Source organism: Myotis nattereri (genome assembly GCF_964212035.1).
Source record: "Myotis nattereri genome assembly, chromosome: 3".
NCBI classification, from domain to species: domain Eukaryota; kingdom Metazoa; phylum Chordata; class Mammalia; order Chiroptera; family Vespertilionidae; genus Myotis; species Myotis nattereri.
Window position 1 is genome coordinate 1,124,131 of NC_138077.1, and position 114,477 is coordinate 1,238,607.

The window sequence follows — 114,477 nt, forward strand, 5'->3', positions numbered from 1 at the left end:
AACAGAGCCAAATACCAACAGTACGATTGAGATTTCTTTTGAGAGCCAAATTTTTTAAACTTAAACTATATAGGTAGGTACACTGTTATTCACTTAATTAGGGAACTCCTAAGGCTTAGGAAGAGCCACACTCAAGGGGCCAAAGAGCCGCATGTGGCTCGCGAGCCGCAGTTGCCGACCACGGGCCTAGTGCACCAGACGATGCTCCGCCCACGGAGCCGCACTGGCCAGCGCATGATGCTCCTCGTTCAGGTGAAGAACATGCTACTGCACGTCGAGCAGTTTGCTCACCGCTCACGGCCCCTGGACCCTGGGCTGCTTCCACCTCCTGGCTGTGGAGCCGCACAGACAGGCGGGGCGGGGAGGGGAGGCGGGGAGGGGGGGAGGGGAGAGGAGGGGAGGGCGGTGGCTGTCACCAGCAGTCTGACGACCAGCTGGGGCCCCGCGTCCACAGGGGAGGAAGGGCTCTCCCTTCTCAGGCTCAGAAAGTCCACTCCCGGACGTGCTTTCAAACATGCCTCATTTCTGGCGTGAGTGCTTTCTGTGTGTGTGTGTGTGTGTGTGTGCGTCTATGCACGTGTGTGCATGTGTGTGCATGTGTGCGCATGCACAGAAGTTGCACCCACACCGTCACCACGATCTCAAGAGGCCCATCACCCCTCACCTCACGCTGCACCCCAGAATCCCACACTGAGAGGCCAGCACCCCTTCCTTGTCTGTGTGCTCCCATACAACCTCTCGCTCAGGTTTATGCAAAGATCAGGTTCCATGCCCGGGAGAAAACAAACACAAGATACGCCCTGAGAAACAAGCACAGCCCTGGTCGTGTGGCTCAGTGGTCAGAGCGCCAGCCCTCACACCAAATGACTTAGGGTTCCCCTCCCCCGCCCCCCATGGGGCGAGGGTGGGAGGCAAACAGTGGCTATGGCTCGCTCACACTGATGTGGCCCCGTCTCTCCCCCTCCCTCCTTCCCTCTCTCTCTGAAAAGCCGTGGGAAAACATCCTCGGTGAGGATTAACAGAAGAAGAAATACCTGAAGTGTCTGAGCATAAGGCCAGGCAGGAGGCCAAAGGGAAGAGGAAGCAGTGGAGCCGCTGAGCTGCTGAGCACGGGGAGCGCGTGATGGGGAGCAGAGGAGACTCCATCTCCCCCTCAGGCTGCAGGGGGCGGGAGGGAAGCAGGCACGGAGGGCCGGAAGGGAAATGAAGGCAGCCTTCCGAAGTTTGGGGGAAGCACGTAGACTTTAAAATCTGTATCCCAGGGGTTTGCACACGCTCCTAAGGAAGCAGCATCTGTGCTAGCAGCAAACAGCTGCACACACCCAGGTCCCTCCACAGGTGGGCGGGCTGTGTCCCTGGAAGGCAGGCTGAGCCCCGGCCCCCGCACCGTGCACGTGGATTACTGAGAAACAGGCCCTTTGCAGTCGTGACTAGTCAGGATGAGGTCGTGCTGGTTTGGGGTGGACCCTGAACCCCATGACTGGGGTCCTCCTAAGAAGAGGAAAGGTCACCCAGGGACGCAGGGAGGAGGCCAGGGACGAGGGAGCTGAGGTGGGAGGGACGCACCGCACACCAAGAGCAGTGGGGCCGGGAGCTGCCGGGAGCCGGTCCATGCTTGCTGTTTCAAGGGACCTGGCATATATGGCATACTGTTCTTAATATGTTTGCTCACCTTCTTGGCACTATGTGTTTTAACCAAGGTCTCTGAGAAAGGTTGTTTCCCCAGGTAGGGATTTTCCCCTGAAGTTAGGGAGGGAATAAAACCTCTTAACTAAGTGCCAGGTGGGTAATTAATCACTTTAACTATGAACAATCATGCTTAAGCTACATAATCTTTACTCCCTGGAATGGAGATAAGAAACGCCCTAACCTTTGGAATAGAGATTGATAGGATTGAATCAACTGATATAAATACAGATGTAACAAGACAGAAAGAGACAGAACTTAGAAGATAAAACTTAGAAGACAGAACCTACACAGAACCTAGAGACAGAAGAACTTCGCTGGAGAGAACATGGCAAAAGATCCTGGACAGAAACTGGCCTCAGAACCTAGAGACAGAACCTAGCGAGAGAACATGGCAAAAGATCCTGGACTGAACCTGACTACAGAAATTGGCAAGAGAACCTGACTAGAACCTGGTGACTGAACCTGGCTGGGGAACCTAGCGAGGGAACATGGCTACAGAGCCTGGCTGGTGAACTTGGAGAACCTAGCAAGAGAACATGGACACAGAGCCTGGCTGGAGATCCTAGCCAGAACTTCGCTAGAGATCCAGACCAGAACTTCGCTGGAGAGCCTGACCAGAACTTGGCTAGAGATCCCAGCTAGGCTGCTGATCAACTGAACGCTGTCTCCGTGTCATTCCTTCTTCGCCGACTCCGTCCACACCTTTGGGGACCCCTGGACCCGCTGGGGCTGGACCCCGGCAGGGAGCGGGAGACAAGGACTCTCCGGGGCCTCCGTGAGGGTCACAGCCCTGCACGCCTGTGAGCCGAGAGGATGCATCTCTGTCGTCTCCACCGACCCGTTTGCGAGGACTCCTTACGGCAGCCCCAGGAGAGTCACACGCGGGGACTGGGTCCATAAATAATGTGCACACCCAGGGCTGGGCGGGTGTACATACAGTCCCCGTGTAAAAATAACAAAAGTTAAACAACAAGCGAAAAGTCTATTTCCCTATTTATTGCCTAGTTGTTTGGTTTTTACACATTGATTTTAGAGGAAGGAAAAAGGGGGGAGGGGGAGGGAGGGAGGGAGGGAGGGAGGGAGGGAGGGAGGGAGAGAAACACTGACTTGTTGGTCCACTTATGTACACATTCATTGGTTGATTCTTGTATGTGCCCTGACGGGATATCGAACCTGCAACCTTGGCCTATCGACGCTCTAACTCACGGACCTACCTGGCCAGAGCATGTTTGAATTTTATTTATTACACTTTAAAGCCAAAATAGTAGACAATGATTGCTGGGGTCCGACCCCAGCAGGTCCAGGGGTCCCCAAAGGTGTGGACGGAGCCGGCAAAGAAGGAATGACACAGAGACAGCATTCAGTTGATCAGCAGCCTAGCCAGGATCTCCAGCGAAGTTCTGGTTAGTATCTCCAGCCAGGTTCTGTGTCCATGTTCTCTTGCTAGGTTCTCCAGCCAGGTTCTGTAGCCATGTTCCCTCGCTAGGTTCTCCAGCCAGGTTCTGTCCAGGTTCTCCAGCCAGGTTCGGTCACCAGGTTCTAGTCAGGTTCTCTTGCCATGTTCTATCCAGGTTCTGTAGCCAGGTTCTGTCTCTAGGTTCTTCAGCCAGGTTCTGTCTAGGTTCTCCAGCCAATTTCTTTAGCCGGGTTCTATCCAGGATCTTTTGCCATGTTCTCTCGCTAGGTTCTGTCTCTAGGTTCTGTGTCCTGTTGCCTTGTTACATCTGTATTTATACCAGTTGATTCCAATCCTATCAATCTCTATTCCAAAGGTTAGGGCGTTTCTTATCTCCATTCCAGGGAGTAAAGATTATGTAGCTTAAGCATGATTGTTCGTAGTTAAAGTGATTAACTACCCACCTGGCACTTGGTTAAGGGGTTTTATTCCCGCCCTAACTTCAGGGGAAAATCCCTACCTGGGAAAACAACCTTTCTCAGAGAGGTGACCTTGGTTAAAACACATAGTGCCAAGAAGGTGAGCAAACATATTAAGAACAGTATGCCATATACGCCAGGTCCCTTGAAACATATGCTGTGCAGATGTTTCTTCCCTGCAGCGACTGTGTCAAGCAGCAAGGATGGACCGGCTTCCAGCAAATGATATTGGTTCTTTTTGATAAAAATGTGACTTGGTGAGCTAGGAGACCGCCTGGTGTGGCCGCAGCCGGTGACCCCCACGGAGTCCACACGAACAGAACCGTGAGCAGGGCAGGCCAGGCTGCTGGGAGAATTTAGGTTGCTGGTCAGCTGACCTTAAAACAAAGAGAGGAGCTGGGTCCATGCCATCACCAGGACCCTCGAAAGTGGGAGAGGGAGGCAGGCACATCAGCGTGGGTGTGACGAAACGTGGGGACAACTCAACTGGTAATTTCTGGCTTTGGCTTCGAAGACGGAGGATGTGGCCACGAGTCAAGGAATGCGGGCAGCCTCTAAGTCCTGGAAAAGGCAAGGGAATGGGCTCACCCCAAGAGACTCCAAACAAACATGGATCTGCAGACCCTCAGGCTACCCAGTGAGGCCCCGGCAGGTCTGACCAGCAGAAATGCAAGGAACAACGTCCCCGTTTTAAACACTGCGCTTGTGGTGACTGTGACAGCAGCAATAAGAAACACATGCATCTCGCCAACCCCTCATTCTGCAGAGGAAGAAACTGACATCCAAGAACAGCAAAGAAAAGAATCAACACGCGCCCCAGCCCCCAGGTTAACAGGGTGTGTTCCCTGGGGACAAACACCCTTCCGCCTCAGACACATTCTGCCATCCGTCTCCCTGGAGCACTGAAAAAATTCAGCCGACGAACATTCTGATCTTAAAACGAAAAACCCTACAGAATAAAAGCCCAATATGCTAAGTGTCTGACCATTCAACCAGTTGCCATGACGTGCACTGACCACCAGGGGGAAGACGCTCCAACCTGTAGGTTGACTTGCTGCTGGGGTCCAGCTGATCAGGACTAGGCGAGCAGGCCGGACACGCCCTGGAGCCATCCCGCAGTCTCTCCCTGGCTGGCCAACCTCTCCAGGTCCCTCACTGGCTGGCCGGCCCTGATCGGCCCCCGTCGGGACTGGGCGAGACAGACCAGACATGCCCTGGACCAGCCGTGGGCAAACTACGGCCCGCGGGCCGGATCCGGCCCTTTGAAATGAATAAAACTAAAAAAAAAAGAGACCGTACCCTTTTATGTAATGATGTTTACTTTGAAATTATATTAGTTCACACAAACACTCCATCCATGCTTTTGTTCCGGCCTCCGGTCCAGTTTAAGAACCCACTGTGGCCCTCGAGTCAGAAAGTTTGCCCACCCCTGCCCTGGACAAATCCGTGCGCCACCCTCTAGTAAACTGCACCCAACTTGGTAAGAAGCACTTTTCCACCAGCTGAGCAGGTCTGACTCACCGCCCATGGACTGCACTCCACGGCTCACCTCAGACCGTTTGAGGTTTTATTTTTTGTATTTTATTAAATCCTCACCCGAGGGCATTTTCATTTTTATTTTTAGAGAGAAGGGCAGGGAGAGAGACAGAAAGAGAGAAACACTGCTCAGTTACTGCTGACGACCAAGATCAACAGTAATGGATACAAATGTGAGGAGTCTGGCAGAAGGCTGACCAGGACTCCTTTGATATTCACAGGGTGAATACCTACATTTTATTACCTGCTGCTGACTCAGTGGCCTAAAGCAAACTCCCCAAGACCAGGCACTCTTACTGTTTGCTAAGCATTACCATCGATGTGTCTGTTTGCGTCCTAAAGGGAACTGTGTATTCTAGCTAATAGAAGCAGCTGGGAAAGCAGCAACAGGGAGAACCGACTTCTTTAGCTGAGTTATTCTCTGGTTCCCTCGATAATTATAAAAATTAATATTCCACTGAAACCGGTTTGGCTCAGTGGATGGAGCGTCGGCCTGCGGACTGAAGGGTCCCAGGTTCGATCCTGGTCAAGGGCATGTACCTGGGTTGTGGGCACATCCCCAATGGGAGATGTGCAGGAGGCAGCTGATCGATGTTTCTCTCTCATCGATGTTTCTAACTCTCTATCCCTCTCCCTTCCTCTCCGTAAAAAAATCAGTAAAATATATTAAAAAAAATTAATATTCCGTCTTGTGTATCATTTGCGCGTCAGCCCTCCCTCCAAGTCTTTGAACCCGCGAAAGCCACGCTGGCCATGGACTCTCACAAGTTACCTTCCACACACACCCCAGCCGGGGATCGAACCACAACCTGGGTATGTGCCCTGACCAGGGATCGAACCCGCAACCTTTCAGTGCACAAGATGACGCTCCAAACAACTGAGCCACCCTGGCTGGGCCCACCAGGTCCGAGTGTTTAGTCCTGTGCTAATGAGGAGCTTCACACGCAGAAAAGGCCACTGCCGGTCCCTGCACAGTCATGCTCAGGTAATGGCATCGCTGTAAGTTTAAGAACCTGTTCACGGCCAAGAGTAATAAAAAGGCCCGGCCAGCGTGGCTCCGTGGTTGAGCGTCCACCTACGAGCCAGGAGGTCATGGTTGGATTCCCAGTCAGGGCACATGCCTAGGTTTCGTGCTCGATCCTCAGTGTGCGGCGTGCAGGAGGCAGCTGATCCATCGTTCTCTCTCATCATTCACTAGAGGCCGGGTGCACAAATTCGTGCATGGGTGGTGTCCCTTGGCCTGGCTGGCGATTGGGGCCAAACAGGGCCAGCTGGCCATGGGGAGGAACCGGGGGAGGGACCCTGGTAAAGGTTGGCTGTGGGAGCGCACTGACCACCAGGGGCAGCTCCTGCGTTGAGCATCTGCCCCCTGGTAGTCAGTGTGCATCATAGTGACCGGTCAACCGGTCATAACTGTCATTTAGGCTTTTATATAGATAGATAGATGTTTCTCTCTCTCCCTCTCCCTTCTCTGAAATCAGTAAAAAATGTTAAAAAAAAAAATATAACACCATATATATAAGCACAGCCCTGATGAAACAAGAAGACATTGTGCTGCTCTGGCCGGTGTGGCTCAGTGGATAGAACCTAGGCCTGCGGACCGAAGGGTCCCGGGTTCGATTCCAGTCAAGGGCACACACCTCGGTTGCAGGCTCTTTCCTGGCCCAGGTCCTGGTCGGGTGTGAGCAGGGGCAGCCAATCGGTGTGTCTCTCTCCTATGGATGTTTCTCTCTGACTTTCCCTCCCTCTTCTGCTCTATCTACAATCAATGGAAAAATATCCTCGGGAGGACTTAAATAATAAAGATAAATAGAGTGAAAATGAAGACGGCACTGATGAGCCATCTAGTCGGTGAGGACCTCCCAGGGGGTCACGGCCTGTGTGTCCCTCCGCGGCAGCCGGTTTCCCTTCCCGGGGTGACCAGGCGGGACCCAGAGGCGCTGGGCTGGCCCGGCCGAGCCTCGGAGCAGGTGGGGTTCGGTGCGTCTCACAAACGCGGCGGAACCCGGGGCGCGGGTCCGGCCAGCAGGTTCCCACGGGCCCAGAGGCGCCGGCGGACCCCAGTGCCCGGAAGCGGAGCTGGGGCGGAGGGGACCCGCGAGGCGGCCTGGGCGGGGGACCCGGCGGAGCTCAGGGGCCTGCAGAGGACCGGCTGCCGGGCGCCCCACACCCGCCGATTTCCCCACCGGGTGACGCGGGAACCACAGCAGAACCCCTTCTTCGCCCCCGCGGCCCGGCGACCGGACATGACCTTCCACACCCGCTGAGCACGGGGCACAGCGGCCCGCAGGCCCCATGGCTGCAGCCGCCTGGCGAGGAGCCCCCCAGACCGACGGCCCGGCGAGGAGCCCCCAAATGACGGCCCGGCGAGGAGCCTCCCCCCCCCCCCCAGATGACGGCCCGGTGCCCACCTGCCAGCTCTCCGGCGCTCCCAGGTGCGCAGGCCTCTGCTCTGAGCTGCTCCGCGAGGGAAAGGCAGTTCCGGTCACTCACGCCCAGGAGTGGGGCTCTCAGGCCCTTCCGGGAGGGGGTGCCCTGGGACCCCACAGGCCCGCTGGGAGGGCACCCAGGCCGCGCACGACACCTGTGGCTCCCCAGGCCCCCGGCGGAGGCGCATGCGCACTCCCACAGCCATGCGGCAGCCACACGGAGTGGCCACGTGACCCTCCTGCGCTGGAGGGTGGACGTGGCCCGCGTGGTGCGCAGCAGCCAATCAGCAGCTGGCAGAGCAGCAGCACGTGTCCTGAGAGCAAGGGCTGCAGCTGGCAGGTGGCAGGACACGTGCCTGGCCATGGCCACGGCCCCGCTGCCCCCTCCACCGGGAGGTGAAGGCCGTGGACACCCACACCCGCCCCACGGCGGTGCCGTCCCTCCTTGGCCCCGCCCACCGACCACGCCCATCGACCACGCCCACCGACCACGCCGGCAGAAGCTGAGCGCCCACGTGTGAGCCAGGAGGTCGTGGTTGGATTCCGCGTCAGGGCACCTGCGGGTGCGGGTCCATCCCCGTGGGGGGCGAGCAGGAGGCGGCGGTCCATGCGGCCCTCTCCTCATGGATGCTTCCCTCTCCCTCCCCCCTCCCCTCCGCAGAAATGGATAAAATACATTTAAAGAGAAGCCTGTGCCCACCGCGCTGGGTCCAAGCCCCGAAAAGCGTGGCCAGTGCTCGCAGCCGCCTCCAGCCCCGACTCCCCGCAGCGGCCGGATACGAGGCCACAGGTCTGACCCGGGGGCGGCCTGGACAGTCACGGCACCGGGACCCCAGGCCACCAGGGCCCCCCGGGCCGCCGGGCCAGCGGAGAGGCAGCCTGGACCCGGTCCGGAGCAGTCACTGCCTCCTGGGGGTCCGGTGCCCCAGCCGCTCGTCATTGATGTGATGGGCTCTCCGCCAGCGGTCACTGCGGGCAGCTCAGCGGGCCGCGCCGGGGCAGCAGCGGCCTCCCAACCTGGTTCAGGCTGGGCAGGTCCCCGGGGAGCCCCCGAGGGCAGCGGGCCTGCACCCCTCCCCTCCGCCCAGCTCCCTGCTGCTGCCCGCACGGCAGCCCCTGCCCCGCACTGCGCACCCCGCCTGGCTGCCCCCTGCCCGCGTCCACCCAGCCCCCCCCCGGACCTCCAGGTGCCCTGGGCTGCATGCACGTGCCCGCCTGGCAGCTCCAAGGCTCCGCATGACACCGTCCACCCAGCAGTATCGGCCCCGTTTGCCCACCAGACGTCCAGCCACGCCCCCAGCCTCTGCCACCGTCCGCACGGGCCCACCGGGGTCAGCCAGGCCCCTCACCCAGAAACACTGGGGGGAGGAGAGGGGCTGAAGGTGCCACAGAAACGAGCAAATGGGGCAGTGAGGGGGCGGGAGGACCCAGCAGAGAGACCATTTCTAAAAGGAGGGGCTCAGGAGGGCGGAGTCTATGCTTTTTATTTAGAAGAAGAAAAAGAACACACCAGCACAGAACACGCAGCTCACAAACTATCCGCACCAAACTGGGCCGGGGAGAGAGGACGGGGAATTCTGGGTTAAAGAACTGCATGAACTTCTCAGAGGTTATTTTCAAATGGCAGCAAGTGACACTTAAGAATTTGCTCTTACCCAGCCTGTGCGGCTCAGTGGTTGAGCGTGGACCCATGAACCAGGAGGTCACCACATCGATTCCGGGTAGGGGCCGTGCAGGAGGCGACCAATCGATGTTTCTTGTTCGTCAATGATGTTTCTATCTCTCCCTCTTTCTGTCTCTCTGAAGTCAATTAAAAAAAATTTTTTTTTTAAGTTAAAAGTTTAAGCCCTGTCCAGCGTGGCTCAGTTGGTTGAGCATCGTCCCGTACACCAAGCGGTCGCGGTTGGATTCCCCATCAGGGCACATGCTGGGCTCGATCCCCAGTGTGGGGCTTGCAGGAGGCAGCCAATCTCTCTCTCTCTTTCTCTCCCTCTCCCTCTCCCTCTTCCTTTCTCTAAAAAATCAATAAAAACATATTTTTTAAAAGTTAAGTTTAAAAAGTAAACTGACGAGAAATGAAACGATGTCCACACAGACATGCACGCCAGTGTTCTCAGAGCATTACTCATCTGATTCCCAGACTGGAAATAAGCTAGTATTGGCCTGTGAGGGCTGTTGTAACAAATACCACAGAGGGGCTTACATAACAGAGAAGTCTCAGTCTGGGGGCTGGAGGCCCAAGATCACGGTGTCGGCAGGGCTGGGTCCCTCGGAGGCTGAGGGACCGTCTGCTCCAGGCCCCACCCCCAGCCTCTGCTGGTCCCTGGAGAGCTTTGGTTCCTGGGCTTGTAGATGCATCGCCGGTCTCTGCCCTCATCTTCACGTGGCCTCCTCCCTGAGTGCGTGTCTGTGTCAAAGTTCTTCATAAGGACACCAGTCACCTGGGTTAGGAGTCTGTCCTACGCCGGTGTGATCTCACCTTAGCTAATCGCATCTACAAAACCCTGTTTCCAAACAAGGTCACATTCCCAGGTCCTGGGGGCCAGGACTTCAACATAGGAGTTCGGAGGGGACACAGCTCCACCCATAACAAATCCGAACATCCATCGATGTGCGAGTGGGAAGACCATGTGTGTTCTGTCCATCAGTGGAATCCGCACAGACGCAGGTACCTGCCACAGCCTAGGGCCGTGGTCGGCAAACCGCGGCTCGCGAGCCACATGCGGCTCTTTGGCCCCTTGAGTGTGGCTCTTCCACAAAATACCACGTGTGGGCGCGCATGTACAGTGCAATTGAAACTTCGTGGCCCATGCGCAGAAGTCAGTATTTTGTTGAAGAGCCACACTCAAAGGGCCAAAGAGCCGCATGTGGCTCGTGAGCCGCGGTTTGCCGAGCTGCAGTTTGCCGACCGCTGGCCTAGGGTAACCTCAGAAACACGTGCAGTGAAGGAGCCAGATGCAAAAGGCCCCTATTGTACCGTATCATCTCATGGGTAAGAAATGTCCCGAAAAGGCACATTTGTAGAGAAAAAAGCAGATGGTGGTTGCCTAGGGCTTGGGATGGGAGAAGGGATTCAGCCAAAACCAGCGTGAGGAAAACTGCTGGGCTCATGGAAATGCTCTGAAACTGCATTTTGGTGATGGTCGCCAATGCCATACGCTTACCGAAAAGACCCGCTGAAGTGCACTTGACAATGGCTGAGTATCTTCATAGTAAATTGTATAGTAATAAAACTGGGGTTTTTTAAAGAAAAAGAAAACTTGGACCTAGCCAGTTGTTCAGTGGTTAGAGCGTCTGAAGGATCATGGGTTCGATTCTGGTCGAGGGCATGCACCTGGTTGCAGGCTCGATCCCCAGCCCTGATGGGGGCCCACGGGAGGCAGCCATCCATGTGTCTCTCTCACATCGGTGCTTCTCTCTCCCTCTGTCTCTCCACCTCCCTTCCACTCGCTCTAAAATCAATGGGAAAATATCCTCTGATGAGGATTAACAACAACAACAAAGAAACAAGCAAACCTTGTGCGGTGGGGACCAGCAGGGGGTTTAACACGCCTTCCAGCTGGTTCCACTTTACGCCGTTTGCACATCGCTGCTCACAGGGCTTCCAGCCGGAGGGAGGGACGAGCGACAGCGTTGAGCACGCCGGCCGGACAGCATCCTGCCAGCCCGCCGCTCCTGGCTGCTGCCTCCATGGCCCAGAGGCGGGAGACGATGCTGGCCGAGGGAGGAAGTGGCCGGGGCTTTACCCGCCGCACAGCGTGTGTGTCAGGTCCGATGTAGAGCCCAGACCTAACAGTGACCCGGGGTCAGACCCAGGTCCAACTGGACACGTCAAGCTTGACATTTTGAGGTTCCTCAGGCACCCCACGTGCACCCTGTTCTGAACTGAGCTCTTTACCCCTCGCCTTGCTTTCCTGGTGAACGGGACCACCATCCATCCAGTCGCGCAAGCCCCCGAACCCTGGGGGCTCACTTTGCCCCTGGTGCCCCCCAGTCTAGGTGGCCGCTGAAGCGTGAGGTTCCATTTCCAGGATCTCCCCTTTTCTGCAGTCATGGCATTGGGCCCGGACCTTACCGTGTCTCCCCCTGGCCCCTCTGACTCTGGCTCTGGCCTCACCCCACCCTGTTCAGGCCCCCCCCCCCCGCCCCTCTCCCCCCCACATCCTAGGGATCATCTGGCTCTGAGCGTCAGGTACTCCCTCCTGGACGCCCCTGGTGGCTCCTCACTACCAGCAGGAGTAACAGAAACGGGCTGTGCTGGTCTCATCGGATAAAGGCCGTTGTCTGCACCTGCGCCGAGACTGGCACGGCTCCAGGGGGCACACAGCCGGCCCGATGCAAGACTGCAATTCCTCACATTTTAGTTCAGTTTATTTTCTCACAACATTAAAAATAGAAGTACCATGTGACCCAGCAATTTATTGGGAGAAAACAAAACCAGTAACTTGAGAAGATACAGGTATCCCCACGTTCAGAGCAGCATGACTTACAAGACATGGACTCGGACGAGGGGCGCTCAGGGCTCCCCTGAAAGAGGAGCAACCCCCTGGCCCAGGGCCACACGGCTCCGGCCTGGCCCTCACCAGCACTGAAATCCGGCTCTCACTTCCTGAAACCCGAAGAAACCTTGGCCTCGGGCAAAGGCCCTTTGGCCGGCACTGGCAGGCTTATGCAACAGGGCCGCCTGTGCCAGGCTGGAGAGCGCTGGGGCCCGCGGGCACTGCTGCAGCAGGCGCGCACCTGGGGGTGATGCCAGGTGTGGGCTGTGTATCCCTGACCGAGAACACCTTAGAGTCCAAGGGTCCAAACGCACAAACACACACAGCCTCCGCCTTGGCCGCTCTGGCCTTGGATTAGGCTTCCGTGTCTCCCAGCCTCACTGCTGCTCCGGCCTCCTGGCCTCCCGGCCTCCCTGCCGGGCTGGAGGGCCGGGCGCCTTGTGTGGAAGGGTGGGTGTGGGGTGTGGGGGGGTCGGATCTCCCAGAGCACGGAGCTCACGTCAGCAGGCCCCGCGCCCCCTCTCCACGCTTCTTCCAGGACCCTTGCCCCTCTCCCCTTCTGAGCCGAGCAGCTGCAGCGCTTGTCCCGGGCCTGCATGTCACTGGGCATGAGCAACGCCTGCTGCGAGTCGGAGGTTCCCGAGTGAGGCCCAGACCAGTGGCCTCAGGGCGGCCTGGGGACGAGAGGAAGGCCAGTCCCCGCTCCCACCCAGACCCACTGAGTCAGAACCACGGCCACCTTGGCTGCGGCCGCCTCCAGGCTATTGCACTCCCTGGGGGGCAGGTCAGCACCTTTGTTTGTTTTTCAGGCACAGCCTCTGGGGACAGAAGACAAGTCTCCTCCCCTTACCCTCCCCCCACCCTCGGGTTTGTCAAAAGCGAGTGTGTGAGTGTGTGTGTATGGGGGGGGCAAGGGGAAAGGGGGTGGATTCTCACTCGAAGCCGCATTTTGCAGACAAATGCTTATCATTGTAGAAACAATTCTAAGGGAAGAACATGAAGGTTTGATTCCCAGTCCCCGAAGGCACCCCCTGGCCCTGGACAGCTTTCTAGCGGCTTCTGAGCCCACAATCCCGTTTATGCATAAAACACACACACACACACACACACACACACACACACACACACTCTCACACACACACTCACACTCTCACACACTCACTCACACTCACACACACACACTCACACACACTCTCACACACACACTCACACACACTCACACTCTCACACACTCACTCACACTCACACACTCACTCACACACACACTCTCACACTCACACACACACACACTCACTCACACACACTCTCTCACACACACACACACTCACACTCACTCACACACACACACTCACACTCACACACACTCTCTCACACACACACACACTCACTCACTCACACACACACACTCACACTCACTCTCACACACACACACACACACTCACACCCCCCAGCGGTGCCTTGTCCTGCGGGCTGTTCCGTGCTCGGTTCTGGAGCCTCCTCCCGAAGGAGCAGCAGGTGGGAGGCGGCCACCGGGACTGGTCAGGAGGCTGCGGCTGGGAACACGGGAGGAGGACGTTTCGGGTTTGAGAGTCAAGCGGGGAGTCACCAGGGCGCCCGGGGAGCGCAGGGGGAGCGCAGGGCCGGAGGGAAGACCGGGGCTGACTCCGCCTCGCCGGGCGGGCGGGACCCTCAGCAGCCAGGCCCACCCAGCCGAGCGGGGCTGCCGCACCGGCCCGCGGTCTGCCCGGGTGAATTAGATGGAAGGATCCCTTTTTATTTTGTCAGATCGGCGAATAGCACATGTTCCCGCGGGACTTCAGGGCGGGGTGTGCCGCGCGGACGAGGCCGGACACGGCCGCCCGGGTGACCGCGGTCTGCAGGCCGGGCCCCTGTCCCGGGTCCTCCCCGCCGGGCCCTGAGCAGCCCCGGGGGCGGGGGCGGGGGGCTCCGCCGCTGAGTCCTCGGCGGGAGCTCAGGCTCAGGCTCAGCCGGTGGGTCCGTCACTGCGGCCCGACCAGCGCCCCGATCCGTCCCGCCCTCTGCCCCGCGGGTGTCACGAGCTGCGGGGGGGTGGGGGGGGGGAGAGCGGAGCTGTGGGCCCACGGAACCACGTGGTTCCGATGGCGGCCTCCTGCGCAGGAGGAAAAACGGGAGGAACAGAACCCCCCAGGTGCCACTGGACACTTTCCAGACCCGGTGGCCGAGGGCCGGGGCCGGGCCGCCCTCGGGGCCGGGACCGCGGGTCACAGCGTCGGCGAGAGACGGCGCTTCCTTCCCGGTCCCGGGTCCGGGCCTGCGGGGGGGGGGGGGGGGGGGCAGAGGGCGGGGCTCTCGCGCGCCGTGGCCGCGCCCCCGCCGCCGTTCTCGGCCAATCGCGTCCCTGGGCCTCCGCGGGGGCGGGCTCAGCGCGTGGGCAGTGATTGGCTCCGGGCCAGGGGGCGGGGCGCGGGCCCGGCCTATAAGAGCCCGCGGCGCCGTCGCCTTGCGTCGGCGTGTCCTGCGGCGTCTCCCGTCCTCGTCCGCTCGGCGCCCGCGATCATGGCGACCAAGGCCGTGTGCGTGCTGAGGGGCGACGGCCCGGTGCACGGCACCATCCACTTCGAGCTGCAGGCAAGGCCGCCCCGCCGCCCGCGGTGCTGAGTCACCGGCGAACGTGGCGGGACCGCGGGCCCCGGAGCGAGGGAGGAGGGAGGCGGGAGGAGGGAGGAGGGAGGAGGCCGGGGCCGCAGCCTCGGAACCGCCCCGCCCTCCCCGCGGGGCCGCCTTGCGCCCTGGAGCCCGGGCCGCGGTGGCGCAGCAGGTCCCGTGGGCCGTCGGCGACCGGAGCCGCCCCCTCGCGCAGGGCCGGCCGCCGGGACCGCTGCGGGGCCGCCCGCGGGGAGGGCGCCCGGCGCTCAGGGTCAAGGGTCGTGACCTCCCGGAACCTGCGGCGCGGCCCCGGGAAGCGCTGACCCCGCGCCCGCTGCTCCCCGAGCCGGAGCCAAGCGACTGCACCGCCGGGCCGCTGCGGAGAGCGGGGCGCGGACGGCGGGAGGCCCCGGTGCCCTCCCCCGGTTCTCCGACACCCGGACCTGAGGCTGCTCCACCGACGGGCGCCTCCGAGGTGGCGGTAGACGGGCCTTGCCCCGCCCCATGGCCCCGGGGGAGGCGCTGCTCACGCTCAGCGCCGCAGGGCGCGGGCAGGAAGGCGGGGCCCGGCCGGCGGAGGGTTCGGATAAAAAGACGCGAGTAGAGTCCGTTCCACGAGGCTTCCGGCCCGGGCGGCGGGAGAGGGTCTGGGGCGCCGCCAGAGGGTCTGGGGCGCCGCCTGCGACCTGCGGACCGCAGCTCCCTCCGCAGGGTCTGCAGGCCCGGGCGGCTCCCGCCGTTGGACCGGATGGTGCTGTGTCCAGGGCCAGACCCCGCCTGCCTCCCCTCTCCTTGCCCAGGACCCGCGGGACGCCGGGCTGAGGTCTGGCCTCCACCCCCGCAGCAGCCTGGCCCCGCCTTCCGGGGGTGCTGGTCCCCGATAACGGCCTGGGAGGCCAGATAGGCGGCGGGTCCACCGGCACCAGCTCCCCGGGTGGGCCTGTTACGCGTACAGTTTGTTTCCCAGTTTCTTTAAAGCAGCGTTTTCACCTGTAAGTCCAGACTTAGGAGCGGTTAGATCTGCCCCGGAGCCGTCCTCGGCCAGGGCAGCCCCTGCACCCCACCTGGGTGACGGGCTGGATGGAGGCGCGCCCGGCGGGTCCCTGCGCCCGGGCGTCCTTTATCCAGGAGAGAGGCTCGGAGGAACCTGCCCGGGTTTCCTTCCTGTGCTTTTGATAACAGTGTGTTTTGGGGATAACAGTTACACGTGAACTTTTCCAGAATTAAAGCTTGTCTTTAGAAGAATCGTAGTCTGTTTTTTTTTTAAGGAAGCAGAAAAGGGGAGCAGTTACCACACTGCTTGATTGGCACATCCTGCTGGCCCAGTGGAAGGTCAGCGGTGAAGGCTGAGGGTAACGGTGTGGAGCGCGTGTGTTCAGTTGTCGGGTTTCCTCCCGCGGGGAGGGCGGCCCGTGGTCTGTGTTTGCCGAAGGAACGGTGCGTAGAGAGCACGGTGCCAGCTCGGCTGTGCTCAGGTCTGGGTATCCGTCGGATGTGATCACATGAGCTCAAAAGCCTTCCAGAGGGAACAAGAGCGTCTTCAGCCCTCGCACGGGGCCGGCGCTGCGGGGTCTCCAGGCCCGTTAGGTGCTCTTGGTGCCGTTCTGCCGGCCTTTTCCCTGGCCCGGGTCATGGCGCCGGCACAGAACCAGGCCAGCACCCCCTCCACTCTCCTGTGGGTAGAGCTGACTCAGTGTCCCCCTCCCTTAGGACACGGACTCAGACTTGTGCTTCTCTCTGGATACAGGGAAACGGGAAGGTCAAGGTCTCGGGCTCCATCAGAGAGCTGACGGAGGGTGAGCACGGCTTCCATGTCCACCAGTTTGGAGACAACACACAAGGTGGGTGTGTGCGGGGTGGGGTGGGGGGGGGCGGGGGCGGAGCTGACGGCCAGACGCTGGCCCTTAGACCAGTCCCCCTGGCGACAGGGGTCATCCCAGGGCTTGGCCACAAAACTGGTTTTTGACTCTTAATTGTGGAAAGGAAGGGGAGGGCTTTGTTATTTTAGATCACGATTCAGACTTGATTGTCTAGAGCAGCGGTTCTCAGCCTATAATTATATGTGTTTTCCGATGGTCTTAGGTGACCCCTGTGAAAGGGTCCTTTGAACCCAAAGGGGTCGCGACCCACAGGTCGAGAACCGCTGCTATAGAGGGTGATGAGTAATGAGCAGATTTGATCATTTGGTCAATTTCAGAATTTCCGAGGGTGCTTGTTGGTTTCCCTGCCTCTGCTCTGGGAGGCCTGGCTGTGCTCTCATCACTGTGCGGCCGGGGGCCTGGGAGAGCATGAAAGGGACACTGCCCATCCCCGGGGGGCACAGGCGCCAGGCAGGTCATCAGAGAAGTGGGGCGCGGTGGCTTCAGCTGCAGGAACCGGTGCAGCAGCCGGGTGGGGTGGGCGAGCTGTCCTCACAGAGCGCGGTCCGAGGTGGTCTGAGGCCCGAGTGCTGCCGGGAGCCGTGCCGCCTGAGCTGGCGAGGCCGCCCGCCCTTGGGTACGGGGCCACGGGCAGGAGAGCCTCAGGTGTGCTGCTGAGCTGGGCTTCGTCGTCCAGGTTTCCTGCCGTCGTCCACACCAGGGCCACACCCGTGGGGACTTCAGAGCCACAGACGCGCAGGCCGGGCCTCTTGCTTTCCGGGTGGAGAAGCCCACACCCAGCGCAGGAGTGAGCGTGACCGGCACGGGGAGCTGGCCCTCGTCCCTCCCGCCCGGTCTGCTCCCCACGAACTGGAGGGCGGCATGTTTTCTGTCTGAGGGCTTAGCAATGACCAGCTTCTTCCTATAATGTATTTTGGGGTTTTGCTTCATAATTTAACTTTTGTTTTGTTTTTGTAACTAGGCTGTACCAGTGCAGGCCCTCACTTTAACCCTCTGTCCAAGACCCACGGCGGGCCGCAGGACGAAGAGAGGTGGGCGCCCGCGGACCGTGGGGTGGGGGGTGGGGGGCGGGGGGCGCACTCCTGCGGACTGCGTTGCGTACAAGAAGCGGGGCTCCCCTGCCACCTGCTGGGGGCCAAGGAGCTGACACATGGGGACGTTAGAGCCATTGGGTCTGTCGTGTTTACTGAGGACAGAGCCAGAGCGCACAGGCGCCGGAGGGAACTGCAGGTGACTGTGCTGCCCGCAGTAACCACGCAGTAACCACGCAGTAACCATGCGGTAACCACACAAGCTCGTCGGGAAATGGGGGGCTTGGTGGTGAAAATCCCTGAGGACCCGTGCGTATGTTTTCGAGAGCCTCAGGGAAAGAGGTCAAGGACCAGGATTTGTTTATTTTGGGGACAGAGGCCTGGGGCAGAGCTGCTTAGTCATCCAAGAATGGGCAGTAGGGCCTGGGACAGTGACAGCGAACCTTTTGAGCTCGGCGTGTCAGCATTTTGAAAAACCCTAACTTAAGTCTGGTGCCGTGTCACAAATAGAAGTTTTTTGATATTTGCAACCATAGTAAAAAAAAAGATTTATATTTTTGATATTTATTTTATATGTTAAAATGCCATTTAACAAAGAAAAATCAACCAAAAAAATGAGTTCGCGTGTCACCTCTGATACACGTCATAGGTTCACCATCACGGACCTGGGAGCTGCAATGTCCTGTCAGTGCCCGCGAGCAGAGGTGCCCCCCAGGACTCCTCGGGCTGACGCCTGCCTGTTTTTATTTCATTATTATTTTAAAACTAGAGGCCTGGTGCACGAATTTGTGCACTGGTGGGGTCCCTCGGCCTGGCCTGCGGGGATCAGGTGAAACCAGCAGTCCAATATCCTCCCGAGGGGGTCCCAGAGTGCGAGAGGACACTCTGCAAAGTTGCTGTCACTCGGCTGCTCCTGCGTTGAGCATCTGCCCCCTGGTGGTCAGTGTTCATAGCTACGAGCCAGTCGGCCGGTTGCTTAGGCTTTTATATAGATACTAGAGGCCCGGTGCATGAATTTCAGGGGGAGAGGGGTGTCCCTCAGCCCGGCCTGCACCCTCTCCAATCTGGGATCCCTCGGGGGATCTCTGACTGCCAATTTAAATTGGCATTCGGACATCCCTCTCACCATCTGGGACCGCTGGCTCTTAACCGCTCAACTGCTCTGCCTCCTGCCCCCACTGGCTTGATCACCCCTAACTGCCTCGGCCCTGTCACTATGGCTTTTGTCTGGAAGGTCTCCTGGTCTAATTAGCATATTACCCTTTTATTAGTATAGATATTTTTATTGATTTCGGAGAGGAAGAGAAACATCAGTGATGAGAATCATTGATTGGCTGTCTCCTGCATGTCCCCCACTGGGGACTGAGCCCTCAACACAGCCATGTGCCCTTGACTGGAATCAAACCTGGGACCCCTCAGTCCGATGCTCTACTTACTGAGCCAAATGGGCCAGGGTGGGCTTATGCCTGTTTAGAGAGCCGAGCCTGCTGCCTAAGTGGTTCCTGTTTGATCTATGCTGTGTCCACCTCTCAGCCCAGCTGTGTCTGACCCCGTTCACACTCAGTTCCTGAACCACTCTGATGCTTGCTCCACGCTAGGCATGTCGGGGACCTGGGCAACGTGACTGCAGGCCCGGACGGTGTGGCCAACGTGCTCATTGAGGACTCTGTGATTGCGCTCTCGGGAGACCATTCCATCATTGGCCGCACACTAGTGGTAAGTGTTTGCGTGGGAAGGACGTGCACGTAGCTTCGTGGTAAATGCCACAAAACCAGTGGCTAACAGTCAGGCGTGGATCTTTCACGACGAGTCCTGGTTCTTAAGGGACCACATACCGGCACCTTTGGCTCCGATGAGAAAAGGCTGCAGGGAAGAGGAAGGAGGCCGGGTCAGTGCTGAGATGAGGACGCGGGCGTGTGGCAGGTCGCCATGGCCGGGACCCTTGCCGTCAGAACAGTCAGTCTCGGGCCGGCCCAGGGTCGCCCTCATTCACGCCTGCGTGTAGATGGTCAGCGTGTTTAGCCCGGGAAGCAGTGCCTGGCCCGCACCAGCGTGAGGTACAGGCATGAGGACGGCCGCCTCGGTGGTCACCTCAGTGGTGGCCCTGGGGACGTTCCTCAGCCTCAGTGAGAAGCAGGAAGTGTCCGGATGTCTGAGGAGAGAACCTTCAAGCCCGACCTTCAAATGGTTGAGCTGTTTTAAGGGTTACTCTCATTCATTGGCTACAGTCACTGGGTTCTGATGATTTTTTTTGAAGGGGTTCACGTGAGCTCCTCCTTTTTCAAAGCAATTCATGCTGCACAGGAGGGACTGCTGGGGCACTGGTGGCCGCGGCGGGATGACTCGGGTCTCAGTGGTTCATCCCAGTAACTGATGCCTTTGCATCAAGAAAAAGCTGGGCAGCTGCTATTTCTATTACTAGGTTAAACATTAGTCTTTCTACCAGGGTTCCTGTGACGTGTTACCTTCTAATACTGAGCGGTCCTTTGGAAGTCTGGGTGTTTGGGGGAGGTGTGATTACGTATCGTCCTGTTACATGGTCTCCATGTCTTTCAAGGTCCATGAGAAGCGAGATGACCTGGGCAAAGGTGGGAATGACGAAAGCAAGAAGACGGGCAACGCTGGGAGCCGCCTGGCCTGCGGGGTGATCGGCATCACCCAGTGAACGTCCCCTGGGCCTGTCTGCGGCCTCAGAACGCCCGTTGTCTCCTAGTTGTAGAAGTTTCACTGATAAACATTAAACACTAACCTTCAAAGTGTAATTTGTGTCTTTTTTAAAAAACTGCTTTAAGTTCCTGTAATGTGACTTATGATCACTGGAAGATTTGTATGCTTGTGTCAATCTCATTCCATTAAAATGTCTGTTTCAATGATGGTTGTATTTCCCAGACTTAATCACACGCGGTTGTTGCCGCTGGATTGTCTAAGTTCCTTGTGTTCCTCCTCAGACCTGTAATGAACAGGCCCCCGGACAGCGCTGCGCCCGGAGCCCGTGGAAGGCCCAGGTCGGCTGTGAACTAGCTGGTCCGCACAAGCCCAAGGGGACACGTCGTGGCGAGTCTCAGAACCCCACGCTGACGGCTCACAGCTAGTCTCTGAGCAGAGCCCAACGGGCTTGGGTCAGGGACAGGGATGCCGTCCTGGCCGTGTCGGGAGGTGGGGCTTCCCCTGCTCACCGCTTAGCGTTGGACTTGAGGTACATTTACTGTAAAGCTGGGTCCTGTGGCTGAGCCTGTAACTCGGCGACACTGCAGGGCAGCGACGGCTTGGTTGCCCACTGAGGCGACGTCACCCACCGTGAGCATCTGGTGACAATGCAAGCGGCAGCGGCGCAGTCGGCGTTCAGAGGAGCCCCCTGAAGGGCCGGCTGCGGCACGGGCGCCACGGATGTGGCTTCATCTGCTTCTAAGTTTCGTTCCTGTGAGCGTGAGCTCCTAAAGGAAACGTCCGCCAAACTCAGTTCCCCTGGATGAGCTGTCTGTCAGCTGAACATTGTAAAATACTTGTGGTAGCGAAACAAACGAGCTACAGTTCTGAGTGGTTTTAAGTATGTGATGTACTTGGAAAACGTAGATCATTTAGGAGGAAAAGCTAATTCAGAAAAAGGCAATTTGTTTTCAAAGCTAAAGTAGGTGAATCACAGGCTCAAACGAGTGGTCACACCTGCTGTCGGGCAGGGACTGTCAACAGTTTCACAAATGCAGGAGGGACCCCAACACGGACTCCCTGTGACCAAGGCCTCGAGTGGACCTGCCACCACTATTGGGACGTGGGAGGGTTGTCGTGTGTGAAGCGGCTGGTCTCAAGCTTCCCACTGGAAACAGGCTGCGAGGCCTGGAGATCGGAGCTAAGCAACCGAGGTTGCTTCTTCCCAGAGCAGCTGGCGAGGACGGGAGCCCAGTGGCCAGCGTAAGGCCCCGCCCAGAGAGTGTAGAGCTCACGTCTGCAGAAGCAACAGATGCGGCACACGACCCGAGGCCCTCCCCAGGATCACCACGGCCTCGCTCAGGGCACCAGGACGCCCGGGCCAGCTCTGCCTGGGGGGTGGGGGTCGCGGAAAGTTACCTGCCCAGCACGCCGACACGCCCATTTAAACGTGACGAGAAACGCGTCCAGGCCGGGAACTCGGCGTTGTCACGCAGGGTGGCTTCTGGCGCCGGAGCTGCTAACGGGACAGGTCCTTTCGATGTGGCCTGCACGTCTCCGTGTGATCGTTCCTGGGTGACCTACCTGTTTCTCCTAGTTCACAATTTTAACAGAGAGAGAAAAGTACTTCATAGGTGGCAAAAAGTTCAGTCCATCCCTGCCCAGACGAGTTCACAAAACCAGCAGAGAAAGGCAAGGCTCATAGGCAGCCGCAGGCTGCATCCAGGTCCTTACACACACAGAACACACGTTCATCTTCATGTCAGCCCCTCTGAACACACGGGACAGGGGTGAGCGAGCACTCAACCTTGTCAGGAGAGACACCCAGGCACTCGTGTGGCGAGGACAGCGTGATGCCGGACCCACCGTTTCCCCAGCAAAAGGTCTCTCTACAGATGAGTGAGGGCAACGTTTCCCGCAAAGCCAACAGCAAAAACAAAACAAAAAACACAAAACAGCAAACCTCGATTGAACTGCAAAGCAAGCATTAAACCACCACGTGCACCTTCGGGTTAAAACGCTCAGTCAAAAGCATCACGAATGAAGCGCCAGCACGCGTGCCCGTCTCCACCGCAGCCTGACGGCCTGGAGGCCGGAAGCTGAGACTCGTGAGCATCCTCCCCGGGGGCAGGGCACGAACAACAGCACACGTCACGGTTTGTTACGAAAATAGAGTTTATTAAAAACATCCCTATTGTTGAGCTTTCACTGTTAACCTTGTCTTAAATTAAAAAAAAAAAAAATAGAGAGCACTTCTAATTACGATTTGTAAACTTTTTAAAGTCAAAACTTTAAAAAAGTTACAGCAAAAAGGGTAATATTTATTCATATTTTCAGTATTTTTTGTTATTTTGTGGCTATTTTTAAATAGAAGGGAAGCAATCAAATTGCTTACAGCGCCCCACCACTCCCAGGGCGGCCAGCGGGAGCCAGTATGATACAGCATCTGTACACTGTACCCCAGAGTGCGTCCGTCCTGCGCGGCCGGCCGGCTAGCGGGCCTCGGCCGCCGAGGGGGCCTTCTCGGGGTCTGCGGGTGAGGTAGCCTCTGCGGGCCGCTCTGCAGCAGGCGGGGCCGGCGCCGGCTCGGGCGCCCCCGTGGCGAGGTCCGGGGCTGGGTCTGCGCTCCCCGCCTGGGTCGGGGGCGGCTCGGCGGCCCTGTCGGCCCCCTCGGCCTTCTCCTTGGCCCGGGCCTCCTCCTTCTCTCTGCGGGACTCTCTATCCCGCGAATCCCTCTCGCGGTCGCGGTGCCCGCCAGCCCGCCGGCCCCTGTCCTCCGCGTCTCTGTGCCGGTCCCGCTCAGGGCTCCTCCGTCCCCACTCCCTCCGCTCCCGGCCGCTGTTCTCCCTCTCGTCGCCGCGGCTCCCGTAGCGGTCCCGCTCGCTGTCCACCCTATTCCCGAAGGACCGCCTTCCAAACCGCTCCTGGTCTCTCCCTGCACTGAACGGCTGCTGCCGGCTGTCATTCCTGAACGGCGGCGGCGGCTGCGTGGGGGGCTGCTGCTGGGCTGGCGGCGGCTGCTGGGGCTGCGTTGGCGGCGGCTGCTGCTGCTGCTGCTGCCTCCCGTCTCTGTCTTCAGGGCCCCCCGGGCCTGGCCCCGGGCCCCCGAGCCCCGGCATGCCCCCGGGCCGCACGAAGGGGCCGTGGGGTGGGAAGGGGCCTTTCATTCCATGGGGCGGGGGCATCCCGAAGCCCCCTGGTCCGGGCGGCGGGCCCCGGTGCATCATGTGGGGCGGCATGGGCCGGGGCGGCATCAGAGGGAAGCGCTGCAGGTGAGGCGGAGGCATCCCCGGCGGGCGCTGCAGGGGGATCAGCCCGGGCCGCGCCCCGAGGAGGCCCGTGGACGGCGCCTGGAGCCCAATCACAGGCCCCGGCGCGACTCCTTGAGAACCTGAAAGGCAAGGAGAGGGACATGTGAGCAGGGAAGGAGAGGCGCCTCCTGTGAGGCTGGAAGCAAAATACAATTCCATCCCGTCTCCAGACCTCGTGCGGTGCCAGGCCAGCCTCACTCGGGGAGGCCCGGCACCCGCCCGGCACCCACCCGGCACCCGCCCGGCACCCACCCGGCAAGTGGTCAGGAAGACGCCCGTGCATGGAACTCCAGGCCATGGGAGGCGGCACGCACTGGCCTCTGAGCACCGGCTCCCGGGAAGGGACTGGGCCTCCATGAGGAGCGCTGACCACTCAGAACACGCAGGGCGTCCGAGAAGCAACATGCTGCGTGCTGAGGCGGAGCCCACACTTGCTCAAGACAACTGAGGTCCCCAGGGCCTGAGGGAAGGTCCCCAGCGCCTGAGGGAGGCCCCAGGGCCTGAGGGAAGGTCCCCAGCGCCTGAGGGAGGCCCCAGGGCCTGAGGGAAGGTCCCCAGCGCCTGAGGGAAGGTCCCCAGCGCCTGAGGGAAGGTCCCCAGCGCCTGAGGGAGGCCCCAGGGCCTGAGGGAGGCTAACACGCCTTCCTTTGACTTATTGCCCTGAGCGGAGTCCAGGGTGGTGGGCCTCGCGCGGCTGTCCCCGGAGCAGGGGCGCAGGCCTCGGGAAGCGAGTAACTGCAGCTGCGCGGCCGAGGGGCCACTGAGGAGCAGCCGCTCATCCTCCAGAGGCAGCGGGCCGAGTGCTCGTGCCTTTGAAAGGGACGGACTTGCCCTCGTTGGTTTGGCTCAGTGGATGGAGCGTCGGCCTGCGGACTAAAGGGTCCCGTCCCGGGTTCGATTCCAGTCAAGGGCACATGCCCAGGTTGCAGGCTTGATCCCCATAGGGGGTGGGCAGGAGGCAGCCAATCAACGATTCTCTCATCATTGATGTTTCTCTCCTCCCTTCCTCCCTGAAATCAATACAAATATATTAAAAACGGGGGGGGGGGGGGGGGCGGACAGACTTGCTGGCGTATGTTCCCTTTACATGAGGCCTGGTCTTGCTTCCGTGTGAGGTTACACAAGTTCAACGTGACCCCATCGTTTAGAATGTGGAAGAAGCATTTCTGTGTGGGCTCACACTTAAGTAACAGAAAGGCACTGTTATCTCGCTTTCAATGTATTTCCCTGCAAATATAAACACGAGGCAAACACTACGCCCGCAGGGGTTCCTGTCATGGACACGTCGGGGGCTGTCGGGTGGTTGACGCAGGCGCTGCAGAGGCCTCTGAGCAAGTCATGGTGCCGGCGTCCAGGCGACACTGCCCAGAGGCCGGAGCAGGCCCCCCCCTCCCCCGGGCTCTCAGCACCTCCCCCCCCCCCCATCCTGCTGTTCCACTTGCATCTCCAACCCCTTCTTCCTGCCCCTTTAACAGACACTGGGCAATCCAGCGGCCCCAGGGGTCCTGTAGGAATCACTAGCACAGACAGACAGGCGCTCCGCTCCAGTTTTGCTCCTCACAGCCCGTGGCCCCTACTGTCCCGCAGGCCGAGGCTGGAGGGGCTGAGCGGCCGCACAGCAGCCTGCGGCCCAGCACCTGCCGCACAGGCTCTTTCCTGAGGCAACACGCCCTTCCACTCGCTGGACAGAAGCCTGGTGCACGGTGAGCTTGCGGGGTGTGACCTGGGCCAGGCGCCAGCAAGCGGGTCGGTGCCTGCCTCTAGCTGATTAAACAGCACGAACGACACAAGGGTGAGCGCCGGGCCTGGCCAGCGTCCGTGCCGGGACGTTCCTGCACACCCGCGTGCTGGCCGCTGACAGGCCTCCTGACGCACAGCAAACATCAGTGCCCATTTCTGATCCCAAGATCACTCGGCAAACCACTCCCTTCCCACAGCCTTTATTCACGGCCTCGCGGCTGACGCGGACTGAGGGAGCCTGGCAAATTTTAAAACCACCAGGAAAGTGGGCAGCGGTTCAAGGAACGGTATCACCAAGGAGGAAACGGTGACTCACCTCCTCCTCCTGGCCCCGAGGGAAGGCCGCGAGGCCACTGCTCCCCGGGCAGGAGACATGAGCCTGACTCCCGCCTCTCCAAGTCCTCTTCCCTGAGGCCTGCGGTGCCCGCAGATCCGCCCTCCAGGGTCCACACTTCCCTCGGACCGAACCACCCGCACTGCACAACAGCTCTTACAAAGAACATTTCCTCCCCACCGGCCTGCCAGTACACTGACAGCTTCCTGACAGAATAGTCCCCTCGGCCCAAAGGTTGGTCTTCAGGCCACAGAAAACTTCTTACCTGCTTTTCTGTGTGTGCAGTGGGCATGTGTTGCTTTCACAGTAAGAGCTGTATTTCATGTAAAGGTGTATCAGGTGGTGCAGGCCCCTGATAGGCAGCTCGCGGAATCTCTCGTGTGTTTATTAGGAAAGCTGGCCTCACTGCGCACCAACGGGGAGAGCGGGCGCCGGCGCACAAGGCGTTCAAAGCACCGATGCGTTTGACCTGGACATGCGCACAGGCCCACTGGCCAGTGTCCTTAAGGCACAAGTTGGCTTTCACATGCACGTCCGAGCCTCCCCTCAGGGAGGTTCATGCGCTGGGACAGAGAGAAACACGCACGGCCTTCCCCTTCAGGGGGCAGGACACGGCCGCGGGGAAGCAGCCAGAAGGTGACAACGGGACTGAGGTGGCTGGGAGGGCACCGGCACACAGGCCGCACAGCGGGGACAGAGCTGGAGTCAGCGAGGCAGCCGGAGTGTGTGATGACCACAGATGAGCTTTGCTGCACAGGCGGCAAGGATGGACGCAAGCTGCAATACCAGGGACTTTAAAAGGGTGACGGGGGGGCAGGTGAGGGCGGGCAGGGCGGTCTCCCAGCCACAGGAGCAGGACCCTGCACAAGGCTCTGCAGGAGGGCCCTATGCTCACCGGTGAAGGGTCTTCTAGGAGTTTCGGGTGAGCACGGTGGGAGGGTGATGGAGGGCAAGTGGGCTCACGAGGAAGAGGAGGTGAGGATCTCGGACGCGCAGGGGCAGGCCCACAGGACTGGGGGACTCGGGGCACAGCTCTGCGTGGAAGACGGCACCCGAGCACTGCGGGGACCCAGGGAGGAACCGCGCTATGAGAAAGGTGCCAGGTGCCACACAGAGAGCCTGCGACGCGGGGGCAACGCCTGGAGAGAGGGGTTCCTGTGCGAACCTAGAGCGCGAAGGGAAGTCCCTGCTACCCCGGAAACAGGGAGCGGAGAGGGCTAGGGTCGGGCCCTTTCTAACTGAAGGGCTCAGGGCGGGGTGTGCGTGCTCCAGCCCCAGCCTAGGAAACACACTGGAGTTTAACCTGAACAACCGAGACTTCGCTGGCATTTCCTATGAGGAGCCAGAAAGGGCCATCTCAGGAGACATCCAGGGGCGGTCACTGCTGTCCGAGCAGAGCTGGTCAGAATCACGGGAGTGAGTGGGCGCCAGGGGGCCGGCGGCCGGTATGACCCTGGAGACCTCACAGTGCAAACCAGGGCGACAGCTGTGAGGAGGGGCCCCCCAAGCGCGTGGTCAGGGAGGCAGCACCGTCCTAGGTTCCAACTGGATATGTGGAGGGACCCCCGCACCCTTCCAGAGGACGCACACTCAAGGGGGAGGTCTGAGAAAAGCCAGGTCTGGCTCCGTGAAAGGGGGAGGGAGGGGGAGGCCAGGCAGCAAGGCAGCCAGAGGGCAGTGGGAAGGGCAGGGCGGCCCTGTCCTGTCCTCCGTGGCCTCCAGGAGTCCCGGCTCCTTTGCTACAAAGAACTACATTGTTTCCAAATCCTCATCTTCAACCCGTCGGACCCCTCCCGGAGCCATCTTCAGTCCACCGGGTCCCCAACGCCTTCAAGCTGCCCCCTTACCTGCGGAGCCCGGTCTCCCTCACCACAGCCCGCTTGTCGACATGCAACTCTTCCCCCTAAGCTGTGCCCGCGCGCCCCTTCGTCCTGGCCAGCCACCCTAATATCCACTTCACATTGCTCCTCAAGCCCATCGATTCTGAACGAGCTCATATCCTATCTAATAATAGACAAACAAGGTCATTGACCGTACCTTCGCTACGCCTCCCATGGGCTAATCAGCACAATATGCAAATTAACCGCCAACAAAGATGGCAGCTAACTTGCATACTGCAGGCAGGGCGGGACAGCGCAAGCCACCATCCAGGGCAGGCCCGCCCCAGAAGCCCCAGCAGCTGGCTGTGCCTTGTTGCCCCGGGACCCCGTCATCGGCGGGTCCCAGGGCGGCAAGGCACACCCGCCCCAGAAGCTCCAGAAGCCGCCTGATATCGTAGTAACTCTATCAGTAAATACTCTGAAAGTCAGTGGCATAAATGCACCAATTAAAAGGCAGATTATGAGGGTGAATCAAAAACAAAACCCACTTTAAATACAAAGACAGAGAGAGATTAAAAGTAAATGAATTAAGCTGCAGCTTGCTTTGCTCAGTGGATAGAGCATTAGCCCTGAAGGGTCCCAGGTTCGATTCCAGTCAAGGGCATGTACCTCAGTTGCTGGCTTGATCCCCAGTCCCTATCAAAGCATGTGCAGGAGGCAACCAATCAATGTGTCTGTCCCTTTCCCTTCACTCTCTAAAATTCAATGGAAAAATATCCTTGGGTGAAGATTAACAAAAACAAAGTAAATGGACTAAGTAACATTAAAGAGATTGTAAGAGAAATATATTTCAGATTTTGTTAGTTGTATAATGGTTATGTTTAAATTATTAACACCTATGAAATTGGGTGAAGTGTACATATAATATGCTGTGGTATTTTACAGGTTTTTTTTACATATATAAAATTATTTCAAATTAAAATACTTAAAAATTAAAAATTAATAAAATATTAATTGAAATGTGTATGCATCACATGAAAAATCTCCTAATTGCTTCTAGCATAATTTATTAAATTGTGCTAAAATTTATAAGGGTTCAATTAAAAAATATCTTAATTCTAAATGATATAATAGAAAATACATAATAGTAATTATCTGAAAATAAAAATTTAAAGAAGTGAATTTAAAGAAGGGATTAGCCAAAGAAAATATATGCACAACCCATGGACACAGACAACAGTATGGTGATGGCCAGCGAGAAGTGGAGGGAGGCAAGAGCTGGGTAGAGGGGGCAAAAGGGGAGAGATAGGGACATCCTATATAATCTACACTAATAAAAGAGAAAAATGGTAATTGGCGTACGGCGATACCTTTTTCATTGGCTAATCAGGGCTATATGCAAATTAACTGCCAACTAAGATTGGCAGTTAACTGCCAACTAAGATTGGCAGTTAACTGCCAACAAGACGGCGGCTAATTTGCATATGTAGGCACAATGCAGGGAGGCGAAAGGGAAAGCAGGAAGAAGCCCCCTGCCACTGACAGTGATCTGAAACCCAGGGGGGAGCTAAGAGCTGGGGGGCAGGGCAAAGGCAGCCCTGGGGCCGCCTTTGCCCTGCCCCCCAGCCATGATCGGAGAATCAGGCGCCTTTGCCGCCCTGGCCAGTGATAGCAGGAAGTAGGGGTGGAGCCAGCGATGGGAGCTGGGCACGGTCGAAGCTGGCAGTCCCAGGAGCTAGGGGTCCCTTGCCTGGGCCTAAAGCAAAGCCCACGATCGCGGCGCCCCCCGATGCCACTGCAGGTCCCCGCTGCCCGGGCCGGACGCCTAGGCCAGAGGTGTCAGGCCTGGGCAGGGGCGGAGCCTGCAACCGCGGGGAGCTGGGGGTCCCCTGCCCAGGCCTGACACCTCTGCCGGAGGCCTCAGACCTGGTCAAGGGGCCGATCCGGTGATTGGTGATCGGAGGGTGATGAGGGTCAACTCCTCTGGCTGAGGCATCAGGCCTGGGTGGGGGGCGGAGCTGGGGATTGGGGGGGATATGATGGTCCCCTTGTCCAGGCCTGAAGCCTGGGTCAGAGGCGTCAGGCTTGGGCGGGGGGTGGAGCAAGAGATCAGAGGGAGATGGGGGTCCCCTGCCCAGGCACAATTCCTGGGCCAGAGGCCTCAGGCCTGGGCGGGGCCCTGAGCCAGTGATCGGGGGGAGATGGGGGTCCCCTGTCCAAGCCTGACACCTCTGGCGGAGGCGTCAGGCCTGGGCAAGGGGCCGATCAGGCGATCGGAGGGTGATGGGGGTCAACGCCTGAGGGCTCCCAGTATGTGAGAGGGGGCAGGCTGGGCTGAGGGACACTCTCCCCCCCCCCACACACACCCAGTGCACGAATTTCGTGCACCGGGCCCCTAGTCCTATATAATAATAATAATAAAAGGCTAATATGCACATTGACTGAACGGCAGAATGACTGGTTGCTATGAAGCGCACTGGCCACCAGGGGGCAGATGCTCAATGCAGGAGCTGCCCCCTGGTGGTCAGTGCACTTCCATACGGGGAGTGCCACTCAGCCAGAAGCTGGCTCATGGCTGGCCAGTGCAGTGGTGGTGGCAGGAGCCTCTCCCACCTCCGTGGCAGCACTAAGAATGTCCAACTAACAGTTTAGACCCGATCCCTTGGGGGCCTAAGCCTTTAGTCAGACATCCTCCGAGGGCTCCCTGGCTGCCAGAAGGATGTCTGACTGCAAGCTTAGGCCTGATCCCCCAGGGACTGGGCCTAAGTCGACAGGTGGACATCCCCCAAGGGGTCCTGGACTGTGAATGGGCGCAGGCTGGGCTGAGGTGAACCCCCTTGAGTGCACTAATTTTTGTGCACCGAGCCTCTAGTTCTATAAAACTCAAGAGCCCAAGATCACCCATGTGGGGTGCACAATTCAATGGGTTTGGCTATTTGAAGTTGGGTAACCACCACTAACAACTTGGGAACATTTTCATCAACCCCCCGCCCTGCAAACCCAGTGTCCATCCATGCACAACCGCCCCCCCGTCCCCGCGGCCAGCAGCCACATGTTGTGTCTGGAGGGACTTGCGTGCTGCGGACACAGATGTGAACGGAATCCTAGTGCCGTCCTTGGTGACAGGTCAACCACAGCACCACGTGGCACATAGGCACAGCATAGCACAGGCACAGCGTGGCACAGGCACAGCACGGCACAGGCACAGCACGGCACAGGCACAGCACGGCACACAGGCACCGCACGGCACACAGGCACAGCACGGCACAGGCACAGCATGGTGCACAGGCGCAGCCCGGCACACAGGCACCGCACGGCACACAGGCACCGCACGGCACACAGGCACAGCATGGCACACAGGCACAGCATGGCACAGGCACGGCGTGGCACAGGCACCGCACGGCACACAGGCACAGCACGGCACAGGCACCGCACGGCACACAGGCACAGCACGGCACAGAGGCACACAGGCACCGCATGGCACAGGCACAGCACGGCACACAGGCACCGCACGGCACACAGGCACCGCACGGCACACAGGCACCGCGCGACACAGGCGCAGCACGGCACACAGGCGCAGCACGGCACACAGGCGCAGCACGGCACACAGGCGCAGCGTGGCACACAGGCGCAGCGTGGCACACAGGCACACACAGGCACACCTTTCTTTATTACACTTTGCAGCTATTGCCTTTTTTGTTGCCCAAACTGAAGGTTTGTGACGGCCCCGCATCAATCAAGTCTGTCAGCACCATTTCCCACCTGCATTTGCTCACTTTGTGTCTGTATCACATGTTGGTAACCTTGCGATATTGATATTTCAAACCCTTTCATTATTAATCCTGGGGATCTATGACCCTTGATGTTACTATTATAATTGTTTTGGAACATCCAAATAGCGCCCATTAAGACAGTGAACAGCCTAAGCTGGTGTGGCTCAGTAGACAGAGCGTCGGCCTGTGGACTGAAGGGACCTGGGTTCGATTCCCGGTCAGAACACATGCCCAGGTTTCAGGCTCCATCCCCAGTACGAGACGTGCAGGAGGCAACTGATCCATGATTCTCATCATTTATGTTTCTATCTCTCCCTCTCCCTCTCCCTTCCTCTCTGAAACCAATAAAAATATATTTAAAAAAATAGACAATGAACATAACCCATACATGTTGGGTGTTCTGGCTGCTTCACCGACCGGCTCCCTACCGCTCCCTCCCTCTCCTCAGGCCTCCCTCGTCCCCGAGACAGCGATCACTACGCTGTGCCCATGAGCAGCCCCACAGTGGCCTCTCGAGCTGGAGTGACAGGGAAGAGCCGCACATCTCCGAAGTGGGAAACGGTGAGCGTCGCAAGGAAAGCACACTGGCGCCGAGGTGGCCGTGAGCTGGGCTTCTGGCCGCGAACAGCCAGCTGTGCAGGCAGAGGGGACGGGCTCGCGGGCACGAAGGGGAGAAGTGAAGCGGCCACCGCTGCTGCGGGGCAGAGGACCACGCCAGCCCCAGCTCCCCCCGCCCCAAGCCCAGCCCAGGGCCAGGCCGCGCTCTCCTCACGGCTGCGGAGGCTGAGAGGCGAGGAGGCTGCAGGGAGAAGGTGCCGCTGGCAGGGCTGGGCTGAGGGTTAAGGAAAGAAGCCGCCTCCATACAGAGAGCAGGCGGAGCAGCTGCGGCAGGTCGCCCAGGAGACCCGCTATGAGCGCATGAAGCAGATTCCACTGCAGATGGAACAGCCTCACATGGAAGATGCCACCTGTGACCTTCATAGCTCGAGAGGTCAATGCTGGAATTCAAAGGCCAAAGGACCGGCTGACCGGGCGAGGGCTCACGCAGCTGTGACTTGGCGTTGAAGCCGATGCCCACCTACCTACCACCTGCAGCCCAGGGCCCTGGGGCTCCCTCTCACCAGGCAGGACACACTGAGGACAGCTCTACAGTCTGCCCCCACCCGGTTAGAAGCACTCAAAGCCCCTCTTGGGGCCTCCTGCCCAGGAGATTCCTCTCAAAGGCCCCCACTCCCCGACGCGCACCTGGCCACCCAGCTCGGAGGGAGTCCCAGGAGATGCGGCTGCCCTCCTGCCCGCGAACGTCCAACCTGCTGCCCCCGAGTCAGGAGTGCTTCTACTCTCAGGACTCTTAGCTAAGAAATACGGTTTGTAAGACTCCAGCCCGGCGGGTCTGGGCAAGGCCCAGGGAAAGCCTTCTGGAAGGACTCACCATTCCAGTAAGAACATGTGCAAGGGAGCGGGCAGGTCCCAGCGCGAGGGGCTCGGAAAGAGGCTGCTACAGCCCCCCAGGATGACCGCGAGGGGTCAAGACCTCAGTGAGAAGTGACGGCAGCTGTGGGGGGACAGTGGGGGAGACCCAGAGTCAGGGGCTCGGAAAGAGGCTGCTCCCAGCCCCCCAGGATGACCGCGAGGGGTAGTCAGTGAGAAGTGACGGCAGCTGTGGGGGGACAGTGGGGGAGACCCAGAGTCAGAAGTGGAGCCAGAGCCCGGACTGACCGCTGCCTCGCACCACGGAACGGAGGTGGTGCTCACGGGGGAGCCCAGGGGTTGCCAGCGGAGACGGTCAGGACGACCGTGAGGCCTCAGGGTGCTCCTGCTGCTGTTGATCGAACAGTGTGAGGATCTCGGGGTTGATTCAAACTTTGAAAAACAGGTCAACTGATGAGGCAAACTTCACTGTCGTCTTAAGAAATTGCCACGGAGTCAGCTGCCAGCCCACCGAGGCGAGACCCTCCCCCCGCAAGACCACGACTCCCTGAAGCCCCCGGCGAGGGTTAGCGTTTTTGGAGAGAAAGCGATGTCGTTAGGGCATGCACGGTCCTTTAGACCAGTGGTTCTCAACCTGCGGGTCACGACCCCTTTGGGGGTCAAACGACCCTTTCACAGGGGCCGCCTAAGACCATCCTGCAGATCAGATATTTACATGACGATTCGTAACAGTAGCAACATGACAGTGATGAAGTAGCAACGAAAATTGTTTTATGGTTGGGTCACCACATGAGGGACTGTATTTAAAGGGCCAGAAGGTTGAGAACCACTGCCTTAGACGTCATGCTCGCACTCAGGAGCCTAGGGCACAGGGTGAACGCCCTTCACACCCAGGCTCCCTCTGCCGCGCTGGCTGCTGTGTTGTGGTGTCTGCAACCGAACCCACAGGGTCTCCGAGGCCCCAGTTCCCCTCTCATTACCAAGTCACATCCATTCTATGGACACACCGCACTTCATCCCAGTTAGTTTATCATGAGAAGAATAAAGACTATAGGAAGACTCTCACCCCCTACCAACGCCCCCGCCGCGTCTCCGTCACCCCTTCCGCCCAGGCCAGTGGTCGGCAAACTCGTCAGTCCACAGAGCCAAATATCAACAGTACAGCGACTGAAACTTCTTTTGAGAGACAAATTTTTTAAACTTAAACTATATAGATAGGTACATTGTTATTCACTTAATTAGGGTACTCCTAAGGCTTAGGAAGAGCCACACTCAAGGGGCCAAAGAGCCGCATGTGGCTCGCGAGCTGCGGTTTGCCGACCACGGGCCTAGGAGCACGCATGCGCTCTAAAGGGTGAGCCCTCTATTCAAACCCGAGTCCCAACCCTCTCACCCAAGTGAGCCATCAACCGGCAAGTGTTTCTCTCCTGCACCAGAAATTCCCTCCACGGGTTTCCAATCACAGAGACGGTCAGCTCACCCCCCTCCTAGATGTGCGAACTGAAACTCCCTCGCCTGCTTCTCCCTTCAGCAACCGCCCTCTCCGTCCCCATACACAGACCTCAGAAGCCCTGACCCGCCTCGTCTCTTCATCTTGGCGCCCCTGGCCTCTCCATAATGGGGCTCTGGGGCCAGCACGCCAGGGAAACCCCCTTAAGGTCGCCCAGACTCCTCCCGCTCAACCCGCTGTCCGTCACCCTTTGGCCCAACAGCTGAGCTCCCTCCGACCCGACCCGGGGCTCTCTGCTCGGCCCCTGCCCCCTGCCCCCTGCCGAGCCCGTGTCCGCGCTCAGTGGCTCCAACTGCGCACAGCGCTGCACTCCCTGCCCTGCCGCCACCAGCCCCGCAGGCGGCCGTGCGGCCAGGGCTGTGCTGGCCACACTGGATTACGGGGGTCCCTCACCATGTGCCCGAGCACCCGGCACACCACCCGGCACTGGAACCTGCTACCCTCAGACACCCACGGCTCCCCCATTCCTGCCCCTCCCGGAGGGGCACCGACACCCTACCAGCTCCTCAGCCAGGAACCCTGGTGACTCCTCTCTCGCCCTGTATTTAAGTTATGAGCGATTGTACGGCCCCATCTTCAAAATAAATTCAGACCCAACACCCACCGCCTCACTGCGCCCCCGTGAGTCTCCACCTCGACTACAGCGTCCACACTGGTCTCTACGCGCTTTCCGCCTCGCCGGCCTGTTTTCCATTAACAGCCACGGGAACCTTTAAATGCCGAAGGGGTGACCCTGCTCAAACCCTGGCTTCCCCCCACACCCGCAGCCAGGTCCTCGGCCCCTTTTCTAAACTCGGCGCCCCACCCGCCCCCCGCCCCCAGCCTCACTGCCGCTATGGCCCCTCAGACAAGCCGAGCGCCTTCTCCATCAGGCCTCTGCTGCTTCTCTACCCCAAACCCTCCCCATGTTCAGCAGGCTCGTCCCTCTATCGTGTCCCCACATCCCTCCGCACCCACCGTGTAAAACAGCGTCCCACCGACGGCTCCCTGCTGCCCTCTCCTCACATCGTCATCTCCGGTGAAGGGACTGACGGACTGGTCACCCACATCCCTCCGGGACCACGGCTCCAGGAGACAGGCCGTGGCCGGCCCACGACAGGTGGTGACAGGTACGCACTGAGTGTGCCATGGACGGTTGTGGAGGCAACGACCCAGCTCGAGGGGAAGGCCTCGCCCAGGGCAGCAAGGCCCCCCACAGCCCCGCAAGGCCTGGGCCGGGAAAGGCTGCGTGCTCCTCACAGCCCCTGGGCTGGCCCGGCGGCAGCGCCCCCTGTTCTGAGTTGATCCAACAGAATGACACGTGGCATTTCGCACGAACCTAACACAGAATTGCCCGCTCTCCCCCGAGGCCCGGAGATCCCGGGTCAGGCTGTGGGCTCATCCGTGCCCTTCACTCCGCACTTCAGAAGTCGGAAACAGTACAACCCATGTGTCGCCTTCTTTGCCTGGATTTACCAATTAATACGTTTAAGGCATATCTGACTCCCAGGCATTTCTATAGAAGGCACAGACAGAAGAATAAGGAGCTAAATTTTAAAGAATTAAAGCACATTTTAGATTATATGAGATTATTGTTTAGATTGTCCTTAGAATGTTAAATTTTTAAGAGAAATTTGAGTTTTCGATAATTATAATGCAGTATACTGAGATCTATTTTTAGCATAAGGTACACTACTGATTAAAATCTAATGCATGAGAAGCAGAATGTCAAAGAGAAATCCAAGACTATTATCACTTTAAAATGACTCGGGTTTTGTAAGAAATAATGTGCGACAGGTTTTGTCTGCTCATCCCCCTGTGCTCACTGCGCTGTTTTCTGGAATCCCACTGCAGTAATCGCTACTTACGATGATCAGCAAAGCATCACCGCTCTGACTTCAATGGAAGAGCTGTGCCACCAGAACGAAGAAGCTTGACGTATACAGTGAACCCACCCCTGGATGGCTGTTTTCACTGTCAGCGGGCAAAACAAATCTTACCTGAAGTTCTTCACGGCAACAGCCGTCTAACAAAGCCGCCAGCCCCTGCTCCCCCCCCCGCCCCCCCCACCCCCGCCTCCCGGGCCCAGGCCTGCTCCAGAGGTGAACGTGGGCACACAGGTATGCACAGGACCCCTCCCCCGGGTTTGTCCTGTTTGAAGGGCTTCCCCTCACGAGAAAAGGCAGTGTGCTCGTGCATAAACCCGTGCCCACGCGAGGGCCTGCTGTGGAACAAGTGCTGTCAAGGCCTGTGAGGACGGCGACACTGAGTGGAAAGCTCTGCGATGAGCAAGGGGAGCTGTCCCACACCTCACACCGATGGGGCAGGACGCACACCGAAAGCTCCCCAAGGGGAAGCGCCTTTCTCGGGTCGCCCATGCGCTTCTGTTGGTGCCAATCCAGCACCTGGTAGGGCCTCTAGCTGACACTTTAATAGAACCAAACATCACAGCAAAATTCACAAGAAAAACTAGTAAAATGCAAAAATTACATTTAGAAAATTCCATGTTATCATTAAAAAAACGTTCTGGGCACGTCTTCATTTCCTTTTAAGTTATTCTCACTAGTATATTCGTGCTTTAATGTTCTGATTCAAATGTTCAAAATTAGTAACTATAAGAAAATTCTGGGCACAGAAATCTAAGTAAAACCACTACAAATCAAATACCAATTTTAAAGTTAGCTACAGAAGTCAGTGATAAAATTATTTACCTTTTAGGCAGTTTTAATAGCTATAATAGACTAGAGGCCCGATGCATGAAGATTCATGCAAGAATGGGCCTTCCTTCCCCTGGCTGGTGGCACCACCTTCACTCTGGCCCGGAGTGGCTGCATATGCAAATTAACCCACCATCTTTGTTGGGTTAATTTGCATAGCCACACCTGATTGGCTGGTGGGTGTCATGAAGGTATGGTCCATTTGCATCTTTCTCTTTTATTAGTGTAGACTAGAGGCCCGGTGCACAAAAATTTGTGCATTCGGGGGGGGGGGAGGTGTCCCTCAGCCCGGCCTGTGCCCTCTTGCAGTCTGGGACCCCTCAGGGGATGACCACCTGCTGGCTTAGGCCCATGGGATTGGGCCTACGATGGCCATCAGACATCCCTCTGGCAGCCCGGCAGCCCTCGGGGGATGTCTACTTGCCAGCGGGGAGCAGGACTAAACTGCAGCTGGACATCCTTAGTGCTGCTGAGGAGGCAGGAGAGGCTCCCACCACCACCACTGTACTGGCAGCTATCAGCCTGGCTTGTGGCTGAGCAGAGCCCCTCCCATGTGAGAGCGCCCTGACCACCAGAGGGCAGCTTCTGCATTGAGCGTCTGCGCCCTGGTGGTCAGTGTGTGTCATAGTGGTCAGTCATTCCCAGTCCTTCTGTTGTTAGGGTCAGTTTGCATATTACCCGTATACTATATAGGATAGAGGCCTGGTGCATGGGTGGGGGCCAGCTGGCTTGCCCTGAAGGGTGTCCTGGATCAGGGTGGGGGTCCCGCTTGGGTAGCTGGCCAGCCTGGATGAGGGGATGATGGCTGTTTGCAGCTGGTCACACCCCCTTCCGGGTGGGGGTCCCCACTGGGATGCCTGTCCAGCCTGGATGACGGACTAATGGCTGTTTGCAGCTGGTCACACCTCCTTCAGGGTGGGGGTCCCCACTGGGGTGCCTGGCCAGTCTGGGTGAGGGGCTGAGGGCTGTTTTCAGGCTGGTGGGCGACTGAAGCTCCCAGCCTCTCCTTTTTCCTTTTTATTCTGGGAATTATTTACCTTCTATAGCTGTCACTGAAGCTGAGAGCCGGCTCCAGCTCTGAGGCCACGGCTGGCTGAAAGCAGGTATCTGGGTTTGTTTAGATTCTATAATTAAAACTCTGTTGCCATCACTGGCCGCTCTAAGCTCTGAGGCCGTGCTGGCTGAAAGCAGGTACCTGGGGTTTGTTTAGGTTCTATAATTGTAACATTGTTGCATCTGGAGCTCAGACCTGGGCTGAGGCAGGCGAGGGAACCTTGGCTTCCTCCATCACTGGAGCAAGCAAAGCTCATGTTCGCTTCAGCTGCCTGGCTGCCGGCCGCCATCTTGGCTGGCAATTAATTTGCATATCTCGCTGATTAGCCAATGGGAAGGGTAGCGAAGTTACGGTTAATTACCATGTTTCTCTATTATTAGATAGGATTGCAATAAAGCAAACACAGCTGTTTAAGTATAACAATTTGCAAACCAATTCTGTCCACGTAATTCCTTCAAGTGTCCAAATGGGAAAATATCAACCCCTGTGCTCAATGCGGCCACGCGAGAGCATGAGACCGCAAGCCTGCCCACATCGGGCCCTGGGCTGCGCCCACCCAGCTCTGCCTTCTGCTTTAATTCTTTGGTAACAAAATGATGGGTGAGTAGGAAGCAGTCCCACAAATACCCAGTTCTTAATGTGTCAATGCCACCACCACCCACAGCAGGGCAACAAAGCTGGGGAGACTCTGTATATTCATCATTAAACGCATGTGGCAGGAAAAGAGGCTTTAATTTTCCACCAAGGGAACGAGTCCACCTTCGAGTAATTTTTCCTTGAAAAGACATTTTACATATATTGGTAACAGTAGAGATATGTAACACAAACAAACTTTTTTTGCATGTTTTTTATTGTTTGGAACACCACAGTAACCCAAATTTCACATTTACAGTGAACTTTTTAATAAAAATATGCTGTACACAACATTATAGATACATGTTACACAAAAGTAAACATTGACACGTACACAGTAAAGAGAATGAACTCACTGCCATCATCCTTCACATTCCTCTAACTGGCCAGCACCACTAGGCTTAGCCCCAGCTCTCACTGAACCAGCTGTTCACTAGCTGCCATGAACCGTGAGGACTAAGAATGAATTTCTTTAAGTTAGTCATAATGAATTATTACATTACTGTGTACCAAATACTTCTATATTTTCAGATTGCCAGTTACCAAAACATTCAGACTCTTAAAAGATGGAGGTTCAGTTCTCCACCATGCGGCCTTGTGGGCAACCCCCCTCCGCCCCCCGCCCAAGCAGGCAGCCATGGTCCCAAACTAACACCATGTGTAAGTCTGATGGTCAGAAATCCTTCAAGCCAAACCACCCACAAAGCACCACTGCCTCTCGCCAGGGAATCAGGTCCCCCGCAGACTGGGGGAGGCCTGTGGACCATCTGCCTGGCCCCTGCTGCTTACAGCTGCTGCTGCTCTATTTCAGAAGTTAAGACCCTGGTTAGTTAGGCCTCTCAGTGATACATTCACCGTCACTGTAAAATGACTCGAGCGTCATTACTGGGAAGAATACAAGTCATCAGGCTGTGCTACTACCAACACACACACTTTCTCAGGGAGCCAGCGGCCGGAACGGCAACACTGTGCGTGGGAACCTGCCGTCTGACCCAGTTCACCGAAAACCACCTGCGGCAACCAAGTAAGACACATGCCCATCCCCTAAAACAGCAGTTCTCAACCTGTGGGTCACGACCCCTTTGGCAGTCGAATGACCTTTCACAGGGGTCGCCTAAGACCATCCTGCAGATCAGATATTTACATGACGATTCATAACAGTAGCAACATGACAGTTATGAAGTAGCAACGAAAATAATTTTATGGTTGGGTCACCACATGAGGAACTGTATTTAAAGGGCCAGAAGGTTGAGAACCACTGCCCTAAAAAGTGTGTCCACTTTGCCAGACATGCAGCAGGTACACGAGTCACAGGTAAAGGAAAGGACTTTAGGGCTGCAGAGCAGCATCCCATGAGGGTTCGCAGTATTGCCCATGCCACCCCCCGATGTTAGTGGTTTTACGTACATTCATCGCCCCCCGACGTCATCCCAACACGCGGCTTGTCGTCTTTATTCTCCTTTCCCACGCAGGACTGCAGTGAGCATCACGTGACTTATTCCTAGGATTAATTTTCTGGCACAGCACCTACTTCTTTCCATTCTCATGAAAGGACAGGAGGGCACAGAGGAGCGTGCAGCACCTAGGGCCCAGCCGTCCACCATCAGGCAAAGACCAGCCGTGCCTGTCGCTGCCCCTTGGGCGCCCGCAGACCCTACCTGTCTCTAGCACCGGGCGGCGTGGGTGAGTCTCCCCTTCCCTGAACAGACACTACAAGCCCCGTTTCTCTGGAAGGTCACACTCAGGGGATGTCTTTTGGAGCCTCCCAATTGCAGGGACATGGGAGGCTTTCCTTCTGACTGAAACAGCATTTTAGGAAAAACTACTTATTTTAACAAGTTTTCATTTTTATGTCAAATTTTAACCTTTCCAGATTTGGAATCATCTTCAATTTCTAAACTGTGTTTGAAAAGACATAACGATCACATGGGTAAAGTGCAAAGAGCAGGGCCCTGGAGACAGGCCACCCCCTGCTGATGCGACCAACGTCCCTTCTCTTAGAGCGTCTGTCCCAGTGGGGATGCTGGGGGGCAGGGGGGCGGGGGGGGGGTAGGATGGTGGTGGTGGTGGGGGGGAATGAACAGATGGACATCCAAATAGGTATGAATGGTAACAATAAACGCTGAGAAAATTATTTTTCTAGCGATGCTTAGCTTACTAATTTTATTTTTCAAGTGCACCAAACTTTTGATCCATGTTTTATCTCATATGTAGAATGCAGAGTTTAAATGACACATTTTAGTAGCGGTAAGAAATAAAGGGCAGAATCTTTTTTTTTTTTTAATCCTCACCCAAGGGTATTTTTCCGTTGATTTTTAGGGAGAGTGGAAGAGAGAAGGAAAGACAGAAATATCGATGTGAGAGAAGCCTGCAATTGAGGTATATGCTCTTCACTGGAATCGAACCCGGTACCCTTTGGTCCACATTCTGATGCTCTCTCCTCTGAGCCAAACCACCAGGGCAAGAGCAGAATCTTGAAGACCTAAAGGTTAGGCCAGAGGCAGGCTCCTTATGCTTCCAGGGCATTGGAAAGTGGTGGGTGTCAGACTGGGAAAGAACGCGATCCTCTCGCTCAGTCAGTAACTTTAAGCCCAGAAGAGAAGCATGAGTGCACACATGCTTCTGTAAATGGCCTCCGGGCCCAGCATCCATGGGCACGAGACTAGAACATTTCATCTCACGCAGAATCACAGCAGGATAGGGGGTGGCAGAAAGGGGTTGATCAGCAAAGTCTATCCAACTCAGATTCTGTGATTCTTATGAACCATCTTATTACAAATATGAAAACAAAACAAACAAACAAAACATAACAAAACTGAGATGCACAGATGTTAACTTCCCAGCTGCCAGTCCAGCGTTCCTTCTATTACATGACTTCCAGGGCACAGGCCTCTTGAGCAATCTCCTCATTAAACAAATCATTTGCCATCATTGTGATGACTACCGCTACAGTATTTGTGACCAATTTTAATCCCACATCCTCTCTTACTATTTATTACTGAGTCTGTGTGCTAATGGAAATAAAAGTCAAGTTTATTATCAGCCAAAACTCAGTCTTGGAGAGGCCAGAAGACAGCAAGCCATTTAAAAAGAAACGGATTTTAATGATAAATGAGTACAGGTACCAAGTGCAAGTTCCCAACAGTCCTGAAAGGTGTAGGTCAGAGTAGATAGAAGTCCTGCAACACCACCCGTCCCGCAGCCCCGCCGCCAGAGGGCCAGTGCGCCCTTCCTAAAGGCGAGATGGACGCACACATGCGGACACACCCCTCCCCTCCGAGAACACAGGGCTCGCGGGCTGGACCCGGAGGACGGAGTGGCCGCCCACTGGGAGAGTCGGGGTTCATTATACTGGGCAGCAGTGTATTCATTAGAAGGTGGTCAGTCTGACAAGGACACGATGTATCCATTTGTGACTCAAGCAAGCCAGGCCAAGGCCTCCCAGCTGTGCACAGTGTCACCCTCTTCCTTAGCCACGGGGTCCCGTTGTCAGCCGAGCACAAAGAACATAGTAGGAGGGGACGGAGGGGCCTGCCACGCGGACAGCAAAGCCACTTTACTGGCACGGATCGAAGACCATGTTCTTTGCTAGCCCACAAAGAGTGATACCAAGTCCAGGGTTTTTAAAGATATAAAGACTGGTCCACACAGGGAAAAAACCTGCGCTGTCAAAGAAATGTTCTCTCTTATAAAGCTGGGACACCTGGCGTTATGCCAATCTTGGACTTTTACCAAGTCCTCGTCCCAGAGATCAATCACTTTCCGATACCAAAGAAAGATGTGCAGCCCCGAACGTTCATTCAAGATAGACAGACAAAATTCCACCACAGAGGCTGTCTCCAGACGACTCTCGGTAAAGACCAAGAGCACACATTCATTTAAGAGGGAGATCTTCCTCAAAGCAAACAGCAGCCTCAGAGAAGATTTTACCGAAAATTACCAGTTTAAGAAAAACACTCAAAAAAACAACTTGGGAGAGGAATAAAAACGGATGATAGAAAAAGGCACTTACCCAGAAGCGAGACAGGCTGGGTGACCGGAGGGGTGGGCAGACTCGTGGGCGCAGCGGGCGGCGCGGCAGAGCCGTACATTTTCACACCGTCACCAGACTCGGCGTTTCCTCTAGCCCCAGACACCACTGTTGGAATGGGATTTCCAATAGGTAAGTCTTTGGTGGGGTCTTCGCTTTTACCAGCGATAGTAGCTAAGGGATATAATCACATCGACATGTGACGCTGAGCAACTAATTCTCTCCCGGCCACGTCTACACCTAGTACTGACCCATCTCCCTCCGCTCCCGACTCCAAGGAGAACTGGACACAGAGGAAGCGTGCTTACAGTTTGGGATGCTCATTGGTGGAGTGTGAGGAGGAGGAATGGACACGGGTGGAGTTATAGGAGGTGGGGGTCCGGGAGGAAGAAAACCTAGAATGAGAAAAATAGTCACTTTTGCTCCATCACTTCATCTCACACTCACGAACAATGACTTCTCACACAACTTGGTGTACCTGGCGGTAAATGCATTGGGTTGAATCCTGGGCGTAAAAAGGGTGGAGGCGGCGGCGGCGGAGGAACGCCAGGACCGAAGCCCGGCGGCGGAATTCCCAGAGGCGGCGTGAAAGCGGGCGGCTGGAGAGCACCAACCACAGGAGGCCCTGGCTGATGTGGGGGGACCTGGAGAAGAAGGAAGAAAGATGAAGCCACCCATCCAGCCACCCCCCTTCCACACAGCGAGCAGACAAAGCAAATGCCCCGTTGGAAAAACAGACGTTTCCAAACTGGTTCTTATTACGCGAGTAAATTAGAAAACAGATGGTAATCTGTACCCGCCCCAAACAACAGAAACACAGTGAGCTCTCTGCTTTATGACAGCAGATCCACACTGTGCCTCCCAGCGCCGGCTGTGGCCCGACAGAAGGTGCCCCGCTGAAACGATGTCCCATGATCCGCCAGTACGTCTGAGAACGTAACCTACGAAAAGCTCCCCCACCGATTCCACAGTGATGGGATGTCAGTCAAACCGCGGGGCCGGCTCTGTGACCGGAGCAAGCGGACCCTCTCTAGACCTCAGATTATTTATCTGTAAAATGGGAAAGTGCCAACCTCAATCCTCATGGGGATTGAAGAGTTAATGCATTTTAAGTGCTAGTGCCTGGCACTTAATAAACACCCAACAAATAAATATTTGCTGTTGTTTTTTTTTAAAAAAAGTATGAACAATTTTAAGAAATGAGTCGAGTTTCTTAAATGAATGCTGACATACTTGAATCTTATTTACAACCTACTCTGAAGGGCATGTCTCACAGGCGACCACAGAGTGCCCACTTAGGACGTCCACTTGTCAACTATCACAGCTGAAGAGGCCAGGAACCCCACTCTGTGTTAGTGCGGGTTCACCCGGGGGACTGACGGTAAGAAACAGAGGAAGGAAGGTACTGAAAGACGAGAAAAATCTAGTGGATCATATGGAAACCGGGGTCAGCTATTTACAATTTAAACCAAAGGTTTCCTGTGGAGATTCGGTAACAGGAAACCTGCGAGTGTTGAACGCGCCTCGTTTAGCCCTCACCCGCTCTGAGGGAGGAAGGCCAAGGCCAGGAGGGGGCACCTGCACATTCAGACAGGGAAGGGGTGCTTGGGGGTCGGCGATCTGCTCAAGGTCAATAGAGCTGGGATTCAAGCTTTCATCTACCAGAACCAGCCCTTTCTCTGAAGTAACAGGACAGCAGACTCTCTAAGACTAACCTTCATGTTAAATGGCACTCAATTTATTTAAAAAAAAAATCATGACCGCACCACCCAAACCGAAGATTTACAAACATCTTTCCCTCGAAACAGCTGCTTGTCGGGTATGAATCCAGCTCCCTCAGAGCCTAAGTCCATGAAGAACAAAGATCCGATATGAAAATAAAGTGAGAGTAAAAAGAACAGAAGAAACGAACGGGTTTGCACCTCAGATCTGACACAGTGACGGCGAACCTTTTGAGCTCGGCGTGTCAGCATTTTGAAAAACCCTAACTTAACTCTGGTGCCGTGTCACATATAGAAATTTTTTTGATATTTGCAACCATAGTAAAACAAAGGTTTATATTTTTGATATTTATTTTATATATTTAAATGCCATTTAACAAAGAAAAATCAACCAAAAAAAATGAGTTCGTGTGTCACCTCTGACACATGCGTCATAGGTTCGCCATCACTGCCCTAGTGTAAGGTATCTGTAATCTAGGCAGATGGAAGGCAGTATGAACGCATTCTAGTTTCATTAACATTATTTAAAAATGTGCTAAAGAGCTTATAAGCAACAGGTTGGACATATCAAAATATGACAAGTAACCCACATTTATGACTCGGGTCTCTATGAATGCAGACATACATCTAGGTAAGATCTGGAGGGTTTATTTCAGAAACGTGGAAGTCGAAAGAACGCCCCGCCCCTCTCACCTGCGGAGGAGGTACTGTGATAGGTGCGGGGACGGGCATAGGAGGGACGGGCACCGGCACAGGCTTGGGTATGGGTGACACTGGTTCTGCGTGTGAGCTTTCTGCCCCTCCGTTCTGAGCAACTTCATTCTCATGCTTCTTGGTAATTCCTTTCCACTCTACGGGAGTTAAAGAAATTTAACAATAGCAGCTTACCATGTTAAGTTAAAACTTTAAATCCAGAAGGGATTTTTGAAATGTTGATTAAAATAAAAATAAAAACACCCAGTGGTCTATTAAAGAAATGCCCATGCTAACCTTATAAATAGGATTTAAATTAGCAACATGCAAAAAGCCACTGCTCGCTGTGTGCCAGGCCCTTTATACACACTAAGCAATGCAACTCTCACCACCGCCTGGAAGTCGTTCTATTATGATGACGAGTCCCATGTTATGAGGAAAACAAAGACAATCTGTCCCAGGCCTGTACCTCAATAAGCGGCAGAGATGCCTAGCCTAGGTTCTTGTTTGGACAAAGGATCGGGGAGGGAGGAGCCTCCCAGAATGCCAGGCACACAGCAGACCCTGGGCCCTGTTGCCTCCCACACGGCTGTGTGTGTAAGTGAAGCACCATGCACCGTGCAGGGAAGGGTCTGGGAGCAGTCGTCCAGCACCAACTCCTCCCGTGGCTCCAGCCACAGCTCCTGCTTACACTCCCCCCAGCAGCCCTTTCCCCGGCCACGCCACCCTGTGCCCCTCCCGCATCAGTTCCCGGACCCTCTCCAGGTAATGCCCAGAGCCGCTGCCACTTTCCCCCTGCAATCCCAGCCTGGCATCTCTCATAGACCTGACCACACACAACTGCACCTCCTTGCCATACACACCTACTTCCCACGACTTTTCTGGACATTCACACATTTTCAAAGAAATTACTACAAAGCACTGGATTACAGCACAGTGTCGACGACGACCAGGTTAGGGCTCATTGGGTCTGTCTGACCCACGATCAGTCACTGTTTACTTTGGATCTGCATCTCTCCACTTACTGTAAGTTGCAGAAGAGCAAAGACCACATCTATCTTAGTCACCGTGCCCTTGGTTTATCACGGAGAGAATGGCACACGTGGTACTTGAAAAATCTCAAAAAAATGCTTCATCATGGAAAGAAGCATCTGTCGCACACACCGCACGCCTGGATTTTACATACGCCAGCACCGCGTTACCTGGGTTAAGCGTGTCACTGTCCAACATGCCTCCTTCACAAAAGCCCTCCAGCTCCTCAGGCTTCACTTTGTCCCAAGGAACGTAGGTCACACCCAGCTCCACGTCCCAGTACTGCTTGTAGTCCGCCTTGATGCCTTTGTTTAAGGCCCAGGCGATCTGTTCACCACGAATTCAATATGGAGAGAAAGGGACACAGGGAACGCTGTGAGGTTCGAGAGTTCAGTTCCCCCCATTCTACTGCCCCGTTCTACTTGGGCAGGGGCATCTGGCCTCACTGTCCTGGGCCTTATCTGCCACCAGCAAAGTGGTGCCCACTTGTCTTCCGCTGTCTTAGGATGGAAATGTAACTGGCACCTCCTCCTTACCAACTTCCTCCATCACCCCACAACCCAGTCAGCATAAGACTTAGAGAAAAGACAAAAGTTAATCAGGGCAACTGCCAACTCCCCTGGGCAACCCAGCACACGGGGCCCACTCTCGGAAGCCAGGGACTTGGGATGATCCAGCGTTAGACAAAGCCACTCTGTGGCCAATCCCAGGGCAGTGCTATGACACCCAGGAAGCACTGCCTGTGCCCCCGCAGGGAAGAATACCCATTTATCTTCATCTTTTTTTCTATCTTTGTTGAAGACTTTTCACAGTTAATTCTAAGAAAAATGACAAACTTTACATCCAAAAATTTTTAAATAACAAGATAAAATATTTTACTAAATATTACATTTAAGCCAGCCAGTGTGGTTCAGTGGTTGAGTGTCAACCTATGAACCAGGAGATCATGGTTAGATTCCCAGTCAGGGCACATGCCTGGATTGTGGGCTCAATCCCCAGTGTGGGGCATGCAGGGGGCAGCCCATCAAGGATTCTCTCTCATCATTGATGTTTCTATCTCTCTAGCCTTCTCTATTCCTCTCTGAAATAAAAATATATTTAAAAAATAAAAATAAATAAATATTATATTTAAGGCACTAATACCTTGAAGGCTTGCTCTATCTACGTTTTAAAAAATTAAAAATTCTACCATGAATCTAACATTTAAAATTTGGTAACCTTAACAGATAACTTTTTTAAAAGATGCATATGAAATATGCTTCTGTCCAATGTTACAGTTTAAGACAACGGAGTCTCAGGTAGAACACGGTACCTTTATGGACTTCTGGTTCACTTTGTAGTTCCCTCGGCTCAGCTTCTGCAGGGCGCGGTAGGCGTCTTGCCTGTGCACCATAACAATGTAGGCACAGCCTCTGGGAGGAATCATCTGCTCCAGGAGATTTCCGTGTGAGAAAATATGGGCATAACATCAAAGAACAACAAGATACAAGTCACCAGTTCCCACAGCCCAGCCAGACCCATCTCCCCGGTCACGCCAGCGCTCCGTCACCAGAGAGTAAACACCTCGTCAACTGGCAATGTACGTTTGGTCTCAATTGCCAGTTATTAAGGAGCCGACAGTCCCCTAAGCTTTATTACATAAAGACTTTTCTAGAAAAAGGTTTTAAACGTGGTTATTAAAAGATACATGATTAAAAGCAGAGAATGCTAAACACGGACTCAGAACCCCTAAACTCTAGCCACACTGTCTACAAAACCTGGGAAAATGTTAACTGAGGTCCCAATCCTTAATTTTATGAAATGACAATCACATCTGTCCACTGTCATTAAGTAATTTAATAAATACTCACATTAATCGATTCAATTGGACCAAACTCTTCTAAGAGACTGGCAACGTCCTGCTGAGTCGTCCTTTTGTCCAGCTGTCCCACCCAGAGTGTAGTGCTACAAACTGAGAGGAAACTGCCGTCAGAAACACACACACCTGACAGCGAACCACTGCACCCGACATCAGAAAATCACTACAGAACCAGCACGAGTGACCTCAGGCTTGAGTAGCAAGTCCCATATACTAGTACGTTTAAATATTCTAGAAACTGCGGTGCTGCTTCCAGAATTGAAACCAGAATAGTGAACACACACAAGCGTTAAAGCAAACTGCCTCCGCGGGCAGACCCGAGACTTGATCCTGACCCTGAGCCCAGCCAGTGAGGTGCTTGCATTCACCGTGCGCACCAGCCCTCCACCTGCCGCGCGTGCCCCGGGGTCAGAAGCCTCGCAGCTGCCCAGGCCACCAATGACAACACCAGGTTAGCTCCCGATGCAGCACACACACTATTACCCAGACTTCATGCAATTAGAGATTCAGGGAGCAATGCAAGATAATGCCGTCTGTAATAGGAAATCTTCAGAAAGTAAGAGGGGATTAGTGATTCTAGTGGAAAAGGTAAATAAAACCTTCCCACTGTGCATGAGGTTGGCTAGAATGTGTATTTCCCACACTCACTCCTCACTGCTGCTTTACAGCTGGCTTAACGAAAAAGCAAATCCAAGAGTATACAGTCAGCTAACGAGACAGGATAAAGCAGTGTTTTGCTAACAATCAGGAGACACTTTAAATCCACAACGTGAAGAAGTCACGCAGAAGCCTGACTGCAAAGGGGACGTACCGCTCGCGGTCTCGGGCTTGCCGGGGGGAAGGCCTTTCTGCCGGCGCTCTCGCTCTTTCTCGCGGTCCCGTCTTTCTTGGGATCGGGAGCGAGGAGAATGGCGGCGTCTGTCTCGGGACCGAGATCGAGAGCGTCGATGCCGAGACCGTCGAGATCTAGAACCAGATCGAGAGCGCCTCCTTTTTGGTGACCTAGTATTTTCAGGAGTTAGAATGGACAGCACATGAAGAAAAAGTTTTAGGCAGGTAAGCACGTGTTAATTCGAAGAAATAAAAATATAAAGCAGGTAATTTAACGTGTGAATACGTAAGAAACCAACAGCAGGGAAAGAGTCTATTGAAACGACTGAAGGAAGAAGGCTGGCAGCTTATGGAAGTGCTCTCACCGCCGAGGCCTCCAGCGCTGCACTAACTACACGCCTGCAGCACAGCTGTTACCTGCCTTCTCAGCCGCCCTCTTCGCTGCGGCAATTACAATGCCGTGTAACGATCTGTACACAGGCGTCCCGGCAACTCCCAGGGAACAAATGGGGGTGAGACCACTGACCTCAGAACGCCGTGCAGGTGCTTCTGCTCCAACTCACACACAGGCACACAAACACACCAAGTGCCCTCTATTCACCCAGCTGGGAACCAATCCAACTCTATGCCTCCTAAGACACATAGGATTGGAAAAACATTTTCCATAAATTACCTGGATGCTGACCTAGATCTCGACTTTCTGTTATCAGACATATGCCGCTTCACCTCTTGAATACAAGGCTGTTCTACTTTCATTTCCTTTAAAAACAAAACAAACAGCTATCATTAAATGAGAAAAGGAAAATTATAAATAAGGCACAGGACGAAACCTAAAAACATTCCATTCCAGTCTCCTGACCTGGAGCAGTCCCCTTTGGGTTACTTGAGACCCAGTTGCCTTCAGTGTAAGAACCTTTACATTGTTTATGAGGCTAGAGGACACACTCTCCTTTCGGAAATGGCTTCGTGCAGGTGACAACACTGTTCCAATAGGCCATCCTGAGGTACCTGTTAAGCTTTCTATCCTCTATCCCAATCCTCAATTACGCCCATTTTACAGGTGAGAAACGTGGGGCAGAGAGGCAAATGTGTGTCCAAGGTCAATCTTTCTTCACATTCAAAACTGCAGATGACAAGCCAATAGGTAGGAACCAGAACATCAGTCCCGGCACTGAAGGTCCTCAGTGGCGGGAAGGGAGCTTTTACCTGCTGGGCTTTCTGTGCGAGAGGCTCACTGGGGGCCGGGAAGGGGGCCTGGAACGGCTGCTGCACGGGGGCAGCGGGAGGAAGCACAGGCGGAGCCAGGGCGGGGAACGCAGGCGGGGGCAGAAGGCTGAACCCCGGCATCTGTCCATTAGGAGGAAGTGGAACCTTGGTTTTGAAAGAAAGGGTATGCGTAGATTTTAAATAACAGCTACCAAAAACCAATTTTAAAGCCCCGAATTTAATATGAAACTAAAATAATACTTTCAAATAAATTTTTATCAAGGAAAAATAATAATGACACACAACAGTAATTAGCAAATTCCACAAATCATCATTACTCAAAGAACTGTTACACATCCAAGTATATGTGCAGGTTAAAAATCCCACGGCTCATTTTAAATTATAAACACACAGGTTTGGGGTTTACATATTTAAAGATATAACTTCATTTATTGTGAGGAAACCATGTGACAGACTGAACTTAAAACCAGAGATTCTCTGATTTTTGGAAGAGGCTAGAAGCACTGGCGTGCAGGTTCATTCTCTAAGGAGACGTCCATCTCACATGCCTACTTTTAGGATTTCAAATATAACAACGAGAGTAAACCACAACTTAACATATTTCTGCATGTGTCATTCCAATGTCAATACAATTACAAATATAATTATGTCACAAAATAAGTATTCTTTCTAAATTATTTATAAACTTTCAGTAACTGTTAAAACATTTGGAAATAAGTTCATAGGTTTTCTTCATATTTTAAATAGGCTTATAAAATACTTTTCAAACTTCATCAAGTCATTAAAATATCGATATCAACTTCCTATTACCAAATGTGTAAAATGGACTGAGAGTGATGTGAGTAAGATGAGTATAGTCAGGACAGATTTCTTAGAACCTCGCCTAAACTCAGGCCATCAAGTGTTACTCCCAGGACTAGCTGTACAGCAGAATCACTGCACAATTAAAACCAGTCTCTATATTCACTGTAGCACTGGAGGGCCAGGATTTGCACTTTTAAAAAAATGTTTTATTGACTTTAGAGAGAGAAGGATAGAAACAGCGATGAGAGAGACATCTCGATTGGCTATCTCCTAAACACCCCCTGGGGTCGAGCCCACAACCTGGGCATGGGACCTGACTAGGAATCGAACCGGTGACCTCTGGGTGCATGGATCAATGCTTAACCACCAAGCGCACCATCCGAGCAGCATTTGCATTTTTTAAAATGCCCCTCCCTGCCCCCATTTACTGAAATGCATAGTCAAGCTTAAGAAACTCTGAATTCGAGGATTTACTAAAATAAATCCAATGAACAAATCTCTACCCACTGCCTGCGATTCCCGTGCTCTCTGCTCCTTCCAGTGCAGCCCTCCGGCCCAAACCTGCCTGCCGAGCCGAAGGCCTCGGAAGCATCTCCTCGCACACTGAGCAGGCTCCTCGCGGGAGAGAGCGCTGCCGCTAACAGGCCAGCTCCCGGACACAGGCCAGGGCCTGCTGCTCCCTAAACTACTTTACAGCAATGCTGGCTATTAAGTTAGGAGCATGAAAGATTTGGCATCCTTGTTTTAATTAAAGCAAAAAGCAACTCAAATCAGTTATGTGCTCAACAGTGTTTACTGCAGTTGTGGTGCTACTTATCCAATCATGCCACTGAATGGGGGTCTGTGAAGTGCAGCCCGCAGGCTGGAATGAGCATCTGTAGACAAAACTCAGCTGCAAGAAACACACCTGTACCTGATGGTGCACTGGGTCCTGTTGCATTGCCATCATCGGCGGCTGAAACGGATCCATATTTTGATGTTGGGGATACGCTGGTTGCTGCATGCCATCTCCAGGATACCCACTGAAAAAGCATGAGTGATCCTTTTACCCAGTCCAAAACACACGCCTCACTTATACAGAAATATAAAGAATGTTCTCCAGGAATCATTGATAATCAACAATTTACTGAATCGTCTATTTGCCTACATACTAACTAATACACTGAGCACCATTCCCAACATGAAAGCCATTTTTTTGGGTACATTTTTTAGGATCCCTTCCTCATGTGGGAGAAAACCCAAAATATCATTTTTTAAAAAGACAAGGACTGTATATGGAAAACGATCTTGCCACTCCATGTTCCTATCCTGTGCCTGTGAACACACTGACTCCACGCGCACTGAGCGACGGAGACTCACAAGGGCGCCTGCGGTGGAGACGCGGCGGGCACGGCAGCAGCGGGCGGGGCCGGGGCAGCAGCAGGTGCGGCAGCAGCAGAGGTGGTGCTGGCAGCAGCGGCAGCAGCATCTTCTTTCTTCGATTCTTCCACAGCTTCTGGCTCATCGTCATAATCAAATCGATCAAGTAGCTTCTGCAACAGGGATGTTGGTTTTCCACTTTAAAATTCCGACAGCATTCAGTGCACAAAAACTTTATAAAAACAACAGATGTTCCCACCACCTCTAATCCTACCACACTGTCACGTACAATCTCATTTTCCCACGTGCTCCTAGGAGCTGGCTCACAGACAAGCCATTTTACACAAATGCCATTTGAAAAAGGCAGCTTTTGTTCTGTTTTCTTCCCTAATTATAAAGGCGGTCGTTTCTTTCTGACCATCGTCTATATGCTTACTTTATTAATTCAGCAAGTTAAGTATTCTACTGAAATAGTCATGTTTCTAGACAAAAAACTTTTGGAACTTTGCATACATGACAATGGTGTCCATTTCAGCAGGCTTCAGAATGTACAAAATCCAAGATTGTCTCACCCAATGGCGATAAATGCCCAGAGAAAAATGCCCAAGGCTGCCCGCCGACGAGTATGTCCATATGAAAAGAAAAAGTGACGGCACAGACAGGGCTGACGGAGGAGTCTCACCACCTGCGCACTAGCCTCTTTCTCAGAGCTTCCCGGCTCCCTTCAGATGACCAGGCACGTCCATGAGAAAAGGGACAAACGGACAAGGCACTCCACCAGACCACATGTCCAGAAGAGCCATGGAAGCTACCATCACATTTGCTCAGAAAGGAAGTTGTGCAATACACACCCGCTACTGTTTTGGTAGATCGCACACACTTCACCATCACGAAAGCATGCAATGTAGACAGACTTTCTTCTTTTTACAAACAAGAAAACTAAAGCTCAGGACAGTGAGAAATATAACCAGGATGGTACAGTGAATGCAGACTCAGGAGGCAGACACGGTCTTTTTGACTTCAAAGCCCCAGTCTCTGGCGTCCAATGAGCAATCTCCACTCTTAAGCTGGGTCCATTCTGTTCATGGATTTCCAACCTCAAATTCCTAAATCTGTGGGGCTCTGTGATAGTTCGGCTAGAACTTTACTCAACAGAAGATTTCTGAACGAGGAAGGGACAACACATGTTTCTTTCTAATTCTAGGCCATGAGATTTAAGGTTCTTACTGTAACTGAGTGATCCAACATGACCCAGGCATCTTGCTGTTTCACACATTAGCTTATTTAGCCCTTGCGGCAATCAAATACAGGCGCTACCATCACTGTTTCACAGTGGTGCACACGGAATATCTAAGTAACTCAACATCAGAATAAAGCCAAATTTAAAACTCAGATCTAAACTGCCTACAAAAAAACAAAACCTATGATCTCTAAAGTTTATCACATATAAATGTGCATTTAAAGTCTTAAGGTCTATACCTATTGCTTTGGAAAAGATTTGAAACAATTAAAAAAAGGACAATAATATCTATCCAAAAATACATTTTTGTTGCTTTTTAGGCACCTGAAGATCTATGGATCAGCTGAAATAAACCAACTGTTCAGTTTGACTCGCTAAAGACGGACATTTTTAGCAACAGAAAGAGCAAAGAATTCCTTTTCCCAAACGTGACATAAAAACAACCCACTTCAGGTCAAGCATTAGAGGAACACTCCTCACAGGAACAAGGTGGGGAGCCACGATCAGGGCCTTTGTGCAGCTTGTTCCTGGAGTCCTAGCCACCAGTGCGTTACAAAAGGGGAAAGAAACAGGCAGAGATGTAGAAGGGGAAAAGTAAAAAAAGCAGCTACCTTCAAAAGCAGAGAACCAACTATAAAATTAGGTGTTTAATACCATGACCATTTTACAGGATAAAATAAAAATCGAAAGCTTTTGCACTATGTCATCATTAACCAAATGAAATGTTATGTAACAGTAAACCTGAAAAATACCTAAGAATAAATAAAACAAATGTACTGAACACATAAAAAAAAAAGACATTGCAGTATATGGAGACTGTGTAAAAAACTATCAGTACTTCTTAAACTAACCCATAAACTCATGAATTCTAAGACTTATGCCAAGTTCACCTGGAAAAGTATGCTGAGCTGGTTAACTATGTGTCAACTTGGCTAGGTTATGGTGTCCAGCTGTTTGGTCAAATATTACCCTAGGTCAGCGGTTCTCAACCTGTGGGTCGCGACCCCTTTGGCGGTCGAACGACCCTTTCACAGGGGTCGCATAAGACCATCCTGCATGTCAGATATTTACATGACGATTCGTCACAGTAGCAACATGACAGTTATGAAGTAGCAACGAAAATAATTTTATGGTTGGGTCACCACATGAGGAACTGTATTTAAAGGGCCAGAAGGTTGAGAACCACTGGTCTAGAGGAACTGTGAAGATCTTTTTAATGTGACTAACGTTTATATTAGTGGACTCTGAATAAAGAAATACCCTCCATTACTTGAGTGGCCCCAACCAATCAGTTGAACTTAGGTTTCCTGAAGAAGGAATCCTCAAGACGCAACAGAGCCATGCCCTTCGGGATGCAGACTCAAGACTCGAACAGTAACTTCTCCCTCGAGTGTCCAGCCTCCAGTCTGCCCTACGAAGGTCAACTCTGCAAACCTCCACTCCACAACTGCATGAGTCAAAACCTCAGCAATCAACCACCCTCCCTCTGTCCTTCTTGTCCTCTGGGTGGACACTGTGTGTATAAACTGGCTTGGTTTCCCTGGAGAACCCTGACTATAATCTTGGCTCAAGAACAGCTAAAGAAAACCGGGATGGGGGGGGGGGGGCCCTTAATACCTGGAAATAAAATATGGCATATAAGTTACAAGTACTTAAATTATAATGCAAAATAAACAAATACATTAGTGGGACAGAACAGTGTCTAGAGCAGTGGTTCTCAACCTGTGGGTCGCCTAAGACCATCCTGCATATCAGATATTTACATGATGATTCATAACAGTAGCAACATGACAGTTATGAAGTAGCAACGAAAATAATTTTATGGTTGGGTCACAACAAGAGGAACTGTATTTAAAGGGCCAGAAGGTTGAGAGCCACTGGTCTAGAGATAAGCATAGAGATAAATGAGAACTTAGTCTCAGATAAAAACAGTGAGGGAAAATTAGTTCTTTCTAAAACTATACAGATTTAACTATCTTGAACCATATTCTAAAGTAGGTTCCAAAGGAACCAAAGAGACAAATGTAAAAAACAAAAATATAAAACCACTAGAAGAAAATATAAAATTTTAAAAAATACAGGTGGGAAGGTTTCCTAATCAAAACACAAAGTAGAAATTGAGTAAAACCACAAAATGGAAGCATTTACACTCACATGTACACAGAAGTAGTTCTGAAAGCACACACAGATCTGCTCAGAGAGAAGCGGGTTGGAGCATGCTGCATTATTCGTGTTCTCCCCTCCCACAGTGGAGGCCTTTTGCACTCGCGCATTTTATCCAACCTGCTTCTAACCAGTGGTCATTCATAGATTCCCAAGACAGAGCACAGCCCTGGCCGGCAGCTCACTGGTGAGCGCCATCCCACCGCACCAAGGCTGCAGGTCCATCCCGGTCAGGGCACATGCAAGAGCCAACCAATGAGTGCACACATAAGGAGCACAGCAGCAGGTGTTTCTCTTCCCCCCTTCCTCTCTATAAAATAAAATCCATAAAAATCAATCAATCACCAAGACACAATGACAACCAGTGTGTACTGCAGAGTCTTAATTTGAACTACCAGCATATTTTACATAAGATATAATGAAACTTATTATATCTTAAAATTAGAATGCTGGAAAGAAATGAGAAATCTCACAGATGATTAAAAGTTATCATTTATTTCTAGGACCTTCAAACTTGTGCTTTTTGTAGTGAAACCTGCAGAACGAAATAGAATGTTATACAGCCTTAAACCCACAAAAAGGAAGTGATAAGACGACCAGAGTGGAGTGATCTGGGTTAACATTTCAAGCCGGGGAGAACCAAGATGGCGGCATAGGTTAACGCCGGAGTTTGCTGCCTTGAACAACTACTTCAAAAGTGAAACTAAAAAACGGAACGGACATCACCCAGAACCACAGGAACGCTGGCTGAGTGGAAGTCCTACAACTAGGAGGAAAGAGAAACGCATACGGACACTCAGAGGAGGCACAGTGCTGAAGTCAAATTCTGAGGTGCGGAGTGCGCGGAGCAGGCTGGCGGAGGAGGGCGCGGTTGGCGTTTTCAATCGGGAGGGAGTCGCAGACTCTGAGCTCCAGATACAGGCGAGTCTTTGGGGACCCAGACTCAAACGGGAGAAGTGGGACTGTCTGGCTTCGGTCAGAGCGAATGCAGCTTTCTCTCCGAGGTTTACAGCGGGTGCTGGGACTCAGAGAGGCAGAACCCCTGGGGACAGGACTAAGAGCCGCCATAACTGCTCTCTCCGGCCCACCCAGTTGATCCTGTGCGACCCGCCCCGCCCAAGCCCTGCACAGAGGCATTTGCCGGATAGCCTCAGGCAAAGGCTAGATTAGCACCTCCCTAGAGGACAGAAGTTCTCTCACTGCAGACACAGCTGATTCTCATAGCCACTTGGCCTGGAGGTCAAACCCTCCCTGGTATTAGCTACAACAATCAAGGTTTAACTATAAGACTGTGCACAAAGACCACTAGGGGGTGCACCAAGGAAGCATAACAAAATGCGGAGACAAAGAAACAGGACGAAATTGTCAATGGAAGATATAGAGTTTAGAACCACACTTTTAAGGTCTCTCAAGAACTGTTTAGAAGCCGCCGATAAACTTACTGAGATCTACAAGAAAACTAATGAGACCCTCGATCTTATATTGGGGAACCAACTAGAAATTAAGCATACACGGACTGAAATAACGAATATTATACAGACGCCCGACAGCAGACCAGAGGAGCGGAAGAATCAAGTCAATGATTTGAAATGCGAAGAAGCAAAAAACACCCAACCGGAAAAGCAAAATGAAAAAAGAATCCAAAAATGCGAGGATAGTGTAAGGAGCCTCTGGGACAGCTTCAAGCGTACCAACATCAGAATTATTGGGGTGCCAGAAGATGAGAGAGAGCAAGATATTGAAAACCTATTTGAAGAAATAATGACAGAAAACTTCCCCCACCTGGTGAAAGAAATGGACTTACAGGTCCAAGAAGCGCAGAGAACCCCAAACAAAAGGTATCCAAAGAGGACCACACCAAGACACATCATAATTAAAATGCCAGGAGCAAAAGATAAAGAGAGAATCTTAAAAACAGCAAGAGAAAGAAACTCAGTTACCTACAAGGGAATACCCATACAACTGTCAGCTGATTTCTCAACAGAAACTTTGCAGGCCAGAAGGGAGTGGCAAGAAATATTCAAAGTGATGAATACCAAGAACCTACAACCAAGATTACTTTATCCAGCAAAGCTATCATTCAGAATTGAAGGTCAGCTAAAGAGCTTCACAGATAAGGAAAAGCTAAAGGAGTTCATCACCACCAAACCAGGATTATATGAAATGCTGAAAGGTATCCTTTAAGAAGAGGAAGAGGAAGAAAAAGGTAAAGATACAAATTATGAACAACAAATATGCATCTATCAACAAGTGAATCTAAGAATCAAGTGAATAAATAATCTGATGAACAGAATGAACTGGTGATTATAATAGAATCAGGGACATAGAAAGGGAATGGACTGACTATTCTTGGGGGGGAAAGGGGTGTGGGAGATGCGGGAAGAGACTGGACAAAAATCGTGCACCTATGGATGAGGACAGTGGGTGGGGAGTGAGGGCGGAGTGTGGGGCGGGAACTGGGAGGAGGGGAGTTATTGGGGGGGGGGGAAGAGGAACAAATGTAATAATCTGAACAATAAAGATTTAATTAAAAAAAAAGAATTAGATTTTGTAGCATGATCATTGCTGAAATACTATCATCTCAATTGTACCCTAGTTTTGTTTTTGTTTTTCCAAATTTATATTCTGGGAAATTAAAAGGGGGAAATAATCAAAAAAACAAACAAACAAACAAAAAAAAAACATTTCAACCCGAAGCTCGGAGCTATGCTTATTCAACACATCTATACCCTGAGCGCGGCCCCTTGAAGATGGCAAGGCCAACAGAGCATGAAGACACCGCACAACCCACACCCTCGTACGGACATTGCAACTAGGGTTGTTAACAGCAAAACCGGGAAGCAGTGTAAATGCCTACTGAAAGGGGGACAGCTAAACAGCGATGTGTCCAGGTCATGGACGGGGGCTAACAAGCGAAAATGCAGACCTAAATCTACCCACCTTCACGGCACCACCACAAAGATGAGCTAAGATGATTAAGACCAAAGTGAGTGAGCTGAAAGGCACCCGTCCCCAACAAGGAAACTCTGAAAAGAGGCGCAGCAGAACGTTCCAGTCGTCACGCCACGCACGGGCTTAACAGTACACGCTCTGTTCACTTTCCTTTACACTGTCCACTTTTACTTTTCATCCTTTATTTCTTTATTTATGGAAAAACTTTGCAATGAGTCTATATAAATTTGTAACCAGAATTAAAACACTGTTTTGATGTTGTGGGGGAATACCTGAAAGCACAAATAATAAAACCAACAAGCCACAGAGACGCTAGAGAAGGGCCAACTCCAACATCACAAGTGAGTGACATGCACACGGGTGGTGTGGTGAGAAGCGTACCTTGTCAAACGCCGTGGCCTTCTGCTCAGGCGGTGCTGCCGGAGTTGTCGTTAACTGAGCTGTGATGGCCTGAACCTGAGCCATCACAGCATTGTCAATGGCGGGAGACTGTGGTTTTGGAGGCTGCTGAAAAGTCTGAAGGATCTGCTGAAGCTTAAAGAATGGCAAAACCGATAAACCACCTCTCCAAGTGTAATCATTGTATCAAAGACATTTTACTACAAAAGCTTAAAGGTGACCCAAAATAGCATAGGCACAGAGTAAACTAGAAAAAAGAGTCAACACTTTAATACTGTTAGGTTTGCTGTGAATGAATATAGCAAGGATACAATCTGTGTTGCTTAAAGTTAAAAATGGATGTTGACAACCCCACTGGTAGAAAATAATGGTCAAAAAGAAGAGGAAAGAAACTGAATTGTGAGCAAGGTAAATATATGGTTTTGGAAAATGTAAACATCATCTCCGATTCAAGTAACTTGAAACCAGCCTGCAACGTTAGACCTGTGAGCAGCCCCGGCCGCTGGGCGTCCTGCGGCTCGTTCTCCTCCAAGGGCACTGCCGCTCTGTGGCCCGCTCACTCTCCACCCCTCACCCCGCGCTGTCCGTCCAGCCAGGCCTTTCTAGCTGGAGAGCACCACTTCCTCCCTCGAATGTGCTCATTGTCCGGAAGAGAAACAAGGACCCGCACCAGTGCCCACGGCAAACACTCCCGCTCCGGCCGCTTACCTGCTGCCCTTGGGTCGTCTGGAACAGCTGGGCCACAGCAGCAAAAGCGTCCGAACTGGGCAGCTGCTGGACGGATGGCACAGAGTTTGTAGTGACCAGTGGGGGTTCAGAAGAAACTTTAACTGCAGGAGGCGGCGAACCTAAGAAAGAAGAGGTCATGAAGGGCTAAGAACACTTTAACCTGCCAATTTTTTTTTACACTCCGTTAAGCTTCTTCCCCAAAACAGCGTCCGTTCAGTTTAACACAGAGAAAAACAGAGACTGCGCTGCTAGAGTCGATGCTGGAACAAGTGCGGGAAGGGCCTCATCTTCATTACGAATAATTATGGGAAGAAGCCATCCCTCCACGATGCGACGCGAGCTCAAGCTTCCTCCCGGGAAAAGTCCCGCAGAGGAAACAGACCCACTCCGCCTGCAGAGGCCGCCCGCCCACAGCTCAGAGCCGCTCACCTTCATTGTTAGCGACACTGTCGGCCCCCGGGACAGCGCTGCTGCTTCCCGCGGCCATGTCCAGAAGGGGCTGGATAATTTCAATTTTGAAGACTCCATTTTTTTGCCAAAGGTTCAGCACACGGACTATTTTACTCTGTTATGTGTGAGAAAACGTGAATACACAATTAATATTTGCATAAGTAATTTATTACACCTTACCAAAAAAAGAGAGAAATACAATAACCTCATGCCAATTTTTCCATACTAAGGCGTTTCTTTCTGTGTTTTTTTTTTTTTTTAATATATTTTTATTGATTTCAGAGAGGAAGGGAGGAGAGAGAGATAGAAACATCAATGATGACAGAGAATTATTTGATCGGCTCCCTCCTGCACACCCCACACTGGGGATCGAGCCTGCAACTTGGGCATGTGCCCCTGACCAGAATCAAACCCGGGACCCTTCAATCCGCAGGCCAATGCTTTATCCTCTGAGACAAACTGGCTAGGGCCTAGGAAAATAAAATCTATTGTCAGAATCACAGCCTCATTAAACTAATCAGCCTTTCTTCAGCAGTATAATCTACAATACGAAACAGAGAAGGGAAAAAAGGAAACAAAAGTAATATAACCTACAGAATCAAAAGAAATTGATTATTTAATAGAGAAATGTATTTAAAATTTTCAGGCTTTATTTATGGTTAAAAAGAAACCCCATCCATCACTGACAAAAAAAGTTATAGAACTGAAGAATTTACTTAGGATGATTATAACAACTGCGACAGTTAAGAAACTGACCAGTAGAGGATAGGCAAGCAGTTTGTGGACAGGTAAGTATGAAGGACCTGAGAGGTATTATTTAGGGCGTAACTCTCGTCTCCTACCCAAGGACTGAGGCTCTTCTTTCTGTGTGTACTTTTCCCACAAGAGCACCCTCCAATATACACACAGAACCCACACACTCAGATTCACATGCTGTTTACTGTAAAGGTCTCCATTCTTCACGCCTCGGAAGAGACTCACCAGGGCCCTGCTCCGCCTCCTGGAGTCCCTGTCTGCAGAACCAGCGACGCACGTGCGGAATCGGATGCTGCAGTCTGGCTGCTAACGATACCGCTGATGCTCCCGCACCTCTGTCTGCCAGGCAGAGCCACCCCACACTGCCCCTTCCTTCTGGAATGCGCAGCCATCTGAGATGAGCCCTGCCTTTCTCTACCACAGAATGTCCTTGTCACTCAACTACAAGTGAATCTTTCCAACAATGTCTTCTTTAAAACACAATGGTCCTCCCGCCCTACCGGTGTGGCTCAGTGGATAGAGCATCAGCCTGTGGACTGAAGGGTCCCAGGTTCAATTCTGGTCAAAGGCATGTACCTTGGTTGCAGGCACATCCCCAGTAGGAAGTGTGCAGGAGGCAGCTGATCGATGTTTCTAACTCTCTATCCCTCTCCACCCCTCTCTATGAAAAATCAATAAAATATATTTTTTAAAAAACACACACCCAAAAACCCCACAATGGTCCTGCCCAGCCAGTGTGGCTCAGTGGTTGAGTGTCAACCTATGAACCAGAAGGTAGTGCACATGCCCGGGTTGTGGGCTTGAACGCCAGTAGGGGGTGTGTGCAGGAGGCAGCCAATCAATGATTCTCTCTCATCACTGATGTTGTCATCTTTCGCCCTCTCCCTTTCTCGCTGAAATCAATAATATTTAAAAAAAAACAAACAAGCAAAAACCACAATGGTGCTTTCATATTTCAACAATATGACTTTCCTAAAGAATTTTACAAGAAAAATAAATATGAGAAAAAACTATAGAAAAAACTGGATTTTATTTCAAGTTCAGAGATTACTATGATTTCTTTCTAATACTACAATAGGCTTCAAATAGCTAAAATACGTTTAAACAGATCTAGATCCAAATAAACAGAAATGAAAACAAAAGTCTTAATTAAAAAATTATATTAACTATACCTTATCTTCAGATGGACAAAGATATAAATATTGGAATGTGGCGGTTATGTTTTTAGAGAATCTTGGCCCAAAAACATCTTTATCGGTTCCAAACTGGTGACGAGACTGTCGTACAATTGAGTCGATGACATATAACCCTGGAACCTTGTATTCTGGTTTACACTACAAAGATAAAGATGTAAAGTCAATACAAGAAAGCAATTTGACACCCATTAATCTCACGTTAATGAAACTGTATGCTAATGGTTCTTTCTATTTAGAAATGACTCGAATGTTTAGCTGTCTTAATGGCCAGCTTGCCAACTTCCCAGTCTATACAGCGCTGCTATTTTCTTGGTATTTCAGACCCCGTACTTTACTTTTCTCTGATATCCTACCTCCCACAACAATTTCCCAGAATCATCATTACTTTACCAACCCCTACACCAATTCCATACAAATCCAATTCATCCCGCTCAAAACAATCAATTTTACCTTTTAAAATTGCAAAAAAGATAATTTTAACAATGTATCAATTTTAATTCTGTTCAAGTACAGTGCCAGAAATACAAAAACCAAAAGGGAAGGTTTTTGGCCTATGAAAGGGAAAAGATAAAAGTAACAGAGAAACAGATACTACATACATTCCAGTGGTATAACCTTTATGGAAGATGATTTGCAATAACAGCAAAGCCTCATTTAATCTAACAATTCTTCGTCTAGAAATTCATCCTCAGAAAAACAATGACGAGGCATCTAAGCTTCCCACAAGCCAGGCACCGAGTGCAGCCTCCCCTTGGGGAAGCGGCGATAAGGCTGGGACAATCCCGCAGCAGAGCGCGCTGCAGATGTTCCTGATGAGCCCAGCGGGACGCAGGCCACCAGTCCGCGTGTGCCCGTTCCCCTGGATGGGTGTCCATGTCCATAATCAACAGGAGCAGGTCCAAGCCTGCTCTCTGTGGCAGTGGCGGCGGTGCCCTGCCGGCACCTGCCCCCCCCCCATTTTGCTTATTTGTACTGTGATTGGCCTCTCCACCGCTCGGCCACTCCTCAAAGCCATACAGGCTACGAGTCTGCACCACAGGCACAGCTCCAGGTTGGGGAGAAGACAAAGGTGCCCCCGCCCCCCCGTCTCCCTTCTCCGGACCCTGCTGAGCCACACACGAGCTCATCACACGCTGCAAACATACGGCAGCACTGGAACTACAGACCATGTCATTATGGGGGAGCAGGGGGAGCTGGGAGAGCTTTAGAAGTGCTTTCACTTGAAACGCTCCCCATGAATCACACGCCGCAGAGTAACAGGGCAAAGGGCAGGGGCACGAGGCTCGGCGCAGGGAGCTGCTGGCGACGCCGCTCCAAGCTCGCGCTCAGCCAACAGCGCTGCTCTAAAGTGGTTGTTTTCTTTTTAAAAAACCCTCCACAGGTTTAAAAGAACCTGCAGCGACAACTTTTTGTTTAGTGGCTTTACAAGCAAGCATCCAAATCACAATTTATCGAGTAAATTACAAATACTGAACATAACTAAAATGAGGTAATAATTAAATGGATAGTTACCTTTTTGATGAACTTTTCTACTATTTGAACTACATGCTTATAAAGCTGAAAAGAAAAGAAAATTATTGTCCAGTTTACATATTTCTACATTTCCTGCAATGTAATTAGAAAATACTTAAAACCTTGAAATTTGCATTATTTAAATAATTCTCAAGATATAAACACCATATATATGATTTCACTTTTATGTGTAATCTAATAAACTAAACTAACGACAGAAAGATTATACTGAATAAACCATCAGAAATAATCTAGCCAACAATTGAAAAAAAAAATCAGAAATTAACTAAAGCACAAAACTACAACCCTCCAACCCCAAAGAGAAGCCTTTTCCTTAGATTTTTAAATCAATAAACCTTCACAAAGCAGCCTCTGGGAGCTGGGGACAATGGAACTGGAACTAAATGATGCAGTTTCTAAAATTAGGTGTGATCTTGGGTAAGAAATTTAATTTTGTGGAGCCCAAGTCTTTGTTTTAAAATAAAAATAAAAATGAAGCTAACACTCAGCTGATTTATGACAAGAATGAAATGAAGTAAGAATCCTTGCCGCCCTGCCCTCTCCTCTGGGAGCTGAGATTTTCTAGGACCACACGCCCCACAGCTGCCATCGGAGGGCTGGTGTGCTCAGCAGCCTGACTGTGGCCATCGTTAAGCCATGTGTGTCATCAAATCATCATGTTTTACTACGTATTATTAAGTACTTATAATTTTTATTTAATTATACCTCAATAAAACTGGAAAATATACAAGAGAAATACTAACAACAAAAAGCAGCGAGAACTGTTTTGAAGCAGCATTACACTGCAAACACCCCACGCAACTGCCCTGAACCCGCAGCAAAAGCTGGTGAGCGCTCTTTGGTTCAGGTTGAATGAATTCACAAGATGAATTCTCATGTTTAATAAGTTTCAAAATTTCAAAAACATTTTTTAAATTAAATGTTTATTTTACTCTTACCTTAATGGCTTTAATAGCAGCTTTTGTGATGAGAATCATCTTGGCTCGAGAGATGGGAGGTTTCATATCCATAAGTGAAAAGAGCTTAAAAAAATAAGCAAAATATAAAATAAAAAATGTTTTTAATTAAAGGTAAAATGAGAAGTCAATTCACCAGTTCTACAAGATGTTTGCAATTTATTAACTAACAGAGTAACAAACTTTTGGAACTAAGTTTAACAATTTGGCCAGTAAAGAAAAATCAAGAGCTTCCTACATATCTGCACGGCCCCTCAGAAAACACAGTGGGAACAGGTCACAGTAAAACAACAGAAGAGCACAAAGGCGCTGGCCAGCGGGTCGGTGCTAGAGCAGCGGCCTGGGCTCAGGAGGGCCGTGATTTCCATTCTCAGGCAAGGGCTCCCCGCCCCTGCTTGGGGTGCAGGCAGGAGGCAACCAGACAAGGTGTCACTCTCACATTGATATTTCTCTCTCTTCCCCTAACCCTGGCCCCCCTCCCACCTTCTCCAAAAAGCAATGGAAAAAATATCCTCAGTTGAGGGTTAACAACAACAAAAGCAATAAAAGGCAAAAAAATTACGAAATGTACAGAACCTATAATAGAAACTTATTCCACCTACTAAAGGACACGTTTCCTGACTGACAGTGGCAACAGCGTGATTCCATATATAATGTACTTCAACCCAAACCTCCGTGAGATTGTGGAGAAGTCAAACAATCTAAGATTCATTTGGAGAAACACGTCTTAAAATCAAACAAGAAATTTAAAAAGCCATTTTAAAGCTGGAATCCACAATTTCTTGACTTATTCAGTAATAACAACCACATTTAACAAATCACACAACAGTAAATCGACACTACAAACCTCACTGAGATTTTGTGAGAGTTTAAATCCACTGAGACATAATGAACCCACAGGTTATAAAGATAAAATCCTGACATTAAGACCCTTATATACAGCTTCCTAAATTGTTGTTTCTGTTTTGCTTAATCATAGGCACATACTGAGTTTGTGGGATTTCTAAAAGGGTATTTTGAAATAAACATTATCAACCTTACATGAATCAGATTTCTTGTTTCTTCCCAATTAATGTTAATACTTCAAACACAGAGTTTCCAAGATACAGACTTTATTACTAGACTGCTCCTAAGAAGCTAGCCTAGCCCGGCCGGTGTGGCTCAGAGGTTGAGTGTCGACCTACGAACTAGAAGGTCACGGTTCGATTCCGGGTGGGGGCATGTGCCCGGGTTGCAGGCTTGACCCTGTGTGGGGTGAGCTGGAGGCAGCTGATCAATGATTCTCTCATCACTGATGTTTCTGTCTCGCTCTCCCTCTCCCTTCCTCTCTGAAATCAATAAAAATAAATAAATAAATAAATAAATAAATAAATAAATAAAGCTAGCCTAAAGAACAAAAGTCTGATTTCCCAGAGGAACAGCCCTACTTGGCAACATATTCTAAAGCGTAGAATTTTTTCATAAATAATATCAAGACACAGAAAACAGGAGAAACGAAGATGCTAACACAGAAATCCATTTTTTTAAAAAGGAACATCTAAATAAATAAGGTCATGGTTCTTTATTATTTTATTTACCAACATAATAAAAATTCTTGAGAATGCTCACTAATTGAAAAACAATTAGAAAGAAGATAGTAATCTCTGAGATTATATAAGTCAAATGAAAAACAAGAAAAATTTAAATTATTTCAACTTAAATACAAATTCTAAAAAAATAAAAAATAAAATTTTAAAATATCAATACTGTATGAAATATAAAAAACACATTTATAAAGGGAATATTCTGACCACTTATAAATTATAATATTTATTAGGACAGTTATTACTATTCTATTTCTTTCTTTGTACCTTAAAGTAGAGAAAAGGGGGTGCAAAAATAAATTTATATATGGGTCTTAAGAATGAGCAACAGTGAAATTACTTCTCTGGCCATTAAAAGCTTAGAGGATCATTTTAATGAAGCCTACACCAGAACTAATATTCATTTGATGTCCAAATAGGACTTCTTTATTATTCCAGCAGTAAGTAACTTGCCATAAAAAATAAAAATAAAAAACAGCCAACTGAGCTTACAAGACAGACCAGATCAGTGTTATCTTCTGATGAAATACCCCACATAATCTATATATTTAAATTATCATAATTTATTTTAAAAATTAAAATACTGTACAGACTATTGTACCATATAGCAGTACCATATTCCAGGCGAAAAGACCAGCGAGAGAACCTTCAAGTGCTCTCATCTAAGGTGCAGAGGAAGAGTGTTGTCACACTCCCTAAAGCTGCGGTTGCCAACAGGTGATCTGCAGACCCCTGGTGGTCCGTGAGGTCCAATAGGTTGGCGACCGCTGCCCTAAAGAAGAAACTTGGGCCCTGACTGGTGTGGCTCAGTGGATAGAGCGTCGGCCTGCGGACTGAAGGGTCCCAGGTTTGAATCCGGTCAAGGGCATGTACCTTTGTTGCAGGCTCATCCCCAGTAGGGGGTGTGCAGGAGACAGCTGATCGATGTTTCTCTCTCATGGATGTTTCTAACTCTCTATCCCTCTCCCTTCCTCTCTGTAAAAAAATCAATAAAAATATATTAAAAAAAAAAAAAGAGAGAGACTTGGGAAGAGGCAGCCAGCATCTGAGTGCCTGCTGTGAATCAGGAAGAACTGAGTTTGGAGGTGCGCGACTTTACTGAATCACTAGAGGCCGGTGCATGAAAGTCGTGCAGGGGTAGGGGCTCCAGGCCTGGCTGCGATCAGGGGGCCTCCGCCGGCACCCGCCTTGGCTGGCCTGGGGCCTGCAGGAAGCTCCTGCATTGAGTGTCTGCCCCCTGGTGGTCAGTGCGCATCACAGCGACAGGTCATTCCACCAGTCGTTCTGCAGTGCGGTCAATTTGCACCTTAGGCTTTTATTATATAGGATATTAACACATTGTACGCAGGAAACGTATTTATACGTTTTACTTATACGTTTTACGTTGACTGGTGGTAGGGCGCGGGACACGTATTAATACGTTTTTTATAGACTAGCGGTAGAATGCGGGTAACGTATAAATATGTAAACTAAAGTTATCGTAATTTTACTGAACGTTGCCATTTGCGCAAAAAATTAGCAAAAATGGCCTGCGCCACCTGTTAGCGCGCGATAAAAACTACCCGCAAACAATGTGTTAACAACTAACACAGGTGCTGTTCCACTTGGTGAGATGATCCTCAAAAGCATTACATCTGTTTCAGATGATGCCCAGAGAGTGGTCTCAACTAAAATTTGTCGAAAGCTCATTCATAATAGCATACTCACACCTTACAGAACGCTGCTTACAGAATACAGACACAATAATGAGGAGGCACCCATGTCTGTCTATATCCTGTATTGGTCCAGGGATAATATAATGAAACATACTGAATTCAATTTGGGAAGCCTACTCAATACCCAGGCAGAGACTGGAATGTGGATCTTGAACACAGAAGAGAGAGCCATGCTGAGAACTGAAAAGTCACAAATCAAAGGCAGGAGGACAGGTGAGAGGACCTCAATAGTGAGAAGGGGCCGGGGACATATGCCTTGCCAGGGTACATACCAAAAATGCCAACGTGGCACAGAGAAGCGGCTTCCTGAGCAAGCACCAAGACTAATGCCAGAAATTAAAGGCATTTGCAAGGTCAATGCTGTGAGGCGAGGATCCAAACTTTGCTCACTCCCTTTGACAATTAGGTGGCTGAAGTGATACCAGTTTTTGAAAGTGATTTCAAAGTTCAACTGGTTAAGGAATAAGTGGCAGGTGAGAGCAGAAATGCAATATTGGACCATTTTCCTTCCTTCAACAACTAGTTGAGAGCTTAATGAGGGGTACTGTCAGCTCCGTGTCGGGCACGGAGGGAACAGTCATCTTGCAGAGCCCTACAGTGACACTCTTAAAACAGCTCTGATATGGCTTCTATCACAGTTAAGTTTCTCTTTAGATGCTGTTTACTTTCCTTTACCAATGTCTTTCTTAAGTTTTAAATCTGAAAATTTGTATTTGATATAGGTAATTTATGAAGAAAAACACGAGGAGATATAGAAGCTTCAAAACTGGAGGTTTAAAAAATTACCTTTAAAAACTCAATAGATGTTACTAATATTTCATTGACTTCTTGAAGGCACAAATTCAGCACACAGGTCTCCTCATATTTAGATCAATGCCTTCATTAGATATAGTGATCGATCCCCAAATTAGGCTGAAACTGATATACTTTGCAGTAACTATGCAGACTGACAGCCTTCATGATGAGGTAGACATAATTCCATTTTACAGATGATAACACTAAGGCACAGGAGTTCGAGAATCTGCTCCAAGCCAGAAAGCTCACTGACAGTAAATCCACCTGCGGCCTACCTTTCCCAAAGCTCAGGTCCCTTCCAATAAGCGCCTAACAAAAAGGAGATTACTTAATACTCTAATAACATTAGCAGAGAAGAACAGTGCAGATATTAAAGACAATAAAGACTATAGAGCAAAGAAAAAATATATGCATTTAGACACAAAGAAAAGGTAATAAATTGTTATAAGGGAGTGGACCTAAAGATTTTCTCAAAATATATTTTTATTGATTTCAGAGAGGAAGGGAGAGGGAGAGAGAGATAGAAACATCAATTATGACTGAGGATCATTGATTGGCTGCCTCTTGCACGCCTCACACTGGGGATCGAGCCTGCAACCAGGGCATGTACTCTAATCAGAAATCAAACTGACTTCCTGGCTCATAGGTCAACATTCAATCCACGGAGCCACCAGACTGTGCCCAAAGAATTTTTAGTATCAAAAAGTAAGTGGTGCCGAAACCGGTTTGGCTCAGTGGATAGAGCGTTGGCCTGCGGACTGAAAGGTCCCAGGTTCGATTCCGGTCAAGGGCATGTACCTGGGTTGCGGGCACATCCCCAGTAGGAGATGTGCAGGAGGCAGCTGATCGATGTTTCTCTCTCATTGATGTTTCTAACTCTCTATCTCTCTCCCTTCCTCTCTGTAAAAAAATCAATAAAATATATTTAAAAAAAAAAAAAAAGTAAGTGGCACAGAGGCAAAGTGGTACGTCCAGCCCAGCAACAAGTGAGGGAGAATGTACCTGAATCCAGAGCAAGACTGCAATTTAATAATTCTATCTAATAGAGGGAATATGCTAATTGACCCTCACGCCATCACAAAGATGACAGTGCCCACAGCCAATAAGGAGGGAATATGCTAATTGACTGCCCCGCCCTCAAATACGGCAGCACCCACAGCCAATGAGGGAATATGCTAATTGACTGCCCCGCCCTCAAAGATGATGGCACCCAATCCCCTCAGCCCCACCGGGGTGGCAGGCACAGAAAGGCCGGGTCCGCCCCCACCCCAGCCTGGCCACTCCGCACACATGCCTCCAGAGTTCCCCAGTTCCCTCAGCCCCCCAAGGCCGCCCGAGGCTTGCGCTGCCGGCAGTGGCAGAGGCAGAGGTGTGATGGGGCGTCACCTTCCCCTGATTGCCAGGGAGCCTCCTGCCTGAGGGCTCCTGGACTGTGAGAGCGGGCAGGCCGGTCTGAGGGACCTCCCTCCAGTGCATGAATTTTCATGCCCCGGCCTCTGTTGTTAAATAAAAAGGTATGCCAAGGCCTCCTATGATGGTTGAGAAAGGAAGTCCACAACCTTGAGGAATCTAAGAATTATTTTATTATTTTTTAAAAATATTTTTTCATTGATTTCAGAGAGAAAGGAGTGGGAGAGAGAGGTGGGTAGAAACATCAAGGATGAGAGAGAATCATTGATCTGTTGCCTCCTGCACACCCTGCACTGGGGTGCAAGCCTGCAACCCAGGCATGTGCCCTGACCAGAAATAGAACAATGATCTCCTGGTTCAACCACTGAGCCATGCTGGCCAGGCTTAGATTTAGATGATGATGACTGAATTTCTGAAAACACTACATTTCTGTCAGAGTAACAACCAGAACACAGGCTCAACAGTCAACTGCCTGGGAAATCCTGGCTCCAGCACTGCTGGGAAATTATTTCTTCGTCTGTAAAATGAGGGTTGATAGTCCCTTACTTCCTTAGGGGAGGTTAAGAATTAATTCAAACAATACATATAAAAGCACTTAACCCTTTGTGGTCCAATGTTCTTTTTGGAATTCAAACAGTCTGGTCCAAATTAATTGACGGGATTGAATGTTGAACTTTTAAATGTTCTTATTGCTCGATGTTGGACCTGCTCCTAGCGCCTGGTCTGTCGAGTCAGCCTTGAGGTTGGACCAAAAAGGGTTAAAGCAGCCCCTGGCACAAAGCAGATGGTAGCTAGCTATTTCTACTACTACTGCTATTTCTACTACTGCTACCACTGCTGCTACTGCTGCTACACATTTTGTTGAAAAAAGAAAGGACCCTGGCAATAACCCAGAGCAGTGTTTTTATCGTTGCAGGTGGAGAATATATTAGATGATGAAAATGAGCTTAGTGGGTGTGACCAAACAGTAGGGACGTAACAGTCCTACCCCCGGCAAAGGTGGTACTGTGGGTGAAACGCCACCTCCGGGTGTGGAATGCACGCACGAGCACCTGAGTCTCAGTAAGATCGACTTCTTACTGGGGGTCATGGTAGAAATGTGCAAAGGCAATTATTCAGAAAAACGATTTTGCCTTAGAAATGACCATAAAGCCCAAACTAACCGCTGATCACCTTTTGACAAAGTGCGGAGTCCTGAACCCACTAATGCGTTTCTTATGGACAAGCTGTGGGGGAAGAGCATTGCCAAGTCAGAAAAACCTTCATACGTTTCAATGACCTTCAGGCCACACGTAGTGACAAACTAGAAACAGGCGTAAAGATAACTTAGACTCTAGCTTTTTCTGAGCAAAATCTAATCTCAGTCAACAAACTTTACAAGAAAAGAAACAACTACCAGCTTTATATGTAAAGCTTGAAAACTATAAAACTTAGTAATTCCAACAAACTCTACTAATGAAAAAAACAAAAGAAACAAAAATACCCGCAGACAGAGTGGAATTATGGAACAAGTCAGACAGACCTGGTTTTGAAACTGGGTCCAAACATGTGATGATTCTGGGCAAATCACTTGACCTCTGTAAGCACCAGTGTCCTCACAGGGAGAAGGATGATTCAATTTCTACTTTACAGGGATCAGGAGAACTAGTGCTGCACATGGAGTGACCCGTATGCAAGTGCTCCACCAGGGCAAGTGCCTGATAAGTGTCACCAGGGGCAGCACCCTCCCCACAGCCTGCGCGCACAATGAATGCCCTCTGCCAATGAAAACTCATGTGTCAACGCAGCCAGAGAAACACCATGCAACGCTCTTCCACAGAGTGGCAGCTACAGCCCCAAAAGGCACAAAACCCACTTGCTGGCAGAGGCATGAGTATAGCAGTAAAAACGTACTTGCCAGTACCAGACATGAGTCTGACTTTTTGCTTTGTCACTAGAAAATCTAAATATGAACACTGTCCTCCTGCATGACATATAGAAGCCTGATATACACAGTATTCTAGAAATTGTGAAGGCTCATTCATCATGATCCCTTGTATCAATAAAAAGGTTTCAAGACAAGACATGAGCCCACCAGCAGATGAATGAATTAAAAACCTGTGGTCCATCTACACAATGGAATCCTACGCTGCGGTAAAAAAGAAGGAACTCTAACCTTTGCAACAGCACGGATGGAACTGGAGAGCATTATGCTAAGCGAAATAAGGCAGTCGGAGAAAGGTAAATACCACATGATCTCACTCATTTATGGAATATAATGAACAATATAAACTGATGAACAAAAACAGATCCAGAGACAGAGAAGCATCGATCAGACCGTCAAACCTCAGAGGGAAGGTAGGGGAGGGTGGGGGTAAGGAGGAGAGATCAACCAAAGGACTTGTATGCATGCAGATAAGCCTAACCAATGGACACAGACACCAGGGGGGTGAGGGCATGAGTGGGGGGAGAGAGGCAATGGGGGGAAAAAGGCACATATGTAATACCTTAATCAATAAAGGGAAAAAATTAAATTTAAAAAAAGAGAAGACATGAGAATATTTAGCCCATGACACCTGTAGAATTCAGTGTTTGGGGTTCGTCAAAGTAACATGATACTCTATTTACTAATGGTATAAACTTGGATAAGTTTAGTTAACCTTTCTAAACTTCAAGGTTTTTTAAAATCTGAAAAGGGGAACAGTATTCACTTCACATCCTAATGTTGTTAGGATTACATGAGATAATCTGTAATAATAAAAGGGTAATATGCTAATTAGACTGGACAGCCAAACGACCTTCCGGACGAAGCCGCTGCAGCGGGGGGCCAAGGCAGAGGCAGTTAGGGGTGATGAGGAAGGCAGGCGAGCAGTTAGGAGCCAGCAGTCACGGATTGCAAGGGGGATCGGACCTAAACCGGCAGTCGGACGTCCCCGAGAGGTCATGCACTGGGCCTCTGGTCTGTACCTAAAACTCCGAGCCCAGTATACCTGACATACCTGGCTCCGTCAATAGAGCTGTGCCCCCCTGGGTGGGATCTTTGGTATGGCTCACCATACTTTCTGTATTATATTTACTATCCAAATGCTGCCTCTAGAGAAATCTTCCCCATAGTGAAAACGTAGCAGTATCGAGGCTTTAAAGCGGTACAGCACCTCAGCACCTACTCCAGCAGTCATACCAAATTCATATCCACTTTTACAGTACCTCTGGCAGATCCCAGCTAGTGAGAAAGCTTAAAACTCAGCAGTCCAATGGTTACAGCACCATCTAGTTCCCTGTTTCTGCAGTAACACAGTACAACCAACTTTGCATCTTAAAACAGGAGGTGTGTTACCTGCCGGTTTTGGAGGCCAGACTCTCACTAGTCTAAAGTCAAGGTGCTGGCAGGGCTGCATTCGGGAGGCTCGGGGCCTCTTCCTCCACCTGCAGGCACCTCCAGCAGTGTGGTGTCGTCTCTGCTCCGCGACCCTTGTCAGGGACTCCCCTGCCTGCCGCACAGAAGGACCCTTGGGGTTACACTGGGCTCATCGGGACAACGCGGGATAGTTAGCCCATCTCCTTGACTTAGTCACATCTTTTGCCATGTCAAACACTCACAGGTTTGCCCTGACCGGTTTGGCTCAGTGGATAGAGCGTCGGCCTGAGGACTGAAGGGTCCCAGGTTCGATTCCGGTCAAGGGCATGTACCTTGGTTGCAGGCACATCCCCAGTGGGGGGTGTGCAGGAGGCAGCTGATCGATGTTTCTCTCTCATCAATGTTCCTAGCTCTCTATCCCTCTCCCTTCCTCTCTGTAAGAAATCAAAATATATATTTTTTAAAAAAACACAGGTTCTAGGATTCAGAACGTGGACACCTGGGGACAGGCACTATATTGTTTAAAAAGTCGTGCTTAATCTATTGTTAACTTACATCTATAATCAACTGAAACCCTGACTGTTTTCCCCGGAATCAATCTAGCTCTTCATGCCGATTTTCCGGGGGTTTCTTCGAGGCTGGAAATAATTTTCTGTGACCTCATGTGGCAGCTATTCCAATCGCTTGTATATTTCATGAGCCGACTTTACATGCCTTCCTCCAACTCAATGGTTTTTGTTTTTTTCTTTGGTGAAGGACAATAGCATGTGCCTTTATTTATAACTCAATGGTTTTTTAAAAATTAAAAAGAACAGGACCTACTTGCAGGATGACCTATCTGATATGACTTGGACATTGCCAGTTAGCTAATTCACCTAACAACATATTCTCATCCTGCCTCCATTTTTCTAATTTATTCATGATGAAATAAATCATGACCAATATTATTCTGAAATATGTGGTTTATAGTCTTCACTAGACAAAAAACATTTTACAAAACAAATAAGTTTAATTTGGGGTATTATAAATTGTGAGTAAATCTGTTCTGGCTCCCAGTGACTAGAAATTTCTAGAAAGTCATAAAAGAAACTAACAACTGGCAGAGAAAAAAGTTGCTGGCACCAAGCCTATGATTTCTGAAGTACGTCTACTGCTATGTTTTGAAATTGAGCTGTCAAAGCAATGAAAAGAATTTGACTACATACTAGAATAAGTAAATTTTTTAACCTTTTAAATCCCTCAAGCAATATTTCCTTTTAGCGCTTCTTTCAATGTGATGCTTGCTCTACCCTTTCTTTCTCTAAACTTTAAAAATACAGTGACAGGCTGGTACTCAAATCTCCCCCAATAGACACAGATATAAAAGCGTTTAATTCTACAGTCTTTCTTTTGTTCATTTGACTCAATGTATCAGACATGCTGACTTCAACAAAATCAAGAATTAAGTCCAACATAACTTGAATGTTTATTAGTAACATATAAAAACGTTATAAAAGTACACATTAGATTTTTTTCAACAAAATGTAACATGGAAAAGTCTTTTAAATTATTTTTGCCCTGGTGGTGTGGCTCAGTTGGTTGAGTGTGGTCCCATGTACCAAAAGGTAGCCAGTTCCATTCCCAGTCAGGGTACATGCCTGGGTTCAATCCCCATTGGGGGGCATGAAGGAGGCAGCTGATCAATGTTTCTCTCCCTCCCTCTCTCTAAGAATCAATAAAAAGATGTTTTTAAAAATTAATAAAACCATTTTCCTGCAAAGATGCTTTGAGCATGTAATTATAACCTGAAGACAATTCCCTAAGACTCCCTGCTAGAACAACTCCCTCCTTACCTGATGTTCCATCTCACGCCTTGACATTCCCTTTAGCAGAGGTTTGTTTGAGCTAATGCCTTCTTTTTTTTTTTTAAATATATATTTTATTGATTTTTTACAGAGAGGAAGGGAGAGAGATAGAGAGTTAGAAACATCGATGAGAGAGAATCATCGATCAGCTGCCTCCTGCACATCTCCTACTGAGGATATGCCCGCAACCCAGGTACATGCCCTTGACCGGAATCGAACCTGGGACCTCTCAGTCCACAGGCCGACGCTCTATCCACTGAGCCAAACCGGTTTCGGCTGAGCTAATGCTTTCTAACCACCAGAAAATTAATGTGATGAGGGATGCAGGATGGGGGCTCAGGGCTGCAAACCAACCACTTAAATAAGTACCACCATGCCAAGCAGAATACAGTGAGTTCATCAATATGTACAAACAGATACTAACGAAATTGAAAAATGTACAGGAAAGTAACTCAATCACCAGAAATAACCCCAATAACTAATTAATAAACACAAAGTTCAACCTTACCAATAACCAGTTAAAACAATGAGAACCCGAAGCATGGAGGCATGGAACAGAATGACATGCTTCAATGTGGGAGTTAGAGGGACGAGGAGAGAGAAACCAAAGAACTGATATACTTATATGCACAGCCATGGACTCGGGCAATAGGGGGTGAAGACCTGACAGGGGTTAGGGGCTGGGAGGAGGGGAAGGGGGGTGAAATGGCTGACATCTGTAACAGTATCAACAATTAAAATATAGATATATTAAAATAAAAATATAAAAATAATAAGATATTCAATTACCTAACTGGCTTGAGTGTAGATTAGCATAAAGCAAAGAGGATAGATACTCTACTGAGGAAACCTAATGGGCAAGTTTTAATTTCACAGAAAACTTCAAAGCTATCTATCAAAAACTAACAAGTATCAAAACGTAAATCTAAATCTAATACTTTCATTCCTAGAAATTTATATAAAATAGTCTTATGTTCTCAAATTCTCCACGATGGCAATTTAAATTATGTCGATCAACTGGTTGGAGCATTGTCCTGATACACCAAGTTTGCATGGATTTCCAGTCAAGGGCATATACAAGAAGCAACCAATGAATGTAGCAGTAAGTGGAAAAACAAATCAATGTTTCTCTCTCTTTCTCTCTCTCAAATCAATACATTTTAAAAGTAATAATATCATGTTATTCAACAATCATACAAAAATTTCCAAACACAACTAGAGAAGAAAAAAAAGACTGAAATACTCTAAAATGTTAATGGTATTTGGTGGAATATTTTCTTTATTTTCGAATTTAAGTTTACTTAACTTGCATTAACTTTAAAATGAAAAAATTTTTAATTAGTGTCTGCGACACAAAATGCATTTCTCCAACTTTGATTAAAAATATAATAAATGTGGCCGAAACCGGTTTGGCTCAGTGGATAGAGCGTCGGCCTGTGGACTGAAAGGTCCCAGGTTCGATTCCGGTCAAGGGCATGTGCCTGGGTTGCGGGCATATCCCCAGTGGGAGATGTGCGGGAGGCAGCTGATCGATGTTTCTCTCTCATCGATGCTTCTGACTCTCTCTCTCTCTCTCCCTTCCTCTCTGTAAAAAATCAATAAAATATATTAAAAATATATATATAATAAATGTATAAAATTGTCATCAGATAAACTTGTCCATGGAGTCAATTTTGCTTTGTAAATTATGTCTGTCAATGGCTTATAAATTTTTCTAATTAAGGAATTATTTTATTTTTTAAAAATATATTTTTATTGATTTCAAAGAGGAAGGGAGAGGGAGAGAGAGAGAGAAACATCAATGATGAGAATCATTGATCAGTTGCCTCCTGCCTGCGCCCACTAGAGATCGGGCAAGTGCCCTTGACTGGAATAGAACCCAGGACCCTTCAGTCCGCAGGCCGACGCTCTATCCACTGAGCCAAACCAGCTAGGGCAGCTTATAAATCTTTAATAAAACTTTTCAAAATTACTAAAACAAATTTTAAAAAATAAATTTAAAACGTTACCCCTTTAAATGTCTTGATAATAATTGAAGCTCTTTTGAATATAAAACACAAATCTGAGAGATCACTGTCCAAATGCAGCAAATTTACAAGCCTTTTTACAAAATACACACAGGTGCAAATATTCACTGTTAACACTAAACATGGAACCACTGTTGGGTTAATTATGTCCGCGTGCTGAAGAAAATAGAATACAGCGACGTAACAAGCAGTAGTTTAAACTTCACCTGCACTATTTCCCACTTTTAATTCTACCACCAAACCCGAATCCTGTTCCCATTTGCTGCTGGCAGAACTAATTTTCTGAACAGTTAATTTCTGATGATTCACCGTATAAAGTATGCCCTAATGTTTTCTCTATGTGCGACCAACTCCCCTTCCATTTCCATGGGTCTACGCGTCACTGAAGCTGCCCACTGAGGGCCAGGGCTGCCTCCCGCCTCCACTAGTTCCAGCCACAGGTGGTTTTCTAGTCTTCATGGAATACTGGGTCACTGACCGGCAGGCCATCCTCAGCTCCTTCCTTTTCATTTACTCAAGAAACAGGCCAGGAGGTGATTTTAGAAAATGTCAAATGTTTCATTCATCCCATCACTCTATTTTACCACACAGATGCCAGCTTTCAAAATCAATGTTACTGTAACCTGGCCGCATAGCTCAGTTGGATAGAACATTGTCTTGATATGCCCACATTGTAGGTTCAATCCCTGGTCAGGGCACACACAAGAACCAACCAATGAATGCATAAATACGTGGAACAACAAACTGATATATCTCTCTCTTCCTTTATAAAAAACAAACAAAAAAACACCACACACACTAAAAAAAAAATCACTTTTACTGTGCCTCACTAGTGAACTTTGTGTACCCCCCCAAAGCTGACTATAAATAAAGCATTTTTGTGAATTAAATATTTACCATTAGACCTCAACAAGAAATGAAAATTGGTTCCAGGACATACTCTCATTTGATTAGATGAGAAAAATGAAAACTTCCCCCGACTTTATGTGTTTTATTTAGACCCGGTTATTTCCACAAGGTGACAATGACTGGATCTATGCACAGGAAGGGACTAAAACTGAAAATGTCAGCATTAATAAAATCCCTAATCAATTTACAATTTTTATTGTGAGTATAAACTAGTAAAGGAATTATCAATGCTTAAAGGCACACCTGAAGTTTTAAACATTCATTCTATCTATTACATTATGCAGATGACTTAAAAACTAACCAAACTTTGACAAATTCTTCCTCAAGTACACATTACAGTGCACTCGCTACCATGCTTTCAAATGTACAAAAAGTTGTTTAGGGAGGAGCCCTCTTATTTGTAAAGTATGTGTTTGCATTTATTAACGATGGTAAAGACCTTCATAAAGGTCTGAACCCCAAACTGGCTGTCCTTTCTATAGTGATTTACCACTCAGCATCTCTTAATTAAGATGAACTAGATGATACATGACTATTAAAGTTTAAAGAATATTTCATCTGTTTCCTAAAGGCTCAAAAGGTGTCCTACATAAATTGCCATGTTATAGGTTCCCTTTAAGAAGGCTATTGTCGCCCTGGCCGCTGTGGCTCAGTGGATAGAGCATCGGCCTGCAGACTGAAGGGTCCCGGGTTCAATTCCAGTCAAGGGCATGTACTGTGGTTACAGGCGCATCCCCAGTGGGGGGTGTGCAGGAGGCAGCTGATCGATGTTTCTCCCTCATTGATGTTTCTAACTCTCTATCCCTCCCTTCCTCTCTGTAAAATATCAATAAAAAGTATTAAAAAGAAGAAGGCTATTGTCATTCATTCTACTTCAGCTAAAACACAGCTCTGAGGAAGTTAAAAGAGGGAGTAAACTGGAAGGCTCATGAGGCAGTGCAGAAAGGTGCACTGGGGCCCTGGCTGGTGTGGCTCAGTGGTCATCCTGTGCACGGAAAGGTCGGTTCAATTCCCAGTCAGGGCACAAGCCCAGGTTTCCAACTTGATCCCCAGGAGGGGTGTGTAGGAGGAGCCAAAACATGTTTCTCTCTATCCCTTGCCCTTCCTCTCTAAGTATTAATAAAAATGTATTTTAAAAATTTTCTGCCAAAAGTAACCTTATGCTTAAAACTTCCCAACTATTTGTAGATCTGCTGCTTCACATACAACTTTCTAATTAAATGGCTGACAAGCCCTGCTGGCACGGCTCAGTTGGCGGGAGCATCGCCCCTTGCACAGGTCTCGGGTTTGATCCCCGGTCAGGTCCATACAGGAAGCAGCCATTCTGTTTCTCTTACTTTGACCTCTCTCTTTTCCTCTCTCTAGAATCAATGAAAAACATATCCTTGAAATAATGAGTGTTCTGTCCTGGCCGGTTGCTCCAGTGGTTAGAGCACCGGCCTGCACACTGGAGTCGGGTTCAATTTCCAGTCAAGGCAGGTACTTGGGTTGCAGGTCTGTCCCTGTCCCCAGTCTGGGCGCATCTGGGAGCAACCAATTGATGTGTCTTTGTCACATCAATGTGTTTCTCTCTCCATCCCCTTCTACTCTCTCTAGGAATAAATGGAAAAAATATCCTCACTCCTCAGATAAGAATTAGAAAATAATCATGAGTGTTCTACCATCAATTATGGGTGAAGATAAGATCGACAAATCTGGCTGGAACTGTCTACCCAACACAAACATGTGAAGATCAACTCTGACAGTCATTAACAAATATGCAGAAGTTAAGGCTTGAAAAGAAACTGCTATTTTATTATTCGTGATTGGCATGTAGATAAGTTTTTCCAAAAAAGTCTTCATGCAATTAAAAATATTAATCAGCTTCTTTTTTTCATTGTAACATTTATTTGTAACTGGGGTGAAGTTCAAATTTTGTTCCTGGCTGATTCTATGACTATATCTGAAAATAATTTTGCTGTAAGAAGAGGGTTGTGCTTAAAAAAAAGGAAAAATTCTGCTCCAGGTGTCACATATGCTAGATAGATCACTGCTCTATGGTCTCTTCCAACTAGGATTACTTTACCCACATGGATTTATACCAAAAATCATCAATTGTCCACACACAAATTATAATTTTCAAGAGGTAATTGGATGATCTTCCACTTTTAACTTGAGCCCTAGCAGCCATCTTTTGTTTTTCCACATCAAAACTGTGCCTTCTAATTCTTTTTTAAAAAAATATATTTTATTGATTTTTTACAGAGAGGAGGGGAGAGGGATAGAGATTTAGAAACATCGATGAGAGAGAAACATTGATCAGCTGCCTCCTGCACACTCCCTACTGGGGATGTGCCCGCAACTGAGGTATCTGTCCTTGACCGGAATTGAACCTGGGACCCCTGTCTGCAGGCCAACACTCTATCCACTGAGCCAAACTGGTCAGGGCTCCCACACAATCAACTACTATTTTGCCAATTTTCTATTAGGTAGTTTCATCTCCTTAACGAGAGGCCCGATGCACAAAATTCGTGCAAGAGTAGGCCTTTCATCCCCTGGCTGCCGGCACCGACTTCCCTCTGGCACTCAGGACCCCGGCTCTTCTCTCAGTCCTGGCTTCATTCGGTCGTCTGGTCTAATTAGCATTATTACGCTTTTATTATTATAGAAGATTGTTTCACTAGATTTTATAAGCCAACTTTTCCATTTTCCCAATCTTTCTCTGAATCAGTTCCTTATCATGTGCCTAATTTTTTTCTAAACAGAATACTTTACAAAATGATAGGCTAGGAGGGGTATTTTCCACATAAACATAGGTGATAGAAGCTGCTGTGCAAGCCAGCTGCATTCCACTCCCCGTGAAGCCAGCCTGCTGCTGCTGCAGAGCAGAGAGCTAGAACTGTAACTGTCAACATCCCAAACTTCCTGTGATGCCAGCATAACATGATCAAGTGAGGCCGGAGAAACCTCCACCCCCTTCTCTTGTCCTGGTCTTGGCCCCTCTTCCTGCGCACAGTAAGCCTTGCATCTCTTTAGATCGGCCTCAGATAAGAAAGGAACGATCGAAACAACCGAAGACCAACAGTCCAGGTTAAAAGAAAACATACTCATCATGAGCTCTAACTGCAGAAGACAATCACACCTCGTCGTCCTTAGGTAAAACCAGACAATAATCCACACAACAATTTCCAGTGGGGACAGGCTGGAACCCAACTCTTCCTTCAGGACAACAGGGCGGCTCGAGATGGTCAGCTCACGCAGGTGAGTGCACGCCATCAACTCACACCCAATGTTCATAAAGCTCACTCTGGCTTTAAAGAGACGAGAAGATGGACAGGCTGAAAGCACCCCATCTCCCTCCTGCACTTCAATGCGGCCTCCTGTCCACACCACCCAGCACTGCACTTTTCAAAACGTAACCCAGGGGTGTGAGTTCCATTCAGTGGCTTGTGAGGTAACTGTTTTCACACTAGTACTAGACATTTCCCTTCTCATTCGTTTTCTCACAAGGCGACAGCAATATACCAGAAGCTATCTGATGTGCATAATGCGAGACAGAAGTAGTTGCTAAAAATCCAGCTTTTATTAAACCAAAATTTAAATGAGATTTACAAAATGCAAAACAATGCCACTCTTCTCACTAACTTTTTTGTTTTGAAAACAGTTTTCATAAACATGTTACTTATACCCTGGTCGGTATACTCAGTTGGTTAGAGTGCCATCCAATATGCCAAGGTGGCAGGTTCAATCCCCAGTCAGGGCACATACGAGAATCAACCACTGGTGTGGCTCAGTGGTTGAGCGTTGACCTATGAACCGGGAGACACAGGTGGGGCACATGCTGGGTTGTGGGCTCGGTCTCCAGTGGGGGGTGTGCAGGAGGCGGTTGATCAGTTCTCTCTCATCGTTGATATTTCTCTCTCCTCTCTCTCCTTCTCCTTTCTTGTTTAAAATCAATAAAAATATATTTTAAAAAAATCAACCAATGAATGCATAAATAAGTGGAACAAATCGATGTTTCTCTCTCAAATCAATACATTTTTTTAAATGTTACTTATTTTCCCATGCAACGGGTTATTTTCAATGCATTTTCAGCTTAAATTTCTAATATGGTAAATACCAATAGATATCATCCATAGATACCAAAGCTCTCAGTGATCCTTAACTTTGATGAATTGCAAGGAGTCAAAATCCAAAGTTGGAGAACTCTTACACAAGGAGATGTTTAAGAATGGTCACTGCAGTGTTTGTCAGCAAAACGTGAGAAACAACCTATCCGTTTATCAACTGGGGAACCAGATAAATGAAATGCAATTTACTCAAAGGATGGCATATCACATAGCCATCACATAGCAGTTAGAACAAACTACATCTTATTATACAGTATTAATGTTCGAGCAAAAACCACATTGCCGAATATGTGCAATACACTGCCCATGTGTATCAGGAACACAGAATAATGTATTTTGTTTAAGAACCACAGAGATTGATAATCCATTATTTGCCTCTGATGGGGAGTGGTGGGAGGAAGAAGGGGGCAGATATGTCCTTTTGGATTTAGAGAAGATTGATTAAAGGCTACAAATGCAATCGATGGATTAAAATATCCCATTATAAACTTCGTTCATTCAACAAGGGGAGTGCACAAACATCCCAGAACACAGCGAACTGGCCACAACTGATCTCTGATCTTTTCATCTTTTACAACACTCACTGTGTCTTGCCATAAAGTGCTGTAAATGGGTGTCTATGAGAGCCTCTCCTTTCTCATCTTCCTACACCAGAAACGGCCGTCTGACCTGTGCTCCCAGCCCCTTCCTCGGGCACAGCTCCGCCCTGCGTCACGCGCCCCCCCCCACCCCCGTGTTTCTTTAAAATCTGCTTTCCCATCCTTGCCTCCTCCGACATCTCCAGTTCTCCTCCGCTAACAGACCCCGGGCTGGACCGCCACTCCACGCCAGACCTGGGACACACCACGTCCACGACAAAGGCCCAGCACCGGTGCGGGCGACACCGCTGCCGCTCTTCCTTCCTTCGTCCTTGAATCCTCACAACCAAGCTTCTACAGACGGCCTGACTTTGCCACCTTATTCCATCTTCCCCATCACCACTTAGCCTTCAACTTCAGACCCCATTACCCTAAAAAACCGTAGACCCCTTTTTCTCCTGATACCACAAAATACCGTCTCCAGGTAACAGGCATGATGGGAGATCCGCTTTCAAATCCCAGCATGCCCTTGGGCGAGTCCTCACTTCTTTCCGCCCGGTCTCCTCGTCTATAAGTGGGTGCCCAGGTCAGGCTAGAAATAGGAAGTCAGGTCTGTGTGAAGTGCCTGACAGCGCACAGAGGCTCCCTGGACAGTATTGCTTCTCTCCCCTGCCTCAATTTCCTCCATGCACATGGGGAGTGACTCCTGGACGTCTGCCTTGAGCGTCTGGATGCTTCCAAGTTTCCGTCCTAGATGCCCAACTGAATGCCAAATTCCCCACGACTTTCAAATTCAAACTCAACCTGCTCAGAAGCCAAACACGGCATGTGCTTCTCATGACTGCGCGACTGAGTGCATGGCGCCCCCTCTCCCAGCACTCAGAACGCGGCCAAAGGTGCCTGCGAAGCCTGCGGCTGCCCAGGTCCCTGGGTTCCTCGGGCCCACGTGCCCTCCTCTCCGATCACACCAGACACGCCGAGCGCAGATTCTGTGCCCACTCTCCCAATCCTGCCCTCCACCACACATGCTACCCATCAAGCGTCTTGACTACATCCCTCCACTTCCAGCCTTCAGTTACCCACCGCCTGAAAAGGAGGCAGAGACACCAGACACAGAACCCGTCAGCTCACAAACCACTGGCCCACCTCACTCCCAGCGGTCGGTCATCTGGTCACTTATCCCAGCAGCTGCCCCTCAATTGCTCTCTACACCTTGGTCTCTTCTCAAGTCTTCGGTCTTTCACAAACCATCACATGTTAGAACCATTCCCTGTCGGGGTGGCCAGTGGGCTGGAGCACTGTCCCGTATGCCGAAAAGTTTTGGGTTGACTCCTCGGCAGGCCAGGTAGGGAAGGCAACAGATGACGCCCAACTGCTTCTTCCCTGAACCACTCCTGCCTCACTGCCCACAGCTTTAACACACGGACTCTCAAGGTAAAAACAGCAGCCCTGGCTGGTGTGGCTCAGTGGGTAGAGCGTTGGCCTGCGGACTGAGGGGTCCCAGGTTCGATTCCGGTCAAGGCCACACGCCTGGGTTGCGGGCTCAGGCGTGCACCCGTGATTCTCTCTCATCAATGATGTTTGTCTCTCTCCACCTCTCCCTTCCTCTCTGAAATCAATGAACATGTATTGGAACACAGTAACAGATAATAAATAAAAAAACAATAAAAAACCCTGTGAGTTTTTATCTTGGGAAAGAAATGTGCTCATCCTGTTTCAGAAGCCGGCGTGCCTTCAGCAGGCACCTGCCCGGCACCTGCCGCGGGGCGTGCGGGGCGCGGGGAGGGGCTGCCCGCCGCCGGGGCCCGACCTCCAGCCCTGACCCTCGGAGCCTCCGCACAGGCTCCGGCCACCAACCGGAGGGACAGTCAGTGACCCCGCAGGGGACGGACGGCGTCCAACCGGGGCGCTGCGCCCCCCACTCACACGGCCTGCCGTCACCTGTCCCCGCAAACAACACGCTTTCGGGAAGGGGTGCTCCCCCCCCGGGAGACACAGCCCGCCCGGACCCGCTAAGGGCTCCGGGAGGACAGCCCGCTTCCAGCCCGGCCCCCGATCCCGTCCCGGCCACGCCGGGGGGACCGGGAGCCCCGTCAGACGCCCCGACCGCGGCCCCCCGCCCACCCCCGGCTGCACTCAGGCACCGGCCCGCCCTCCCCACCCCGGGGCCTGGGGCTGAGTGGAGCCCAAGGCAGCGGCGGCGGCCGGGCCCGGGGCGGGGAGGTTTCCGCCGGCAGAGGCTCGGGAGGCCGGGCGGACGGGTGCAGGAGCTGGCGGCGGACTCGCGCTTCCCGTGCAACTTCGGGGGTCACGCTGGGCTCCGGAGCCCCCGGGGTGCGGCGTGCGCGGCCGCACAGGACCGGGGACCCCGTCCGTCCCCCAGGGGCGCGGGGCCGGAGGGAGGAGCAGCACCCGCGCCTCCCGCCCGGGATCAGAGTCCAGCCGCCGCGGCCGAGCGCGAGGGCCCGGGCCGCTCCCGCCCCGCCTCCGTCCTCCGTCCTCCGCGCCGCGCACGGGGCCGCCGGGAGCAGGCGGGCGAGGCGCCGCGCGGACCGGGACGCGGCCGAGGTCGCCGCCGGGCCGTGGGGGAGGGGAGGCCCCGCCGCCGCCGCCGCTCCCGGGCCGCAGCCCTTCGCGCGGGCCCGGCCGCCGGAGCCAGAGCCGGAGCCGGAGGCGGAGGCGGAAGCGTCCCGCCGGCCCCGCCGCCGCCGCCCCGGCGCGGGGAGCGCCCGCCCGGCCTCACCTCCTGGTTGAAAGCGTTGACGGCGTCCATGTTCGCGCTGTGGCGGCGGCGCCGGGCCGCGGTCACATAGACCTCGCGCGGGGCGGAGGGCCGGCCGGGGGCGGGGGCGGAGCGGCGGGCGGGCCGAGCAGGAAGCGGGGCGGCGGGCTGCGGCGGGCGGCGGGCCCTCAGCGCCGTTCGCGGGCGGAGGAGCGGGCGGCGGCGGCGCGGGGCCCCAACATGTCCGTCCGGCGGCGGCGGCGCTCGGCGTCTCGCTGGTCGGCCCGCGCCCCACGCTCTGGCCACACGGCCCGGCCGGCGAACGGGGCCTCCTCAGCCTCTGGCGGCGGGATGGCGGCAGCGGCCCGAGTCCACGCCGCGCGGGGCACCCTGGGACGGCTCGGGCCTCCCGGCGCTTCCGGTGCCGCGCTGGCCCCGCCCCGACGCGCGCCGGCCCCGCCCCCTTCTGGCCCCGCCCCCCGCCCGGCCCTGCGCGCCGCGCTGGGAGCGCCTGACGCCGACCCCGCGCCTTCCCGCCCGCGGGTCGCGGGCCCCGGACGTGTCCCCGCGGGGGGAGCGGAGCCGGGCGCGGAGCCGCCGATGGTCCCGCCCCGCCGGCCGGGCGGGCTGGAGCCCGGGACAAAGGGCCGGCAGCACCCCAGCCGCGGGGCGTGCAGCCGGGGCCGCCCGACTCGGTTCCTCCGCGCGAGATGCGGCGCCGAGAGGACTCCCCGGCCTCGCGGGCCCCCAGCCCGAGGAGCGGCCCGGGCAGCGGGGGCGGGCTCGCTGACCCCGACGGCGACTCCTCGAACCCCGGGTTCTCCTCCCGGTGGAGGACTTGGCCCGGGTCCCCTCCCCCCGAGTCCCTGCCGGCCCCCGGCTCCGGGCGGCCCGAGCCGATGGAAACAGAAGGTCACCCTCCTGCCCTCGCCGCTCGGGTTCCCGGGGTGGGCAGGCACCTGAGCAGACAATGGCCAAGGCGCGGGCAGGGTCAGGGCCCAGACCCCGGGACCAAAGACAGGCCTTCCTCCGACCGGCAGGCCAGGAAGGCTTCTCGGAGGAGGCGGCACTGCGCTGCGTCTGGAGAAGCAGCAGCGTCTGGAAGACATTCCAACCGCAGATGGATGAGTCCCGTGGCACCACCGTGCCCCCAGGGAGGACCAGCTGGAGCGGGGCAGCGCGGCGGGCCAGGGCCTGAAGAGTTTGGAGTTTGTCCCCAAAGTGGGGAGAAGTTGAAAGGATAGAAGAGGGGGGTGGTGCCCTGCAAGGTGCTCTTCTCCAAGAAAGGCGGGGAGCAGCACGAGTGGGGTCAGGGAGAGCCGAGCCCCAGGCCAGGGGGTGCTGAGGGCTCCAGGCACCGGGGCGGAGGAGAGACAGGTCGGGTAGTTGAGAAGTGGAGTGGGGGCATGTCGCCCAGTTGGTTAGAGCATGGCCCTGCTACACCAAGGCCGTGGGGTCCACCCGGGCCTGGGCACATGCCAGGAGAATCAGCCAGGGAATGCATAAATCAGTGCCACTACAAATCGATGTTTCTCTCCTTCTCTCTCTAAAAGCCATCAGTGCGGCCCTAGCGGTCTGGCTCTGTGGATGGGGCCTCGGCCTGTGGACTCAGGGGTCCCAGGTTCAATTCCGGTCAAGGGCATGTACCTTGGTTGCGGGCACATCCCCAGTAGGGCGTGTGCGGGAGGCAGCTGATCGATGTTTCTCTCTCATCGATGTTTCTAACTCTCTATCCCTCTCCCTTCCTCTCTGTAAAAAATCAATAAAATATTTTTTTAAATAAATAAATAAAAGCCATCTGTACGTAAAAACAGAAAGGTGGCCCCAGCTGGTGTGGCTCAGTGGATAGAGCGTCAGCCTGTGGACTGAAGGGTCCCGGGTTTGATTCCTGTCAAGGGCACATGCCTGGGTTTTGAGCTCAACCCCCAGGAGGGGGCGTGCAGGAGGCAGCTGATCGATGATTCTCATCATTGAGGTTTCTCTCTCTCTCTCCCTCTCCCTTCCTCTCTGAAATCAATAAAAATATATTTTTTAAAAAGAGATGGTTCAAGGTTCTGCCTTGGACGATGTGGGTGGTTGGGTTTATGTCAATTTGGGGAATCTGGGGGCAGAAGAAACGGGTTTGTGTGAAGGCGGGTAATGGTTAACACCTGTGCACCGCTCACACGTGCCAGGGTCTATCTGACATGCTCCCCTGTTATTTAATCTCCCTCCCGGGCTTCTGGACGACTGGCTGTTGGTAATACCCCTGAGCTCCACTTGAGGAAGAGGGCCCCGTTCAGTTAACTAAAGAGAATTAAATGACTTCCTCTGGGGCCTGTGGAGTTGGAGTTGCCCCTGGGGCAGATAAATGAAGACGTCTCCGAGGCAGTGGGGTAAGCGCAGGTGGAGTCGGGAGAGAGGGCTGTGAGGAGGTAGGATCTGGGAGTCGTTAGCACACAGCTGCTGCAGGAGGGGCCGCAGTGGGGAGCACAGGTGTGCGGGGGTAAGAGGCAGGGAAAGGCATGCAGGAGCCATCAATATTTTTATTGATTTCAGAGAGGAAGGGAGAGGGAGAAAGAGAAACATTAATGATGAGAGAGAATCATGGATCGGCTGCTCCTGCACACCCCACACTGGGGATGGAGCCTGCAACCTGGGCAGGTGCCCTGACCGGGTATCAAACCCTGACCTCCTGGTTCATAGGTTGACACTCGGCCACTGAGTCACGCCGGCTGGGCAAACGTACTCTTAATTATAGAAGGAACAAAGTAGATCCCAAATATCCTTCCCAAACTCCCCCCACCCCCCCGCCCCCCGCCACCGCCCCAGCATCATCTGCTTCATAGCATTACCATTTTACTGGTAATCTCTCAGCCAAACTATCATGTTTTTCAAACCCATTTTGCTTCAGTACGAGTTATCTGTAGGGCCACTAACGCTGGGTTAGAAGATGCAGTTTTTAGTGCCCCCATCCCTGAGCTTTCTGGATAATTCATTGTCTCCCCAACACTGTCCAAGGCCCCACACCGTTTCCAGCCGACTGCCAGGCACAGCCCAAGGCCTGTCATTCCCCGACGGGTCTGGGGTGGACACGGGTCGGGCTTTGTGCTCAGGGGCAGTCCCTTTCTGCTCCTCCAAGTAAAGAGGCCCGTTTAGCATCTAGCTGATGTCCGGACATCACCTCCTTTCACTTGTTAATCACTTGCCAGCACCCACTCTGTGCCAGGCCCTGTGCCGGAAAGCTGCCCGCCCTCCTCCCAGCCAGACTCGACCCCCTCCCACATGCCTCCTCGACCGGGGTCTCACCTTGCGCGGCTATTGCTGAAATAAAGTCTGCGTGACTCCAGCATGCCCTGCCCCCACCGTCCTCTGCCCTTTCAGTGAACAGGAGTAAAACTTAAGAATGGGAGCACAGCCCTGGCCGGTGTGGCTCAGTGGATAGAGCGTCGGCCTGCAGACTGAAGGGTCCCAGGTTCGATTCCAGTCAAGGGCACATGCCTGGGTTGTGGGCTCGATCCCCAATGGGGGGCTTACAGGAGGCAGCCAGCCAATGATTCTCTCTCCTCATGGATGTTTCTATCTCTCCCTCTCCCTTACTCTCTGAAATCAATAAAAATATATTTTTTAAAAAGAATGGGAGCACAGAGCCCCAGGAGTCTTCTTCCCCCTGAACGAGGGGAATGCATGTGGCTAAGTTTGAGTATTGAGCCGGAGTGGGAGAGGCTTGTGGGAAGGTGGCGGGTTCCCTCAAACAGTTTGCATATGCGGTTCATCTTTGCAAGGAGCTAATAAAGGAAATCATTTTCCTCGGCCGCTTCCTGTCCTACTGAAGAATAGGGATCTAAGCCCCGGCCAGGGTGGCTCAGTGGTCGGGCATTGGACCATGTGCCAGGAGCTTGCCAGTTCCACTCCTGGGCAAGGGCACGGTCCGGGGTTGTGGGTTCCATCCCCAGGAGGGGTGTGCAGGAGGCAGCCGATCAACGCTGTGTCTCACATTAAAGTTTCTCTCACTCTTTCCCTTCCCCTTCCTCTCTAAAAACCGATAAACCGTCATTTAAAAAAAAAAAAAGAATTGGGATCTAAGTTTCTTTTTCCAAAATTGGAAGCATTAAAATCAAGTCTTGACTAAAGTGACATGTCACTCTCCAAAACCCAACCACCGGGGCCAGCTCTGCCCTGCGCTGGGCGTCGGCTCACGTGCAGGTCGGCCAGTCGTACACGGTCCTGTCTCGCGAAGAAAGACGGTTTTGCTTTGTTTCCTAGTCACTGTTTATGCCTTTCGTTTACTTTTCTTACCTGCACTGACGGGTCCTGTCCTCCGCACAGGCTGCGTGAGGGAGAGTGGGCCCCTCCAGCAGGTGTGGCACCTCGAGGCAATCATTCCTCTGCTGCTCAGCCTCTGGCCACCCGCTTTCTCAGATGCTGGTCACAGGTGGGAAGTCCCCTTCCAGCACTTTCTTGAGAGGTGGTTGTTCTCTTTCCTTTTAAATCAGCGGTTCTCAAGCTGTGGGTCTGGACCCCTCTGGGAGTCGAACGACCCTTTCACAGGGGTCGCCTAAGACCATCGGAAAACACATATATAGTTACACATTGTTTCTGTGATTAATCACTATGCTTTCATTATGTTCAATTTGTAACAATGAAATTGGGGGTCACCACAACATGAGGAACTGTGTTAAGCGGTCGTGGCGTCAGGAAGGTTGAGAACCACTGTTTTAAATCATGGGTGGGTGTGAAATGTCCGATGCTGTTTGCATGTCTATTAAGCTGCTCATCTGGTTTTTCTATTCTATCCTGTTATGGGGGTGAATTACATTGATGTTTTTTGGGTTTTTTAAAATATATTTTATTGATTTTTTACAGAGAGGAAGGGAGAGGGATAGAGAGCTAGAAACATCGATGAAAGAGAAACACCAATCAGCTGCCTCCTGCACACTCCCCACTGGGGATGTGCCCGCAACCAAGGCACATGCCCTTGACCAGAATCGAACCTGGGACCTTTCAGTCTGCAGGCTGATGCTCTGTCCACTGAGCCAAACCAGTTAGGGCTGATGTTTGTTTTTTAAAATATATATTTTTAAATATATTTTTATTGATTTCAGAGAGGCAGGGAGAGGGAGAGAGAGAGAAACATCAATGATGAGAGAGAATCACGGATCGGCTGCCTCCTGCACCGCCCCCCCCCCCCCGCCCCACTGGGGATGGAGCCCGAAATCTGGGCATGTGCCCTTGACTGGAATCAAACCTGGGACCCTTCAGTCTGCAGGCCAACGCTCTATCCACTGAGCCAAACCGGATAGGGCAAAAATATATATTTTTATTGATTTGGGAGAGGCAGGGAGAGGGAGAGAGAGAGAAACATCAATGATGAGACAGAATCATCCATTGGCTGCCTCTTGCATGCCCCACACTGGGAACTGAGCCCCGCAACTCAGGCATGAGCCCTGACCGGGAATCGAACAGTGACCTCCTGGTTCATAGGTCAACACCCAGCCCCTGAGCTACGCCAGCTAGGAAGGGGTGCTCCCCCCATGGTTTTAATGTTAAGCCAGCCGGCCATTCCTGAATTAGCCCCGCTGGTCATGGAGTGTCGCCCTGTTTATACATTGCTGGGTTCAATTTGCAAAGATTTTGCCAAAACTGCTTCCTCCTCCGATTGTGAGTGAGACGGGTCTGTAGGTTCCTTTTCTTGTCATGGTTTTGGTGTCCGATTCGTCCGTCCTTATTGAATGAGTTGAGAAATGGTTCCTTCCTCCTCCGTTTCCTGCAGGCGTTTGTGTAGAATTGATATTCTTTCTTCCTGAAGATTTTGTTGGAATTCACCGTGAAGCCCTGGCTGGGTGGCTCTGTGGTTAGAGTGTCCGCAAAGCAACCGTTGTTAGTATCTGATGAATCCGTCCATGTGAAAGAAAAAGAAAAAGAAAAAGCGAAAAATCCTGACAGAGCCCAGAGAGAAGCAGGTTACATGTGTGTCTAAATTCGGGGCTGCGAGGTCGCACTGAGCACTCCTGGATCCTAGCTGCAGTTTGAGTCCTTCGTTTCCTGTTTTGATTGCTGATTTTCATATTTGAAAAAATAAATAAATCTATTGGTGTGTATCTTTGCATCCCAATACTTCATAATTGGTATTCTATACCATATATGTATATTTTTATTTGCTAACTGATCATTGAATATAACCAACCTTGTTCGGCCAGCATGGCTCAGTGGTTGAACATCGACCTATGAACCAGGAGGTCACAGTTCAATTCCTAGTCAGGGCACAGGCCCGGGTTGTGGGCTCGATCCCCAGTGTGGGGCGTGCAGGAGGCAGCCGGTCCATGATTCTCTCTCATCATTGATGTTTCTCTCTCCCTTCCTCTCTGAAATTAATAATTAAAAAAAAAAAACAATAGCCGAAACCGGTTTGGCTCAGTGGATAGAGCGTCGGCCTGCGGACTGAAGGGTCTCAGGTTCTATTCCGGTCAAGGGCATGTGCCTGGGTTGCGGGCACATCCCCAGTGGGAGATGTGCAGGAGGCAGCTGATCGATGTTTCTCTCTCATCGATGTTTCTAGCTCTCTATCCCTCTACCTTCCTCTCTGTAAAAAATCAATAAAATATATTAAAAAAAACAACAACAAATGAATATACCAACCTTTTGTCAGAAGGAATAGAAGTAACATGAAACACTATTAAACGCAGCATCACCCCTGAGAGGCGCAGGAACTCTGTGCGGTAGGGAGGGAGGGCAGGGGGAGGGGTGGGGGAAGGAGGGCAGGGAGGGAGGGCAGGGGGGGGGAGGAGGGCAGCATCACTGATCTAGACTTCCCACTGAGAAAGCTGGGGCTTAGTGTCGCCTGTCTAGCTAGTCAGGGTGGTTGGGATGGAAGGAGGATTTAACCGCCTCCTGATAGCATTTCTGTGAGAGTTTGCCCTCATTTGACGTTCTTTCCTTTGCTGGTTACTAGCTTTGTGGCCTTGGGCAGGTGACTTAGTCCCCGAACGTCTGACTTTCCTTATCTGTCAGATGGAAGCTGACGTGCTTTATGATAGGGTTGTTTCGGGATTAAGTGAGCTAATATTTATAAAGCGTTTGGACGACAGCCTGGAACTCGTAAGCACTATGCAAGCGTTTGTTAAAGAATCAGTACTCATGTCCTTTTTTCCTTCCCGCTACTACTCTCGCCATGGTTAAGTCTCAATTTCAACTATTTCTCCTCAAATGCTAGCATCACTATGATCTAGGTGTTTTTTTTCCTTTTTTATTTTTGCCTGCTATGCATGAAAATATGTTTTCTATGAAAGTACATTATTTGTTACCTTTTTGTACAGTGTTTTAGATCAGGGGTCGGCAAACTATGGGCCAAATCTGGCCCACTGCCTGTCTCATATGTAAAGTTTTATGGGTACATAGCCACGCCCGCTCATTTGCATAGCGCTTGGCGGCTCTCGGGTCCCACCGCCCCCCCACCTCACTGCCCCTCTCCGCAGCAGAGCCCTTCCCAAGTGAGATCCCCACTCTTTCTCGATTGCATGTCACCCCTTCATCTGGGATATTCATCTTCTCGATCTGCCGAGAAGAGAGGCAAGGAGGAGAATTGCGGTGGACCAACTCAAATCCATTGTGATTCGCCTGCATAAACAGACCCGGTTTAAGCAGAGGGCGTGTGGCCGTATCATTATGCATTTTTCATGTCTTCGTGTTTTATGTTTTGAAACGATCGAGTAGGCAGTAGCTACGTGAGAGTTAGCGCACATCTCGTCCTTTCCATCAAATTGCTTTTGGCAACTTGTCTGGAGAGCTTCTTAGAATTAGCCTCTCCTTCTCCTGCGACACCCGCCGGGCTGTGACCTGCCTCCCCTAGACACAACCCTGTCATTCTGTCACGCAATGACGTCGCCTCTAACTCTTGAATGCCTGTCACCATTCAGGCGGACAGGCTCTGGGCTCATCCCCGGGGCGTTTCGTTGACTTCTTTTGCAAAGTGACATTCTTGCCACCCCAGCCGGGCCAGGTGTGACCCCTGCTCCTCCCTGCATCCGTTTGTCACCACCATTCATAACTCCCTCTCTCTTCCCCCGGCCCCTCTGCAAAGATCAATTCAAAGACTTCTTTTTAACCTGATTCCTTGGTTACTTTTCTCTAATCATGACTTGCATAAATGCCACTAAAACACCTGTGGACACAATCATAGGTTTTTCTTCATCTCTCTCTCTCTTTAAAAAAAAAAATTTTTTTATTGATTTCAGAGAGGAAGGGAGAGGGAGAAAGAGATAGAAACATCAATGATGAGAGAGAATCATGGATCGACTGCCTCCTGCACGCCCCCTACTGGGGATCGAGCCTGCAACCTGGGCAGGTGCCCTGATCTGGAATCGAACTCGGGACCCTTCAGTCCATAGGCCGACGCTCTATCCACCCAGCCTAACCGGCCAGGGCTCTCTCATCTCCTGAATCGATTCTTAGCAATTAGCATCTTTGACCCTCTTGTGCGATTCCTTCAATATGATGCTGGGAATGGACTGTTGCGTCTTTGTTTTGAAATGAAATCTACAGAGATGAGAGGGACAGATGGATATGTTATACTGAACCTGAAAGTGTGCTGGGAGGGTTCCTGTCTTTTCCTAGGCTCCGCGGCAGTTTCTAGAGGTTGATGCCTTCTCTACGGGGCTGGTAGAACCGGCCTGGAAAGCCCCTGGAACCTGCAACCCAGGCACATGCCCTTGGCCGGGGACCCTTCAGTCTGCGGGCCAATGCTCTAACCACTGAGCATGGCTGAGCTGACCGATGCTTTTGCTGGGCGAGTCTCTGCTTTAACCAGGCCAGCATCTTTCTCAGTGAGAAACCAGGCCTGTGAGCGAGGGAAGGAGCCCCCGGAAAGGAAATCCCCGTGTCCTTAAGTCCTGGGCTGTGCAATGAGGAGCCAGAAAAGCTGCAAAGCGAGATGCAGAACAAGACCTTGTGGACGTGAATAGTAACAGGCTCCCCGTGTCAGGCGCGGAGCGGGCGCCTTTCCTACATTCCCTCGCTGATCCGCACCAGGGGCCGCGCGGTTGCTGCTCTGGTGACGGAGGAGTCAGCCGAGGCTCAGGTGCACAGCAAAGCCAGGGCTCAGTCCACGGCGCCCTGACTCCAACCTGGGGCTCCCTCGCATTGCACCTGCCGCTAGCGGGGCGCAGCGGCGGAGGCTGCAAGTCAAAGCAGTGCCTGGTCTTCAGACGTCCTTTCGCTCCTCCGAGCCTCAGTGCCAGCGTCCGTGGAACGGGGGTGACGGTGGCCCTGGGCTGCAGGCCGGGTTGCAGGAAGGCGAGCCACCGGGCTCTGCAGGTGTCAGTCACTCCGTGTCTCTCCGGGGAAGACTGCGTTAGGTTCTGAGCCTGAGCGCCTCCTCACAGCAGCCTCTCGCTTCTTCAGACTAAAAATACTGCTCAGTCACACGAGAGACCGTTGGCTGCTTCTATTTTAAGGGTTCAACTTTCTCTCCAGCATCGCCTGTAGGTGTGCAAACCTCAGCCAGCTTCTGTTGCTCAAATCAGCCTCTTGATTTGCATGGGGCCGGGGGGGGGGGGGGAGTGTTGAGGGAGCTCAGCTTACTGCGGTCCAGCCTGTCATGGTCTTTGCTGGGAGACAGCGTGGGGTTTTGGGGGGCCCAGTGGGTGGTCCGAGCTGGCGTGGAGCTGAACCCGATCCGCAGGCACGTGACCTGGCTGGGCTATTTCACCTCTGTAATCTCAGGCTCCCCCTGCAGGGCCATGATGGGGCCTTTCCCCTGAGGCGCCCCCCCACTACAGTTTAACAGTAATCGCCCCGTGTTCAGCAGAAGTGAACACCTGCTGAGATGTCTGCATCAGCAGCTCCGCCGGGGCAGTCCTCACTGAGTTGTGCTGGACAGTACCCTTCCTGCTTCGGCGCCTCCTGCCTCCCCTTACCTGTGATGACACCTGCCCCCTTTCCCTCTATCCATGTGGGTGAGAGGCCAATGGGCCTCCACATACTTGTTTTATTATACCTGTCCACCACCACCCTTTTTAAAATATATTTGTATTGATTTCAGAGAGGAAGGGAGAGAGAGAGAAAAACATCAATGATGAGAGAATCATGGATCGGCTGCCTCCTGCACACCCCCACTGGGGATGGAGCCCGCAATCTAGACCTGTGTCTTGACCAGAATCCAACCATGACCTCCTGGTTGCTGGGTGGGCTCCCTGGGTTTGTAAGGAGGCTTCACATAGTCATGCCTGACCAAGTCATTGGCCCTGGTGACGGAACGCCATCTCCTCCCCTCGCCCCTCCCCAGAGGTGGGGAGGGAGGGGCAGGACGAAGGTTCGAAATCTCTAATCACAAGGTCGGTTCTCCGGGCAACCAGTCCCCACCTTTGATTGAGGTCCCTAATTCACCTCGTTAACCACACAGAAGACACCTCCCGCACTCCAGACACGTCAACCACACAGAAGACACCTCCCGCACTCCAGACACAGAAGACACCTCCCACACTCCAGACACCAGGACATCCTGGGGCGGAGGAGCTTGAAGCAGGAGCTGGGGATGAAGACCAAACAGCTCCTAACTCCCCACATGGCAGCTGGCTCCAGAGACCCTGGCGCTGGGCTCAGCAGGCCCGCTGCCTGGCCGTGGCCGGCTGGCACTGCACTTTGTTGTTGTTGTCAGTCCTCACCTGAGGATCCGTTCCCATGGATTTCCAGAGAGAGTGGGAGGAGAGAAACCGAGAGAGAAACATGGGTTGGTTGCCTTCCACATGCCCCGACCAGGGCTGGGGGTCGAGTCTGCAGCTGGGGGTCGGGTCTGCGACCGCGGTCCATGCCCTTGACTGGGATCAAACCCAGGACCCTTCAGTCCACAGGCCGACACTCTTTCCACAGAGCCAAACCGGCTAGGGCCGTGGTCGGCAAACTGCGGCTCGCGAGCCACATGCGGCTCTTTGGCCCCTTGAGTGTGGCTCTTCCTAAGCCTTACGAGTGCCCTAATTAAGTTAATAACAATGTACCTCCCTATATAGTTTGTTTAAAAAATTTGGCTCTCAAAAGAAATTTCAATCGTTGTCCTGTTGATATTTGGCTCTGTTGACTAATGAGTTTGCCTAGCGGCTAGAGCTACATTTAAGAGAAAAGTCAGATCGTTCCATTTCCCTGCTAAAACTCTTCTCGGGCTGCCATCTCACTTAAACACAGAAGAACCTGAAGGTCCTTCCCTGGGCTGACACAGGCTCCATGGCCGAAGCTTTGCTGTTTCTTCTCCTCCCGGCACCCTCTTCCGAGCTCCCTGGGGACCAGCAGCGCTGGCTTCTTACAACTCCTCCACGGCCCTGCCTCGGGGCCTGTGCCCGCTGTGCCCGCGCTGGAACCCCGGCTTTCCTCCAAGCCCCTGTGGCGTCAGCTTCTCAGAGGCCTCCTCTCACCACCCAGCGGAAGGAGACAGCCCCTCAACAGGCTTTCTTGTCTCTTTGTCCAAATTTACTTCTCTTTGTGGCACTTACCACTATTTGAGCTTATGTCATAAATGGAGGTGTTTGCCCTGGCTGGTGTGGCTCAGTGGATAGAGCGTCGGCCTGCGGACTAAAGGGTCCCAGGTTCGATTCCAGCCAAGGGCACATGCCCCAGTTTCGGTCTTGATCCCCAGTGTGGGGTGTGCAGGAGGCAGCCGATCCATGATTCCCTCTCATCATTGATGCTTCTCTCTCTCTCCCTCTCCCTTCCTCTCTGAAATCAATAAAAATATAAATAGCCAAAACCGGTTTGGCTCAGTGGATAGAGCGTCGGCCTGCGGACTGAAGGGTCCCAGGTTCGATTCCGGTCAAGGGCATGTACCTGGGTTGCAGGCACATCCCCAGTAGGAGATGTGCAGGAGGCAGCTGATCGATGTTTCTCTCTCATCGATGTTTCTAACTCTCTATCCCTCTCCCTTCCTCTCTGTAAAAAATCAAAAAATATATTTAAAAAATATAAATAAATAAATAAACAAACAAACAAATATACGAAATAAGACATTGCGGATAGAATGCGAGCTCCGTTGCTTCTCCCCACCCCTGCAGCCTCTCCTTCTGCTGGAAATGTGGGGAGTCTCCTCTGGCCCGTGAGAAGATGTATATCCACCCGAGGAGAGAGTGCAGCTGGGAACATGGGAAGCGGAGCCACTTTAACCAAGCTGCTAAAATGATGGACGTGACGAAGGTTGATGGCTCACATTCTAACTCGCCTGGGAACAGGGACGTGAACTTTCCAGCCCGCGTCCATGCCTTGTTGGAGGTCTGCACCTCCAGGGAGATTGCTCACTGCCCTCGGAAGGGCTCATGGACCCAGACCACCTCCTGCCCGCCAGGACTCCGTCCACCTGCCATCCATTGCCCTGGACGTGCCAGGCCTCCTGGAACCCATGCTCCCACCCCCTGGCTCCAGCGCCCTGATGCCTGGCGGGTGAGCGCCTGGGCCGCCCGGGCTGGGAACGCAGGGCTGAGGGGTCTCGGCCGCACGTTTTGCTGTAAGAACCTTCAGCGTTTCTTCCCTCCTGAACACTCCTGGGCTTTGCCTGGCTGCGTTCCTATTTGCAAACTCTAAGAGCCTTGAATAAGCCTGTCATTTATTTCAGCAAAGCCTGCAGACTCTGAGTTCGTTCAACATACCTTTAGGCATATATATATTCCTTTAAACACTTTCCAGAAGTAAAATAGAACATTATTTTATGTGTTTATGGAACAGCTTCTAAATGTTCATTTTGAAGCGTATTTTCCCCACTCCGTACTATATTTTTGAGCACTAACCACACACACAGACACACACACACACACAGACACAGACACACACACAGACACACACACACACACATACACACAGATCTAGCTGATGTCTATTGCCGTGTCAAATTCTATCCTGTGGATATATCACATTTTATTTGTCAATTTTTTAGTATATATTTTTATTGGTTTCAGAGAGGAAGGGAGAAGGAGAGAGAGATAGAAACATCAATGATGAGAGAGAATCATGGATCGGCTGCCTCCTGCATGCCCTACACTGGGGATCGAGCCCACAACCCAGGCATGTGTCCTGACTAACCGGAATCAAACCTGGGACCCTTCAATTGGCAGGTGGATGCTCTAACCACTGAGCGACACCAGCTGGGCGTATCGCATTTTTTATCTGTCTATTTCTTTACTGAGGCTTCGATGTGGAGGTTGTGCCTGGGTGTGATGGACACGCAGGTGAGGCAGCAGAGGCCTGCGGGGAGCGGGTCACGCCCTCACCTCGCCTGGTGGCTTCCTGCTCCCAACGATCCCAGTTCCCGAGGCAGAACACCTACCTGCACCGCCCTGGCGTGGGCCCCGCGATGTGTGAGGATTGGCCTTTAACACACCCCATTGATCCACTGAGCCCAACCAGTCAGGGCAACACACCCCATTCACAACCAGAGGGGGCGGGGGCGTTCTACTCCCCGGCTGCCTGGCACTGCTTCTCCGGAGGCAGCTGACCCGCCACACAGCCGGAGGCCGCCAGAGGGAACGTTCTGGTTTCATCGGAAGCGAGATGTGGTGGCTTGATGGGGATGAGATGAGGCCAGGCCTCTGTGGGCGGCGGCCAGGCCCGCACAGGGACGTGACCTCTGACCGGCCTCCCTCCCTCTGGGCACTGTCCTGACGTTGGGCCCTGCGGGAGGCCAAGGAAGCCAAAGGTTTGGGGAAAGTGCTGTTGACACACTAAGCCGCTTAGTGTAGTGGATGCAGCTGTGGCTGGGCTGCCCGCGCCCCCCTCTCCCCCCCAGCTCCTCACCAGGTGGGCGGAGCCTGTGCTTCAAGAGCCACAGGGAACTCCCACACCTGGTTGCATAGGTGCCAGGCCTTTGTCATGAGTTCGTTGCTCTGTCCCCCACATCACAATTCTAGGGGGACCTGGTGCAGGGAGGAGGAGGAGGAGGAGGAGCAGGAGGAGCAGGAGGTTTCAAGATGGGAAGGGCTTTGCCTGGGCCAGATTCTTCTAACAGAGCCAGGGAAACAGATCAGAATTCCCAGCCTTAAAGGTGTGGCCCTGGGGGTGGTCATGGTCAGAGTTGATGCTTAAAATATCACTAGTGACTAGTCTAAGGTCAGGATGGAGGTATAGCCAGCCTGGGAGTAGGAAGATGATGGTACAGGTGGGCCTGCTAGTAACCCACTTGGATAGTACAGGTGGGCCAGCTGGTAACCCACTTGGATAGTACAGGTGGGCCTGCTAGTAACCCACTCGGATAGTACAGGTGGGCCAGCTGGTAACCCACTTGGATAGTACAGGTGGGCCTGCTAGTAACCCACTCGGATAGTACAGGTGGACCAGCTGGTAACCCACTCGGATGGTAAGGTGGGCCTGCTAGTAACCCACTCGGATAGTACAGGTGGGCCAGCTGGTAACCCACTCGGATGGTAAGGTGGGCCTGCTAGTAACCCACTCGGATAGTACAGGTGGGCCTGCTGGTAACCCACTCGGATGGTAAGGTGGGCCTGCTGGTAACCCACTTGGATAGTACAGGTGGGCCAGCTGGTAACCCAGTTGGATAGTACAGGTGGGCCTGCTGGTAACCCACTCGGATAGTACAGGTGGGCCTGCTAGTAACCCAGTTGGATAGTACAGGTGGGCCTGCTGGTAACCCACTCGGATAGTACAGGTGGGCCTGCTGGTAACCCACTCGGATAGTACAGGTGGGCCTGCTGGTAACCCACTCGGATAGTACAGGTGGGCCTGCTGGTAACCCAGTTGGATAGTACAGGTGGGCCTGCTGGTAACCCACTCGGATAGTACAGGTGGGCCTGCTAGTAACCCAGTTGGATAGTACAGGTGGGCCTGCTGGTAACCCACTCGGATAGTACAGGTGGGCCTGCTGGTAACCCACTCGGATAGTACAGGTGGGCCTGCTGGTAACTCACTCGGATAGTACAGGTGGGCCTGCTGGTAACCCACTCGGATAGTACAGGTGGGCCTGCTGGTAACCCAGTTGGATAGTACAGGTGGGCCTGCTGGTAACCCACTCGGATAGTACAGGTGGGCCTGCTAGTAACCCAGTTGGATAGTACAGGTGGGCCTGCTGGTAACCCACTCGGATAGTACAGGTGGGCCAGCTGGTAACCCACTCGGATAGTACAGGTGGGCCTGCTGGTAACTCACTCGGATAGTACAGGTGGGCCTGCTGGTAACCCACTCGGATAGTACAGGTGGGCCTGCTAGTAACCCAGTTGGATAGTACAGGTGGGCCTGCTGGTAACCCACTCGGATGGTAAGTGGGCCTGCTGGTAACCCACTCAGATGGTAAGGTGGGCCTGCTGGTAACCCACTCGGATGGTAAGGTGAGCCTGCTAGTAACCCACTCGAATGGTAAGGTGGGCCTGCTAGTAACCCACTCAGATGGTAAGGTGGGCCTGCTGGTAACCCACTTGGATAGTACAGGTGGGCCTGCTGGTAACCCACTCGGATGGTAAGGTGGGACTGCTGGTAACCCACTTGGATAGTACAGGTGGGCCTGCTGGTAACCCACTCGGATGGTAAGGTGGGACTGCTGGTAACCCACTTGGATAGTACAGGTGGGCCTGCTGGTAACCCACTCGGATGGTAAGGTGGGACTGCTGGTAACCCACTCAGATGGTAAGGTGGGCCTGCTGGTAACCCACTCAGATAGTACAGGTGGGCCAGCTGGTAACCCACTCGGATAGTACAGGTGGGCCTGCTGGTAACCCACTCAGATGGTAAGGTGGGCCTGCTGGTAACCCACTCGGATGGTAAGGTGGGACTGCTGGTAACCCACTTGGATAGTACAGGTGGGCCTGCTGGTAACCCACTCGGATGGTAAGGTGGGACTGCTGGTAACCCACTCAGATGGTAAGGTGGGCCTGCTGGTAACCCACTCAGATAGTACAGGTGGGCCAGCTGGTAACCCACTCGGATAGTACAGGTGGGCCTGCTGGTAACTCACTCGGATAGTACAGGTGGGCCTGCTGGTAACCCACTCGGATAGTACAGGTGGGCCTGCTGGTAACCCACTCGGATAGTACAGGTGGGCCTGCTGGTAACCCACTCGGATAGTACAGGTGGGCCTGCTGGTAACCCACTCGGATAGTACAGGTGGGCCAGCTGGTAACCCACTCGGATAGTACAGGTGGGCCTGCTGGTAACCCACTCGGATAGTACAGGTGGGCCTGCTGGTAACCCACTCGGATAGTACAGGTGGGCCTGCTGGTAACCCACTTGGATAGTACAGGTGGGCCTGCTGGTAACCCACTCGGATGGTAAGTGGGCCTGCTGGTAACCCACTTGGATAGTACAGGTGGGCCAGCTGGTAACCCACTCGGATAGTACAGGTGGGCCTGCTGGTAACCCACTCGGATAGTACAGGTGGGCCAGCTGGTAACCCAGTTGGATAGTACAGGTGGGCCTGCTGGTAACGCACTGGCTGTTGTTAATCTCACCCGAGGATATTTTCCCCATTGATTGTTAGAGAGAGTGGAAGGGAGGGGGAAGGGAGGAAGGGGGAGAGTGAGAGAGAAACATCGACTGGTTGCCTCCTGCATGTCCCTGGACCATAGCCCAGGATCGAACCTGCAACCCAGGTACAGGCCCTTGATCAGGAATCGAACCCAAGGCCCTTTAGTTCCCAGGCCGTTGCTCTAACCATTGAGCCCACCCAGAGCACTGTTTGCTGCTGATGAAAGTGGAACCTGTTTACAGGGCTCCGTGTGATAGCTGATGCAGCCACCGCCTCTCCCCAGTGTTGTTTCTCTTCCCGTGACCCCCTTGGCTGTGGCCCCGCTGATGTCTGATGTGCAAGGTTGTGCGAGCGCCTGGACGACCATCCTTCCTCCGGCCCCTCCCCTCCTCCCTGCCCTGCGCTCACCTGCTGCACACCTGCTGCACACCTGCCGCACACCTGCCTCCTGGAAAGCTCACCGGTCCCTGCACGTCACTGTCCCCTTAGTGAGCCTTCTGGGGTCCCTGCAGTCAGCCAGTGAAGGCGATGCTGAGACCCCCACCCCCCACCCTCCACCACCCCCACCTCCCCGCTCTGGAGTGCTGGGTCCTTGGCTGGCGGTGTTCCTCCGTCCAGCACACGCTCCACGGGTTTCCGCACGTCTGTGTCGTCAAGGACCAATTCACACCCTCGAAGGCACCTACATCCTGTTTTCATTTTTATTTTAATTGATTGATTGTGGAGAGGGAGAGAAGCATCGATGCGCTGGCCCACTCGCCCATGCATTCATGGTGGCCTCTTCATGTGCCCTGACTGGAGCTCGAACCTGCAGCCTTGGCGGATCCGTCCAGGCTCCAACCCATGAGCCACTCGGCCAGGGCTGATGCAATACTTCCGGAGTCGCAGCTGAAACTGGGGCTGACGGATAAACCTGGCCGGACAGCAGAGGGCTCTGCTGCCCCAGCAAACATTTGTAGCTGCTGTCACCGAGAGGAACAGGAGGCGGGAGGCGAACCTCACGTCCTGGCCGGTGCCTCCGAGGCCAGAGTTTCGGCTGTGGCCACACCCACCCCGCATGTCTGTTCCCTGAGGTTGTGGAATGGAGCAAACTGGGTTGCGGCAACTCTAAAGTCAGATCCACATGAAAAAACAGGGTTAATCAGCCCGGCTGGTGTGACCAATGAACCAAGGGTCACGGTTCGATTCCCGGTCAGGGCTCAGGCCCGGGCTGCGGGCTCCATGCCCGGGAGCGGGGGGGGGGGGGGGGGGGGGGGGCGTGCAGGAGGCAGCCGATCCACGATTCTCTCTCAAAGGGAGAGGGAGAGAGAGCTAGAAGCATCAGTGATGAGAGAGAATCACGGATCGGCTGCCTCCTGCACGCCCCCTGGGCATGGAGCCCGCAGCCCGGGCCTGTGCCCTGACCGGGAATTGAACTGTGACCTCCTGGTTCATAGGTCGATATTCAACCACGGAGCCACGCCGACCAGGCAATAAAAATATATTTTAAAAAATATGTGGCTAGCCCTAGCTGGTTTGGCTTAATGGCTAGAGCGTTGGCCTGCGGACTGAAGGGTCCGGGTTTGATTCCAGGCAAGGGCACAGGCCCGGGTTGTGGGCTCCATCCCCAGTAGGGGATGTGCAGGAAGTGGCCAATCAATGATTCTCTCTCATCACGGATGTTTCTATCTCTTTCTCCCTCTCCCGATCTCTCTGAAATCAATAAAAATATATTCTTTAAAAAAGAGCAGGATTTAAAAAGTATGTGGTTAATCAGTAAAATGTGGAAGAATGAACTCCTCCTACCCGCCTCCGTGCCCCGTGGCTGTGAGGTCGCCAGGGGAAGGCCACGGAGGTGCGTGAGCTGTCAGATGCCCCGGGAACCGCACCGATGCGCCATGTTTGCTGCCTCCTAGTTGAGGGCCTCGATCGATCGAACATCTCAGGCCTGTTCTCGCTGTCCTGCTTCGAGCTCCTCCCCTTCTCTCACAGGCATTTCAGAACCCACCCCCTCCCCACCCACGTCCCAAAGCAGAGCAGCCAACTGATGACTCCATCGCGACTTCCCGTCGCGTAAACGACGCCAGCATCCACCCAGCTGCTCAGGGCAACCATCAGATCCTTGGTTCTGCTCTGCCTCCCACTCCAGGACCCGACACAGGCCCCTCCCTCTCTTCTTCCGAGACACCTTCCCGCCCCCCTCTCTCCGGCCCCTCTGCTCCCGCCCGGCTTGGCCACCGGGACTGTTGGCCTGGACTTCTGGCAGGAGCGCCTCCTGGTCCTGCTCCTTCTCTGGCCCCTTTAACCCACCCTTCAAACACAGCCAGTGATTTTTTAAAAAATTATTTTAAAAAATATTTTTATTGATTTCACAGAGGAGGGGAGAGGGGGAGAGAGAGAGAAACATCAATGATGAGAGAGCATCATGGATCGCTGCCTCCTGCACGCCCCACACTGGGCATGTGTCCTGACTGGGAATTGAACCCTGACCTCCTGGTTCATAGGTCGACGATCAGCCCCTGAGCCACGCCGGCCGGGCCAGCCAGTGTTCTTAAAAGCAAATCCCATGAGGCCAGCCCCTTCCTGGAACCACCCTCCACCCCATGAAGGCTTCCCCACTGCACTTGCAGCCGTTCTCAACCTGGGGGTCGCCACCCCTTTGGGGGTCGAATGACCCTTTCACAGGGGTCGCCTAAGACCATCGGAAAACACATCTATAATTACATGTTGTTTTTGTCATTAATCACTGTGCTTTAATGATGTTCAATGTGTCACAATGAAAATACATCCTGCATATCAGATACTTACATGCCGATTCATAGCAGTAGCAACATGACAGTGATGAAGTAGCAGCGAGAATAATCTTATGGTTGGGGGTCACCACATGAGGAACGGTATGAAAGGGTCGCGGCATTAGGAAGGTGAGAACCGCTGCCTTAGAGCCAAACCCAGTCCTTTTCCTGGCCGTTCTGTGCCACCCGGCCCCACCTTCCCAGGTGGCAGACCCCTAGCTGCCCCCCGGCTGCTGCGGACGCTGCACACCCGTCCCCGCTCCCGGCGGCTCCTTGGATGGAGTTGATTCTTCGCTTGAGTGTCATCTCTTCAGAGGTCCTCCCCGTCCCCGATCCACGGGGGAGAGCGGGTCCCCGGTTCCTTCTCTCTGCCTGACTCGGGACAGGCTCGCCACCGGTGACATCGCCTACGAACTGCCCTCCGTCCTTCCCACGGCACCGACACGCGCCCGTCCGTCCTTCCCACGGCACCGACACGCGGCCCGTCCGTCCTTCCCACGGCACCGACACGCGCCGGTCTGCGGACATCGCGCAGGGCCGCGTCAGCGGGGCGGTGGGCCGCGCGCTCCTCCGGGACCGACGCCAGAAGCAGCATTGGGTGCTTCACAGCAGAGCACGCGCGGCTTCCTCCCGGCCCCGCCGCTCAGCAGAGCGCGAGTTTGACGCTCGGGAGGAGACCAGCCAGGGAGCCAGGTGGTCACTGCTGAGACCAACCGGGACCCTTCAACAGAGGCGCCCGGGATGGCGCGGCCTGGCTGTGTCTCCGCTGGCTGGGTGTCCTGGGAGACAGAGCCTTTGAAAGGGCTGCTGGCAAACACAGCGGAACCAGGACCTGCGTTTAGAGAGAGAGAGAGAGAGCCCCCCAGGGCTGCCGCAGCGGGAGCCGGCCCTCCTGAGCGCCCAGGCCCGCAGCAGCACTGCCGTGGATGGAGCCGCTGCCGGGACGGCGTGGAGCGATGGTGATCACGACTTGCAGGGACAGCTTTCGCCGGTGGAGCGCGTGGTCTTGGGAAGCACGACAGCAGCATTTCCAGGAGAGAATCCACCGTTGTCCTGGGAACAGGAACCAGGCCAGGCGGCCCAGGCGGGCCCTCGGGGTACTGACCCGGCACAGGAGCCTCCCACTCGCAGCCCTCCGGCCCGCAGACCCCTCCTTCTCCTCCACCGGCTCTGCCCCAGGGAAGCCGGAGACACGCCTCTCCCACCACAGCAACCCCCCCCCTCCAAACCTAGTCTTCTCCCCTCTCCCGGGGGGCTCCCTCAACGCCACCCCCTTCCCGCCTCCCCTGAGGACTCCCCGGTAGCTGCAGCAACAGTTCGTGACGGGGCTTCGCACAGTGTATGAGCGACTGCCAGCCTGGCCTGACCGGGTGATGCTTGTGGTGGTGACAGTGAGGGTGAGGGTGTAATGGTGGTGATTTCCTCTGAGAGGACAGCCGTTAGGAATCCTCATTCAATCTGTATGTTAGAGCCGGTGCCAGGAGCCTCTCCGTCACTCTCTACTGACCAGCTGTGCTGTCTGGGGCGATGGCATGACCTCTCTGTGCTCCCGCTGCCTCATATGTAAAAGGGATCATTTAGTGCCCACCCCAGGTTGCTGTGTTGCCCCCACAGGGGGGGGCAGGTGCCTCTGCCTGGGGGCTAATTGTTACTTTTCATCTCTTGAGTGGCCTCAGGGCAAGGTGTTTCCCAATAGGGTGTGTCACTGTCTCCCCCCGGGCAAGGCAGATGTCTCTGTGGGAAAGACGTCCTCCGCTGTGAGAGGGAATGGCTCAGCCCAGGAAACTGGGGTGTCTGCCCTCTGAGCTCTATCCCCCGAGTCCCCAGTCCTGGTTCTGCTCTCACAGCTCCAGTCCACTTCACCCTCCCTCTGCCAGAGCACAAGGTGGGTGGCTCCACAGGGAGTTTAATGCGTTGGCCCTTTAAGAGGATGCCCGAACTTTCAGCTGTCACTCCCTGGCAGACAGCACCCCACTGCTTTTCACAGCCAGATGTGATGTGGGTACCCTCCTCAGTTTGGTGCTCTCTGCTGGGGAGCCCCACTTCGGGATTAGATCCCAGAGTTCTCAGCGGCACCCCTTCCCCCCGCCCCGCCCCCCCAGCTGAGATCTCTCTCCGGGACTTCAGTTGCCATCTGGCTGCCAGGCCAGCCCTTTTGTGCCTCCCCCCTCCTACCAGTCTCTATGCGTCTCCACCTTCAGAGCTTGGGTATCAGGGTTCTCTCCTGAGAGTTTTCCATTGATTATTTGGGAAGTTTTCCTGTATTTCAGTTGTAATTCCAGCTTGTTCCTGGGAGCATGTCCATGCAGCATCCACTTACTCTGCTGCCCCCCACCCCATAGGTTATTGTAAAGATTAAAGCATTTGCAATAGAGCCAGGCATAGAGAAATGCTACATACATATCAGCTATTACTGCCATCACCACCACCATTACACCCTCACCCTCACTATCACCACCACAATCATCACCATCATCATTATCACCACCATCACCTCCATTATCAACCTCATCACCACCCCATCCCTACCATCACAACCATATCATCACACTATTATCATCATCACCATCATTATCACATCATTGCACCACCACCATTCACCATCGTCACCACTACCACCATCACAATCATCATCTTCATCACCATCATCATCACCACCATCACCATCACAATCATATCATCACCATTATTACCATCACAATCATTATCATCATTTCACCACCACAATCACCATCACATCACTACCATTATCAACACATCACCATCATCATCATTTTCACAATCAATCACCACCACCATCGCCACCACCATCACCATCACCACCATCACCACCACCATCACCACCATCACATTCAATCACCACCACCATTACCACCACCAGCACCACCATCACCATCATCAGAAGCAGACATAGCACTTTTCCTCCATCAGAAAGTCTCAGGGCAGCAAGCTGCCTCTTACCTTCTAACTCTCCTGTTTTCCTCTGTAAATACAACCTCGGGCGAGTTTGTTGCTTATTAACATCACCAGAGGTCAGACTATGAAAGGAAAAGGTCTACGTTAAAGGAATTTTTATCTGATTTTGGCACTTTCTGTGTACAGATTCCTCCAGACTGCTCCCCGACGCCTGCTTCACATGTCTGCTGAGCAGTGCTATTTTTTCCGTTTCTCTGTCACAGGGAGTTTCTCTTGTTCAGGGAAATACATATGGTTTTGAATAATTGGACCCAATGTTTTTCTCTTTGCTCTAAACTCTGCAATGTTTTGCGAAATGTGGAACAGGGAGTGCAATGTAAGTGAACTGCGTTTTTTTCCTGCCAACAAGCTATTTTGACTTTGGGCTCCAGTCACAGGTGAAAGGTGTCCACAGGCGGAGAACTCGCCCACTGAGGCAGCGCTGACGGATGTGGCGTTCCTTCCCGCCGACTCCACACGCAGTTTCAGCTCCTCTCCACCCAGCACTCAGGCAGCCGCTGGCAGTCGGAGGCACTTGCGGCCAAACGCTTCGGTGTCCCCGAGACTTCTCCCGCCCCTTCTCCCGTCACTACCCCTCGGAAGCCTAGCCTCCTATTTTAAGAATATTTGTCCAGTGATGCTTCATTGGCGAATTTAAAAAGCTGTGCACCAGTTCGGCTGGTGTGGCTCACTGGTTCAGTGTCGACCTATGAACCAGGAGGTCACGGTTCGATTCCTGGTCAGGGCACATGCCCGGGTTGTGAGCTCCATCCTCAGTGGGGGGCGTGTAGGAGGCAGCCGATCCATGATTCTCTCTCATCATGGATGTTTCTCCCTCTCCCTTCCTCTCTGAAATCAATAAAAATATGTTTAAAAATAAAATATATACATATACATGGATTTAAAGAAATACACACTTGGCAAGGAAGGACATGCATCAAGAGCAGCAGGAGGGGGCTACTTCGCTCTCAGAGTGGCCATGAGGTGGACCCTCGCTCCTGGCTGCGCGGGACAAGTTGGCAACTTGAAACGATTTCCTCGGGAGCAGAGCTTCCTGGCCGTGCAGTGCTGCCTGCGCCCTCCTGTCCGTCCGCCGGTGGCCCAGGCCCTATCTTGTCATCTTGTCAGGAGGGAGGACGGCCACTACCTGACTCCCAGCTCCGGGGGCGCCCTCCCCCCCCCCACAGGCACCGGGCCCCACACAATGCGCACCAGGGCGGAGGCTACAGCCCGCGGCCTCCTCTCCCCCACCCGCCCGCCCGTGCAGCTGCTGCTTCCCGCAGCGTCCTGTGAGCTCCCAAATCACTTTGTACCCGCTGTACTACTGCTGCAACGAATTCATTTAACCACGTTAACCAACTTTTAATTAAATATTATGTGAACACTACAACATCCTGGGATCTTTTCTTTTTTTATTTAAATATTTCTTTATTGGTTTCAGAGAGGCAGGGAGAGGGAGAGAGAGAGAGAGAAACATCCAGTGATGAGAGAGAATCATGGATCGGCTGTCCCTGCACGTCCCCCACTGGGCATCGAGCCCACAACCAGGGCATGTGCCCTGATGGGAATTGAACCCTGACCTCCTGGTTCAGACGGCGACGCTCAACCACTGAGCCACGGCGGCGGGCTGAGCTGTTTTTTTGTGCTCAGAATGAAATTGGTGGACGAAACAAGCCCTCCTTTCCCCGTAACTTCTGCTCCCTGCAGAACGATGCCGTTCACCGCACAGACTCGTGTCTGGGAGACTAAGCTGGATGCGGCCACGAGACTCAACAAATGGGAGTTGCTCGGAAATGCTGCCTGATTGGCGTCGCCGAGACAGCTGCGAGGGGAGCTGAAGAAATATTGCGAGGATCTGGAAGGGTTCCCCGCCCAGGGCGCTTCACACGTCTCTGTGGATCCTGGTTCTGTTTCCAAGAAGCCAGAACAGGAACGCAGAGGCGTGATGTACACGAGAGAAGCAGCGAGGCCGCCCCTGAGCAAGCCTGTGCCCAAGAAAGGCGCTGGGCGTTCACCCACAGGTAGGAACGGACACGGCGTGTCTTACGTTAAAATGCGGTGCTTAGGATAAGCGTGTGCCTTTTCTTTCCCCTTTTCTCAGATGGTGTTCACTGTAAGCTTCTTTGATTGGCAACCGATAGCCCGGCTGGTGTGGCTCAGTGGTTGAGCATCAGCCTATGAATCAGGAGTTCAGGGTTCAATTCCCATCAGGGCACAGGCCCAGGTTGTGGACTCGGTCCCCAGTAGGGGTCGTGCAGGAGGCAGCCGATCCATGATTCTCTCTCATCATGGATGTTTCTATTTCTCTCTCCTTTTCCTTTTCTCTCTGAAATCAATAAAAATATATTTAAATATATATATATATAGTAGAGGCCCGATGCATGAAATTCGTGCAAGGGGCTTGACCCTTGCAGCCCCTTGCAGCCTCAGCCGGCCCTCGCAGCCCTGGATTCATCCAGACGGTCATCCAGAAGGATGTCCAGACGGTCGTTCTGCTGTTTGGCCTAATTAGCATATTAGCTCTTTATTATATAGGATATTTAAAAAATAAAAAATAACCTGGCACCTGACAGCTAGTCCTGCCTCGCTGGGATGACAGGGTTCATGTTCTCCTTCCCAAAGACCAGTGGGATGAGGGTGACCAGGGGGGCGGTGGGCCGCATCGGAATCCCTGGGGGTGGGGGGCTCGGAATCTGCATTTGAACACCCCCCTGGGGCCGCTGAGAAGGGGAGGCTCTTGCACCCACCGGGGCAAAACCCTGCCTCCTGTTGGTCTCACCCTCCCAGGCATCAGGGCTCAAGAGATCCCCTGGGGGAAGGCTCACCCTGACTTGAGAGGTGACACCTGTTAGGGTTGTTTTCCTCTCTCTGAATCCTCCCCTGAGGGTATTTGTTTAAATTTCTCTTTATTGTGGAAAGTATTGCAGATGCTGCCTTCCGCCCTCCCCCACTGGCCCCTCCACCCAGCACCGCGCCCACCCCTGAGGATAGTTCTCCATTGCTTGTCAGAGTGAGTGGAAGGGAGGGAGAGAGAGAAAAACACACAGATATGAGAGACACATCAACTGGTTGTCTCCTGCACAGGCCCAACCGGGGCCAGGGAGCGAACCTGAAACCCAGGCACCTGCCCTTGACTGGATTTGAACCCGAGGCCCTGCTGTGCGTGGGCGGATGCTCTAACCACTGGGCAACCGTCTCAGGCCCTTTTAGGGGTTTTATTTTGAATTGTCATAGCAGAGACCTGGTACTAAGATGACTGATACCTTAATACCAGGCCTCTGCCATGGCAATCGCAGCACCCAGCACCGGGCCAGCCAGCGGTAATGGGTGGGGAAGGGGGAGCTTGCTGGCCGTGTGGGGTGACACATGGGCACCAGGGGGCATGTCGCGTTGTTGTCTAACGATTTCATGTGTTGTAAATCTTGTTTAAAAATATTTTTTATTGATTTCAGAGAGGAAGGGAGAGAGAGAGAGAGAGAGAGAGAGAGAGAGAGAGAGAGAGAGAGACATCAATGATGAGCCCGGCCGGCCTGGCTCCGTGACTGAGCGTCACCTATGAACCAGGAGGTGGCAGTTCAATGCCCGGTCAGGGCACTTGCCCGGGTTGCAGGCTCGGTCCCTGGTTGGGTGTGCAGGAGGCAGCTGGCCCATGATTCTCTCTCATCATGGATGTTTCTGTCTCTCTCTCCCTCTCCCTTGCTCTCTGAAACCAATACAAACATATTTAAAAGCAGGTCGGTGGAATGTTGATGGAACTGCATTACCTTGGTAGATGCTTGGGGTCGGCTCGGGCTTCCCCTGGACGGTCAGGACTGTGGGAAGCCTCTCACCTGACTGCAGGGGGCTGGCCTCGGCGCTGCCCGGGCTCTGTGCCACGAGGGGCGACCCAGGGACAGCGAAGCCGGGGGACGTTCAGTGCCTGGCTCCCCCAGCCCTGCCCAGCTCAGTGCATCGCTCAAGCAGCACGTCTCTGGCGCACCCGCCCAGCCTGGGCCACGCTCGAGCACCGCGTCTTCGTGCGGATGAATCAGCACCCAGTGAGGCCTGAATCGGGGCGCTGGGAGCCCCCAGGCCACCGGAAGCAGGCATACGGCTGTGCTTAGCTTCCCAGCCACGCTGCCCACTGCGTGTGTGTATGTCGCCTGCGGGTATTTAAACGTATCCTCAGACTCACGCAGGGATCCGCGAGGAAGGCGTTCCGTGGCCGCACAGAAGCTTCATTTTCTCGCACAGGAAGATGCTCGAGGGGAGGTGGCTCCTGGCAGGAGCCTGGCCCTGAGGGCGTCTGGGTTGGCATCTGTGCAATTCTTTCTGCCTCCACGCCCCAACTCAAGATGGTGTCACCCCTCAAATATCACATCTACATGCGTGGGGGGGGGGCACTGGAGCTGACACACGGGGCAGGCGCCACCCTGGAGGCTGGTCGTCCTGTTAGATGCTGCGGGAACTGCGTCCCCTGGCACAGACGCAAGGACCTGGGGCCCCGAGGACGAGATGGCAGCCTGGCCGCGGTGGCGCAGTGGCTGGGTGTCGGCCCCCACACCCAGGGGCCCCGGGTTCGATTCCGTTCAGGGCACATGCCCGCTTTGCAGGCTTGATCCCAGTAGGGGGCGTGCAGGAGGCAGCAATGGATGTTTCACTCTCACATCCATGTCTCTCTCTCTCTCTCTCTCTCTCTCTCTCTCTCGCTCTCGCTCTCGCTCTCGCTCTCTCTCCCCCTCTCCTTGCCTCTTTCTCTCAAAAATCTTTTCTAAAAAAAGATGATAATGACTGGCTAAACCAATGCTGACCCAGTGCTTGGAGCTGGCACGACACCTTCCCAGACAAAGTTGGGTTCTCCGGGCAAGGAGCCAGGAGTAGGGTATGGGCACCGGGATCTGCCCGTGGGCGTGCCAGTCACGTCACCACAGGTCTCTGCCTCTTGTGACCGTGTTCCCACCCCGGGCGGCGGAGAGGACCAGAGGGCATCTGGGGCCTGCGTCCCTCTGGGCCTGGTGTGTGCACGTTGGGGGGCATGGGGCGGGGGGGGGGGGGGCATCGCAGCAACACGCGGAGGCGGCTCCTGCAGGAGCGTCCGCGCAGGAGGGGCGGGGGGTTCCCCTGCTGATGGGGTGGGGGTTCCCCTGCTGATGGGGGGGTTCCTCCTGCTGATGAGGTGGGGGTTCCCCTGCTGATGGGGGGGTTCCTCCTGCTGATGAGGTGGGGGTTCCCCTGCTGATGGGGGGGTTCCTCCTGCTGATGGGGTGGGGGTTCCTCCTGCTGATGGGGTCGGGGTTCCTCCTGCTGATGGGGTGGGGGGTTCCTCCTGCTGATGGGATGGGGGGTTCCTCCTGCTGATGGGGTGGGGGTTCCTCCTGCTGATGGGGTGGGGGGTTCCTCCTGCTGATGGGATGGGGGGTTCCTCCTGCTGATGGGGTGGGGGTTCCTCCTGCTAATGGGGTGGGGGTTCCTCCTGCTGACAGATGGGTTCCTCCTGCTGATGGGTGGGTTCCTCCTGCTGATGGGGTGGGGGTTCCTCCTGCTGATGGGTTGGGGGTTCCTCCTGCTAATGGGGGGTACCTCCTGCTCATGGGGTGGGGGTTCCTCCTGCTCATGGGGTGGGGGTTCCTCCTGCTGATGGGGGGGTTCCTTCTGCTGATGGGGTGGGGGTTCCTCCTGCTGATGGGGTGGGGGTTCCTCCTGCTGATGGGGTGGGGGGTTCCTCCTGCTGATGGGATGGGGAGTTCCTCCTGCTGACGGAGGGGTTCCTCCTGCTGATGGGGTGGGGTTCCTCCGTCCATGGAAGTCTGAGGAGGTGATCAGGGTGGAGGAGGTGGGATGCGGCTTCCTGTGAGGCCGGAAGCCTCGGACAGGGTCACAGGCTGTGTCTTTAAGCCCCTGCTCCCCTCGCCCCGCCGTGTGCTCCCTAAGGACAGCCTCTAAGTGTTAACACGCCTTCTGTCCTTGCCCTTTAGGGAAATCTGTGCTTCAGTAACTCATCTCACCAGGATTCCATCAAAGAACTGTCCTAATTGGAAGACAAAGAGAAAAAAATCCCCAGTTTGATATCTGGGCACATTTCTACAGTTAATTTAGATTTCAAAATGTGAATCTCGATTAAAAGGCTAAATGCTTAAAAGTCAGAAAGATTCCTGTTTGACATTAACGCTGGCGGCTTGGTCACATGTGCTGAGTGCAGCCAGTCAGAGGTGCTGGCGGCTCAGGCCTCCGACAGACAGATGGGGCCCGGATGAGCTCCCCCACATCCGCGTGCCATGCTGCTCCCCCGCACACGCCTGCCGCTCCGTGTGGTCCCGCGGCCCCGGGAGACACGGAAGCGATGTACGTCAGCTTCGCTCACGGTCCCCGAGAAAGGGGGGGTGACAGAACCCGAGACTCAGAGGAAAAAATACAGAGCCCAGTTGGATGTTCTTGCTGGTTCCTCACTCACATATTCCTCTTTTAGAAAAACGTTTTTAAAGGATATTTGATTGTGTTTTTTTTTAATAGAGAGAGGAAGGGAGAGGGAGAGAGAGAAACATCAATGATGAGAGAGAATCATTCATTAATCAGCTGCCTCCTGCACGCCCCACACTGGGGATTGAGCCCGCGACCTGGGCATGTGCCCTGACCGGGAATCGAACCTGGGACCCTCTAGTCCACAGGCCGACACTCAACCACTGAGCCACACTCACTAGGTCATGCACTTTCTTTTTTATTTTTTAAAAGTATGTTTTTATTTATTTTAGAGAGAGAGGAAGGGAGAAGGATAGAGAGATAGAAACATCAATGATGAAAGAGAGAGAGAGAGCTATCATTTGGCTGTCTCCTGCATGCCCCACTGCAGATGGAGCCGGAAACCGGGGCATGTGCCCTGAC

At 52.3% G+C, this 114,477-nt stretch overlaps 2 protein-coding genes across 3 annotated transcripts; one reads left to right on the plus strand and one right to left on the minus strand.

Moving 5' to 3' along the window:
• The first annotated feature begins 14,474 nt into the window (after positions 1-14,474).
• SOD1 (superoxide dismutase 1) lies at positions 14,475-20,440 on the plus strand. The gene is made up of 5 exons (XM_081088503.1): positions 14,475-14,638; positions 16,404-16,497; positions 17,498-17,567; positions 19,166-19,283; positions 20,125-20,440. Exons 1-5 carry the CDS (start codon positions 14,567-14,569, stop codon positions 20,230-20,232), a joined length of 462 nt encoding a protein of 153 aa, XP_080944629.1. The 5' UTR covers positions 14,475-14,566; the 3' UTR covers positions 20,233-20,440.
• Positions 20,441-22,435: 1,995 nt separating this feature from the next.
• SCAF4 (SR-related CTD associated factor 4) lies at positions 22,436-85,524 on the minus strand (the record flags this gene model as incomplete). 2 transcript variants are annotated; one of them, XM_081088502.1, is made up of 20 exons in its annotated part: positions 22,436-23,604; positions 42,528-42,653; positions 42,854-42,940; positions 43,024-43,189; positions 44,960-45,117; positions 46,162-46,318; positions 47,304-47,417; positions 47,842-47,942; positions 48,661-48,851; positions 49,354-49,439; positions 49,887-50,051; positions 51,625-51,733; positions 52,071-52,243; positions 58,807-58,959; positions 59,533-59,672; positions 59,983-60,118; positions 61,932-62,093; positions 63,468-63,512; positions 64,427-64,510; positions 85,495-85,524. In XM_081088502.1, 20 exons carry the CDS (start codon positions 85,522-85,524, stop codon positions 22,706-22,708), a joined length of 3,282 nt encoding a protein of 1,093 aa, XP_080944628.1. In that variant the 3' UTR covers positions 22,436-22,705. The 2 variants fall into 2 exon arrangements, with proteins under 2 accessions (XP_080944628.1, XP_080944627.1); XM_081088501.1 differs by having other exon boundaries at positions 42,528-42,719.
• Between the last annotated feature and the right edge of the window lie 28,953 nt (positions 85,525-114,477).

What these genes read in the sequence shown, in the direction of transcription:
- SOD1 (XM_081088503.1), top strand. Translation starts at nt 14,567, where the DNA reads ATGGCGACCAAGGCCGTGTGCGTGCTGAGGGGCGACGGCCCGGTGCAC. An exon ending in CCATCCACTTCGAGCTGCAG is followed by an intron (nt 14,639 to 16,403) that starts GCAAGGCCGCCC and finishes CTCTGGATACAG; the next exon opens with GGAAACGGGAAGGTCAAGGT. An exon ending in GGGCCGCAGGACGAAGAGAG is followed by an intron (nt 17,568 to 19,165) that starts GTGGGCGCCCGC and finishes GCTCCACGCTAG; the next exon opens with GCATGTCGGGGACCTGGGCA.